The 144,179-nt window shown below is 40.3% G+C and overlaps 3 protein-coding genes across 6 annotated transcripts in view; 1 reads left to right on the top strand and 2 right to left on the bottom strand.

Annotated features, from left to right (window-relative positions):
- Window positions 1-2,193: 2,193 nt before the first annotated feature.
- Window positions 2,194-3,817, bottom strand: POU4F3 (POU class 4 homeobox 3). The gene is made up of 2 exons (XM_029942194.1): window positions 3,698-3,817; window positions 2,194-3,380 (listed from the first exon to the last, which is right to left on the bottom strand). The coding sequence occupies exons 1-2, from the start codon at window positions 3,815-3,817 to the stop codon at window positions 2,484-2,486; spliced, it is 1,017 nt and encodes a 338-aa protein (XP_029798054.1). The 3' UTR covers window positions 2,194-2,483.
- Window positions 3,818-54,478: 50,661 nt separating this feature from the next.
- On the bottom strand, window positions 54,479-129,945 carry RBM27 (RNA binding motif protein 27). Of its 4 annotated transcripts, none has more exons than XM_029942190.1 (21): window positions 129,716-129,945; window positions 113,994-114,112; window positions 109,066-109,190; window positions 101,915-102,006; window positions 101,045-101,238; window positions 100,038-100,301; window positions 97,873-98,148; window positions 95,466-95,600; window positions 86,138-86,302; window positions 84,141-84,290; window positions 80,364-80,508; window positions 79,581-79,734; window positions 75,768-76,064; window positions 74,295-74,435; window positions 69,054-69,173; window positions 68,085-68,159; window positions 67,780-67,944; window positions 66,965-67,069; window positions 66,652-66,843; window positions 56,667-56,777; window positions 54,479-55,464 (listed from the first exon to the last, which is right to left on the bottom strand). In XM_029942190.1, the coding sequence occupies exons 1-21, from the start codon at window positions 129,772-129,774 to the stop codon at window positions 55,381-55,383; spliced, it is 3,168 nt and encodes a 1,055-aa protein (XP_029798050.1). In that variant the 5' UTR covers window positions 129,775-129,945; the 3' UTR covers window positions 54,479-55,380. The 4 variants fall into 4 exon arrangements, with proteins under 4 accessions (XP_029798050.1, XP_029798051.1, XP_029798052.1 ...); XM_029942191.1 differs by having other exon boundaries at window positions 100,038-100,298; XM_029942192.1 differs by lacking the exon at window positions 86,138-86,302.
- A 12,796-nt stretch (window positions 129,946-142,741) lies between these two features.
- The window catches only part of LARS (leucyl-tRNA synthetase), a 67,977-nt gene continuing 66,539 nt past the window's right edge, over window positions 142,742-144,179 (top strand). Inside the window, exon 1 of the mRNA XM_029942188.1 lies at window positions 142,742-142,919. Coding sequence (XP_029798048.1) covers window positions 142,914-142,919 — 6 coding nt within the window. The 5' untranslated portion in view covers window positions 142,742-142,913. The remainder of the gene's footprint in view (window positions 142,920-144,179) is intronic.

Raw genomic sequence — 144,179 nt, 5'->3', positions numbered from 1 at the left:
CGGCTGGGCTCCGGCCTTGTGTTTTATACCACTATAGGCAATTAATATTGCATCAGCCGTATTTTAAATTTTCAAAACCCACAATATAATGTAATGGCATAAGGGCATTTATTATTAAAGGACACCCGATGGAGAAGGAGGTGGAGGCAACGCCGGGGCTGTTGCGCTCGGTGGGGGCAAGGGGCTGAGGCCCAGGGACTGGGGGGCATGCTAGGTTTGCTTTTGCCGCGAAGGGAGTGCACTGCGCCAAGGAGAGACCCACTCTGCTCTGAATTTTGGGCTGGAGGTGATGACCCAGAGCTCTCCGAAAACACAGAGGGGAAATGTGCGGACGACTCCCAGACATGGAACATTAATTTTTAAATCATGAAGGTGTTTCTGCGGCTCACAAATAAAAAGGTTTCTTCCCCCTTTTAGAGGGAGTGAAAGAGAAGGGAAGGGCCATCGGTTGAGCACCTACTATGTGCATGGCACTATGCTAGGATCTTGACGGCAGATATATCATTTAGCACCCCCTTCCTCATACAGAAGAGAGATAGACCATGAATTGAGTAAACTCTTGGGTGACAGTTTTAAGTGAATTTCTGAAGTGACCACACAGGAGCCACAACGTACTCTATCCCAGGGAAGGACACTTTCCTCCATCTTTGCATCTATCCACCTACTTCCTATCTGGCCATTTGAATCTTTTAAAATCATGTTTCATCTTAAGCACCAAGCACTACCAAATGCCTCAAATAAACAATCTTATTTAGTCACGACAATAACCTTGTGAGGTAAATATTAACATCTTCATCCCGAAGGTGAGCAAATTGCAATCCGAGGCTTAGAGAAGGTAAGAAACTGGCTTCAGGATCACTGAACCAATGAGTGAAAGTACTTGGGGCTCCTACTTTCATCAGTCAGGCTTCAAAGTTTGCATTGGGTCTGAGTCAAGTTGAGCGAACAGAGGCTGATAGATTCAAATCAGGAAAGTGTGGATGGAAGTGCCTTGTAACCCTGAGGTCCAGAGAAGAACGGCCACATCTCCCTACAGGAGATCTGAATGAGAAAGTGCAGCTGCGTGGAAGAGGGGAGAGATGGGCAGAGACTGGCCTGCCGGAAGTGAGAACCCAGACCTTATGGGTTCTCACTTTTAAATCCTTTCCAAGACTAGTACTCCTTAACCTCTGAGAAAGAAAAGCACTGTGATTCGGGTTGAAAAATAAAGCATTTATTTTAGAAGTTAATTCAAGGGGTAAAGAGAGAAGAAAACTTAGTATTTTATTTGTATCTATTTGGAAAACAAAACCAAGGTCACACAGCAACACGCAAATTACATGAAGCAACGAAAGTTAAAATGTGCTGGGGCAAGAGGGACGGTGGTAAGAAGGGTCCAGGCCAGTAGTCTGGCTCCTCTTTCCGCTCCAAATACAAGTGAACCTCCACCGGGAGACACCCATGGTAAGGGAGATGGAACGAAGCAGAGTTAAATAAATAATAGGCAATAACAATGCTAACAATAACAACAATAATAAAATCGCAATGAGGTTAGACGTGTCGAAAGGACTTGCATATGATTCAGAGAAGTTACAGTTACTTTCAAAAAGCCATCTCTACGCTGCACTGGAAATCGGGCTGCAGCAACGAGCTGGAGGCAGAGTCCTCAGTCCCACCGGAACACTACCAATCTCACCCCACCCCACCACCCCCAGCGGGCAATAATCACCCCCTCAAACACCATCAGATCTTGGAGGATGGGCGAAAGCAGTTGCCGGATGTTGCTTGCAACCAGCTTTGAGACCCCGGCATTTTCAGTCTACGAATTGAGCCCTCTTTTAGGGAGCCCGACCTCCCGCAAAGAACAGCTGGGATCTCGCAACTTCACGCACACTTTCCCTGAACCTAATCCAGGCTACCTTAGGGAACTGAGAGCAAACCAAAGGATGAGATGGATAAATTTTAAGAGAGGAAAGAAGTATAAGGCTATCCTTTGGAAACATACATCTATTTTATATACTCTAAATAAATCTCCAGTACATGTTTGTGCCCCAGTTAGACTTTGTATTAGTATTTATCACCGCCTTCCCATCCCTTCACCCTTTGTCTAATCACGCTTAGCAAAGTGGCGCCTTCGCCCCGGAGTAGTGCGGTCGGGTCAATTCACTATCTCCTGCATTTGGGCCCCTGCCCCGTGGTCTCGAAGTCCAGCACAAGAGGGAGATTTTCAGCACCACGGACAGCGGTTGCCCCTCCAGGACTGCCCTTCATGATTTTTTCTTAGCGCCGATAACTTTTCAGGTGGGAAGAGAAAGGAAAGAAGAGAAAGAGAAGGCTGGGAGGCAACCAGGTAGGATAAAGGGCAAAGTCTGTCGTTTCGGGGGAGAGAGCCTGACCTGCCAGGAAACCTCTTGGAGTTCCCCATAACCGTCCCCCCCACTCACACACTCTGGGGGTGGCCTACACTCAGCTCTCCCGGCCCTGGACGCTGTGCCCCGCCGCAGTCAGTGGACCGCCGAGTACTTCATTCGTTTCTGTTTCTGTCTCTGGTTGCAAAACCAGACCCTCACCACGTTCTTTTTAAGGTCCAGTTTCTCAGCAATGGCCGCGATCTTCTCGGATGAGGGCCTCGGCTGGATGGCGAAGTAGGCTTCGAGAGAGCGCTTCTCTGGCGCTGCGATGGACGTGCGTTTGCGCTTCCGCTCACTGCCGTTGAAGAGCTCTGGCTTGCTGTTTTTCTCTCGATAGGCGGCCTCGGCTTCCTCCAGCCAGGCCTGGAGCACCGGCTTGAGCGCGATCATGTTGTTGTGCGAGAGAGTGAGAGACTCGAACCTGCAGATGGTGCTCTGGCTGAGCGAGCCTACGCCGGGGATCTTGAGGTTGGCTAGAGCCGCACCCACGTCCGCCTGGGTCACTCCCAGCTTGATGCGCCGTTGCTTGAAGCGCTCGGCGAAGGCCTCGAGCTCTCGCGGGTCCGACTCCACGTCGCTGAGGCACGCGGGCATGGCGGTGTGAGGCGCCACGGCGTGTGGGTGGCTCATGCCCATGGCCTGGTGCAGGTGGCCCATGGCGCCCAAGTGGTGCGGGTGGATCTGCGCCGGCATTACCGAGTGCTCTGGGGCGCCCAAACCGCTCACGCTCAGCGTGGGAGAGATGTGCTCTAGCAGGTCGCCCTCGAGGCCCTGGTGCACGGCGTGGTGCGGGTGCGAGGTGAGCGCGGCCGGGTGGGATATGGGCACGGTGGACGAAGTGGACGTGCAGGGGACGCTGCTCATGGTATGATAGGTGGCGTCGGGCTTAAACGGATGGTTCTTGCCGTGGGAGACGATATCCACCGCCGCCAGAGCTTCAGCGCGTGCCAGCAGGCTCTCATCAAAGCTTCCAAATATATTACCCTGCAGCTGCAAGCGAGAAGGCGCGCAGCACGGTCAGTGGGGAATACTGTCAACTCAGGATTAAAACACATTTTCAAGCAACCGAGATGCCTCTCCTCAAAGCCCAGGTCATAAAAATTAATACGGAGACAGAGGCTCTGCTGGAACAGACGTGTGGATCAGAGAGACATGAATGAGAGAGAGAGCGCGCCGGGAGAGAGCGCGGGGGAGACAAGGAGAGGGGTTCAGACAGCGGCGATTGTTCTGGGCGACATGAAAAAAACATGAAGCTAGTGCCTGTCAAAAAATGTGCCTTAGAGCGGTAATTATGCTCCACTACGTACCTGCGGGGCTGGGAGACAGACTCGGCGCATGGCCTCGGAACCGGAGTGCAGGCTGGAGAATTTGGGTTCTTGAAGCACCGGATGCATGCCGAAAGGCTGCTTGGCGTTCATGGCCATCATCTTCGCGCGCCTGGCAGGGAGGCAGCGAGGGACATGGATCAGGCTCGTCTCGCTCGCTCGCCGCGCTCCAAGTGAGCGCCGCTCAGCGCCCGCGCTCCCCTCGCCCTCTCGCTCGCTGCCTCCCCTCTCCCCCACCTGCTTCCTCACTCATCTTACAAGCAGCCTGCCAGGAAGGGCCCGGGCGCGCGCAGGCGTGCTCACGAGCCCGGGACTCGCAGGGGCGGCCCGGGAGGCGAGGCCAGGCAGCAGCTCTAGGCGCGCGTCTGTGCGCCCGCCACGGCCGCCCCCGCCACAGCATTTATACCCCGGCCGGGCCGGGCCTCTCCCGGCCTGCCCCGCCCCGCCTGGCTCCAACCCCGCAGACCTTCCGGATTCTTTCTGCTTCTTCGTGGACTAGTTTCTCCCCCAAAGTCTCAGACCTCACCGTCCTGTCCCAACTCGCACTGCCCAGATCGAAGGGCAGCCCCGGGCTGAGTGGGTCCAGGAAGCTGACCCTACTAAACACACACACACATACACACACACTCCTGCCGGCCAGGCTGCCGCCAAACTGCCCATTTCCAGGGAGCTCCTGGCCCCACGCCCGAACCGTCCACCAGAGTCCGGCCCCGCGGCTCAGCGAAGAGGCGCCTCCGAGCGCCCAGACGGGCTCCAGGGAGGGCGAGGGGCTGCCAGAATGAGACCCCGGGGACCCTAATCGTCCGGCGGGGTGGAAATGGGGGAAATAAATGCCTGCCGGGTCCTGGAGACCAGGGGCTTCCTCCAAACGCTTGCAGTTCTGGCCTTCGCTAGAGAAAGATAACTTGGCCCCCTCTCCCTTTCCCCAACCTGTCAGTCTAAGGAAGTGTACTGAGTTCTGTTTAGAACAGCAACAGTTCAGAACTGCCACCTGCCTTGGGAGTCAGTCCTACACTTTCACTGGGCTGCCAAACCTTACAAGCCCCATTCCCTGGAACAATAGCTACCTTTTTTGAGCTCCTAATACGTGGTAGGCTATTTAGAGACTCGGCTCCTGGTATCCTCACACCCTACGGAGTATGTACTATTACTCTGCTTTCCAGGTGAGGAAAACGAGGGTCGGAGGGCTTGACTCGCCCAAGACATCAGAACTACTTGGAGGCAGAGCCATTCGCTCACTCGCTGCGTTATCCTTTCCACGAATATTTACTCGTGGCCTACTGTGTGCCGGGTGCCACATCTGACTTCCCAGGCTCTTCATCATTTCGTACTTTTCCTCCGAAGTTTTGGCACCCGAAGTGCCCCGGAGTCAGTTATTGCTCCGCCCCCGCCTCGCTCTGATCCCCTCTTCTTTCCCTGGTGTCCTCTCCTTTCCCCGCGCTAGTAAACATCGTGAATAATGGATGGGGAATCCTGGGACCGCGGCAGCGCCACTCTCCGGGGTTCACAGCCGAGCCCCGCACGCCCAGCTGAGCCCACCTCACCTCGGAAGCCGCCTCCGCCCGGGGAGAACTATTGGGTTTCAGAGCTCTCCGCAACGGGAGGGCTGGGCCTTGCGCGCCTGCGTGGGGGGGCCGGTTTTCCCAGATTGTGAGCCTAGCGGTTGGGTGTGGATGGGTCAGCCCTTGGCCTAAGAAGAAATCCTGCCTAGGTCTGGGCTCCCCACGCTCGGATCCTGCCAATCCCTCTTCGCATTGCAGCCAGCCCCCTTGCCTGGGTCCTGTCAGTCCCGTCCTGTAACGGGGAAGAGGACGGAGCCCAGGGTCCTGAGGCCAAGGGCTGCCCTCTCACTAAACCTCTCTTGAGCCTCGGTTTCCTCGTCTGTAAAATGGCAATTGCACTCCTCTTTGTCTTCTTGGGTTCTGGCGAAGGTGTTTCAAACTAGAATAGAATGGAAAGCATGGAGTCCTGTAGCTAGTGCTCAACAAACCTCACAACCTGATGCTTGGGCACAGCCTTGCCCTCAGATCCAACATGCATCTGTGTCTCTTGCTGACTTAGAGGCCATGAGCCATTTCAGACGTCGCTGAACTGTACTTTCATCATATGTTAAATGGAGAAGTAGTTTCTCCTCCACTAACTGTTGTGAGCACAGCACTGAGAAAAGCTTTCGGCACCCTGCCTGGCACACTGAGATCATGAAGTAGATGTTTGTTGCTCTCTTCTTCTTCCCTCAACTTAAAGATGAAGCACCGGGGAGCCAGGGTGGCTTGAGTGATCTCCCTGGAGAATGGTTGATCTAAAGGTGCAATCTGGTTCCCTGCTGTCCTTCCTTCCTTCAACACCGGTTATGGGCCAGACTCCACATGCAGGGCAGGGACACAGACGTGAATCAGACTCCATCCCTGCCCTAACGGAGTCACCAGTCTAAAATCCACTGCAGGAAACAGTAGACTTGCACTGCAGTGTGGAAGATGTAGATTCACGCACAAGTCACGGAGCAAGGCTCGTGGGATTCTTGAAATACGGAATACTCACCAGAACTGTGGGCCTTACGACGGCCGGATTTTAGACAGCAGTCTAATACTGGGTTTCATGTGACCCTGGCTGGGCCTCAGTTTACCCACAGGAAGAGGGCTCACTAGATGGTAAGAACTTCTAGCTCCAGCCAAATAGTACCATTCTGGTTAATTTAAATGAAACACATTTTAAATGAGTCAGGAGCCTCTTTCCTAGGACCCTTCACTTCCCCGAAGCTGAATGCAGCATTATTTTATCACATCACCAGCATTTCTGGACCACTCATTCTAGTTTTCTGCCCAAGGCGGGAAGGCAAACAGGAAGGGGGGAAGGAAAAGTAGGGATACCAGATCCTCCAAGGAGATTTTGTAACTTGCCTGATCCCACGGTGCCCTGAGACCCACAGTCACCCAACCATACCCTAATTGTCTAGGAAGCTGAACCCCTAGAAACAGAAAGGAAGGCCCATCCACATCCACCCTTCTCTGCTTTGTCCCTTCAGGGGCCGAGAGACACTTGCCACAGTCAGTTGAGGTCAGGCAAGGGTCAGAGCTGGAGCTAGAGTAACTGGCCCCGTTAGGCCTCTGTGCTGACCTTCAGCTCACCTGCCCCTGTCCTAGCATCCCCAGGCATTAGGACCAGAAATCAAAAACCCTCTTGCATCAGGCAACCTGTGTTTTCTGGATTTTTCTCATCCTTCCCTTCAGTGAAGGTCGACTGGCAGGTCTACACAGCCAGCAGTGAGGTGACAGCCCTCCTTAGGGGGCAGTCTTTCTGAGAAGGCCCTGGAGAGAGAAGAGACCACAGAAGGAAAGACCACAGAGAAAAGAAGGAGAAGGAGAACTCTGAACACTGTATACTTTATAGGATTTGCAAACTTGAGTTCTGTCAGGAGCAAGTCCAGTACAGTAGATCAGTTGGGTACATAAAAGGGAAGATTTAAACTCAGGTAAAGTGGAGAGCAAATGACCCATCCTCACGCCTGTGGCATTAAATTACAATTCAAATGCACATGCACATTCTTCTCCCCTGCACCCTCCACGGGCATACCCCACATAAAGGCCAAACAAAATCGGTCTCAGTAGGGACCACATGCCACATGGGCATTTATGTAAGTGACACTAATGGGCCACTTTCTTCATTCCACAATCATTTCAGGATACCTACTGATGGCTGGGTCTTGTGATCCATTCTACAAGCATAGAGCACACCGCTTCGAGGGCTCAGATTCTGGTGGGAACAGAAAATTGCCACATGTAACTCTAAATCAGAACACAAAGCACCGTGTCCCTCCGGAAGGACTAGCCCTGTAGGAAGGCTAGGGCAGAGGGGCAGAGGGGCGGGGGCAGAGGCATTTTCCTGTGGGCCAGTGGCTTTCAACTTTAGTATGAGAAGGAATCATCTGCAGCCTCTTAAAACACAGCATCCTAAGACCACATGCAGAGATGCTGCCCACAGGAGTGAAGTGCCTCTTTTTTTCTTAGAGAAAGAAAGAGTTGGGGGGAGAGGAAGAGGAAGAAAGAGAGATGGAGAATCCCAGGCAGGCTCTGTACTGTCCCAGGGGCAGGGGGTGGGCCCTGAACCCCTGAAACATGATATTATGACCTGAGTCAAATCAAGATACTTAACTGATGGAGCCACCCTGGGGCCTGAGGTGCTTCTTAATAGACATTTATGATTTGCGTGCTGATGACCTGGGACCCTCAACTTGAAAACCTTGAACCGAAAACTTGTTACTTGACATTATTTTTTTAGGCCCTGAAATAATTAAAGTTTTACTGAGACTCAAAGAGATACACTCCTCTTCTTTGAGTCTTTGGGTCCTTCTCTATTATCTCTTGGTATAAACATGATGTTTTATAGTCTCAGCTCCTTGAAGGACCCTGGGACTTTTTTGAGGATGGGTCTTATCAGTCCCTGTGTCTCCAATGCCTGTGTCTACAGGTCAAGTACTATACAGGAGCTTAATGTAATAATGTGCATCAAATGAATACATGCATGAATAATATCTTCTCGGTGATTCTGGCAGTGGGAAGGTGGTAACAACAAGAAAAACCAATTATGGACTGCCAGCTCTGGCTTATGTGCATTAGAAAAGAATTATAACTGAATCTCCACATCAAGACTTTGACATTGATGTTATTATTTCCATTTTCCAGATAAGAAAACTGAGGCACAGACAGACTGATTTTTTCCAAGGGCACACATTTAAGCATGGTAGGGTGGGCATTAGAACCCAGGTTTTTCTAACTTCTAAGCCCATGCTTTTAATTAAGGTCCTGGCAGGCACTGGATTCCCCACCCCACCCCACCCCCAGCCACAGACGCTGGGACTGGGAGGAAGAGCAGGGTTTCCTTCTCTCCCAGAAGGCGAGGTGGCCTCTATTGCAGAGGCGCAGAGGCTGGCCCTGCTCCAGGCTTGCTTCCGGCAGAGGTCCCTCGCAGAAGCCAGCAGCTACTCGGTCCCACCTCCCTTCCAGGCCTGGCTCCACATCGGAGAGAAGGGGAGGTGAGGAGGAGGGATGGAATGGGAGATGGTCTGATAGGATGCCCCGGACTCAAGATGCCATCGCAGGGAGGCAGCTGGTGGGGCTGCCGGGCCAGGTGTTCGCAGCCTCCCGCCTTCCTCTCCCTTTCTCTGTCTCCTGTCACAAACTTCTCACATGTACCTGCCGCCTGTGCAGCTGCTGCCTGACTCGCCTGTCGGCCGCTTGCCTCACATTGTCTGTGCAGGGTTCTGAAGATCAGAGATGCCCAGAGGGACTCAGGAGCCCCAGGCCGGGGTCGGCACGTGCCAGCCCTCCCCTTCCCTGGCGTCCCAGGCGTTCTAGCCGGCTGAGTTCTGGCACTCGGGCAGGCGGTAGGGTTGCCGGCAGGTCCCTGACTCCTGGTAGCCTCAGTTTCCTCATCTGAAAAATGAGGACACCAAACAAAGGGATGTCCCAGAGCCTTGGTCCATGACACAGTCTTTCAGCAAATGCATTTATCGATCACCTACTCTGTGGCCCTCAGGATGTTAGCAGATGGGAAATCAGCTACAAACAAGACAGCCCCCTCCAGCACCTCCCTCCCCAGTCTCCCTGCTATAGAGAAAATAAACCAGAGAAAATACAGGAATAGAGACTGCTGGGACAGAAAGCGAAGGAGTGACCTGTGAGTGAAGGCCTGAAGCATAAAATGGAAGGCAAGAGAAACAGCAAGTGTGAATGCCTGAGGTGGGAGCGAGAACTGAGTGTTCAGGGAAAAGCAGGAAACTGCGGGTAGTGGGAGTGTAGCAAGGAGACCACAAAGGTGGGAAAAGACAGAGTCAAAAGCAGACACCAGATGTTGCAGGAGAACTGGGTTTTGCTCCAAGGAGGGTTGTGGGAGGCGCTGAAGTTTTTAAGCAGGGCAATGATAGGATTCGTGGTCTACTTGTGGCAGCTGTGTGGGAATGGGGTTGCAGTCGTCCAAAATGGACGAGAGAGACCCCACGTTTTCTGGGTTTAGCCTGCTGCTTCAAGGAAAATGAGTCAGTAGTTTGGAGTTGACATGCCATTCCCCAGGAGACTCTTTCTAATAAGTTCCTATGTCAGTGTGTGATTTTTTCATACTCTACCCCCACCACTACCACCACCACCAAATAGGACCTGCCATATCATCATCTTTGAGCTCCAGACTTTAGAATATCTGTGCCATCAGCAGCATGGCCAGCTCTCTGCTTGTCCTTAAGAATCTGGACTCGATAATCACATGGTCTTATCCCTGGCCCACGAAGACTTTCCCTTCCCCAGTTCATAGGCATCCTAGAGTTCAAAGTCATAAAGTCAATCCCCATGTCACCCAGTTACCAGGGCATGGGTGGTTCAGTGGTAGAATTCTCGCCTGCGCATGTCACTCAGTTGGTTATTAGCTCTTCTATGGCCAAAGGATCAGGCCATTTCTCTTACCCGGTCAGCTTGGATATGAAGAGGCAGCAAGGGGAAAGGTCTGGGTTCAAACATAGATATAGAGCTAAACTTGACCTTGGGCAAGTCACTCATGGGCTCTGTGCCTCTGGTTACACAGGACTGGATCCACAGGCCCTTTCAATGTGGATACGTTCAGATCTGAAGTGGGAATCTTAGAAAGAAGGTAGAGCTCACATCCATTGGAAACCAAGTTCAAAGCAGATAGCTCTGTTGTTTCATGTAGTCATCGTATGCTTGCCCAGAGCTTCCTCTGAGCTGGGCACTCTTTAGGTCTGGGAATGCAATGATAAACAAGGTTTGCATGGTCCCTGGTTCAAGAAGCTTAGAATCTGGATGTTGTCTCATTCATTCCTCACAATAGCTCCCTACAAGTGAATTATCCTTCCACCTTTTCTATATAGACAAGGAAACTGAGGTTCAGAAAGGTGAAGTAAAGTGTCTGCCAATGCAGACATAACTCCATGTTTCCTGAGCTCTCATTCTGTCCACCTGGCTGTGTGCACTTTGTCAGTTAAACCTAATAGCCACTCTATTTATGATGTAGGTGCTATTGTTACCTCTGTTTCACCTAGAGGACTGTCGAGGCTCAGAGAAATTGTGTTCCTTGTAGCCCCACCGGAGTAAGTGGTAGCTCTAGGATTTGAACTCAGGTGGGCTGCCCTAAAGCACAAGCTTTCCCACATACACCAGGCAGCCTCAAGAAAGGGGAGGAAACTTCCTGCAACTTGTTCACTTCCCCCACCCCCACCCCATACAGCAAAGAGAAGCAGAGCCATTAACCAGCCTCTGTAAATTAAAAAGAAGAGGAAGGGAAAGGAGGAGAAGGAGAAGAAAAGTAGCAAAGAAAAAGAAAAAGGGAAAACAAGCAAAGGCTTTGCTCCCATCAGGGGGGAAGTCGGCGTCTTGTCGCCTAGCTCCATGCCCTGATTTATGATAAAAAATTTAGAGGAAATCATTTATATTTTAAAGCATCTAAATAGCTGCATGAAAGTTTTATCTAAAGTGCCACTGTATTTATAGGCCGTTCTTCCATGCTGGAGGTAATTAATAGATGTATAAATCGCAGGGCTCCGGGCTCCCTTACCCCCCCCACCCCAGGCTGGGTGGCGGTGGAGGCCTGGTTACTTGGGGCTGCAACGAGAAGAGGGGAGCATAGAGAGGACGCCAGACCCACCCCCACCCGCTCCGCACCCACCGTTTGTGAAGCATCGGCTGGGGCCCTGGAGCTCATTCATATTGGACTAGTGCGGCCTGAAGTCTGCAGACTACGGTTCCCTGCTGCCCACCGTCTAGTCCCCTTGAAGAGTTGTCAAAAGGGAGCTTCAAAAGGAGACCCTCCTTCCCTTTCCCCAGACCCTAGGCCAGTGTTCTGGTGGGTTTATAACTCCGAGTGGTCTTGGTATGTGAGATCCTGGGCTCCCTCTCTCCCTCACTTAGCTCTAGCCAAAGTCCCATTTCGGTATTTGTGCCCCCTGCTCAAGATGCCAGGCACTTGTTTTGTTTTGGAAAAGGAAGCCAGTTGCAAGAGGCTGACAGCTCTCAGCTTACTTTAATTAAGGCTGTGAAATATTGATGGTTTTGGCTCTCTCTGTGGCCACCACACCTTACAAGCTGGGAGAGAAGCCCAGGGATGAACAAGTTAAGGTAGGCCAGATGGTTTCCCTTTAGAAATGCCGTTCAGACCTACAGAGGTGTCCCTGCCTGAGATCATCACAGAGCCCTACATAATTGATGGGTCTCCTGAATTTTAAAAAGAAAAAATCCACCAAACTGGAAATAACAGTGATGACTCATTGGGAGTTGAGAAGAGGGTGTGCCTACCTCCTGGGCTGAGGGTGGACTGGCTGAGGGACAAAGGGCAACCACCTTGGCCCTTTTCTTCATTGGGTTCCTTCCTGCAGCGCCATATTTCTGCCGGGATGTGGGACAGAGAGAACCTTTTTCTTCCTTGGGGAACCAAGAACAAGGATTTTCCTTCTTAAAATCCTTTAATTTCCTATGCTGTCATAAAGTACCACCAAAAGTGGGTTTAAAAGAAAAGCACATGGGGCGCCTGGGTGGCTCAGTCGGTTAAGTGTTCGGCTTCGGCTCAGGTCAGATCTCACGTTCGTGGGTTCGAGCCCCGCGTCGGGCTCTGTGCTGACAGCTAGCTCAGAGCCTGGAGCCTGCTTCAGATTCTGTGTCTCCCTCTCTCTCTCTGACCCTCTCCTGTTCCCACTGTCTCTCTCTGTCTCTCAAAAATAAAAATAAAGAACATTAAAAAATATATAAATAAATAAATAAAAGAAAAGCACACAAGTCACCGATTTACTCTACCATTAAGTTTGAGCTGGATGTTAAATGTGTGTCTGTGGTTTTTTGCTGGTCCAGGGGTTCTAAATGCCTCTGTGAAAGAGCTGCCACCTTGAGGCATTAGAATATTCTGACCCAGCGGATTCGTTCATTTATGGGAGTTGGAAGAGGAGTGTATTGGTGTTGTTTGTGGTAGTGGTAGTGGGGGTGTCTTCCAACACCCGCATCTTCTGTCTGTGTGAACAGGGGTAAAACATTATTTTTGACATGAGATGACCTTGTCACTGGCATACTTCTTTTTAATGTTTATTTATTTTTGAGAGAAAGAGAATGGGAGAGGGAGAGAGAGGGAGAGAGAGAGAGAGAGATACAGGATCTGAAGCAGGCTGTGAAATGCCAGGACAGAGCCCGACACGGGGCTTGAACTCACCAACCACAAGATCATGACCTGAGCCAACGTTGGATGCTTAACCAACTGAGCCACCCAGGTGCCCCAGCCATTGACAAAATTTAATACAGCAGTCCAGAAAGGGTTCATAGACAGTTGCCTTCTCTTTACTGAAATTCATCACTTTATAAACAAAACACTATAAATATATGCTACCCCATTCCATTTCTTCCCATGTGTATTTATCTATAATTTATTATATTTCTCAAACATTTTTTTAGTATAACAAAAAAGACAATGAATGTCTGGCTCTATCACTAAGTTCAGCATCCAAGTTCTAGTGGATTAGAAATATAGAGACCCTGGGAGCTCATCTCTCTTGTATCCCCAGACATTTTTCTTTGTGTGAGAATGGCAGTTCATCCATTTCTTTTGCTCTTGCATCCTCCTTCCTGAACAGAGGGGTAGTCTTTACATGCATTTGCAAATGAGCCTTTTAAAATTTGAAGGAAATCAGGTCTGGCGCTAAATCGAAGGATGTAGATGTAAATGTCATATTCCCAAGGGCTGTAAGCATCACAATATGGTCACTAGTACTCTGTTACATTTCACTTAACATTTATAACCTCCTTTTTCTCCAAAGAGCATCTTACACACAAAGGCCAGTTTCAGGGCAGTAGGAAATGACCACATCCTTTGTGAATAAGTGGTAAGCCATTGATAAATTCTATCAGTGTGAGGAGTGGCTGGTCAGAGGGTTTGGACAGTCAGGGAGCTTTCTCTAAGATGCTAAGACCTGAACTAGGGGAAGGAACCAGTCAGAGGACAACCTCTGAGAAGAGGTTATAGACAAAGGACGAGGATGTCCTGCATCCCAAGCTGGGAATAGTTTGCATGTTTAGAAACCAAGAAGAAGGATACTCTGATGGGGCCAACGAACAAGGGAGAAGAAGGGGTGAAGGGATTAAAGAAGACCTTATAAGCCATGGTAAGAAACTCATGCTCCAAGGCAGTGGGAAGTTGGAAGCAGGAGAGTGATAAGTATTTTGATAGAAGTCTCTTGAAAGGGAACACAGCCCAGGCCAGAGGCAGGCACGTGGCAGGAAGGTTTTCTGGAAAAAAGTGGTACTCCTGCTGTTCCCTCTGTCTGGAAAGCCCTTCCTGCAGTCGCATGGTGCATTTTCACACCACCTTCAGGCATCAGCTCAAATGTCATCTTCTCAGTGAAGCCTGCCCAGATTACTCTGCTTACATTGTCAATGATCTCATCCCTCCAACTTTATGCCCGCTCTGCTTTGTTTCTCTCCATAGCACTCAGTATCTTATATACTTTATGGTTACATTTGCCTTTTTTTAATTAGTTTATTGCTTATTTTTCTAATACAATGTAAGTTTGACAAAGGCAGGGACTTGGCTTTAGTCACTTCTATATTCCTGGTATCACTAACATTGTCTAAAACTCAATAAATATGTGTGGAACCAATGAATTAACCTGGGCTGAATTTTGACAACGTCTGTTTTTTTATACAAAGAATTACACTACCTGTCTTCGGTGAGGCATATGTTTGGGCCCCTCATTCAGGCCCCCATAACTAAGGGGAGGCTGCACAGTTGTCATTGTTTTTCCATCTTGGATGGTATGCAAGGTGAGCAGCCAATGCGGGCATCAACCTCATAATGTGCTTCCAGTCGGTCCACTCATCATGCTAAGTCCACTCCCATCTCAGAACCTTTGTCATCATGTACTTCTCTCTGGAATCTCATCACCCATTTCTTCACCTGGGCAGCTCCTCCATGTCTATCATTCAGTTCACATGTCCCCTCATCAAAGAGAACTTCCCAGGCCTTCCCTGACCACCCAATTAAAATTATCTCCATATACCCCCTCCTGCCTTGGTCATTCTCTACCCCATTACTCTCTTTTTGTTTTTCCACCTAGCACTTAGCACAATCTGAAAATTACTTGTCTTCTTCCTTGTTTACGTGTTTATCACCTGTGTGTTTTTACTAGAACGTAAGCTCCATGAAAGCGGACAAGGCCAACCTTGTTTTTCATGGAATCTCCAGTGCCTGGCACACAGGAGGTGCTCCAAGCACGTATTCAAGGAATGCATAAATGAATAAATAAGTCAGACAAGCTAAGGTTGGCCTGGAGCTGCAGAGTGAGTGACTGGCATTGCCCAGGAAACCCAATTCTCAGTGCCCTCCTCCCCTTTAGACCACATTGCCTTCCCGATGTATGTGGGAAAAGATAGCTGAAAAGATAAACAAGAAGAGCTGAAAACTTTTCTAAACCCAGACGGAAGGGGAAATGCTGAGCTCTTGTGGAAGAAAGAGAAAGCATGTCCAGCTTTGGGTGGATCATTACTTCCATTGTTCATTTGAGCCTTTGGGTCAATAAAGCAGATTTCTGACATCATAAAACCAATTAAGACAAAAAAACCCACACACAAAATTCTACACTGGCTATGACATGACTGTTCCACTATACAATCTGATCGAGGAAATGTATCTAGGATTACCCAGACAGTCAATTATTCATGAGCTAAACGTCCAGGCATCAATTACCTGGCTTGATGCTCTTATTCATTAAGGAGATTGAACAGCCCAACTTAACAAAGCAGGGGAAAGTTGCTAAGTAACAGAAGTTACCTGACCAGCCCACAACATGGCAGCTTCCACAATATGAGTCTTTTCTTGAGAAGAGAAGGCCCAAGGATCACCAGCACCAGAAATCAAGTGGTAAACCCCAGTGGGGCTACTTTTAGCCTCGGCAAAGGAAAGGGGGCTAGGAGGAAAGGGGTTTGATTTAGACAGCTCTAGAAGGAATGTACAAGATATAAAACCAATTAAGACCAAAAAACCCACACACAAAACTCTACACTGGCTACGACATGACTGTTCCCTTTATTAACCAGGAGAACGAGAATGTTTGACAACACATATTACTTAACATTTTAGTGGAAAGTCAAAGATGCCTATCTAACATATAACTGAACAAAAGTAGACTACAACAGAAATTCCCTGGGTGCTACAAATTCTTGGACTATCTCTCCAGGTATCCATCTGAGAGTGAGTCTAAAAATCATCCTAAGGATTAAAAAAATGTATATATTGGATACAAAAGTTTATATAGAGGACACAAAGCTTTATATACTCAACAAAGTTCACTTTCTTCTTATAAAAACTTGTTTCCACTACAGATAAAACTGTAGTTCCCTTGACTACTCCTTCTAGTACTTGTCTGTATTACTTTTATAATGAGAAAGAAACACTCAAGTATCTTCAGATTTGGACATTCAGATCTTGAGGGAAAGAATCTTTTGGGGGCTTCGATGCATATAGTGGTTGACACAGAGGGTCCCAAAACTTGGGGTGCAGACCACAATCCAATGTATTGTTATGAGAGATAGTGTGGTGTCGACAAGACCAATTACAGAGTTTGCAGGGCCCAGTGCAAGATGGACATATGGATTCCCTTGTTCAAAAATTAGCCCTGGGCTGCAGAGTTAAGAGCACAGGCTTCTAAATAAGACAGACTCCAGTGTGACCTCTGACTTCACCTTTAGCAGCTGGAAGGTCTTTTTAAATTTTTTTAAGTTTATTTATTGAGAGAGAGGCTTCAAGTGGGGAAGGAGGAGGGAGGGAGAGAGAGAGAGAGAGAGAGAGAGAGAGAGAGAGAGAAAATCCTAAGCAGGCTCCACATAACCAGTGCAGAGCCTGAGGTGGGGCTCGAACTTACAAACCATGAGATCATGACCTGAGCTGAAGTTGGACACTTAACCAACTGAGCCACCCAGGCGCTGCTACCAGCTATGAGGTCTTGATGAGTCTCCATTTTCTGAGAAATAATAATAGGAACAAAATGAGGACTACATGACACCATGCCGGTGCATGCTGACCACCCCATAGGGGATAATTATCTTTAATGCTGTAGAAATATTAATGACAAGTTAATGACAGTGGAGCAAGACTCTCTTGGCCCTGGTGGAAGTGTCAGCATGTAATAACTTTACTAAACGTGCAAACTCCAAAATAGGGCAAACCTTGACTGAATAACGTCCTCTCTGCACTTGGGTATCACCAGGCCGGGTTCTGTGGAATCCCTTTTCTTCCCACAGCTATGAGCACCTGAGGAGGGCCCTTACCATTGGGTTGATGTGAATATTTCATGTGAGGTGAGGCTGTTGCAAGTTTGATAACTGAGGTTCATTCTGAGCCGACGTAATCTGGTTCATTCATTGATTCATGAAATACTTTGATGGTTATTTGCTGGCACTGGGGAATCAGTTCTTGTTCTGGAAAATACTGCCACAGCCTTTTGTGTGACTGACTTGCTTTCATCTTTTTAGGTCTTGGCCCAAACATCAGCTCCTCAAACAAGCCTTCCTCCCTACCCTCCGTAAGGAAGACTGCCATGACTTCTCATCACCCCATTTAGTGCCTTCATAGATCCTGTTGACTTATTTGTAAACAACAGAGACCATATCTTGTTCATGCTGCATCTCTAGAACACAGAGAAAGTAGTAGGAGCACAGTAAATATTTTTTTAAAGCTTTGTGTATTTATTCTGAGACGGAGAGAGACAGAGAAAGGAAGACAGAGAGGGATTCTAAGCAGGCTCTGCACTCCCAGTGCACTCCCAGTGCAGAGCCTGACATGGCTCTCGATCCCATGAACCGTGAGATCATGACCCAAGGGTCAGATGCCTAACCGACTGAGCCACCCAGGTGCCCCAGTATATATTTTTCAATAAATTAATGAATAGAGGAATAAAGACATTTGATGGTGCTGTGGGAATACAGAGGAGAAGCACGTCATTCTGACTGAAGTTGTTACAGGTAGCTTCCCAGAGGAGGTGCTGTTCCAGATGAGTCTTAAGGGATGAAAAGCAATGTTTCTGTCAAAGGTGGGTAGACGTTCTAGTCTGACAGGACAGCGTGCGCAAAAGCAAGCAGCCCAAGGGAGCTCAGGGACAGAAAATATTTTGGAGAAGCAAAAGTAGGTGCAGGTCGTACAAGGGCAGAAATGAGGCCCAGAAGTTGAAGTGGAAACCAGATCACTAAAAACATTGCACAGAGTTCTAAGGAAGCTGAGTTTTACACCAGAGGCAGTCAGGCAATCTCCATTTACCTGCCTGATTGGTGGCCGGTCTGCCGGCCCCGAAACAAGTGTAATGGGTACAGCAGTGAATAAGAGACACAAAGTCCTTGACCTCAGAGAGCTTACCTTCTAGCAGGGAAGACACACATGACATAAATACATAGTCATTTATCATTTCACCATTAAACAAAGCTACAGGAAGCACTGTGATTAAATATTACAGATAAGAGCAGGGTGTGATGAGAGCCCGTAACAAGGATATCTAACCTCAGGTAAGGATTGGAGAAGCCTCCCCTTTTCGATTTTCAAATTAGTCCTGGAAAAGTCCGTCACTTGATGTTAAGTGTTAACTTGACTATATGTACTAATAGAAAAAAAAATCTCCATATATACTAAGGCATTTAATAAGCCCATTCTCAGAAATACACATTTGGTTTGATGCCTTTTGCATAATATTTCTTAAAAGTTTATTTTTGTGAGGTGTCTGAGCGGCTCAGTCGTTTGGGTGTCCGATTTCACTCAGGTCATGATCTTGCTTGTGGGTTTGAGCCCCTCATCAGGTTCTGCGCTAACAGCTCAGAGCCTGGAGCCAGTTTCAGATTCCGTGTCTCCCTCTCTCTCTGCCCCTCCCCTGTTCACGCTCTGTCTGTCTCTCTCCTTCTCTCAAAATAAATGAACATTAAAAAAAATTTTTTTAAGTTTATTTTTGAGAGGGAAAGAGAGAGAAAGGGTGGGGGAGGGGAAGGGAAGGGACAGAGGATCCAAAGCAGGCTCTGCACTGATGTCAGCAACCCTGATGCTCGAATTCATGAACCACCAGATCATGACCTGAGCCAAAGTCAGACATTCAACCGACTGAACCACCGAAGTGCCCCTATATAATATTTTAAAGCATGCAAAATATTATTATCTATCACTACAAACATACAGCATAAAGATAGGCCTGGGAATGAGAGACACCAGAAGCAGTGGACTGGCTCTCTTGGGAGTAGGGGTAAAGGTTGGAGTAAAAAAAAAATATCACTGGAGAGACTGAAATGAATATTTAATGGCTTATTTCTCAGTGGGGGATAGATCTGTGGGTTCATTTTATTCTCTGTTTCTTTTCATATTTTTGAATTATGTCACTTAAAAACAATAAAGTCAAAGGTGTTTGGGTTGCTCAGTCACTTAAGAGTGTCTGACTCTTGATTTTAGCTTGGATCATGACCTCACAGTTTGGTTCATAGGTTCGAACCCCAAGTTGAGCTCTGTGCTGACAGTGCAGAAAATAAAATAAATAAATAAACTTAAAAAAATAAAGTTACCTGAAGTCTATGCTGTGTTTTTATTAATCATCCTTGCCAGACAAGAGATTGTAACATCTGTTCTCGACGATGGTACAGGAAATGGAAGTGCAGTGCCAATTCTATCCTATGTTGCAAAGCAAATAAACAAAGACCACAAAAGTTTGTACCAGGTCAAAAACCTTCCCCAGTCCTGTAATTTCTTCCCAGAGAGTCTGTATATAAAACAAGTAGTAAGGAAAGGAGACAACTGCTTTTTCCTTTTTACATCTGTCCTTGTAAAAGCAGCTCTTCCTATAAGCTAGGACTCTTCAGTGACTGGCTGTCTTCTTGCAGATTCGGTTTATCTTTATTTGAGAAAGAGGCAACTAACATGAAAAGCAATCCAGAAAAGGCACAAGGAGCTGGAACCTCAAATTCCCACCAACAGTGCCAAAGTCTAGGCGCCAGTGGAACAGCACTCTGATCAATGTCTAAGCACATGGGAATGGCTGGTCTCCTGCCCCATCAGAAATGGTTTTCAGTGATGCTCCTCTGAAAGGACTCCTGGACTTGCATGCATCTCTGGGCTCTGTGACCAAGGTCAAAGTTGGCGTAGGGAGGAGTGGGCTTCCTTGTTTCGGAATGTTTTTTCATGAGTCCAGGGTGGGTCTCTGGGACAGTTCTTAAAATAGCCAGTGAGGAGTAACGGGACTGGCAGCCAGTTATTGATCATTCAGCAGAGTGCTAGCAGCTGTCATCAGGCCAGAGTGATAAAGAGACCATGTACCTTCCCTCCCCTGGCAGAGCATATTTCCCCAAATCCTTATCACGGAGGCAGAACTAAAAGCTCTACCTAATTTGCTACCTCAGCAACACAGTGTCTGATAATATCCTCTGATAAATGGAGATAAATAGTGTTTGGAAGCTGAACAGTGCTTTCTAAATTGACAGCCCAATTCTAGGAGACACAAAGGCGTCAAGTCATCATCCGAAGTGAAAGTCTATAAAACCATCTGTAGTGGGGGCTCTTTTCCACCCTAGACATGTTTCTATGGGCCTATTCAATCGCTTAATCCATTCATCCATCCATCAAAACATAGTTCAATGTCTATCTGTGTCAGGCTCCATTTCAGGTTATGGGATATGAAAATGACCACGAATCTGGCCTGGAGGAGCACGCAATCAATGTTAACCACACACCTGCTGAAAATAGGACCTGGGAACAGATTTCTAAGGGAAAAATTCTCCATCCAGCTTTGATATGCCAAATGAATTAGATGATGAGATTGGTGGGGTCTAGGAATGGCCAATATGTGTGTTGTATTCTTGTGTCACTTATACTCAACTGGTGATGGCTATCTGGAACACCGTGGTAAGAATGGCTCTGAGCATAAGTTCAGGTGGTGGGAAAGAATACTGTGGTTGATTAGTGATGTCTGTTTTAAGTGAAGAATGGGGGAGTGGCTGCACATATTTGCTTTCTCCAGTGCAGTGGGATGACAACAGGCTAGAAGCCTATACAGAGAGACCCGGATTTTATTTCTGGCAATAATTGTGTAGCTTTAAGCAAGTGTGCTGCTTTCTCTCTGTTCTCTCATCTGTAGAACAAGGACAATAATGTATTCTTTGCTCTATTTTCCTCCCAAGCTCAAGAATAATTAGTGAATGAGATAAAATATGACAAAGTCTTCATCACCATGTAATTATATTGTAGGATAATAGTATATTAAAGGAATTAGGCTTTAATCTGGGTGGGGTGGGTGTAGGGTAGAATCAACCAGTTTGCTTCCCTGTTTACTGAATTTGATATTGTTTTTCTATGTGGTCCATACTATGGAGAGCACTTGAGTAAGGTAGGCCTTTTTGATGTTAAAAAACATTCACGATAGGAGAACAGTATCCTAAGAATTCCATTAAAATGAGGAAAAGAGTTTTCACAAGAACTCAGGGTAGTGGGGGCTCATGGAGACTGGTCCCTAGTTCAAGAGAAGGAGGATGGTTTATGATCAAAAGTAGCCCTAAGGACTTATCACTGTCTCAGCAGTTGCCGTCTGATGCCCCACATCATGCTTACTCTTCTACGTGATGTTGGTGATGATAATCATGATGAAAAAGAGAGTCATTACTGATGCTGTGTCAGGCACTTCACCCAAGACCTTGCTAAGATATCTTCATTCAATCCTTCCAACAATTCCATGAGGTATTCTTATTTTAGAGAGGAGTTGGTCGACCTCTTAAGAGGCTAAGCAACACCAAGGTCACAGAGCTAATGAAAACCATCTGAAAGCAGAATCTGGGAAGAGTTAAGTTGACAGAGTAGTACAGAACCCTAATCTGGCCTTGTCACCCAAACACGTTAGGTGAATATGAAAGCAAAAGCTATTGAGGTCTTACCCTTTGCACTCCACTACCACCCATACCACAAGTCTCTGCCTGAGATGATTTGACCAGCCAACAAAGAGTAATTCATGCCCCATGCTGGGAGTTGCATTAGAACCTTGAGTGCCTCAACAGCTTGGAGTTCTGGGATACTAGCCCCATGAACACTGGTGAAAGAACACTCTTTTAAGTACAAGCCTTATTTTTCAGTAACAGGCAGCCTGATAGAGTCAAAGTGAGCATAATTAGCCCAGGGATGTTGTAGTTCTACTATCCTTTTTTTTTTTTTTTTTTTAGTACTTTAGATTAAGTTCTAGCAAGGCAGCAAAAATTAGAATTTTCTCTCATTTCACTCACATTACTTGTTTCTGTTCCCAGAACTCGTAAAATTTCCATTTTCTAATATCACATTTTACAAAGCCCTTGTCCATAATGTAGACCACATCCTTTTAGCATTTACATCCTAGCAGGTAAATAACATTAATTTTAAGAAGTTCCCATCACACACTTCTTAAGAACTAACTAAAGTCTATATATAGTGCAAGTGCCTGGGCCTGTCTAGACCACCAAAAGGAACTATTCCACCATAGAACACAGGCTAAAGTTTCATCAGTCAACAGCCCCCTTATATTCACTGGTTTCACAATATCTTGTTGAAATTTCACATCTTACATTGGGTCCTTTTTGCCCACAGAATGATTCCATAAAACTTATGAATGGACAGCATAACCAGTTAGAAAGTCCCACCTGTAGGTAGAAAATTTACAGAAAGCTACTTATCTGCATTCAGAGTGTAAGATTGGTATCTAATCACAGGGTTGTTTTAAGAGGAAAAAATAAATTGGTGTGTCCATAGTGTTGAGTGCCTGAAACATTTATACCCTCGTTCATGAGAATGGCTATAGCCATTGTTGTAGTGGTAGCTGTGGTCACACTCACCTCACCACACCCAAACGTAAAGCTCTGCCTTAGCCTTTTCAGGACCGCATAGTATTCCATTATACAGACATTTCATTATTTACTAATTCATCTGTATTCTCTAAATTTCTTACAGTCATTTAAATGTCTCACATAAGTAATAAACATTTTTTTAATGTTTTATTTATTTTTGATACAGAGAGAGACAGAGCATAGACGGGGAGGGGCAGAAAGAGAAGGAGACACAGAACTGGAAGCAGGCTCCAGGCTCTGAGTTAGCTGTCGGCACAGAGCCTGACGCGGGGCTCGAACCCACGAACGTGAGATCTGATCTGAGCCGAAGTCGGAGGCTTAACCGACTGAGCCACCCAGGCGCCCCAGTAATAAACCTTTTTAAAGATTGGAACTTGCAGTCACTTGTTCCTGCTACTAAGTAGATAATCATCAGATATTGAAAGTGCTCATTAAGGACACACATTTGTGGGCCACCTGGGTGGCTTAGTCAGTTGAGTGTCTGACTCTTGATTTTGGGTCAGGTCATGATCCCAGGTTCATGGAATCAAGCCCCGTGTCAGGCTCTACAGTAAGTGTGGAGCCTGCTTAAGATTCTCTCTCTCTCACTCTCCCTCTGCCTCTCTCCGCGACTCATGCTCTCTCTCTCTCTCTCTCTCTCTCTCTAAAATAAAATTTAAAAATTTAAAGACACATTTGTAGGACTGTTAGAAAGTCTCTTCTGGCTGATCCTTAAATACCAGAAAGTTTCCCCATATTATTGTTAATGAAGCATCCCGGAGAGAGCTAGCACAGGTGACAACTCTCTAAACTGAGAAAATTAGGTCCCTTTGTTTACTTTTTGCAATGTTAACTCATATTCAGACTGCAGACTGTTATGTTTGACTATTAACTAATGTCATTCAGAGCTTGAGTGTCAATTTTAGTTCCAACCCTTGTATAAAAGCGATGTCCTCACCAGTCCTTTTACAGTTGAGTGTGTACGTGGGCTGTGTTAGAATCCACACATAGGAAGAATAACTGTGTGCCACCTTCATTTTGGGAGTTGGGGGAGCACTGAAGGGAAGTCCCTATCAAAATGCAAACTTTTTAAAAATTTTATTTACCTTTGAGAGACAGACAGAGTGCAGGCAGGGGAGGGGAAGAGAGAAAGGGAGACAGAATTTGAAGCAGGCTGAGTGCTTCTGAGCCATCAGCACAGAGCCTGACAAGGGCCTCGAACTTACGAATGGTGAGATCACGACCTGAGGGAGCCGAAGCCAGACACTTAACCGACTGAGCCATTCAGGCATCCTTGAAAATGCAAACATTTAAAATACGACACAAACTTTTTTAAGGTGTATAAGAATTTCAAACCTACTAAAAGAGGTCTCTTTTCTCTCCCTCAATTATGTATATATAATAGATAGAAGGTCTTGCATAGCTGGTTCTGAAATGAAGCGTAAACCTTTATTTTTCCCTGCAGTGTTTAAGGCTTTCTCCAAAATCCAAATCCTTGTAATTGGAGCAAGGATGTCTATGTTTGTCTTCCAATTGTGTGAACAAGTTACAGCTCTGCTCTACATTTTGTTGTGACTTCCTTTACTTACAGTGTGTTGTTTGTGTTGTTCTGACTATGTGGTTACCCCAAGGCTCCCGGAAGGCAGGAGTGTGGAAGAAAGAAGGCTTCTCAGGAAGCCTAAGCAACTCTGCCAAACACCGTTTCAGTCCGCTGAAGGGACCACAGGGCCTGGGGAAGCGCTTGTGCAGTCTGTTCCCCAGGGATCCCTTCCACTCTTGTGGATGAAAACCTAAGTGCCGTCCACTTCGCCTCTGGCGTTCTGACTTGTGTCTGAACAAGTGAGCGTGTCCCGAAGCAGCAGTTACAGGTGCTGGTGGTACAACTCGTGCCTCTGGTGTGTTCCTTGAAGCAGAATGAGAGAGAACTAATGTCTCCAATGCCTGAAAAGGAAATGTGGTATGATAACAACCAAAAATACTTTAAATTCCAGGTTTGGAAAACAGAATGTTTGTATGAGACAATCTCAGCAGTTGCAGGGCTGGTCCCCCAGGGACCCACCCCTGCTCAGTCCACAATAGTGGCTGGTGTTGAAAACTGGAGGCACACAGGAGATGGCGAGCTTTCTGTCCTGCGGCTGGATGTGTCTGCAACAATCAGAATGGCAGATGGGTAACAGGGGCCCCGTGGGCATACAGAACTGCGCAGGTCAAGAGGAGGCACTGCACCAGGTCTCTGGGAGAGTAGGGAGAGAATAACTGAAGAGTGTCAGTTCTAGCATTGGATGCATAGGAACTGGAATCCATGCTCTTCCCAGCTGTGTGACTTGGGGCAAATTAATTAACCACTCTGAGCTTCAGTTTCCACATTATAAAGTTCTATTCATACTTACCTCCTAGGGTTAGGTGTGGACATTCATTACAATTGGTGCAGACAAATAAGTGAGTCCTTATACGTGGAGCCTCTCCTATCACTAGTCGTGCTCCCCCAAATCACATATGATAAACTCAACAGTGGCATTGCTGGTAATGAGCATCTACCAAGCGTGCACTCTGGACAGGTGTTGTACTGAGTGTTTATGGGCACTGCTGATTTTGATCCTTAGGAGCTCGGGCACCGGGTATTACTTATCCCCATGTACCAGTGTGAAAACAGAGATGCAGATTGTCAAGTAACTACCATAATAGAGACCAGAAGGGTCACAATGTGGACTTCCACCCGCATCTGAGTGACTTCAGAGTCATCAAGTTGTTATAACAGGAAGACAAAATATATGCACAGCTGGTAGGCTCAAATATGGGCTATGCGTAAGCAATGTGTGCTTAAATCTCACTTTTACCCCCCCACCAAAAACTATTCCTGTACGTAACACTTCCTCCCTTCCATTTCTTCTTTCTTAAGCCATAGGGATCACTCCCTAGGTCTACCTCAGAGAGAGGGGGTGTGGTTTCAAAGGGTGCAGCACTGGTGAGCGCTCCTGGAGAACTTTGCTGGGCTCCCACAATCCCCAAGTTATAAATGGAAAAAACTTATCTCTGTAAAAAAATTGTTATTGTGTGCTTATTATTAAAACATTAGGGAATATAAAGAAGCACAACGAAGGCCATAAAATCTCTAACATTTTAGTGTATTATCCTCCTACTCTTTTTTTCCCCCAAAACACTCAGATGCATTCATACAAGTGTTGATTTCTCCCACATTCACCCCAGGTTTCAGTCATCTCAGATTACAGAGAATAGCTTCTCTTTCACAACACCTTCCATCTTACATCAGTGGGGATGGGAGGTGGTCCCTGCCCCAGTTGCTCTCACTCAGCAATGAAGGGTGACTGAATCTCTACCCCCCAGGAGTTGCAAGACCAATGCAGGGAGGAAAGATTAGAGCAAATTGAACATTCCATGCAGGCTTCCACAGGGAAACGATACATGTCATTTCTGTATCCTTTTCATGAACCAAAGCTAGTCTTATGGCCTCACTTAACTCCATGGAGATAAGGGAAGCATGACCAATCATGTGCCCAAACAAAGGGGAACCCAAAATACAAGGTGCCTACAAAGTCTGAAAACATAGGAAAATACATAGTGAATATTGTTGACATTATAATTCATGAAGGACTTAAGTTTTGTTTCGAGACTTTTGAATACCCTGCATTTTGTCAACAGCACTAATAACTCCTACGGTGTTATGCAGAAAACGTCTTTCTCATCTCTGGGGATCCTGGGAACTTATATTGGGGATCTGCCCCCTATTTGTGGGAAGTGATGTTTGCTGAAGGGTGAGTTGCTCCAGGGAGAAGGAAGCTGTTTCAGGGAGAGTGAACTTCTTGGGCGATGTGTGTGGTAGGCAGGAGTCATTGAAAGAGTCAAGGGGGAGAGTAGCCCATGGTGCACGAAGAGAGGTAGGCAGGACCAGGTCCCCATGTGCGTTTATGTGAGGGTAAGGGTATGTATGTAGAATTTTACAAAATGGGCATCAAACTCATTGTTTCATAGTCTGTTTTTTATAACTTAACATTATGTCATAAACAACTTCCCTTGTCATTATAAGCATTAATACAGCTTATTTTTAATGACAGCACAGAGCCATTATATAACCAAATCATCATTCATCTAACCAATCTCCCATTGTTCCGTTTTGAAATGGCTTCAATTTTTTCACCACTGTAAATGACACGACAGAGAGGACCCATGTAATTTAGGCTTTGTCTCTTCCACCATTACTCACTTTGGATGAATTCCTCAAAGCACAATTGCTGGGTAAATGAGTACACACATTTTTTAAAGCTTTTTAAGAATTTTAACGTTTTTATTTTATTTTTTGAGAGAGGCAGAGACAGAGGGTGAGCAGGGGAGGGGAAGAGAGAGGGAGATACAGAATCCAAGGCAGGCTCCAGGCTCTGAGCTGTCAGCACAGAGCCGGATGTGGGGCTGGAACCCACAGATTCAGATCAGACCTGTGCCCAACTCAAAAGCTCAACCAACTGAGCCATCCAGGCGCCCCAAGCTTTTCCTAATGACTTGAAAAATTCTTCCTCTGGACCCCTTCTGCCTCTCTCCACTCACACAACAAGTACTACTTTCCTTTAAATGTTAAGACATTTGTAACTTTTTATTTCCTTATTTCCTAGCCCCACATGTTATACCAGGGCCGAAGCAAGGAGTAGGGAGGAGAGAGATCTCCAAGTGCGCAGGGATACTTCATTGAGACAAAACAGCAGAAGTCATATATCAGGCAATGGTTTCCAGTAAGAACCATCATCTCATCCACTGTATAGATCTCGCCGGCAGCAAACATTAGGGGCCCCATTATTCAGGAGTCGTCGGTGAAACAGATCAATGGGGTCTGCGCACGATAACAAGCTTTCACCCGCAATTGAGAGCCGGGGAGTCAGCGCCTCTCCCGACCGAGCACCCTGGCCTGTGAATGGCGAATCACCATTCAGCCCTCCCGGGGAGGCAGCCCTTCCCTTTCCAAGCCCAGCCCCGAAGCAGCGGAAGGGGAAGCCGTGTGGCTTTGTGGTTTGCTTCAGGACTGCGCCATTAGAACTTCTCTTTTGGGCTCTGCCACTGACTTCTCTCAGGGCCTAAGAACTGTCTGTCTCCTTTTATCTAGTGGTAAAACAGAGAGCAGTGATCGCTAGTTTCTTCCACATGAAGAATACATCCAAGCGCTTAAAGACTTTTAACACCTCTGCACATCCATAGAGGAAACTTGACCAGGGCAACTAATTGTTGTTGTGGTTGTTGTTCTTAACCACCATGGTGTCATAGATTTTGTTGTAGAACTTCAGAAAAAATCTGGGTTTCGTGATTTCATAAAGAGGGCAAATCAAAATGAAGGCACCGGTGAGAAATAAGAATGTGGCAAATTGTCTTGCCTTTGTCTCTACAATGAACCACTAAGCTAACATGATACTGACAAACAAAGCTTGTTGGAAGCATGAAAACAATGTAGAGGAAATATTTTTATAATTATGAAAAGGTGGTAACTTATTATTGAATGAAAAAGATCATGAAAGCAATGTAATCAACATAATTCCATTTTTTGAAAGCTGTGAGCATATATATGTAAATACATCATCATAGATGAAAAAATCTGGGGTTATACACACCAAAAAGTATCATGAGTTGTCTGTGGGTTTTCATTTTTCTTCCTTTGGCCAATCTCAATTTTCTTACTTTTCTACAATGAACATAAATTACTTGAGTGCTAAAAATTACTTTAAACTAAGTGATGAATATTTCAGAGGACAATGATCGTTGTGAATCGAAGTAGAGAATAAACCAGGAAGCTTTCATATCACATATATAGACATGATCCCAATCTGAGTAATATGAAATATTTGTTTTCACTGGAAAGAAGTCATTAAATCCAGGGGAGAGAGCATCTTCTGGCTTGAAGTAAACATATCTGGGGACCTGGTTAGGAATAGTAATTGACTTCTGTGTCACCACTTAGAAAATTTTGTCTCTCAATGTTACAGATCAGATTCTCCATCTTCTCCGCAAATGATGTAGATTTTAGTGCCACAGAACCTATTATCTCTTCAAATTACACTAATAGTTGTAAGAGTCACCTTGGGAGTCACCTTGGCATGGTGACCGAGCGGCCATTTTGCTGTGGGTTGGAAAAAAACACCGAGCACCGACGACCCCCACCTCTCACCTGCAGACCTGGAATGTTCCGCACCAGTTTGAAAACAGCCAATCATGGAGCCCCAGCTTCCCACCACCCTGACAAAGGAGGCAACCTATCGCATCCCGCCAGGTCCCTGAAATGCCCTTATTTGGTAGTCTGCCCTCCCAGGACCAGACCGGAAGTCTTTCACCCATAAAATACCTCGCCCCTCCTGTACCAGGTGCGACTTCCCTGACTCCCCACTCCAGAGTCACGGAACCTTGCCTGGGAATCGCAGATCCCAATAAAGGCCTTCTTGGCTCCATAACTTGGTCTCTTTCTTTCCTCTCGTCTCTGCCTCCATCCATTAAATCTTACAATAGTCACCAGCCTAACACCTGGCACCATGCAGTCTGAGGTAAGTCTGGAGGGTTCTCACAGAACATCACACGTGTCCAGATGTACCAAGTACGTGTCTATTGTACCAAGTAGTGGAGAGCTAAGTGGGGTTCACTCATGACTATGATGATAACAAGAGACTCCTTGCTCATATCATCCCGGGGAGGGATCAGACCAAATGTTGAAAGAATATAATGTTAATCTGGCCATCATCCCTTCCCCCTTCTACTAATACACACTCCAACTTTGCCTTGGGGAATGAGCCCTTCTTGCATGGATCCAATCTTGCTGGGACTGGCAATCAGGAGTCCCACCCTCTGGTGGCTGATGGTTTGGTATATGACTCAGGGTTGGCCAAGCGTGTGTTCTCACCACAGATACTGCATCCTCAGTGGACTGACAAGGGCTGTGGGAGCCCATTCACGACACTTACAACACCTGAAAGTTGGGTCTTTTCAATCCTGCTGCCTCAGAACTGCCTGATTCCTGCCATTACCTGAGCTCTTCAGCCTTTTCTTCAGTTCTGTGTGTTACTCTATACTTTCAGTACATTTCTTTTTTAAATGAGCTAGATTTACTTTTTGTTGCTCACAACCAAGGAGCTCATGGACCAATCTTCTGGAGTCTGGAGACAAGAGGCCAGAAAATTTCTATTATTCCCTGGAAATGAAGTGAAATGAAATTAGACACATACGCATCACATATATAGATAGATATAGATATACACACACACACATACATATATACACACACATATGTGTATATATGACATAAATATATCATAATGTATAATATTCATTTATATAAAGATATGTATTTAGTAAAACAGTACTCTGAAAATAGCACTCTTTTGAGATTAAATGAGTCCCCACCACCACCACTATAAGAAAAAAACATTCCGGGGTGCCTGGGTGGCTCAGTCAGTTAAGTGTCTGGCTTCAGCTCAGGTCATGATCTCACCGTTTGTGGGTTCAAGCCCCATGTGGGGCTCTGTGCTGACAGCTCAGAACCTGGAGCCTGCTTCCGATTCTGTGTCTCCCTCTCTCTCTGACCCTCCCCTACTCGCGCTGTCTTTCTCTGTCTCTCAAAAATAAAAAAATATTTTTAATTAAAAAAAATTTAAAAAAAAAAGAAAACATTCTGAAGTATAACCAATGCAAAATAAACTAAGCTTCAGGAAAACATAACCCAAAGTAATGATGACGTAGCAACAGAAGTTTTAGCAGTCTCCACGTGGGTACAGAGTTCTGAGAAGGGAGAGCTGGGTAAAAGAAGCGAAGATGGGACAACGTAACACACAAACTGCTCTAGGCTGGGAATCAAAAGAGCTGGTCGTTAGGATGTAATTAGGCAGTTGATGACTCCAGGCCTTTCTTCCTTTCTTTTTTTAATGTTTATTCATCTTTGAGAGGGAGACTGACAGAGCTTGTGCGCAGGGGAGAGACAGAGAGACAGAGGAAGAGAAGGAGACACAGAATCTGAAGCAGGCTCCAGGCTCTGAGCTGTCAGCACAGAGCCCGATGTGGGGCTCGAACTCACAAACCAGGAGATCATGACCTGAGCAGAAGTCAGATGCTTAACCCATTGAGCCACCCAGGTGCTCCGATTCTAGCATTTCTAAATGACATCACTCCAATCTAGGAAGGAGACAGCATTAATTCCCAACCCTCTCTTTCTTTGTCCAAATTCCCAGGGGACAGCCTGGCTGATTCTGTCCACCAATGCGTGCTTTCCCCTAGGTCAGATGTCCATCTAGGGTTTAATCTCCTGAGGTCACAAAAGGCAAGGTAATGTCATATGAAAAAGAATGTGAAAGCCCAGCCCCTGGGGGAGTTTAGGACAGTTATAAAAGTCAGGGGCTAGAGCTGGGAAGGGTGTGTCTGTTACAGCAGCATAATTTTAGAACAAGATGGGGGGGCGGGGGGATTAGAAAACAGGTCTCCAGTGCCCAGACCAGCATTTCAGGTGCCAGACCACATTATCACCCCGAACGCAAGCTTTCTGAGAGAGAGGGTCCGTTAGATAGTTTCCAAAGCACTGCCAGCCAGAGAGCACTGAGGCAAAGTTTCACTACAGTTTGTGGATCACTCTGTGAGCACACAAAGAACATTTCTTCGCCGTATTTGTCAGTGGGGGGAGGTATATCGCATGGTGATTCAAGGAAAGTTTTGGAGTCGGCCTCCCTGGGTTCAATCCTGGCTCTCCGAGCCACCTCATATGTTTTTTTATGACAGACACAACAGCCGAGGCAGATGACTCATTGCGATTCCTGCCATTTTCCTTTTATGAGATATAAAAACACCACTGTTGTTATAGCAGGAAAGAATGGATGAAGAAAAGCTCTTCTCTCTCTAAGCCTGATGCCAGTTTTTCGTCTATAACACATTTATAATCTGGTACCAACCTTTTGTGATTGATATCCACCGATCTCAGCAATAAGTCTTTATCAGGGTGACCTCTTCGGATAAAGTCAGATGAATACAACACAAATCACTATTTCATCATATAAGCATTGATAATTGATTTTTTTAATGGCGAGGGAAAAGGCACTTACTTCTCAGTAAACCCCAGTTCACACAGTGGATATTAACATAACCTCCTCCTTCTCCCCTCCCTGCAGCCCTCCCCTCAACATTCTCCCCTCTGTCATCCTTCCTGTTAGCATTTCCCTCACATTGTCCTAGCTCCTGTGATGTTCCCTCCCAGGACTATCTTCAATAGAGGAAAAAAATACGCTTTTTATTGATTTCATTTCATATACATTTATGCTGTTGGTTGCCTGCTTTTATGTTACATCCAACCTTCAGAATTCAGGTTGAACATGTCAAGCCCCGATGTGCAGGAGACCTGCAGAGAGAGCGCCCCTGGACTTTAATGGGAGCCGAGTACATTCAAAGGAAGAATTTTGCTTTCAGTGTATTTAACACTGTTTGCCTAGAGATGTGTCTCCACAGGGGCTAACATCTGTGTAAAACAGCAGGGAGGGAGCTCCTGGCCCAGGCCCTGCTGAGAACAAAGCCAGGACACCTGAGAATTAAAAGACTCCTATCTTTCAAAGCTTTCCTGAGACTTCTCATCCCCCTGCATATCTTGGCACCTGCAACAATGCGTGGCTGGCATCGCGGTGCAAGTTGATAAACTTGGTGTAAATGGCATCTTATCGTACACATCCTCTGGCCACTCGTTCTTTCTGAGATTCAAACACCTCTCCCTAGTTCGTCCATTTTAATAGCTATATTGCATTTTACTGTTCATAATGTTTTATTTCTTGAGCTGAGCAGTGGGTACCCTTGTTGTTTGTTATGTCCTTTTCTAAACTTTGCAGGAAGGCTGACGTATTGCACGGTTTAAAAAAATCAAGCACGCACTGTCTTTCGGGTTTCCCTGGACATAGTGGCTGCCCTGCTAGGTTGCAGGGTGCGGCTCCCCACTCACCCGCGTGCACGGTTCTGTAGGCTTGAGCCCAGCATCTAATAGTCTCACGGTGATGCTACTTGTGTTTACTGAACGTTGATGTGGTGCCAGGCACAGTGCCAAGTGCTTTGAGAGGGTGATCCCTTTGAGTCCTCACAGCAATGCTACAGGGTGGAGGTGTCATTATTATCCTGCATTTACAGCTGAGAGAAATGAGGCTCAGAAGTTCTGTGTCCTGGCCAAGGCCTGATGGCTAGGAAGGTGGAGGGCCAGTGTCCGGACACTGTCAGTTTGCCTGTCCCCTCCTCAGAACATGCTCACCCAGACACCCAATATAGGATGGAAGGGACAAAAGCAGTATTGGGATTGTGACCGCCACCCAATCCCTTCTTCACACTTTGAGAAGTGCACGCTAAAATGGTTCAAAGGGGGCTCCTGGGTGGCTCAGCCGGTTAAGCGTCCAACTTCGGCTCAGGTCATGATCTCATGGTTCGTGGGTTCGAGCCCTGTGTCGGGCTCTGTGCTGACCGCTAGCTCAGACCCTGGAGCCTGTCTTCAGATCCTGTGACTCCTCTCTCTGACCCTCCCCTGCTCACGCTGTCTCTCTCTCTCTCTCTCTCTCTCTCTCTCTCAATAAATAAATAAATAAATAAATAAATAAAAACATTAAAAAAAAAACTTAAAATGGTTCAAAGGGCCAGACACCACCCCACACCTACGTCCACACTGCACGTGGGCGTTTGCCCAGGGGTTGTCTTCCCACACTAAGCAGGGACCTACCCCATGGGTTGGCCAAGAGGCTCTTTTGGGAAGGGCCTTCATACCTCTGAAATTCTTCTCCACATGAGGGTGTGCTTAAAGTCGACTGATTTTTCTTTTTTGTCTTCCTTTTCTTCCTTTCCTCCTTCTTCCTTGAATAGGAAAAGCATCTATATTATTTAATGTGAGGATGTTAAACCTGCCAATCTCATATTCTCATCTTTTTTAATACAACGGGAACCTTTAGAACATGGCAGTGGCTGGACTGCTGAGAAGGCTCTGTCTGGGGTGGGGGGGTGGAGGGAAGGGTCGGGGTCTTGCAGGTCACCCCCCTGTGTGCTGGGAATGCCTCCTGCTACCCTGGAGAGTTGTAAATGAAACCTCTGGTCTGCATTCACTCTCTGGAAAAGACCTACTATGAGATAATAGGAAAGATACCAGGAGTTGTTTTTTGCTTGTTTTTACCATATTTCCAATCCAAATTGGCCCTGGCTGTGGATGAATAACTTTTGAAGATTAGGGGAGGCAGGACCATGCTGATAGGTGGTGTCTCTTGGCCACAACCTTCCCCCCAAACCTTCTCCAACAGCCCCCCAGCAGCGGTGAATTCTATTCTGTGGCTGTGCTACCAAAATCCAAACCAATGGGTGAAAAAATCAGCACTTTACTCATCAATGCGAGCCAGGAAACTGCTCCCCTGTTTTAATAATTCCAACCATTTCCGAGGAGGACGGCCGCTTTCAGAAGAGACTGCCGTAACTTCAGGCCCTTGTGACAAAACCTAGGTGAATTACTAGACAACTTCACGCTGGTCTGTAGAGTGATGAAAACAAGTGGTCTTGAATGATGGCACATGTTATAAAGAGATGGAGCCTTTCGGTTATAAAAGATGTATCAATTGGAGGAAAGCAAATACAAATTAAAGTTTGATGAGCAATTGGATATTAATTGGTACTAACTCTGCTTTTTATGTCACTTTGATGTGGAGCGGATCATAAACATGGTAAGCGATACTAATAATGTACATTCACTTCAATACAACTTTATGGCGCCATTTATTAAAGAAACCAATATTGAGATTGAGTGGTTCGTCACCAGCATGCACTTTTCCTATTGTGTACCTTCACCTCACTCATCCCGCAGGCTCTCAGCCCCAGCCTGCAGGGGGACCTTGCAGTTGGTTAGACACAAAAGAAGAATTGCCTGGTTTTTCTTTATGCAGCAATTCTAAATTAAAGTGGAAACAGATTTAACAGCAACCTAGGGCCTTATCTTTTTTTCCAGAGTTTTTTGTTTTGTTTTGTTTTGATTTATAAGTTGCCTGCTCTTTTCTGAATGTAGACAGTAAGTTCAAGAAAGGGAATGTCATCTATGGTTATTAAGTAAACACCAAGGAGACATCATAGCGTACTTCTATAAATAGCCATCATGTTTTATGTCAAGTCTGATTCAACGTATTTTATTTCAAATATAAAAGAAATTTTTCCCAATCACAAAATGCAAAAGCGATGCCTGATCGCTAAGAAAAGAAGGAAATTAAAAATTGTCTTCTTCAAAATTAAAATGGGAGGATTTTGGATATTAAGTTTCATAATGACTTTTGTCCCTTTAATAATCAATTGGGACAATATTTCAATTTTATTTTACCATTTCCTTTAAAATATTATCTAGCACTTAGCATCGTGACTAACATGTTTCCAAAGTTAGCTATTTTGGGGTGCCTGGGTGGCTCAGTGGGTTAGGTGTCTAACTTCAGCTCAGGTTATGATCTCAAGATTTGTGAGTTTGAGCTTCACTTTGGGCTCTCTGCTCTCAGCATGGAGCCTGCTTCAAATCCTCTGTCCCCCACTCCCTCTGCCCCTCCCCTGCTCGAACTCTCCTTCTCAAAAATAAATAAAACGTTTTTTTTTAAGTTAGCTATTTTTATTATGGCAATATTGCTTACAATGGATGGGGCCTAATCAGTAGCATTGCTGAATGTAATCAACTAATAATGCTGGTCTTCAGGGTGACACCAATATTTCATTAATACCGGCATTATTACCTTGGAATAAATATCTAGGAGCCCACATGGCTAAGAAAACAGCTAAGGAATATGGCCTCCCTTTGCTACAGTGGTTGCCACTACTTAGAATTTTAGCTCAACATATATGCAGAACGTATTTTATTACTACCTTTGAGGTACTTCTGTATTACAAACTTACTCTAATAATTCTGGGGTTTTTTTTAAGTTTGTTTATTTATTTTGACAGGGGCAGAGAGGGAGAGAGAGAATTCCAAACAGAGCCTGATGCGGGGCTTGAACTCATGAACCCTCAGATCATGACCTGAGCTGAAATCAAGAGTCTGACACTTAACCAACTGAGCCACCCAGGAGCCCCTGTTGTTTTGTTTTTAAATCAACCACAATTTCCCTTTGGTTGAGTGAAGAGTGAGTCAGCTTAGAGCTAGGCTGAATAATTGCTTGAGATCCTTAGGAAGTCTAGGAAAGTATTTTGTTGATATTTGGGGGGATAAGCTTTGCCTACTCTGGGGGTCAGAAGCAGGCCAACACTGACACGCATTTGATTTTTTTCATAGGAGGAAATCTAACTTTTAATTAGGCTAACACTCTGAGAGAAGTGTTTCACTGCGCTATATTTTTATTTTCTGCCTATTAATGTAAACAGATAATTCAAAGGGGCTTTGTATTATTAGATAGCAAGGGAAGGAATTCAAGCTAATGTAGGACAAGGCTTCTACCCTATATCTGTGAACTTAGAGGAGCCCCCAGCAAGTAGTGAAATGGGCTGTTGTACAATGAAAAAGAGTAAAGGAGGCAAGTGTAGACATAGAAGGGATCCTTCTGTTTTGGATTTGTTCGATAAAAGGCAGGTTAAATGTCATATTTTGTAACTATTTCAGTACAATAATTACCGCTTGCACTAAATGGGGGAAAAGGCAGGTTTGTGTGAAAACTAGAGGAACGGATCACAGCACGGGTACCTTATAATAGAACACTCTTAGCAAACAAAAGACATGTGTTGCATCTCATTAAAAGTGGATTTCCTTTCATTGCCATTGAGGGACTCAGATGTCATATTTTCCCTCAAAAGTAAATGGTCTATTTCCAAAATAGGCAGAGAGTCCCTACTCCTTGTGTCTGCTCTTAATTCAAGAAATATATCTAACAGTCGTCTAACAAGAGTCAGTTTCAGAAGAAATTAATGAGGAACATCCATTAATTATTTATGCCCTGAAACAGTAGGTCTGCTAATGTTTCTGCTAATCACCAAAGCAAACAGATGTATCTTCATAAAGACAACCTTGAAGAATAGAATGAGTATAAAGAGGTGCAAATAGGAAAAATATGTCTATGTATAGCGATGACAGGAAACAATAATAGTGGATGCCTCAGTGCCCTGGAGACAATATTTGTTTAAACAGCAAGGCACAGTGAAATTGTCAGAGCATGTTCTGTTCACAGGTCCCAATGTGTAAGTATTATATTAAGCAGCAATAATAGAAGTTGAATGTAGGGGTAGAAGACAACAAGAATGAGACCACGACTCTTTGAAACAGCCTCCAAAGGTACCCCCTTTCTGTAATCATTCCAGAAGCATCTTCTTCTGCGGCTTTTAAAGGCGTGGGAAGGCTGTGAATTTTGAAATCATCGTATAAATCGCAATGATTCAAACCTTCATTTTTGCTTTCACATGGATTGAGAATAAACTCGATCAGTTCCTTTTCTGCATTGCAAAAGTTGTGTTAGAAGAACTCCGGGCGGAATGGAAGAGCAGCTTCAGGGAGGCGTGTCTGAGAGCTGGATGTAACCCTGGCTTTCCCACTTACTACCTTTGGAATTTGGGCAAATGAACCTCTCAGCACCTCACTGAGATTCCTCAGTTTCCTCACTGGCAACAGCCACTTCAAAAGGTTTTAAAACTATTTTTTAATGTTTTATTTATTTTTGATACAGAGAGAGAGCATGAGAGGGTGAGGGGCAGAGAGAAGGAGACACAAAACCGGAAGCAGGCTCCAGGCTCTGAGCTAGATGTCAGCACAGAGCCTGACGCGGGGCTCGAACCCACGAACGTGAAATCTGACCTGAGCCGAAGTCGGAGGCTTAACCGACTGAGACACCCAGGTGCCCCCAAAAGGTTTTAGAATGAGAGGCACCTGGGTGGTTCTGTTGGCTGAGGGTTTGACTCCTGGTTTAGACTCAGGTCATGATCTCACGTTTTGTGGGTTCGAACTCTGCCTCAGGCTCTGCACTGACAGGAAGGAGTCTGCTTGGGATTCTCTCTCTCCCTCTCTCCCTGCTCATGTGCTCTCTCTCTCTCAGGATAAATAAACATGTAAGGGGCGCCTGGGTGGCTCAGTCGGTTAAGCGTCCAGCTTCAGCTCAGGTCATGATCTCACATTCGTGGGTTCGAGCCCCGCATCGGGCTCTGTGCTGACAGCTAGCTCAGAGCCTGGAGCCTGCTTCAGATTCTGTGTCTCCCTCTCTCTCTGATCCTCTCCTGTTCCCACTGTCTCTCTCTGTCTCTCAAAAATAAATAAAGAACATAAAAAAATTAAAAAAAAATAAACATGTAAAACAGAAAGTGTTGTAAAATGAGTTTTGGCTCCACCAAAAAAAATGTACTCAGTTTTTGTGAGTTATCACATATTATTAGTATTAATATTATTTTAAGACAGCTTTCTTGGGGTCAATTTATGAGCATGACAATGGTGGGTATCTTACACAGGCCTGACGTTCAGCAGAGCCACAGCTTTCAAGACGGAGTTGATAATGACAGGTTCCACCCTGCCTTCTAAGTCACATTCTGGGGGCACCTGGGTGGCTCAGTCGGTTAAGCCTCCGACTTCGGCTCAGGTCAGATCTCACGTTCGTGGGTTCGAGCCCCGCGTCAGGCTCTGTGCTGACAGCTAGCTCGGAGCCTGGAGCCTGCTTCTGATTCTGCGTCTCCTTCTCTCTCTGCCCCTCCCCCTCTCATGCTCTGTCTCTCTGTATCAAAAATAAAAAATAAAAACATCTAAGTCACATTCTGTGTCATGACGATTTCTCAGGATCCTTTGAGGAGAACACAGTCCCCTCCATGTTCCAAGAAAGATGTGTCGGGGACAGTCGGAATCAACACAGGGACCAAAACGGGAGCCCCAGGGGACTGGCGAGCCAAGCCCGTGTTTCCCCAGCGCTCTTCTCGCCTCCGCTGAGACCGAGGAGGCGCTCCCTTCAAAGGCGCGGACAGCCCTCAGAACTTGTATCCAAAGGGTCATGGGGAAGGAGGCCTCTTTGGGAAGGTCAGCCCTGTCCTGCCTGTTCAATCACCCGTCATCAATGCATGGAGTGAGCCTAGCAAGCATTTCTCACACCACATCCAGAATCACTCGGGAAAGTTTAAAAATCATATATGTATATTTATGTATGTATGTATGTATATTGAGTGTGTGGTGTGTGAGCGTGTGTATGTTGTGTGCATGCACGTGTGTCTGTGTGTGTGTGTGTGTGTGTGGTGTATGTGTGGGGGTGTGTGTGTCTACTCAAGTCTCTCTCCAGGACTAGTGAATTAGAATCTTCGTGGCTGGGGCCTAATAACCTGTGCTGTCAAAACTATTTTTTAAATTTATTTCTTTTGAGAGTTTGGGAGGGGCAGAGAGAGAGAGGGAGAGGGAGAATCCCAAGCAGGCTCCAGGCCAAGAAGAGGCTCTATCTCATGAATCATGAGATCATGATCTGAGCTGAAATCAAGCATGGAGCCTAACCAACTGAGCCACCCACGCACCACAATAATCTGTACTTTCTGAAGTTCACTAGGAACTTCCTGGTGTGCCATTAGATTTGGAGCTACTATTCAAAGACAGAGATTCTCTACAGCGCATCTGTGTGTCTCATATCCTTTGCTATGATTTAAAGAGGATCAACATTGGGGCACCTGATTTGCTCAGTCAGTTAAGCATCTGACTTCAGCTCAGGTCATAATCTCCTGGTTTGTGAGTTCAAGCCCCACATAGTTGGGGTGACATAGTTGTGCTGACAACTTGAAGCCTGGCACCTACTTCAGATTCTATGTCTCCCTCTCTCTCTGCCCTTCCCCCACTCACACTCTGTGTCTGTCTCCCTCTCAACATTAAAAAAAATAGATAAAAATGAAGAGTATCAATACTTATGAAAGACCCACTATCATAAATCAGGGTGAATTTGAGTTTATCCCCTTATCTCAATCCCTCTTCCTCCCTCCTGTGCTTGAACACTTGCTGCACAGAGAAAAGAGGGAGTTAAGCTGTGCAGAAACCAGCCTCCTGTCTCCTCTTTGCAGGAGTCTGTAGTGGGCGAGGCCACGGATGGGGCCTTAGTACATGTGGTGGAAATGATGTGTTACGTACCAGGAGAACGGGGGGCAGGGGTGAGGGGAGAACTATCTCCAGCAGCTAGCACAACACAGTCCTGGGAGTGCATTCCTCAGGGGACCCTGCATCACCCATCAAACAGGTCTACACCAGACCTACAGCGTGTTCTCCCGGGGCAGGACTCTCGTCTCTCCAACAAGAACCTGTCCCTGGCATGGGTCCACCCTCCTTCCACAGGCAACCTCTTTTACTGCCTGTGAATATTTTGTGCTCTGTGCGTACTCAGCTGGGATGGCTTCAGCCAAGGACCCACAAGAGACTCTCTAGATGAGAGAGTCACGAAACAAGACGAAACCAATAGATCCTTTAATATCCATCTCCCCCTGCTTCCCACCATCCCCTCTGCATATTCCCTTAGCCTCGAGAATACCTGGACCAGTCATTAGGTTGTGAAATTAAAATAGAAAAGCCACAGAGTGGAGAGTCTGTTACCTAAAACCGAGCTCTCTGGAAGTGGCACATAAGCTCATTTGTCCGCATGTGGGGAAGATGTGCAGGGGCTGGGTGAAGTGTGGGTGCCATTAGCCGTTCTAACAAAATCAGACCCAATGTGCAGCTAAAGCTCTCTGCATCACTTCTATGTTTTATTAAACAACACGGCCTGTCAGGTCATGTAAATGGCACTGCATCCTATACACAGACCAAATGAATTAGAAGAGGCATTCGGGTGTATGGCAATATTATAGTTAGGTCTTTCTACTCACACTGGTCACATTTCTTCTTCTTTCTTTTAATGTTTATTTGCTTTTTTGATAGCACGAGTGAGGGAGGGGCAGAGAGAAAGTGAAAGACAGAGAATCCCAAGCAGGCTCCACACTGTCAGTGCAAAGTCCTACGTGGGGCTTGAACTCACAAACCCTTGAGATCTGAGACCTGAGGTGAAATCAGTGAGTCAGAGGTTTAACCGACTGAGCCAGCCAGGCATCCCCACTCGTCACATTTCTATTTCCTTCTTTACACATTTCTAACCTGAAGGACATGTTTATTTGCTACATGATCTGTAAAAACACATAAACTCTCACAGAGCAGACTGGAATTAATCTGAAGTAGAATCGCAAACACCTACCTTATAAGCCATAAAATGAAAAAAAGATGTGTTTGGTGTATGGGGGCAGTAGGAGCAAAGAGATGAATAGTTTGATGACCAGACTGACAATTCACATGTGTTTTGTGCCACATTTCAATAAAAAAAATTTAATTTCCCTGCAAAGGTATTGAAAATTACAATTTCCAGACCACTCTTTTATTTATCCCATCTGCACAGATATTTTTACTTTAGGATAGGTGCCACTACCTTTAAAAAGAAACACCTGGAATCATACCTGGTATTAAAATATCTGCAGAGTGTATTGGAAAAACAATTAAAGGAAAGGAAAAGAAGACAATAGTCATTCCAGAATTTCTCTTCTTCCCAGTATTGCCAGCCTCTTATTGCTCAGGAAGAAACAATCCTTTAAAAGAGCTGAGCTAATAAGGCTATACAAATTTCTTCCTCAACACATCTACAAAGGCAAGGGAACTAAAAGCAAAAATGAACTATTGGGGACCTCATCAAGATAAAAGGCTTCTGCACTGCAAAGGAAACAATCAACAAAACTAATAGGTAACCAACAGAATGGGAAAGATAGTTGTAAGACATATTGGATAAAGGGCTAGAATCCAAAATCTATAAGGAACTCACCAAACTCCACAAAAAACAAATGACCCAGTGAGGAAATGGGCAGAAGACTGAATAGACATTTTCCAAAGAAGACATCCAGATCACCAACAGAATATGAAACGATGCTCAACATCACTCATCATCAGGGAAATACAAATCAAAACCACACTGAGATACCACCTCACACTGGTCAGAGTGGCTAAAATGAACAACCCAGGAAATAACAAACAGATGATGGTGAGGATGTGGAGAAACGGCAACCCTCTTGCACTGTTGGTGAGAATACACACTGGTACAGTTGCTCTGGAAAACAGTGTGGAGGTTCCTCAAAAAATTAACAATTGGGACACCTGGGTGGCTCAGTTGGTTAAGTGTTCGACTTCAGCTCAGGTCATGATATCACGGTCTGTGGGTTCGAGCCCCACGTCGGGCTCTGGATTCTGTATCTTCCTCTCTCTTTTCTCTCCTGCTTGTGTTCTCTCTAACAAAAATAAATAAACATTAAAACATTTTTTAAAATTAACAATAGAGCTTCCCTATTATCCAGCAATAGCACTGCTAGGGATTTACCCAAGGGATACGGGAGTATTGACCCATAAGGGCACATGTACCCCGATGTTCACAGCACTTTCAACAATAGCCAAATATGGAAAGAGCCTAAATGTCCATCAACTGATGAATGAATAAAGAAGATGTGGTTTATACATACAATGGAATACTACTTGGCCATGAAAAAGAATGAAATCTGGCCATTTGCAGCAACATGGATGGAACTCGAGGGTGTCATGCTAAGTGAAATAAGTCAGGCAGAGAAGGACAGATACCATATGTTTCACTCATATGTGGATCTTGAGAAACTTAACAGAAGATCGTGGGGGTTGGGAAGCGGGGAAAAAGGGATAGAGAGGGAGGGAAGCAAACCATAAGAGACTCTTAAATACAGAGAACAAACGGAGGGTGGATAGGTGGTGACCAACAGGGGAAAATGGGTGACGGGCATTGAGGAGGGCACTTGTTGGGATGAGCACTGGGTGTTGCATGTAGGCCAACTTGACAATAAATTATATTAAAGTAATAATAAGGCTATACAAACCAACTTGTATGGAGGAAAAGGGCAAGGATGTTTCTTCTTATTTTTTTTCCTCCATAATATTTTATTGTCAAATTGTTTTCCATACAACACCCAGTGCTCTTCCCCTTAAGTACCCTCCACCATCACCACCACTTCTTTTACCCCCTCCCCCTTCCCCCTCAACCCTCAGTTCATTCTCAGCATTCAATAGTCTCTCAAGTTTTGCATCCCTCTCTCTCCCCAACTCTCTCTCCCTCCTCCGCTCCCCCTGGTTCTCCATTAGGTCTCTCCTGTTTTCCTGCTAGACCTATGAGTGCAAACATATCGTAACTGTCCTTCTCTGCCTGGCTTACTTCACTCAGCATGACACCCTCAAGGTCCAAAGGATGTTTCTTCTTAATATACTCCTGAAACAAATGGGGAGATGACACTCATTTGTTTTCAAGGCAATGCAGTAAATAACTTCTCCAAAAATCCCCCAAGTTGCTATTCCACATTACTACCAATGAAGAGAGTGACAATAGCAAATGATCTTTTCCTACAGGAAAGCTCAAAACTCTCCTGTAATCTGAGTCCCATGGTGTAACGTACAGAATGCTGTAAAGGTTTGAATGATTACAGAATCCTTAGGTCTGTGGCCTGAGAAAAGCGCCTTGTTAGTTATAAGACAGGCTCATTTATTTTCCCTGCAGGCACTTATTCTTTTGGATTACAGCACAGTGTTGGGACCAGAATCCACAGGTTCTATTCATGACCAGTGGAAAAGGCCTCTGCACCTATAATGTTCCAGATCTAGTCTACATAAAGCCATTATCAAAATTTTTACACCTGGCACCTATCACCTGTTTTGACTTTAAGTTTGAAGTGCAGCTTTGCCTCTGGCTTCTGGGCAGTCACATTAAGTTAATCATCCCAACCATAAGAAATAATATGCAGAAGAGGGAGGTGGAGGCTAGTGAATTAAGCATACTACCCCTGGCGATTCCTGAGAGAATTAGGTTGCCAAGACCTCCTTTTGTCCTAATGTGAAATCCTTTGCTACAGGAAATGGGTTTTAAAAAAAGAAAAACAGTTTTCCACTTTATGAATAAAGAGATGATGTCCTGAGGAAGTATAGAGATATAAAAGTCTCAAAGAAGAAAAAGTCTCCCGCCGGTTAATAGTGTGGTTGAGGTAGACGTGAGGAGGGGACGCCAGCAAGGGGAGGTTCCATCCTTTCCAGACTAAACGTGTCTGTGTGTTTTCAATTTGAGTGTTTAAAACATTTTTTATCTTCCAGAATGTTCAATAAATCAATACATTTGCTTAAATGGTTACAGAGAACCTACTAAAAACAGAAATGTTCAATAATTTTAATAACATGATTCCTTTCAGTGTGTACCATCTGAATGATCATTTTATGAAGAGATGAAGAAAATGACAGCTTGCTTTTATTTTTTTATTTAATATAATTGTCAAGTTGGCCTACATACAGCACCCAGTGCTCATGCCAACAAGTGCCCTCCTCAATGCCCACCACCCATTTACCTTCAATTTGTTCTCTGTATTTAAGAGTCTCTTATGGTTTGCCTCCCTCCCTCTCTGTACTTTTTCCCCTTCCCCTTCCTCATGGTCTTCTGTTAAGTTTCTCAAGATCCACATATGAGTGAAAATATATGATATCTGTCTTTCTCTGACTGACTTATTTCACTCAGCATAATACCCTCCGGTTCCACCCATGTTGCTGCAAATGGCATGAGTTCAATCTTTCTCTTGGCCAAGTAGTATTCTGTTGTATGTATAAACCACATCTTCTTTATCCATTCATCAGCTGATGGACATTTAGACTCTTTCCATGATTTAGCTATTGTTGAAAGCAGACAGCTTGCTTTTAAATATTTTTCTGCCTTTTTTCCAGAAACACAAAGTGAGCAATTGGGCAGTTATGATGTACCTATTCAAAGGCTGATTCTTGTGTCCCCAACGTATTCCATATGCAAAATAATTTAATCCATTTTCTATTTTAGTTGTTTTCCTTTGGTCACAGCTTAAAGCATAATTCACTGACCACCTTGTTACACAAGGTTATCTACACTGTACAGATTTGGGAAAGCAAAGCAAAGTCTCATTTTCCATAGTTAAGAAACTCACAGTAAAGGATTTACTGGGGATGGAGCAAAACCATGTGCCAAATACCACAACAGCCAGTGTGCATTCTCACTAACGTGTGTCTGTAAATCAATTCCCAGGTCAAAGAGCTTAAGACTTTGGGACAATACTTGTGCTTTTCTGTGATACATTCCATAAGCACACAAAAAATAGTTTCTTCAGGTGAGGATGCTGGGGGTCCTCATCAGAAAAGCGAGCCTCTTCAATCTTCTGAAGCAAGTGACTTGTACGAAGTAGAAACTTACTGTATGTACTTCACTCACCTCACGGCTACATGTAAAGTCCATTTACAAGTGCCCAAACACAAGGAAATGTGCTTATTGAGAGTCTAGTTGCCCCTATCTAGATGTAGCATGGCATATTAAAGCAATACACAGGGGCCGACTCAGGGTAGGAAGCATGTCCTTGTCTCCAGGGTGGCAGAACACATTTACTTAGGTAATGCCAGTAGATTTAAGACCCAAAGTCAGAGATTCCGTGGTAGTTGAAAATAGCTGTGCAGACAATATGATGAAGCTCAGAAGATGTGCTCATAGTGGCTTACCTCTCGTGAAGCACTTTCAGAGGTTTTATCCCATTTGATGCTTAATGTGATCATGTGGACACTAAATCGATACTGATAGTAAAATGCCCATTTTATAGGAGTGATTTGAGCATTTAAGGCTAATTAATCCTAGCATGCACAGGTAGCAGGCAGTGGGACATGAGGCATCAAGCAATGTTTGAAAGTCTTACTTTGAAGTCAGATATAACATGACTTTACATCTTGGCTTTGCTTTGAGACAGTGGGTGACACAGCCCATCTTTGGCTCACTTTTCCCTTGTACAGAAAGAGAAAAATCACAGTATACTTCACAGTGTTACTGAAAGGACTAAATGAGAATGTTTGAAAACATGCCATATAGTGAGTCACATAAGGACCCTTGAAATGAAAGTATTATTTTGACCTAAGCTGGGGCTCTCTTGCCCACCATATGGTGAGGAATGCTCTCATTGTGGGAAAGGACCTGTGCGTCCTCAGAGCTCTGCTTCCTCACACAGGGAAGACTGACATTAAAAGTACTATACAGGGTGCCTGGCTCGCTCAGTTTATGGAGCATAGGACTCCTGATCTTGGGGCTGGAAGTTTGAGCCCCATACTGGATGCAGAGATAACTTAAAAATAAAGTCTTAAAAAAAATTCTACACAAAAATATGGTACTATGCTTAAAGAAACCAAGATTCAAATTTAAAAAAAAAAATTCACAGGCAATATATTGGGAGGTAATAATAGTCTTCACAATTCCAAATTTATAATCAGTTCTTAACACCATTAAAATGGACTGTGGTGAAGCGAAATGAAAACTAGCCAAATACAGAGCAGAGATAGATTATTATCTCTTCTAGGTCTTCTAATCATTTACTCAACAGTTACTTGTGTGTGCAAAAGATCCCACCCTGTCTGTCAAACACGTTTTCTGAATTATTTCTTATTTATGGCGCGCACACACACAAATGCATCATGTTTCTGGGCCAGCATGGTCAAGGAGCCCTGATGACAATGTTTAAGAGAATCAGGGTGCCAGAATGGCTCAGTCTGTAAAGTGCCCGGCTGTTGATTTCAGCTCAGGTCACGATCTCACCATTCCTGAGCCCGAGCCCTGAGTTGGGCTTTGTGCTGACAACGTGGAGCCTGCTTGGAATTGTGCCTCTCCCTCTCTCTCTCTCTCAATAAATAAACAAACTTAAATGCTTATTTAAAAGAGAATCCAAACTTATACATTTCTCCTTTTATTTCATTTTAGAGAGTGTGAGCAGGGTAAGAGCAGAAAGAGAGAGAGAGAGAGAGAGAGAGAGTCAGTCTTCAGCAGGTTCCACACTCGGCAACAGCCCAACTTCAGGGCTCAATCCCATGACCCTGGAATCATGACCTGAACCAAAATCAAGTCGAACGCTCAATTGGCTGAGCCACCCACGTGCCCCACTTTTCTGCTACTTTAAGTGTTCAAATTGTCTTGGGAATCTGACTCATGAAAGCCAGAAAAACAAATGAAACCATCTACTGTAACCAGTTCTGCCACCCGAAGTCTGTGAAGCAGAAAAGCCCTGCCAGTGATGATCACTGAAACCGAAATGGAGGAAAACGCAGTCCTCCTGGGCTGCAAGACCAGAGACCAGAGATGCAAAATATGCTGTGTGCTGTCCTCTGAACGTGTCACGATGCACTTTTTAGGGCTTTTCCCCCCTAGATATGGCCGTTTCTGAGAGATTGATAGGTGCGTCTGACTCGCAAACAGCTTTCCAAAAGTATTAAGAGCTCAGCATAGAGAGTGGCCATAAAGAGAATCCGTACTTAAGTAAATCTTGCTTCTGGTAGATTTTAATCATTTACTTCAATCTTCAAAGTCTTCTCTTTAGCTTCAACTGATTTATCAATAAAAGTCACCAAATAAAACTAAGAGTGGATGAAACTTCTCTCGACATATTTGGGGCCTCAGAGGACCGCACCGCACCATTCTATTGAGAGAACTCCAAATAATTCTCACATGAGTGGCTAAAGTGCAGAAATGTATAATTTATTAGGATTTAAATAAATCACAGGGAGAGAAGTGCTTTAAAGTTATTGGTAGAAAATTTTCAAGCAGTAAAAAAATCGTAGTTCTAAGAAATTAAGTTCTGTGCATAAAGTTTTTGCCCATCTTTATAGATTTCAAAGCAAAACATGTTGATGATGCTTTAAAAACAGCACACAGGTTTTTGAAGCAGTGAATGACAATGGAATATGTTAATGACATAATCCAGTTTTAGAAGTAAACACCTAAAAACACGTAGTTACCAGCAGGATATTATAACCACGGTTTTTTGTCCCAGCAGTTTCTGTGACACGGTTGTTATACAGGAAATATTCCCAATGGCAACTAAATTTGTCAAGAATGAAACACTTTTCCTGTTGAATCTATGACAACATGCCTAGTTTTCTCAGGGGCTGCCAAAGGGGAAAAAATTTCCCCTTTCTCCCAACGACGCTTACATCTGTTGAGGGCTTTTTTGTTTTATTTTTTTTTTTCAAGTGACTACTACCACCACACCATTAGTAGTCAATAAACATTTCATAGTTGCCAAAATAGCTAAAATCAGAAATTCCCCAAGGATCTAGAAAGACATTACTAAAATAAGAAATCCAAACATGTAAAAAATCAAATAACTCTATAAACAATAGAACAATGACATGAACATCAGTTTTATTCACTGAGAATATATTTTTTTAAAAAAATCTATGGCATAAATGTAACTATAAACGAACATTGCTATTCTCAGCACTTTTTGCCTAGAAAATTCAGTATACTATATGAAAACATCATTAAATTAAAGCATGTAAACTTATTTATGTACAACATGATTTTTTTAATGCCAAGGTTAAAAGGAAGAAGGCACCAGAAATATTGAAAAACACAAAGAAGCAAGGTAGAAATACTGCAAGATTATCATAATTCAGTTTGCCATGGGGAAAATATTTAAGATAAAATTGAAAATAAAATAAACATAGGTTATGAAATAGCCAAATTAGTGTGAAATGTATCAAATTGGCTGCCTGTACATCATGGAGGTCACAGAAAATGACTTTAAAATGTTTCCCCACAAATTAACATATATAAACAGTGTTCTCCATGGTTTCCAATATGCTACCTAAAAACAGTGTTGCTCCCCAAGGGAGCTTGGTTCCAATCCAAGGCCGATGAGCTAGAAGGAGCCAGAATGGCAGTCTGACAGACACTGATACAAACGGCCAGTGACATTCTACAGACCTGCAATATTCCATTTTATTAGAAGGAGCAGAGCACAGAGGTTAAGAATAGAGCTCTGGAGGCCGACCCGTGTTCAAATCCTGATCCCACCACTAAAGGTTGTGGGACCTCCAGGAAGCCACTTGACCTCTCAAAACCCAGTTCTCAAAGCCGAACAAAGGAGGTTAGAGCACTCTCTTCTCAGGGCAGCTGCAAGCACAGAATGCAGGCAAACTTCTGAACTGGTACCTGGTACCCCGTCTGCCTTCAATACTTGCTCGTTACGGTTTTTAAAAAGTGAATAGTTTCAAATGATCAACCAGTTTAATTGAAAATATTTCCTTGGTACTACTGGTATTACAGGAAGTCACGCTTTATTGCTTAAGGAATGCCACAAGGGAAGGACGGAGAGACGAGAGAATAGGCCCAATAGTTTATACTTGCATGATTCGTACGCCTTTACTGTGCAGACTTAATGGGTCTTCTTCTGTGGCTTTCTGAAAATATGGCCACAGTCTCATCCACATGCTCCCAATCTTTCTCTTTACATTTTAGAAAACGAGGAAGCTCAGGCACGTCAAGATACAAACAACACACTTGCCCAGAAGGAAGAAGAGTGGAAAGGATTAGGTAATCATTATTATTTTTTTACAGGGGTTTATCAACATCTATTATAAACCTACAGAGCAATGTGTTTGAAAGGGTAGTGTCAGGATTTGTAGAGTTCTCAGAGATACCATACTTGTTTTGAGCGGTTAATAGCTAAGGTAAACTCTAAATGCAAAATAAAATTCAAAGTCAAGTAATCTTTATTGATTCACAGACACTAGGTAGCTGCAACTGTATGGATTTCAGAGGCAGGTACCCCCCTGCTTTTTAAAAAGTGAATGTCTGAAAAGTGACTTGAATTTTGTAAAAAGTAGCACCAGTGTAACAGTATTCTGCTCCCTTCCGAGGACAAGTAAGGACAAAGGTACACAATACGGCAGTATGTTTAAAGTCTCTCACAGTTGTTGATTTAAAAAAATTGAAAACCACAACACACCTTCACGTTCAAGAGCATTCACTCATCAATAAAGACGTTGATGCATACATTACTTCCACCTATAATTTTAAGCAAATGGTCAACGTCGCACTCCAGACTTACTTTTCCAAGTAAAACACAGAAGATAAAATTATCATTTTATACTCAAAATAGTAGCGATGATGTGACAGCAAGGGAGAGAGTGGTTTAAAATGCAATTCCCCCTGCAATTCAAAAGGCTGTTTTCCAAACTGCAGTTTTGAAAGCCAAATAGTGGGTCCTGACAAGGATTTTTAATAAAAAATACCAGGTGCATACTGGGTAGGTAGAGTACATTTTGTTGGTAACTTTTTCTCATGTGGTGTGTATTGTGTGTGTGTGTGTGTGTGTACCGGGTCACAATACAAAACGTGTTTTCCACTGTGACTTGCTATGAAAGATTCAGTCACTGCTCTAAGGCCAACTAAGTTTTGCCTTCTGGAGCCCCCTACAGGCTTTACATGTTTAAAACTTCAACCCTGTAGTAAATAAATAACCTATGTATTACAGGGTGGTTCAGAAACTACAACTCAATAGTTTTTATACAGGAACAGGCAAATAGGCAGCATCTGCCCCCAAAACGTAAAGTAAACATGTGCGCAGCCTCATTCTTGAAGCCATTATCATCCTCAAGAAACTAAATGAATTTAGCAAGGTGTGTATTAGCCCTTAGCATCTAACTTAAAAACAGGAGAAGGGCAACCGGGAGGCTCAGTCAGCCAAGCATCCAGCTTTTGGTTTTAGCTCAGGTCATGATCTCAGTTTGTGAGACTGAGCCCAGCACTGGGTGACACGCTCCTGAGAGCGCAGAGCCTGCTTGGGATTCGCTTGCTCTCTGCTCCTCCCCCATCACACTCTCTTGAAATACATTTTTTAAAAAACTAACTCTAAAAAAATATTTAAAATTGAGAGAGATATATCCATATTTCACAACTTTTCATATTTCCTGACAGCTGTCTGAGGGCAAACAGAGGATCACAAGGATTTAGACAGCCATTGACCATTCACTTCTATGAAGTTTTTACAAAGCGCGATAAGAAAATCAACAGGAACATGGCTAGGGTCACTGAAAGGCTTTTCACAACTCCATCCCCCAACAAAGGATTGAGTAAAGAACAATTCTGAAATGCCAAGTCCTAGTAACTTTTTAAAGAAATAATAGATATTTATACCAAAGTAGGAGAACTCTAATGAAAGGGTTAGAAAACTGAGGTGATGTAGAAAACCCAGGCTGATTTTCACTGGAAATAAGCTAATAGGCTATTAGATTAGGGCCCTCTTCCCCTGTTCCTCTTTCATAAAAGGAAAGATAATAATAAAAAAAAAAGTAACAGCAATGTTTCCTCATGCTTAATCACCACCACCACCACTACCACCAAAAAAACCAAAAAAACCCAAAAACCCAAAACAAAACAAAAAGGTCTGCACGAGCCCAAGGAAAGAGTAGACTCAAACTACAAATACCTTGGCAAACAATCATCCAACACTATTCTGACCTTAATTTCAACTGTATCAAGTCACCTGTATCAGAACACTGGGGATGGTTTAGTTAACCTGAGGTTGAATGCAGAACCAAGAGAGGCCAAATGGTAGATGATACGGTAGAAAGGAGATCACTTGGCAGTAAGATCAATTTATAAAGCATAAATGGTGATTTGAAATACAACCAATAGCAGCCTTTTTTTAACCCACCGTTAGCCCCTCAAGTAGATCTTTCAGACCACAAGAAAGAAAGTGCCCTGCCAAACAATGCTGGCTCCCGTGTCTAAAGCAATCCTGACTCTCATCTAAAGTGATCCAACACGGGGACATGCACACTCACAATTTGTGTTTACAGTAACATAATTAGATCCAGACTAGATAGTACCCTAGGGCTCATGATTCAAAAATTTATCCTTGGCTTTCGAAAATTTACATCAAAATCAGTAAAAACATCACATGAAACCAGTAATTTCTGTTGAGAGCTCCAATTGAACGAAATACTTGATTTGCTACCATTAAACAGAATTATGTTTAGAAGTACGCTATTCTAAACGTCCCAGAACAAATGTTTAATATAAACATAACGTAGGTTAAATTAAACAAATGGTCACAGAGACCTCACTTGCCATTTACCTAATTCATAAAATACAGATAAAAACGTATTTGAAGAGAATAAAGATGAAATGTTCCCATTCTTTAGTATTTTCCTGTAGAAGTTGAGATCTAAAAAATGACTCTTCTTAGACAACGCCTAATCATTTGGAGGGGAATTTATAAGAAAAACGATTTTTAAAATGAGAAAATAAGCCCGAGCGCTAGGCCCCCCTTTCTCCTCGCCATCCAGGACATGGTGTATCATGTCACCTCCTTCTCCTGTTCTTCTTTACAAGCCTTCATCCCAGTTAGAGCTGACCAATCTTTAGGTCATCTCTCCAAGGGGTTCTTTCCCTTCTCTCAAGGAAAATGTCCTTCCCAATCACTGGCAGGCATACGGACTCATCTCAGGCTAATGTTAAAATAACTGTTCTCATAAAATTGTTTGTGCTTTGTATTTGGGATACCAAAACCCGTCCGTGAACAAGGAAACAGGACTCTCCAAGGTTATTTACAACTAACACTTCACTACCCTTCTCATTCATTTTTAAGACCACCCTGTTCATTAAATATTCTACTGAATATTTAATACCCAGTGGCTTCCGTACCCAAATTCGTATTGAGTGCGTTCTCTCATGTACATGAACCAGCATGAAACACACGCGTATCCACTGCCCACTCACTCTCACATACAAGCAGGCGCACACACACATTTTCTTTCTTTCCAGAACAAGCCAGAATTACAGCTCTTTTGGTGATTGTTAGAATTTTTGGAATGGTTCATAAATTTTCCAAATTATTTTAAATTCGTAATACTTTTATCTTTTTTCTTTTCTTTTTTTTTTCCAATTCTGAACCATTCCATATTGCATCTTTATTGCAAAAGTCAACATGCTTCTTAGAAATTCAGATTGTAATCGATAAAACAAACATTACATATATGAATTTAAATGTATAAACAGTTAGAAATTCAACAATATCTCCTATTATACTATTACACAAGTTCACAATTTTGTAAAAACTATAATACAGGCATACTATACATCAAGAGGAACCACTATTCCTTTTCACATGATTTTTCTTTTTGAAATAATGATCCATCACCAAGGACCTACCTATAACAAGAGTGTTTCCCAATTTATCATCTTAGCTGGTGACTGTGTTTTCCCAATGTTACGACATGAAGAAATTGAGGGAAATCCCGTCTTCCCTAGGGTTACCTTTTTAAGCCAGGGCAGCAATTCACTAGCGAACAGGCTGGCCCCGCCAGGCTGGTGGCTGTGCCTGCTGCGCGTCGGCCACTTAGATGGCACGCACACTGAACAGAACAAAACTGGCCTCAGATGCTGTATGTGGTTTCTGTAAGTGAAGATGCCAAGAAAACAAGTCATGGTAGTTACTTACTTTTCAGAGAAATCCTAACGCTTGGGGATTTGAGTGTGGAGGTAAAAAAAAAAAAAAAAAAAATCCTAAAGGAAAAAAGTACACTCAACTATTTTATGCTGACCTTAACTAAATTTCCCAGTATTATATTTAACCGGTATTTTGAGTTCATTTTGGAGAGCCAAACATGTTTTAGAATTCTTAGGACATTTAAAAAGTATTTCAGTCCTATTGTAAGTAAGGTAAATCTGAAAACTACCTTTTATACATGGGCCATCATCATCCCTGGAACAAGGGTGTGCCTACTCTTGACTTGAATGCCCTTCTCTTTCATCCCTCTCCCCTAGTAACTAAAAAAAGTCAAATCAATCTTCAACTCTCTCTATACTGAGAGTATTATAATACGATGTCAATTCTGAAGTTAAAAAATCATATGAAAAGGAATTTCATTCTGCTGACCTGTCAGTCTACTGAAAATTTTCTTACAGCTCCATTAATTTACTGTAATTTTCAGTTTCCAAATACAAAAATACAACAATTCTTATTGAAATCTATACGCTGGTAGTTTTAGTACACAAAAAAACCAAACAAATTATTTACAAAATTATACAGTTTAAGAAAAAACTTTGTACAAAAAATATATAAATCCTTTGTTCCCTCTATCACGTTTAAACTGTCAGGACTCAAAATATTCACCACAATGAATCTTTCAAAATATATACCGACTGAGCCACAGACATCAAAATTTCATTAGAGATGATGGAGGAGGAAGGAGCAAGATTGCTTATTCTAGGTACCCCATTGTGTTTTCCTTCTTTTATAAGCCTATTTTAGCTTCAGTGTTATCAGAAAATATAGTAACCTAGAAAAATGAAGTCCTTATTATTGTGAAGGGAAAATTACATGAACTTAAAAATGATCCTGGTTTGATACATCATTCCAGGAAAAGAGAAAAGATAATCAAAACTTGGGATTTAACTTCTCAGGGCTAAGTAAATCTAGAATCCTGATGGTTTTAGGTTTCTTAGTGAATAGTTTCTATTTTGAGAAATAGCCTTTACCTCAGGATACAAAATCCTTGATCTAGTGATCACCAAGAACCTTCTGAAGCCAACAGGAAGTTTCAAATTTTCACACCACACATATATAAAAACATAGATGTGTATATCCTTGAAAAAGTGACATCCTATGTACATTAATCACTTTATTTTCCCAGGGGTCAATACAGTGTAGTGTTGCTCCTCTGCTTTTCCATCTAACATTCAGAACACAAGGACATAAATTTACATATATATTTTACTTAACAGATACTCTATTCTATACAGTGTACAGTAAAAATGCACACAGTGAAGGAAACTGTCTATTGAAGGATGCATATGTTCATGGATAGCAACAAGCTACAAAATTATGAAAATATAAAGTCATCTGATCAAAGTCAAGTTATGACTCCCATTTATTACTAGCATACCCAGCCCCCGACCCCACCCCACCCCCACCCTATCCCCAGTCACCTCACCATCATAGTTTAAATTTAGGAAAAGAATTTCAGACACTTTTTAACCCTTTTATGTGACTACTAACTAAACTGAAGCTTCAAAAAAGAAAAATGAAAAACGAAAAGCTGGTGACTCTCTCCCCCCGCAAATCCTTCCATCATTCTCATCAAAACATCACTTATTTATCAAGGTGCTGGTTTAAACTTTTTATTGGGGACTGACTTTTGGTGGTCCAAAAGAATCACTTATCTCAATAGTGGGTAAGTCAGGCCTATTAATAAAAAGGCAAGAGAAATAAAATGGGAACAAGAAAGGGGCAATAGGCAAAAGCCTTTTACACTCTGGGATTATTTTTAAAAAGGACCAACTGAACCCATCCTCACGAATTTCAAAGCAGGCTAAGGATCAGGAGCACGAGTCCAGGAGAATTAATATGATGAAAGAATGAAAATACCACGGAGCTAGCTACCGTTGCCTTATGGCATTTAAGAATACAGAGTTTGTTATGATTTACACTAAAATAGTACTTGTACTGCACATAAACACCCCCCCTCAAAAATTTAGACTGAATACAAACTGGGCTCCTCCACAGTAAAAAAAAAAATTAAAATAAATTTACTTTTCTTCCAAGACAACTCTTGAAAGCAAAAGGGTATTTTAATTACAAACATCTCCTTCTATCTGATGTCCCACCCATAATAGCTGAGAGTTAAGAGATTCCAGGCAATTTTGACATTTAATGAACTTTTATCAGCAGATTATAATCCAAAATAAAATTTCTGAACACCCTGTCATTTACATCATAATCCAACACCAATAGCAACAAAACAGGTGGTGTGGAAAATAAGGCTCTAGAGATTATCTGTATCATCCCTGTGGATCTTCACAACTGTGTAAAAGTCACTAGGCCTTTGGTGCTTTAATATCATGAACAGTTATGAGATGTGTTTAAATAGCAAACTTGCTGTCCTTAAACCTACTGTGTGGAAAAGAAAAATAAAAAAAATTTTTGGCTCATTGACTTCTTTAAATAATTTTAAAAAGTTGTTCTTCTAAACAATATTCCTAAAAATTATACAGCTCAAATCAGATTTCATCTTCGCCATGAACGAGACTCATATTCATCTTCATCTTCATCATCATCATCATGCAAAAACAAATCTGAGGTTTCTGTTTCCTGAAGAACGAAAAGGTAAAATCTGCTTAATGGTACACGAAAGTTAAGTAAAATACTTCTTAGGCCAAAGGACAAACAGACTAGTATATGAAACTTAGGAGGGATTTACAAGCAACACACTCAAAGATTACCCAGCGGGGAAAAACACACACAACAGTTTTTAAATGCATGCATATTCTCCTCCCCTGCTAAGCGTGCTAGTTTTAACATATTTCCATTCTAACATCATCAGTAAAATAAAATAATATACGAATGTTAAGTAGAAGTAAAAGAAAAAATATCTACAAAATGTTTCTGATAAAATTAATAAAAATAATTAAATAAACTTTATTTTATTCCATTAACTTAAAATATATGACCAAACTCCTAAACCTTTCTTCTAATATCCAATTATCTGTGATGGAGAAGATACGAACTTCCCCTTGACACCAACATTCCCAATCTTGTATAAAAACCTACAATCTTTCACAAAGTAGAGATATCTATAAACGTTCCCAAAATATCAATTCTTCTTTTCTTTTTCTTTTTTTAACATAGGAAATGTTCCTGCTTTTGTTTTATAAAATTGCCCACATGGTCAGGAGACTCTTGATCAATCATAAATGCTAACATCTTTTAAAACCAAAATTATGACGCATCAGGAATAACATGCAATGTTGGCTAAGTGCCTCTTTCAATCAAAAAATTAGAAGTGGGAGTAAAAAGTGAAATTATTTTTCGTATATTTTAAGAGTTTCCTTGATTTAAGTCCTTGGTCTTCCTATTTCTTCCCTTTTTCGTCCCACTTCCTTAACTCTCGTTTTAGCTAACTGTACACAGAAGGAAAACAAGAAACTCAAATCTATTACTTATGGAACATGAATACACAAAAAGCTAAAACAACCAGTTAAAATGTATTTTGTCCATATTCTCATTTACCAGAATAAAAATTTCTAGGGCCCAAATAAAGCCAAAATAAATGCAAAGAAAAAAAAAAAAAAGTCTCTCCTCTACGAGAAAATATCACCCCAAAGAGCTTTTTTTTTTTTTTAATGTCTGTACCTGTTCTGATTCTTTAATAAACTTCTAGACTAGTCTTTGGTTACTGTGTGCATGAAAGAACCATATTTATTTTAAAATTTATTTTATTTACTTCAATGTCCACAAAATTACTAATTGAGAAACAATCTAATTCAGCACTTATTTTCAATCATTAAATTTACCTCTTCTTTGACATCCTCCTCCTCAGTCTCAGTGGATACAGAAGGCACCTTGGCCTTGTGCCATGATATTTGTAGCCGACGGTCTTTGAATTTTGACCCTTGGTTTGTAGTCTAAAATAGATTTCAGAAAAACAGAAAAGTTGATATTCAAATTGTAGGCTATTTGAAGATATAATGACTTGGGGAGAAAAATGTTAAAATGGATCTAAACACAACCTCCAGTAAGAGCTAGAAAAAGTGAAGTCCCTTATAATTAAAGAACCATATGTAATATGTACTGCTTTGCCCAGATAGTCCAGGACTTGGATCTGTGTCATGTTAACTTTAGGATCTGTCTTGGTTTAGATGATTCGTTATATAGTCACTCTACTTACAAAAGTCATGATGAGAACAACAAATACTACCTTAATACAATTACTGGGCTTCAGGGGCACCTGCGATGGCTCAGCCAGTTAAGTGTCTGACTCTTGATTTTGGCTCCAGTCATGATCTCACAGTTCGTGAGAACGAGCCCCATTGTGGGGCTCTGTGCTGACTCTGCAGAGTCTGCTTGGGATTCTTTCTCCCCTTCTCTCTGCTCCCCCACCCCCAAAAATAAATAAATATATATTAAGGAAAAAAACAATGATTGACCATTAGCTTTGATAATCTCCATAGACTGAAAACTTAAAAGTAGAAGTGATTTTTTTTAACACCTGTTGATCTCACAGCACCTCTTATAGCCCCAGAGAGGGAAAGCTATTCCCACTTCCTCTTCTGAGATGCCAAACTACAATGACAAGTACCCACCCATTCTATACACTCAACAAGTGTTAATCAAACACCTACTATCCTAACTCAAGGTAAAACTTCTCAATTTCAAATGTATTTCTTGGGAATACCATCAATTTCTTTCTTCACAACAAATTTCATTAAGAGAAAGCAAAAATTTTAAAGACAAAGCAACAGAGACAAAAGAATAGAGACCCAAAGTTTCAATAACCGAAAGTTCAGGCATTCCTATCAATGGTGCCAGATTGTAGAATATTCCCAACTCTGGGTTCAATTCTGAAAAACTGAAGAGAAGGGTTCTTTTAAATTTGGGGTTTCACTCTAGTTTTTCTAAGAAAAATGCTGATGTCAGTAAGCATTTGCCAAATGTTTCCATAGAACACTCAGATCACTGCTTATTAAAAGGATACATTAGGCCAGAGACAGAACAAGTATGACCAGAAATAGGCCTGTGATCTAAGGAAAAATTCTTATTACCTCCATGGAGGTAATGTTGATAACCTGACACCAAACATTTTAACTCAAAGGACATACTAAACTATGTAGCAAAATCGCCCCATCCAAATATACATTTACCATCTTTTAAAAATCAGGAGCTGCTAAGAGTAGATCTCATCACAAGGAAAATGAGAATTCTAACTATGTAGTAAGGTGATGGATGTTGACCGAATTTATTTTAGTATTCATTTCACTCTATGTATATATGTTAAATTATTATGTGTATATTGTCAACTAATATGATGTTGTAGGTCAGTTAGATCTCAATATACCTGGGGGGGAAATCTGGTAATGTGTGTAGGCCACCTCCTTTGCCCTTACTCTTTTAATATACACAGCCCAATTAAAAGAGCCCCTTTCACTATTTTCTTCACCTCTGTATTACGTGAATTCCTCTCTCCAGCATTACTGATACGTAACTGACAAACTGTTAAGATATTTATAAGTGTAAAGCACGATGATCTGATATACATATGCACTGTGGAAAGATTCTCCCTGTTCAGTTCATTCATTGCCTCATGTATTTTCCCTTTTGGGGGGGGGGGGAAGAATATTTAAGTTCTACTCCCTTGGCAAATTTCAATTATACAATATAATGCTATCAACTATAGTCACCATGTAACACATCAGATCCTTAAACTTAATTATTTGAATTTTTAAAAAAGATTTATTACTTTTATAATCACAGAAAGCAATATAGATTTTTTTTTAGCCTATATTTACTGGGTTGCCTTCCAAAGAGGGTAGCAGTTCTGTCCTCCAAAGGGAATTTTAGGGCATTAAATGTACTGTATAAAAAATATTCAAAGAAAATGAGAAATTTAATTTGTATGTAGTCAGGAATTAAGAATAACTCTCACAGTCTAACCTACAACAATAAATAAGATTAATGATTAGAATAAAGATGTATTTTAGTAATACCATGTCAAGAATTCCCACATACCCTGGTGGGTATCTAAACTAATGACACTGATGTAGTTCACGTGACAACTCCATGTGTATCCAACATAAATGTGTATACATATATGCTGAAAGATCAGTAAAAATGCTCCTATCAAAGGTAGTCATAAAAATCATGTGAAAATAGCCCAAATACCTATCAACAAGAAAACAGAAAAATAAAAAGTGATGTATTTATACAATTGAAAATTATATAGCAATAAAAATGGCAACCTGTTGTTATATCTATCAACATGTATGAATCTTACAAATGTAATAATGTTAAGAAAAAAGACAGATAAGAATATAGAGCATGTGGTTCCATTCATGCAAATTTTTAAATAGAGTACTACCGTACTATTAAGGAACGCGCATTTAGGTGACACAACACAGATGACTCTCATGATCTGCACTGGTTGTATTAAGCTCGCTGCAAGCACTGAATTACAAACACCCAGTCACTGCTGCTCAGGCAAACAGAGGAGGGCTAGGTTCCTATGAGCCTCTGGTCAAAACATTTTCTTCAACCACCAATACGTAAACCTTGTTTTATGTTTTAAGGACTCCTTATTTAAAATACACTGTTGATTCATGGACACTGAACTCATGGCCAAAAGCACCCACACCCGAACGAAGCTTACCTAACACGTGTGTATTCACCCTAAGGCACACCACAGCCTTCTTGAACTTTACACATAGCACTTGAGAACTATACTTGGGAGGGAGGCGGGGGGGCGGGGCATCTCAAATACGGAAACCAACTATGAAAACCACAAAAATGAGAAAAACGTGGTACTCAATACACTGCAAAAAGGACACTTGTTTACAGTATGAGAGCTAAAACAGTAAGGCAGCACGGCACCTTATTTGAACTTCACTGGGAATGTGTGCATCAGGTAACTCATTTTTCACAGCTCTGCCAATATCTGCAAATAACCACAAGAGCACCTCGGGCACTGATGTTTGATCTTACAAAAAATTTTACTAGGCAGGGTAATGTGCAAATCCAAAATCCATGAATAATGAGGATCAACTGTAGAAGAAAACCAAGAACATGATTATCAGAAAGTGAGGGTATGGGTCACTTTTCTGAGGAGAGAAAAAGGTGACTAGAAGGGGGCAAGGAGGATGCTGTGAGTTTACTTTTTCTTAACCTGAGGGGTAGGTATATGGAAGTTTACTTTCTAATAAATCACTGAACTATATACGTTTCTACAGTTTGTTTCAGTAAGTATTTTAAATTATTATCCTTATAATTTAAAAAATATATCAAACAGCTAAGATATTTATGTTTAAAAAGGTATGCAACGCAGCTCTGTATTTATCCTCACTTTGGTATATTTTTTCAAGTGAGATTTTGTGTATGTATTCATATATTCCTAACTTTTTTCTATAAAGATATCTAAGAACAGTGACTATCTTTTAAGAGTAGGCAGAGATGAATAAAAAGTGAAGATTTTTACTTTTTATTAGCCATATTTTTAACCACTTAGGTGTATTTTTTTATTAAAAAATACTTTAACAACTTTAAGATTGGCCTCTAAAATGTGACCTATCTAGTAAAATACATAATTTTTCTATATGCACATATATATTATCTAACATACATATCTGTAAATATGGCTTGAAATAATGAAATATGAGAAATGTTAGATGTCCATCACTATGAGATTAAAGTTTATTTTGACACACAGAGAGAGAGAGAGAGAGAGAGAGAGAGAATGAATCCCAAACAGGTTCCACACCCAGCATGGAGCCCAACTCATGGCTTGATTTCATGACAGTGAGATATCCAGAACGGATATCCAGAGTCAGATGCTTAACCAACTGAACCGCCCAGGAAGCCCACCATGAGATTGTTTAAATCCAGTGTGGCACATCTATGCAATGAAATACCACGTAGCCATTAAGAAGAGAGCAACACGACATGCACTAGGATAGAATAATCGCTAATAACAATCTAACACAGATGCAAAGTGCATATGCAAAAGTATTGTATAGCACACCACCATTTGGGTTAGAGATAAAATTATATATATATACATATATATACATATATATATATGTATATATATATATATATACAGAAAAAATTATCTTCAAGAAGATATGTGAGAAACAGATAACAGTAATTGCCTACAGGCAGTGAAACAATGCCTGGATATAGAAGGAAACCTGTATACTGCATATACTTTCATTTCTTTTTTTGTTTTAAGTTTATTTATTGAGAGAGAAAGAGAGGGACGGAGGGAGAGCGAGAGAGAGGGAGAGAGAAACACAGGGGAGGGGCAGAGAGAGAGAAAGACAGAGAGACAGAGAATCTCAAGCAGGCTCCATACTGTAAGCACAGAGCTCAATGTAGGTCTTGAACTGTGAGATCATCACCCGAGCCGAAATCAAGAGTTGGATACTCAATGGATTGAGCCATTCAAACACCCCTACATTTTTAAATTTCTTTTATACTTTGTAAATGTGTGCTGCTCCTTAAAATATAAGGTAATTCAAATAAAATAATACATACAAATATACATATGAATATGAGAAAATCAAATATATACCATCAATGAAACTTAGTTATATGCAGTAACTTAGAGGTACTTGGAACTGAGAGGCACAAGTTACTAGAAATTCATCTAACCCAACCATTTCCCCACATCATAAAACTGATGCCAATTCTGTCACTCATCATTTATCAATTATGTGACCAGCAAATAAGATAAAATGAAACTCAAAGTGCTACCAAGGACACAGGGAAATAGGCACTCTTTTCCAATGTCACTATAAGTAAAACTTAGTACAACATTCCTAGAGAGTTATTTGGCAAGCTGTCCTAAAATTTTAAATATGCACACCTTTGATATAACCGTCTCCCTCCTACAAACTAATGTAAAATAGGGTTTTCAACTGAGAGATTACTCTGGGGGCATTCTGGGTGTCACAATGACTGAAGAGCATTTACTGGCATTTAGTAGGTGGGAGCCAGGAGTGCTGAAGGTCTTAACATGTACAGGACTATCCTATATAACAAATTATTTCACTCACAAACGCCAAATCCAGTAAGATGTCTGTAACACTGTTACAAAATGGGAAATACTCAAACCATCAAAAAGCAGTACGAATCAGTAGTTCATGAAGATCCACCATTACTAAAGGTCTGAAGAAGGGCAATATTGAAGTGCCTTTCAGAAAAGTTTCCCTGAATATTAAGTCCAGAGAAAGGGGAACTTTTGTTCTGATAAACACAAAGGAAAATTATCTTTCAAATGATAAGGTATCACTTCCATATACAGTAGAACTCTCAAATATATTTCCACACACTTGGAAGATAGGAAAGGGTAAAATCCCTACCTAGAGAGGATACAGGGAAAGTTAACCACATGTGGTAAGTCTTTAGTAATTACAGCAGAAGTATTCCAGTGTCTTACTTGAAGGTCCAGGAATGAAGAAGGAGAGAGCAATTAGAGGCTCTTGCCAATAAGAACATAAAAATTTGAATGAATTACATAAATATTTCGGGAGGTACAGAAACTCTGACTTCTAAACCTATTACTTTCTTAAGATTTATAATGCTCTCTGGCTATAGACAGAAGGTGAATATGATAGTATGCAATGATACTAAACTGATTTATTTTTAGAGGCATAAATCCAAAAGAAAAAAAAGAGAAAACACAATAAAGCTAAAAAAAATTGGGAGCTCAGAAGCAGAAGGATTAAATATATAATGCTTATAATTTTAAAATCAAGAAATGGCAGCAAAAATATTTTAGAAATGAAAAAAATACCCCCAGAAATCAGCTAAAAGATTTAGAAGTAGACATTCTTAAAGAATAGAAACTGGGGAGAAATAGAGTAAGAAAATGATTAACCACCTGGTGGATGTTAAGTTCATCTGACTCTTCAAATGATACACATATACAACTTCTAAGAAAATAAAAACTAAAAAATTAAAAAAAAAATCAAAAGAATCTAAGGTTTATGAGGTTGTTTTCCTTCTTCTCCCTCCCTCCCTTAATGTTTATTTTGTTTTTGAAAGAAAGATACACAGAATCCTAAGCAGGCTCCAGGCTCTGAGCTGTCAGCACAGAGCCTGATGCAGGACTCGAACCCATGAACCATGAGATCATGACCCGAAGTTGGACACTTCACCGACTAAGCCACCCAGGCGCCCCTGTTTTCTTCTTTCTGTAACTGAATGCTTTCCAAGTTTTCTTCAATGAACATCATGGAAGACACTATCTTTCAAAAGAGTGAAACTAGACCATTCTCTTTCACCATACCACAAAAACCTAAAATATTTGCTAACTGGTCTGTTACAGAAAAACTCTGCTGACCACCGATAATGTGCTATTACCTTCTTTATATATTACATGTTTTATGCTACATATAGCTTTCATTGTATGTAAAACACACCACAAATTTTAAATATGTATATTCTTTAATTTACCCTAGTTTTTACAGAAGTATCTGCAATCTACATGCCAAATATAAACACATATCTTCAAATTTGGCTTTAAAATAAATAGTACAGGGGCACCTGGGTGGCTCAGTTGGTTAAGCATCCAACTTTGGCTCAGGTCATGATCCCACAGTTCGTGAGTTCAAGCTCCGCATTGGGCTCTGTGCTGACAGCTTGGAGCCTAGAGTCTGCTTCAGATTCTGTGTCTTCCTCTCTCTCTACCCCTCCCCTGTTCATGCTCTTTCTCTCTCTCAAAAACAAGTAATATTTAAAAAAATTTTTAAATAAAATAAACAGTATAGGGGCCCCTGGATGGCTCAATCAAGTAAGCATCTGACTCTTGAGACGAGCTCAGGTCACGATCCTGCCTGTGACTCTCTCTGCGCTCCTCCCCTCAGGCTCTCCTTCTCTCAAAACAAACATGAAAAAATAACTTTTGAATAAAATAATAGTATAAAAACACTAATATTTCATCCTAAAAGTGAATATGATGTTAAAAACTCTGATTAAAAACGTAGTCACTGTTCATTTTGAAAGCACAGAAGACAGGTCCTTAAAAGGAAAAAATGAAAACTTAACTTGAATTCTGCCAACTCAGAACTAAAAATTTAATAGACTTTAATTTTGTGTATAATTTTGTATGCCACTATTTTTTAACCTAAAAGTCAATTCTGAGAATTGTCTCATGTCATTTGTCTTTAAAAACATGTTTTCAGCAGTAACACAAGGCCACTAAGCATTTAGATTGTCCCTTTTTACCATAACAAGGAGTGCTACACTGAACATCCTTACAAGCCCTTGTTTGCATACAACCATAATAACTCCCTTATGATAAATGTGTAAAAGCAGATTACTTGATACAAGAATAAACGAGAAGACTCCAGAATTAGCGCCTCCCACACTCCAGAAGAGCTTCACTAAAACAAAACATTCTATCATCCTTTCATACATATACGGCCCACCCATGATCATTAAGGACAATGAAAGAATGCTGAAAATATCCTTTGTACTTTGTCTTTGAGGGAGACAGAAGACCTCAAAGAAGACGTTTAAGCTTGCTACATCTATTTACAATAGTCTAGGCATATGTATTTCTGTAGTTCTTTCAAAGAAAACATACTACACTGCCCAAGTATGGATTACCAGGGTAAATATCTAGTATTCAAGACTGTCCGATAGCATCCTATCAACACAACAAAATACCATCAAAACTGATGGCGATGTCTCCTTCTTGAAGTTACCCCATCTGCCTCACCTCCTTCATTTGCTCCTTCCCCAAGTGCTTAGACATACCCCTTTCCACAAACCAAAGGCCATATTTCAGCTTTATCAAATGTGTTTCCATCAAAATTGGTTACTATCAGATGCTCTAAAATGATTCTACTTCTAAGAAGAAAAGAGATCTACGTGAGCATGACCTGTGGGTTCAAACTTAAACATCTACATACCTCTCATTTTTGTAACTAGCACTTTCTGGAAAGTCAAATTTACAACAATTCTGCTTACTTAGTTCACTACTGCCTCACAGAGCTGGCACTTGGTCTAAATGTCCAAAATATTTGGCAAGGAGATTCTAATTTTATACACCTAATTTTAAAAGACAAAAATCAACATTCACCCACCCTCCACAACAACAGCCTACACATGTGTAGTGCCCCTCTCCATATATTCTCTTCTTTACTTATCAAGGAGTCACTTTAAAGATAGTCTCCTGGGATGTGTGGGTGGCCCAGTCGGTTAAGCATCCAACTTCAGCTCAAGTCAAGATCTCACGGTTTCTGAGTTCTGTGCTGTTAGCAAAGAGACTGTTTTGGATCTTCTGTCTTCCTCTCTCTCCCTCTCCCCCACTCATGTGGACGTGCACACGCACACTCACTCTCTCAAAAATAAACATTTAAAATAAATAAATACAGGGGCACCTGGGTGGTACAGTGGGTTGAGCATCTGACTTCTGCTCAGGCCATAGCTTCCTGTTCCTGGGTTCAAGCCCCGCGTCAGGCTCTGTACTAACAGCTCAGAGCCTAGAGCCTGGAGCCTGCTTCAGATTCTGTCTCTGCTCTCTCCCTCCACTCCCCTGCTTGGGCTCTCTCTCTCAAAAAAAAATAAATAAAATAAAACTTAAAAAATAAATTTAAAAAATTAAATAAATACATAAAGCTGGTTTCCCACTTGACAAACCAGTGAATGAAACTGCATCAACAGTAACCAGAATGCTGCTAGCACAGTTCTCAAATCTGGACACTCGAACAACCCACCATTCTCTAAAAGTCAGGGAGAAATAGGATTAAGGGGCATCAAACTCAATCAGAGTGAAGTCTTGCTCTTTCAGATTTCCTTCACCATCGGGGCACCTGAGTGGCACAGCTGGTTAAGTATCTGACTTTAGCTCAGGTCATGATCTTGCAGCTCACAAGTACAAGCTCGGCTTCAGGCTGTGTGCTGACAGCTCAGAGTCTAGAGCCTGCTTCAGATTCTGTTTCCCTCTCTCTGTCCCTCCCCTGCTGACACACAGCCTCTGTCTCTCAAATATAAACAAACATTAAGGAAAAAAAAAAAAAAGATTTCCTTCACCATCTTTAACACTTAATAGGGTCGAAAACGTTCTCTCTCAAAAAAAAAGGTGCTTGATGAATAGGGATCCCAGATGTTAATACTGAACTGTATTTTTAACTTGGTTCAGACACTTACTAACTTATGACCTTTCTATATGTCTGACTCACTTTTAAGTTTTAAACTTGAGTTTTTCTACCTGTACACATGGGCTTTCACATGCCCTTTATACAGTTATTTAAGATGAAATGAGATCATGGATGAAAACACTTTAGCACAAATAACACTCAGTATTTAACTGGATGAATGAGTGATTGAGAAGCAAATATATTCTGTTTATGAAGCAAATTAAAGACAGTTACCTGCAGCAAATCTCTATTTGCAGTATCTAAAAGTGGCTGCCACCATATACAGAGTGTAACTGTATGTGTCTCTTATCCTAATAAATTCTTCTCTGAATTCTGCCTTCGTCCCAGATTATACTCATGTATTGACTATGAACACCTGGTAAGCCATGTAATAACCCTAAAGCAAAAATCAAATATTTTCTTTGGAAAACTTGTCACTACAAACGCATTTATGTGGAGTATTATGGAATTACAAAGCTTGGGCTGCCTCTTGACCTTCAAATATATTAATAAGAATGTGCTAATACCCATTTTTTACAACTTGATTTTCTAATCTATAAAACACTTGACACTTATACAGAACGCAAGAAAATGCTGAATACAGCGCTTTTAGAGTTGATATCTGCCAAATCCGAAAACTTACTGAGAAATGTTGAAGCAATTCATCCTTCTCCTCCTCAATGAATCCCCCTACTGTTAGTGCCTTGGGGCGGTGGTCCACCACCATGTGGTTCAAGGAGCCCCTTCCTCTTCCTCCACGGCCTCTGCCTCTTCCTCGGCCTTGAGAGGACATGGTCTTTCCTCGACCCACAGGTAAAATGCCTAACCGTGCGGCCTGAAGAACAAGAGGGAAGAAGTAGTACACACGGCTGGAGTGAACCTTGGAAAAGAGAGGAGGGGGAAGTATGTTTTGAGGTGTTAAATGTGGTGGGTCAGTAACTCCTCTTTAATCTCACCTCAACCTGTAACTGACTGAGTTTTTTCCGTAACTCTGTCGTGTCTTCTCCTGAGGATAGCCTCTTGTGAAGGTCCAGTTCAGTATCTAATAGTTCTTTCTGCGCCTTTGGAAAAATTAAGAGTAAAAATGTATTGGTTAGATAACTTCCAAGATCTTACTCAGAATATCATACTTCAAGAATGACAGCCATCTCTTTTGGCAAAAGGAGAATGAGAGGATGCAATAAACTGGAGTGTTTTAAGAACGGTTAACTATGAAAACATACAGAGAATATAGTGAAATCAGTAAAAATAAGAGGCAGTATTATTGCTTAAGATGGCCTAAAAATTAGACTCTAGAAACAGTCAAATGAGAAGAGGGAGCTGAGAGTGATTTTCTAATAATAAGGAGCCATAAGTCAAACTTGATGGGGCAAAATAAGTACATAGGAAAAAGTCAATAATAATAAAAACATAAATAAAACCTACATAACTGGTATTAAGCCCAATGACACCTTCTGAATATTTGAAGGGATGGTTCCACTATATTACAAATTAGAGAAACAATTGCTGAAATAGGAAACATTGCCTTTTTTTTTTTACCATCACTCTAGCAATTTCATCCTCAGAAAAGGAAACCATAAATTCAGTTCAAACAAGGTATTAGCACCTCTTTCAAAGACAGTACACAGCATCTGCAGGAACATTTAAATAAACTGTTACTGTGTCTCCCTGTTAAGACTACCGGTTATCTAAGAGCTCCAGCTGTGCTCTCAGAGCACCAAGCGTATGCCAGAAGTTCAACAATCTTACGGGGAATGGAAAACGGATATACCTCTGTTTTTGTCTTAACTTTAGACGGTGTGGTAACTGTAGAAGATGTTTTTAGCTCATCTTTCAGTTGTGAGATCTTTTCTCCAAGCTCTTTCAAAGTCTTCATTATATTTGCTCTTTCTTCTGGTTTCATGTTTTTGTTCTTTTCCAGCTTAGATATTAGCATCTATAAAATAAACATAAAAAAGTAAAAAACTATGCTTAGTAATTTTTAATATAACTAACCCTTATCAACTTTACTGTGAAGGATATCTATAAAATCTCTTGTAGAAATCAATTCCAGCAAATAATGAGCTCTTGTCTTACCTTCTGGCATTCTATTTGTTTTTCTAGCATTTCTTGCCTCTTTTTCCTCATATCTTGCTGTAGCTTCATTGCTTCCTGTATAAGTAGATTTTAAAAATTAGTGACAAATAACAAAATTTGCCAATGATACACCAGCATACATTTGATAAATGAAGAAATCATTTCTTCTGGGTCATTCGTATGCTATACAAGACAAATATCACTCCTAATCAATGAAACCAGAGATGAAACCATTAAATACATTTTCTATGGAAGACTTTATAAGTGTTTTTTTAAAAATATTTAAAATGCTAAGTGCTAATTAGCTGTACCTATGACAATTATTCTTGGATGACTTGAATGTATGTATGAGGAAAAACAAGAGCTGTTTCCACTTGCCAATGTAATAAGACATCCTTTATTTTTCAAGTTTCAAGATTAAAAAATGTGAGATGCAGGCTAGGGAACAAAAATGACACCAAATTCTACAGATTTCTGCCAGGAAAATATTACCCACCACCCCTCCGTTAATCAAATCTCCAATTATATGGAAATAATACATATAAATATCTATTTGATTTAAAATATCCTATATGAGTTTATATCTAAGATGACAAACTCAGAAGTCATATGAACTACACAAAAACTATACTTTGTGTAAAACACTGTCTAACTTACAAAGCAAGAGAGGAATTAAAAGAGGAAATAATGAAATAAAACTGCTTCTTAACCTTGGAGAAAAATAACAAAACAGGACAACTCAGTGTTTATTTTTACACAGAAAACAATTCTTCCCTGTGCTTGATGCAGCCTCTGCAAAATACCTTTTTGTCTGTTCACCTTTTTTTCAAATGTATTCTGCATCAAGCAGCAGCTAGATAAATATTATAATGTAGTTCCATAACATGAACTACTCAAATGTGTTAATAAAATTGCTGAAGAATTCAATGGTCCTTCCCTCTTTAAGGAAATTAGAAGCAAAGCTGTTACCTGTTTCTTTTTAAGAACTTCTTGAACATCATGCGCTTTAGACCCTGAACAAAGTTTTGAAGGCGTCTTTAAGTTTGAGGAGCTGTAAATCATTTTTGGATGGCCTGGAGCTGAAAAGATCTACGAAACACAAGTATAATTAAATCTTAGAAATGCTTTAAAGTAATTTTTTAGAAAGACTGCACGCACTTTTTTTTCCCCCAGGAGTTAAACTTTACTTTAAAAACCTCATTTATAAAATTAGTTTTTATGTATACATAAATTCAACTGTAATTCAAATACAAAAACAAAAATTTTAGCAATAATGTTGGTTCTGAATGCAATCACATCCTTCTTTGAATATTTTTAATTGAGAGAAAAAAGAACCGCAGCCATTTATATCTAGAATCTTATATCTAGGAGTAGGCCTGTACTCATAGTGAGGCCTTACTGTCTTGTTAAACAATTTCACAGATTATGAACCTACAACAAACCCCACTCTTGTGACCAAGATGGATCAAGACAAAACCAAAATCAAATCCACAACCCACAATCATGACTGAACAGAGAAAAACAAAACAAAACAAAACAGGAATACTATCCAAATGGTAAAAATGACTGAGTCTCTCTCTAACCTGGCTAACAGCAATGGCTGCAGCCTCTTTACCAATTATAGCCTTTGCCTCATTCTAGTTTTCCTTCCTTCTTGGTTAAGACTAATAAGATATCTGATTCTTTAAGATTCTTTAAACCCTCCTCCAAATCACCTAACACAGCATTAAAGCACTTTGTAATCATAATCTATTTAAATCAAATGCTGTATGAGTTTATAATCAAACATAAAACAAGTGGTTAGCTCACAGGTTTGACTTTACAAAGCAGAGTGGTGGCCGTTCTTACTGTGCTGGTTTTGGTATTTAGATTCCTTTCCCTTTCTGAACAGACCACTCTCCAGTTAATCTTCCCTTCTTTAAGGCACAGCAGAGCTACCTGGCACAGTACAATCTCTCTGGTTCAAGTCTTTCCCAACACAAACAGCAACACCTACAATTTACTGAGCACTTAGTATGTATTTAACACTCCCCTTCCATGCTTTAATAACATGAAATTTTTTAATCCCTATAGCAATTCAATTTATTGACAAAGAAACCAATGCTCTCAAGTTATCTAACACAGTTACTAAGAGGCAGCTCAAGTCAATCAGGGCTGTCTGACTTCCAAATCTTTAATTATCTTTGTTTTGCTATCTTTTTAAAATATAATTTTTGAAACAAAAGAGTTATATTACAAAGATGATGTATATCCATCACTAAACACAACAATTATCAGGACTTTAAGTAGAGTAGATCCCCCTTATCCAGTTTGGCTTTCCATGGTTTGTTAACCAAGGTCAAGAGCGGTCTGGAAACAGATGACCTTCTGACTTGTCAGAAGGTCATTAGAAGCCTAACACTACATCACAATGCCTATACTATTCACCTCACTTCACCTTATGTATAAGCATTTATTATATCATCTCACATCATCACAATAAAAATGAATATAGTACAGTATTTTGACTGACTTCCCCTTTATTAAAGTATATTATTAAAGTATATTATTAAAGTATATTATTATTCCATTTTAATATTATCATTGTTCATCTCTTATTGTGTCTAAGTTATAATTAAACTTTATTATAGATATGTATGTATGTATAGGATAAAACATAGTACATATAAGATTTGGTACTATCTATGCTGTCAAGCCTCCACTGGGGGTCTTAGAAAATATCCCCACTGATAAGCGAAGACTACTATAATTTTGTTTTACGTAAATCCCAACATTCATACCAAACACTATGTTTCTATGTTTGTTTACATGTAAATATTCAGCTGCATCTTTAAAACTAAGGGCTCCTTTCTTTTTAAAACATAACAACAATACCATCATCATCATAGTTATCATAACTCCTTACTATCATTAGATAGTCACATATCAAGATTGTATAATTTTCTAAACACTTTTTCCCATTTGAATTGGGATCTATTAAGGTCCACCTACAGTGACTGGTTAGATCTCTGTAAAGTCTCTTTTGATACCATTTCCTTTCCCATCTCTCTTTTCCTTGCAAACTGTTTGTTGAAGAAACTAGGTCATTCATTCTGCAGCATTCACCACAGAATTCTATGAGACTCTGTAACATGTTCCCCTGTCCTCTGAATTTCCTTCAAATCAATAGATCTAGAGCCCTTATGACATTTTCTCAGTCTTTGACAGGATTCCAGAGATCGCTGACAACTTCGCTGAACAAAATATTCTACGGTCATCTGGAACACTGCCAGCCCCAGATCTGGGGACAGCCATTTCTTTAAAAACCCTTGGTTCCTCTGAGTGCCTGGGAGGGGACAGGGGGTAATTACCCCCTTGATTATTATTTCTACACCTTTTCAGTGAATAGAATTAAGAAATGTTTTGGAGCTTTCTATTGGTTACTGTTTTTTTAAGATAAAACTATGTGAATGTGTAACAACATAGCTGATCCTTGAATAACTCAGGGGTTAAGGGGCATGCACACCCCCCACAAAGAATAAAATATCTACATATTTAACTTTTGATTTCCCCAAAACTTAATAGCCTAGTGCTGACCAGAAGCCTTACCAATAACATAAAACAGTCAATTAACACATAGTTTTATGTTATATTTTTCATATACTGTATTCTTATAAGAAGCTATAGAAAAAAAATGTTAAGCAAATCATAAGAGAAAATACATTTACAGTCCTGTATTTATTTTAAAAATCCATGTTTAGGTGGATCTGTACAATTCAGACCCATGTTGTTCAACCATACTCAATTCAAACAAAAGACAACAGTGTTTTTACTTAATCTACCATATATGTGTTCTGAACCGCACTGAAAACCTCAGTTGTCAGTGACACCAATATAATTCTTCATTTGATTTTCCTACAATGCTCACAAACTGTTCAGAATAACATGACTGCTGAAAAATAATTTTTAAAATTGCTTTTTGCCATGAGGGTTCATCTCATTATTAACATAAAGTCAAGTAGCTGTGTTTTAAAATACTCTCTATGGGCATGTGGATGGGGCTCAGTCAGTCAGTTAAGTATCTGACTCTTCATTTTGGCTCAGGTCATGATCTTGTGGTTTGTGAGATCAAGCCCTGCGTCGGGCTCTGCGTAATCGTGTGGGATTCATTCTCTTCCTCTCCGCCTCTCCCCTGCTCACACTCTCTCTCAAATAAATAAACGTTAAAAAATATTCTCTATGCAAACATACTAGTTCATTTGTTTCATTTTTTAATTCTTAGAGATTATTTTCATTTTATATTATGACTAAATGCAGCATTTATATGGTTCCAAGACAAATCTACAAGACAAAGTTATCCTGTTTCTCCCATTTTTGCCATAACCACCAAGATTTAAATTTTAGAAACTAAAAAAATTAATTATTTATTTATTTATTTCAAATTAAGGTATGTATTTTTTTTGTTTTAATGTTTTTGTTTTTGTTTTTGAGAGACAGAGACAGCGCGAGCAGGGGAGGGTCAGAGAGAGGGGGAGGTACAGAGTCTGAAACTGGCTCCAGGCTCTGAGCTAGCTGTCAGCACAGAGCCCAATGCAGGGCCAGAATCCACGAACTATGAGATCATGACTTGAGCCAAAGCTGGCCACCCAACTGACTGAGCCACCCAGGAGCCCCTAAAAATTTTTTAATTAATTTTAGGAATTTTATTTCTCCTATTAATCAAATACTTAGGTGTTCAATGGTCCTACTTGCTTATACTTATAGGTTTTGTACCATCTTCTTTTTTGTACCTAATATATCCCCATGATCACCTCATGGTACAAAGGAAGATATTTCTCATCCTGTTGTAAGGTTGCACTTATGCTACTGTACTACATTTTAAGTAACTAGTCCCCTACTGATGGACATCTGGATTGTTTCCAGTCTTTCGCTTCATAGTCTACAAATACTAGCCTGGTACATATACTTTTTCATAGTTTGACAAATGTACTTTTGGCACACATTCTGAGAAGGAGGATTATTGATTTAGAATAAATGCATACATAATTTTGTCATACAATGCCAAATTTACTTTCATGGAGGTTGTTAACATTTAGCATTTCCATCAGCATCTAAATTCTCAGATCTTTTTGGAAATTATCCTAGTTTATTATGTAATTTTAAAAATGGATCTAATTTTATCTCTTCTATATGACTATTCACTTATCCAAATACCATTTATCAAACAAAAAGTCCGTATTTTCCCCACTGACCTAAGATACTGTGATGATATCTAATAAATTCCTATTTGCAAGTCTATTTCTCGTCTTTTATTCTATTCCACTGGTCTATCTCTTCATGTGCCCGTATTAATTGACTTAGTAACACAGACTTCACATTTTTTAATGTCTAGTAGGGTTAAGCCTCCCACCCCCTTGTTCTTTTTCAGAATTTTCCAAGGCCTCTTTGAAATAATCACCATGTGGAGAGTTACTGTTATACAGATATATTCCTAAAAGCAAAAGAAACTACTTAAAATACATTTCAAAGTGTGACTTTTGATTATGACAGAGTCTTTTTCACTATATTCTCCTCAAATTCTCAAATTCCTACTTAGCTTTGAATAGAAAAAAAATTAGCCTATTTCTGGCCATATCATGGAAATTAGGCTAGTATACCCTCCACACTTCGGTTAGCTGTCACATTTACCTCAACTGAAGAAACAACGGAATCTGTTAATTTCTCTGAGTCACTAAACAATTTTAAATACATTTGAGGATCAAGGTACGTGGATGGCTCAGTCGGTCAGGCATCTGGCTTCGGCACAGGTCATGATCTCACTGTTCATGAGTTCAAGCCCTGTGATGGGCTCTGTGCTAATAGCTCAGAGCCTGGAGCCTGCTTCAGATTCTGTGCCTCCCTCTCACTCTCCCCCACCTAAGCACTTTCTCTCTCTCAAAAATAAACATTAAAAATTATAAATAGATAGGGGCGCCTGGGCAGCTCAGTGGGTTACGCCTCCGACTTCAGCTCAGGTCAGATCTCACATTCGTGGGTTCGAGCCCCGCATCAGGCTCTGTGCCGACAGCTAGCTCAGAGCCTGGAGCCTGCTTCCAGTTCTGTGTCTCCTTCTCTCTCTGCCCCTCCCCTTCTCATACTCTGTCTCTCTCTGTATCAAAAATAAACAAAACATTTAAAAAATTATAAATAAAGTAATTAATTCATTAATCAGAGAGTCACAGAAATACATACCTGGCAATCCTCTCCAGCACCACCTGACTGATTCAGCAGGTGTGATGCATCACTCTGGTTACCACTTGTGTGTCCAAGGCGGTGTTTGACAGGAACTTTGTTAAGAACATATGCGCCCGATGTCTGTGGTTTACTCATCATCTGCACACACAAAATAAACACATAGGGGATAGAAATTTTTTAAATGCCCAGGAATAATACAATTTCAGGCTAGTGATTACCCTAGGGAAGAAAATAAAGAAATGAGAAGGGAGGGTGATCCTATTATCTCTAAGTTTTTATTTTTTAGTGGCAGATATACAAATGAGTGATTTATCTATTTTATAGATGTTTGAAATATATCATATCAAAAAGCATGCATATGTATATAAACTCATACAGATAAAAATGTCCAATAATTTTTTAAATGTTCCCTTTAATATGTAATGCTCTGAAGGATCTGGAGGTTCTGAACGAGAGAAGCTTCATACCAGTAACAGTGTGATATGGACACCCCAAAAACATAATGCAATGTTGGGCTACATTAACAGAATACAGTCTAATGGATCACTTTTATATGCTATTCAGCCTACATCTAGGGAGAGAACTTGCCTCTGGACTCTACCATGAAGTGGGAAATAGACACAAGAAATGCAGGCTTAGGTGCAGATAAAAAGGATGATGGCTGGAGTTAAGATTACGTATGGTAAGGAATACTTTAAAAAAATTTGAATGCATTTAATTCAAACAAGAGAACTAGGAAAAAATTATCATTATCATCAACATGGGAATGCCTCTAATGCATAGTGGTTTGCTCTCTACTTCCTCCATCTGTTCATTCAAGTATCCTTTGAGCAAAATGTACCAGGCCTCGTTTTAGGCACAAGAGATAGAAGGAACAAAACAGGCAAAATCCCATTTTCTCAGAGCTTACATTTCAGTTTTAAAGTTTTAAAAGTTTAAAGAGAGTTTTCTACATGGAAAAAAGTCAGAAAAACAAGAAGGTACAAGGATGACTGAGTCTAACACAAAACAAAGAAAAAGTCCTAGATTCAGAGTTGTTTGGTGGTAGTTATTACAATATTTTAGTGTTGAGAAGATTCACTAAGAGCATTTCTTTAAACATGTAGACTTATGGGCCCCCTATGTAGAGACTGACTCTGTATGTTTCCGGAGATAAGGCCCAAGAATCTGTACCCAGGTAAGTAATTCTGGTAGAAGTCTACTTGTCAAAATTTAGGGTTCATTAAGAATCAAGTGGAGAGCTTGTTAAAACACAGATGCTTAAGTCCCAACCACAGCGATTCTGACAGTAAGTTGGGCTGAGGTCCAGAAAACTGCGTGTGTAGTAAGTTCTCAGGAGATGAGATGCTCCTGGTCTGCAGATCAAACTGAGCAGCTTTACCGCAGAAGACCTACGGACCACACACTGACGAACAATGACCTAGAGAGTGGGACCAGGGGAGTCTCCTTGTCTGCGAACCAGAGGATTACCTTCTGGATGCCGCCGTGGACCGTGGAGGGAGGGGACTGGGCCACCAGCGCCTGCTGCTGATGCAGGTGCTGCGGCAGGTGATGGTGCTGCTGCGCCAGGTGGCTGAGCGTCTGCTGCTGCTGCAGGAGCAGCTGTGCCGGGGACTGCAGCGCTGGCTGCTCACTGTTCTCCCTGTGCCACAGAACCCGGATGAAGCGGTTGTTCAGGACTGCTTCAGTACTTGAAATGGCTTTCCTGGCCTCCTCATTGGTAAGATACTGGATGAGGGCTGCTTCTGGATCGCCCTTAAAAGCGACCTGTAAGAAAAAACAAAAGCAACAACAAAAAAGCATAGAAATTAGTAAACAGTTAAATGCAAACTCTGATAAAGAATTCAGAAGCAGAAAAGAGCCTGCTGAAATCCATTCTCAAAGCTTTGTTAGTTCTCCAGCACCCTAAAAGATAATATGCATATTTTAAAAAACTAAATACAAAAAAAGATTATTCAATAAAGAATCCAGGTAATGTTACCTAACCACTTGGGGAAAAGTTGTTAGACCCCTCCCTGATACCCTACTCCAAATAAACTCCAGAGAAAGAAATATTTTACCATAACAAAACAACCACTAAAAACACACAAGAAAAAAAGGTGAGTAGCTGTATAATCTGAGTGTTTGGAAAACCTTTTTATGCATACCTATAAAAACAGGATCATAAAGATAAAGAGCAGTAGATTTTATCACATAAAAATTTCAAATCTGTCAGTCCAAATATACCCTAAACTAAATAATGAAGAGAAGAAGTGTTTTTGATATACATGACAAGCAGTGGCTTGGAAGAGCACTATTATAAATGCCTTCATTAAAAATGGGCAAAGACAATCAATAGGCATATCCAAAAACCCTGCAAATGATCTATATAAATCAGAATCTACCTAGTAATTTTAAAAAGCCAGTAGGGGCGCTTGAGTGGCTCAGTGGGTTAAGCGTCTGACTTTTGATTTTGACTCAAATCTTGATCTCACAGGTTTTTGAGTATGAGCCCCTCATCAGGCTTTGCGCTGACTCTGCAGAGCCTGCTTGAGATTCCCTCCCTCCCTCCCCAGCTCATGCTCTACCTCTCTCAAAATAAATAAACTTTTAAAAATTATTTTTAAAAAAGAAAAGCAAAATAAAACAAGTATAATCTTTCACTTATAAAACTGGCTAAAAACATTTTGATAGATCCACATTACAGTGTTGATGGGCTTTAACCCAGTGGGAGGATCAACTAGCACAACCCTTTTTGCAAACAATGTGGCGGCTCAAATAATTCAGCAATGCATCAGGTTTAGCAACAAGGAGGCTCACCACAGCACTGTTCTTATATAAAATAAGAGGAACAACAGAAATCCTCAACCACAAAGAACAGTAAATAAATCAGGCCTGTTGCTATGGACTGATTTAGGCCCCTACTCCCAAATTCTTATGCTGAAACTCTAACTCACTGTGTGACTACAGTTGGAGACAGGGCTTTTAGGAGGTAATTAAAGTTAAATGAGGTTATCAGGGTGGGTACTGGAGGCCTTACAGGAAGAGGAAGAGATCTTTCTCCCCTTCCACAATTGAGGACACAGTAACAAAGTGGCCAACTACAAAGCAGAAAGAGTCCTCACCAGGAACCAAAGGGGTCATCACCGTGATTTCTGACTTCCCCCAAAATAAACATCTGCTGTTTAAGCCACTTACTCTCTGCTACTTCTGATGGCAATCTGACAAGACTAATATACCAAACTACATTAAGCCACCTAATTTTTCTAAATCCCATCAACAATAATGACCTAGGAAACATGTAGGAGAACAAGGCAGAGACATCTGATATGATTTCGTATTCTTGAAGGGTGTAAAGTATTTTTAAAAAAACAGGTCTGTGTGTGTATGTGTGTTCTTCCATATAAATACAGTATGTCTTTTCATCAAAAGATTAATAATTATTATTGTAATGCAGTGAGATTCTGGTGATTTGTTTTTTCACTTTTGTTTAATGGATTTCCAATTATCTATAAAATTAAACATGTACTATACTCAGGGAAAAACACTGCTCAAAAATCTCTCAAAAAGAGAATTTTGGTTCAATTCTTTGAAATATCAAATTTCCTCATACTACTTTTTTTTGTTATTTATGTTTTTTGAGGGGGAGTGCATACACAAGTAGGGGAAGGGTGGAGAGGGGGAGAGGGGGAGAGGGAGAGAGAGAGAGAGAGAGAGAGAGAGAGAGAGAGAGAGAGAGAGAGAGGGAGGGAGGGAGGGAGAGAGAGGGAGGGAAAGAGAATCCCAAGCAGACTCTGCAAAGCCAGTATGGAGCCTCATGCGGGGCTCAAACTCAGCAACCATGAGATCATGACCTGAGCCTAAGTCAGATGCTTAACCGAATGAGCCACCCAAGCAGCCCTTCATGCTACTTTCTTCAGGTCTCAACTTAAATGTCACCTCTCAAAGCAGTTTTTCCTGAGTTCCCCTCCTCCATTACTTAATTACCGTACTGTATTTACAACCTGTTTTACTTGTTTGTTCTCTGTCTGCTCTCGGAAGTCAGCTGCATGAAGGTCAGGACCCTGATTATCATGTTCATATTTAGCCAGTGTGTTCAACAGTGCTGGTCCAGTACGGCACACCTCTACACACTGGACGAGTACATAGACTGGAGGGGGAAGGGCACAGGGATTAATTGCAGTGACCTAAGGGTGATGCCTTTTTTTAAAATAAAACTTTGATTTTTAATATTATATTTATTTTTTAGAGAAAGAGACAGAGTGCAAGTGGGGGAGGGGCAGAAAGAGGGAGACAAAGAATCCAGAGCAGGCTTCAGGCTCTGAGCTGTCAGCACAAAGCCCAACATGGAGCTGGAACACAGGAACCATGAGATCATGACCTGAGGCAAAGTTGGATGCTCAACCTATTGAGCATCCAGATGCGCCCCCCCATACTACTTTCTTAAACTCAGTTACAGAAATCATACTTTGGTTTGATGACCAACACTAACCATCAGGGGTTACTCAAAGTGCAAATTAATGAGGACTTTTAAGTATTCTCGGTTACAACATAACACCCAAACACAAATACATAAATTGGAATATGTGGCAAGTAGACAGCAAAATACAAGTTACAATTTACATGATGTTAGATGACATGTTACACTGCCTAAATTTTCAAGATTACAACCATCCTTAACCAATTACTTTTTCACTATAATATAAAAGTCACGGGGCGCTTGGGTGGCTCAATCGGTTGAAGTCTCCAACTTTGGCTCAGGTCATGATCTCACATTCATGGGTTTGAGCTCTGAGTTGGGCTCTGTGCTGATAGCTCAGAGCCTGGAGTCTGCTTCAGATTCTGTGTCTCTCTCTCTCTGTGACCCTCCCCCTCTCATGCTCTGTCTCTCTCTGTATCAAAAATAAATAAAACATTAAAAAAGTTAAAAAAAAAAACAAAAGTCACTCAATAGACAAAATTACCTTAATAATTACCAAAAATCTTACCTACCTAGTTAGAATACTAAAGCAGATTAAAAAGTCATTTGTCCAGAGATAGCACTATGCACAAAAATATACTAACCATCCTCAGTGTCTTTCAGGAAGAGGTTGCAGATAAACAAATGAATTTAAAAAATAAAAACAAAAACAAATTGAGCTTAATTTCATCATACAGTTGGGTACAGAGCTATATAGTGGAGCTTAGAACACTTAGGAGAGATTACGAGATTAATTACCGGTTTGTCTAAGCAAAGTGAACTGTTAAAAGAGTATTTTCAAAGATAATACCCTCCTAATCTGTCAGCAACCTAGTCACATTTACCTGGATGTTCACAATAGTTCCAAACTTGCTGAAGTGTTCATTGAGCTTGGTAATGTTGTTCAGTTCCTGAGGGATCTTCTTGACTTCTAATTTGGTGTTTGTATACTGATTCTTTCTCAAGAATCCTGGTTTACTCTGACTGTTATTCCCTTGCCTGAAAGGAATATTAATAGAGCTTGATTAATTCCCTCACCTTATGCCTAGCCATGAGACAGATCCACAAAAAACTTAAAATTTCTATGTATTAAAGTGTCATTTGTAAGACATTCTTACATTCCTCAGAAATTACTAAATAATTTTCATTGACCTTGTTACATTGGAAGAGAACAGGTTGAGAGAAAGAAGACTGAATAGCCAAAGATCACAAAAAGAAAGAGGCCCAAATGAGATTAAAATTAATATGCTAAAAAGATCCCCTAGCATTACCAAGGAATCTAACTTTAAAGCAAAGAAAGAACATTAATTTATTTTTTCCCCAAAGGTGTGTTTTTCAACTTCTGTAATAGTACAGAAGTTTCTTCTTCTCTGTTCTTTCCAGTGTCTCAATAATTCTCAATATTGGGTTGAGCCTATAGTAAATACAAGTTACTAATACCTATTATTAATATTCTGCTAGCTCTTCCATTTTTAAGATGTTCTAATGATGCCTCTGGGAACCCTAATTTTGAGAAACATAGTTTTAAAATCACTGGTTAATGACAACTGTGAATTTGACAAATTTACTAATGCACACAAATATAACAAAAACACCAATTAGAACTACTAAGTAGCAAATTATCTTACTTTCCCAGCCAAGGTTTCTTTGTGAGTGGCCCTTCCAAACCACTTATAGCTCTTTTTCGGCTATCTGGTTCAAGAACTACTCTGGTTATGTTGCTATTAATTGAAACAGGAACTGGTGGTTCAGTCTGGATGACAATGTTAGCAGCTGTTGGAAACAAAAATTAACATTATTAACAATGCATGGTATTTGAGGAATTTCAAATGATTAAAACATTTAGCTTAAGAGCTAAAATCACAGTGAATAGCACCCAACTTACCATTTCCTTTTCACAAAGGCTTAAGAGCAAGAAAAAATTACTGCCTCCTTTTTCTCCTTTGTTAAAAACACAATACTGTAGTTTAAAAAGTCATAGGCCGCTCCATTGTAGTAACTGATTCAGGCAAGGATCGTCAATGGTGGCAGAAAAAATTTTTATCGGTGAAACGTTGTTAGAGAACAAGATATTTATCCGGTGCCAAAGCACACCCCACAAATGATTCCTTTCCACTGGGGAGGTCTAACAATTATTATTTCAGAGAAGCAACCAAACTCGGCACCATAAACAGAGTGAAATTATTTGTGTTCTGATGTGATTGAACAGAAAGTTCACCTCGACAGGATATTATTACGGAAGTATGATTTTCTTATGTGTAGCAATGGTACTGTGCTTATAAAGGATGTCTTATTTTGGGTGTAAAATAAAGTGTCTACAGGGCACAATCTCTGCAGTATACTTTCAAGTAATTCAAGAAAAAAACATGAAGGGAGAAGAAGGGATAAAGAGAAGAACATGTGTTAGGTGTACATAAGCAAGCACTCACGCCCCAAAGTGACAAAACTTTAATAGATGGTGAAACTAAGCAAAGGTATTTACAAGTTTATTGTATCTTTTTGATTTTCTGTACGTTTAAAATTATGCAAACTCAAAAGTTGGGAGGAAACCCCAAAGCCCATATTATAAATTGGTATATTTCATTCACAACAGCTAAAATAAAATAAAGAAACTGACATTACAGTGGCTTATCTGTGAATGGGAAAAAGTGTGAATAAGTAAGTAACAACACAAAACTATGACAGATACACTGTGAATATTCTCCTTAACTCTGGTGATGCTACCAAACGTAAAATTAGCAGCCAAGAATAACATACAGGGCTAGATGCTGGGTAGGAATGGTGGTGGGGAGGTAATATGTGTGACAATCAGGGAAACAATGATGCAGATTCACTCATTTAACATATGTTTCTTTAGCAGCTGCTATAGCTCAACAATTATATTAGACATACATGTAAATTAGTGAATAAAATAACTATGATCTCTGATTTATGAGGGCCTGTTTTCAGAACGCAAAGGGAGAACATAGCAATTGTGATGGTATAACACATTCCAGAAGTTGAGACGCCATTGTATCTTCCTAAAATAGTTACGATTACCTTCTAACATTGCCTACTGCTTTTCTTCACTGAAATGCTTTATAGAAAAACAAAGAGATATATAGCTAGAGGCTGAATAACTTGCCAAGGCAACAAACCAAGTCTGCTGTACAAAAATCACCTATTTTTAATTAAAAAAAATTTTTTTTTTAAATATTTGAGACGGAGAGCGAGCGAGCAAGTGAGCATGTGAGTGGGGAAGGGACAGAGAGAGAGAGGGACAGAGAATCATAGCAGGCTCAAGGCTCTGAGCTATCAGCACAGAGCACGACATGGGGCTTTAACCTATAAACTATGAGATCATGACCTGAACTGAAGTCAGACACTTAACTGACTGCGCCACACACGGCCCCCAAAAGACCACATTTCTATCTGAGTGAGATTATCCACAAATTACTGTATATGAATGGAAAGACCAGACTAGTGGCAAAGGCAAAACTTGAATTTCTAAGATGATCTTCCCACTAATTTCAAGTAATCTAGTAATAATATATGCATTATAGCATAGAGGCTAATAGTATATTCTTCAGAATTCGAATGAGCTGCGTTCAAATTCCAATTTGGCCATTAAAGCTGTGTGACCTTGGGCAAGTTTCTTTATCCTCTCTAATCCTCGGTGTCTCTATCGGTAAAAAGAGAATTAAAATAGTACCTCTTTAAAGGAATTGTAGGAAAGGAATATGAGATAATACATATACAAAAACATTTGGCTTCATCTTGACACAAAACTGTTAGCCTGCAGTGGTAACACTGATATTAATGGCAGTAAATAAAAATTAAGAAAATCGAGATAAGAAAGAAGGTAAGACCAGGAAAATGTTCACCATATAACGAAATCAGAAAAACACTGTCGGGGGTGCCTGGGGGGCTCAGTCAGTTAAGCATCTGACCTTGACCAGCTCAGGATCCTGCTGTTTGGGGGATTGAGCGCCGAACCCAGCTCCATGCAGAGCCTGCTTGGGATTCTCTTGCTCTGCCCCTCCCCGACTTGTGCACAAGCACACACTCTCTATCAAAATAAATAAATAAAACTTCAAAAAAATGTTTTTTAAAAATAAAATATTGTCAGGATGTCCCATGGCCAGTCATTCCAATTAAAATTAAATATGAGAAAACTAACTATAGTAAGAAAAACTGGAACCTCATCAAACTTTTTTTCTAATTTTTCTTTAACATTTTTTCATTTTTGGGAGAGAGAGTGCAAGTGGAAGAGGGGCAGAGAGGAGACACAGCATCTGAAGCAGGCTTGAGGCTCTGAGCTGTCAGCACAGCCACAACGTGGGGCTTCCCCACCCATGAGTGGTGAGATCATGACCTGAGCTGAAGTTGGACACTTAACCAACTGAGCCACCCAGGCACCCCTCAAACTTTTTAACCCAAGTTCTTTTTTAAATGTTTGTTTATTTTTTAGAGTGAGAAAGAAAGACAGAGAGAGAGTGGGCACAAGAGTGCACGGGGGAGGGGCAGGGAAAGAGTGAGACAGCATCCAAAGCAGGCTGTGAGCACAAAGCCCAATGTGGGCTCAAACCCGTGAGATTACAACCTGGGCCAAAGTCAGACATTCAACCGACTGAGCCACCAGGTGCCCCTAAACTAACTTTTTTAAGGGAAGAGAAAGGAGGACATTAACCCAGGTTAAAGGTGAATGCCTGCATTTAATCTTTAAAGGTTTCTGACTATGCTCTGTAAAGGTCCTAACATATGGTTGTAATCATAGATATTAAAAAAGATCACATAATAATCTTATTGCAATAGTTTAGGTTCTCAGTTATCAGTGTGAAACATAACTCTCATAATACAAAGTAGGCCGTTAAGTGATCAATTTGATGGCAAGGGACCATGACATTTCATCTTTCATTACCTAATATCTAGTGCAGTGCCCAGTAAAGAGCTAAAACACCCTAAAGGCATGCAAAAATAGCAATTAAAAAATAGAAGTTATTATTTTTATTTTAAAATATATTACAATTATAGCTTTTTTTTTTTTTTTTTGAGAGAGAGAGAGAGAGAGAGAGAGAGAGAGAGAGAGACAAGAGACTGCCCAAGTTGGGGAGTGGCAGACAGAGGAGGAGAGAGGGAGTCCTAAGCAGGCTCCACACTGCCAGTGCAGAGCCTGATGCAAGGCTCAAATTCATAAAACTGATCAAGAGATGGACGCTTAACTGAACGAGCCACCCAGGTGCCCCTCTAATTACACCTTTAAAATAAAATTTGGAGACAAAGTTATTAAAATACATTTATTTGAGATGATTATGTAGCACTCTTCAAAACGACAGTGTGTAAGTAATTTTGGACCTCAGTGAGGTCTGCAATGCTATACTGAACTCCTATATAACAGCGACAAAGAAGATCTAAGGCATTCTCACCTCTTGGATTTGCATCCATATCTCCAGATGTTAGGCCAATCAGGTTTGGGCGCTGTGTCTGTGTTCTGGAAAAGAACTGTCTGTACTGAGATCTACCAGAACTGGTAATACTAGGAGCTTCAGGGTTATATCCATCTGGTTCATACGTATCTGGGGGAAAACAAAACAACAAAACGCATATGAAATAAGAGAGTGGCTAAGAAATTTTTCATTACTATGAACAACTGCAAAAAGTGAAATTTGCTTTGACAAATTTATCAACCTATACATACATACAAATACATATATTGACATATATACTTTTATTTACAATATATATTAATATACCTCTTAGAAGTGAAAGAAATAAAAATGTTCTTGTCTCAAAACACAGATACACATATCCATTCTTGATTACGGAAATATTTCCAGATTCATCTACCCAGTTAACCATTTTTATCCTATATATTAATCACTTAATCCAAACATCAGTAAATATTTTTAAGACAAATATACACATACATGAATACCATAAATAAAGGACTGGTTGAGTTTCCTCTGTAATCATGTTTCCCCAATTTCTATGTACTGTTTTATTTTTAATTTATAGCCAAGTTAGTTAGCATATACTGCAGTAACGATTTCAAGAGAAGATTCCAGCAATTCATCCCCTACACAAAACACCCAGCGCTCACCCCAGCAAGTGTCTTCCTTAATGCCCCTCACCCATTTAGCCTTCTTCCCTGACCCAAGGTACTCTTTTAGGTAGGGGTAATCAATATACTAATCTGGTTACCTAAACCTTAAAATGGAGATATAATAGCTAGTTTCAAACAAAAAAACATTTCAAATGTTTTATTTCAAATATCAAAAAAATTTTATATTTACAAATGTAATCATGATCTTACTACCACCCTATCAATGCCACTTTTATCACATTCCCTTTGTTTTCTCTACAGCTAAAGATTTTAATTTTTAACCTTCTAATGCTAGCTATTAGTGTGAAAAAAAACTGAATACATTCATCTCTACATGGTACATGTCCTCTCCATCCCACATAAAATGACACAAGGGTTGAGATTAAGTGAAGGCACTGGTTTTCAAAACTGATTTAGAAGTCCTTGGGTCTCTTTTCTTTTTCTTGGTGGAAAAATGCTCTATGGCGTTCATGTTAAGTTTCAGCTACAAGGTAAGAGGCATTCAGATCCTTATTAATGGCCAATCAATAATATAATTCAAAATATAAGATAAAAAAAAAATTTTTAAAAAAATATATAAGATCAGCAAATTATGATAGAAAAAGGTTTCAGTTACCACTTGGTAGTCTTGAAAGAAAATCTCCTATAGCTTCAGGTTTTAAATAAGTTACATAATCAAATGACCTTGTGTTCTATAACTCCTGAGAATACACAGAACCCCTAGCAACTTAAAAGTCCTCTAGTCAATTATGATGAACTGAGATCTAAAGGGCAAGCAAGAAACGTTAAAAACCTCATGAAACACCCACAAAGCACTCCACAGGTCTTTCAAATGTACATGTAGGTAGGAGGGAAGAGTTCTCAAGAAACCCCTACATTATACATAGCCAGTCCGTACATGGGGCAGAGGGGGGGAAAAGACATGATTGTCCACGATCAGCAAGAAAACAGATGTTTTTGGTTTGTTTTTCAAAAACTAATCTGGCTTCTCTTATAATGTATAACTGATTAGAAAACATTCAAGTAGATATTCTCTTCTATTTACTGTATTAGAAATTAGTTCAAGGAACTACCATGACTTTTGTTACTGAGGCACTAAAAGTCAACACAGAGGACACCAGAGATGACAGACACACAGGAGGCCTAATCATCAAGCAACCACTAGGGACAAAGCAAAGAGACAGAGGAACAGAAAAGAAAACTACCTAAGACGTTTAGTTGGGAATTTGTGACGGCAGCTCAGGGTGCAGTCACCACGCAGGCTGGCAAGCTATGGTACAAAAGATCAGAGAGGCGGATGGCCATCTGTAGTAAGCTTACCTGGGACCAGAGGGGTGGGGCTGGAGACTGAGGTATGGTACCCAATGGAGGATCCCATGAGGTTTCGAGGTGGCACCAAACGAGCTGCCAACAGAGGAGGCGGTGTCCCCAACTGAAGTCGCTCAGATGCAGCAGCACCATGTTCACGAGAGTACATGGGCTGTCCTACAGAGGAAAGAACAGGAGGGCAGCTGGGAACGAGAGTCACAAGCTCAGGCAAAGATGTACTTCCCGAGACTTCAGCCAGGAACAGAAAAAGTACCAAAATGCCAGTCCAGAAAGGTATTACCAAGATTCTTCCTGACTCAAGAAACAGGCATATAACTGGTTAGGATGCAATGAGGTATAAAGAAAGAATAAGAATTACGGACTATGATTGCATAATCTCCATTTTTCATAATCTTAAGTGGAATAACTATGTACTAATTGTACCCAAAACTGAACAACCATATCACGCTATCATCAGATAAAGGTGCCCTGAGCACCCTATGTAGAGTTTTGTAACCACGAAGTTCTTTGAGGATTGTTGTGACATCCATTAAAAACAAAAACTCCTCTCCTCGAATCACATAATTTAAGGTTGACACAAAACATACTCCCATATCTGGGAGCAGAAAAAAGAACAATAAAGAAATTAAAAAAACAAAACAAAACAACACCACAAGCATATCTTCACAGAAAATGAGACATGTTCAAAAGAAAAACACTAAACAAGATAGTGAAAACTTGTTATCCCATGGGCAAGTAGATAAGAAGTACAGACCAAAAAAAAAGGACAAAACCCAAGATAAAGAGACCAACTACTCTACATATGAAATTACCTCAGATAGAACCACTTTTGGCGGGGGGGGGGGGGGAGGCACATTTAGAGCTTATATATATTAACACAGGAATGTCTGACACAATGAAGTCAAATTTGGTAAAACAAGATTTAAAAAGAATTATCAAGGAGGTTTTTTCTTTCATTGGTCACATAATAGTATCTGCTTTACTAACACCCAAGACCTATTTATAATGTTCACTTAATATTTTATATTTAAAGTCATATGTTCATTATGTGGCACAAGACAAAATGAATTTAGAATTTTTTATACCTAATAAATGTCCTTAAAAGGTATAAAACTCCAAAAGATTTTTTTTTTATTATTTCAATATTTATTTAAGAGAGAAAGAAAGAGAGAGAGAGCAAGCAGGGGAGGGGGAGAGAGAGAGGGAGTCACAGAATCCAAAGCAGGCTCCAGCCTCTTGGCTATCAGCACAGAGCCTAATAAGGGGCTGCAACTCAAAAACTGTAAGATCATGACATGAGCCCAAGTCAGACACTTAACTGACTGAGCCACCCAGGCACCCCTCCAAAAGGTTTTTAATACACTTTAACAGAACAAGCCACAAAACAACCACTTGATTTCACAGTAAAGTGAAAGTATATGTTTCTCATGTACTACCCTTCTTTTCCTACGTAGGAAGCGACAGCAGGTGACAAATCATACTGTACAGGAGACAAGAGAACTGTGTGCTTAGCACCGATTCTTTCAAACTTTGGATTACAAAAGGATCTTTCGATCATTACATTGCAAAAACAATCCAACGTATCGCCAATGATCTGAAAATAGTTGGTAATAACGACCTACTGGGCAGAATATCCTGCAGAATGGAGTATGCCAAAGAGAAAAATGGAGACTACATTTTACCTTTTGACACAGCACTCAATGTACTAAGTATACTTACCAGTCACTGTCTTAAAGTAAAATGAAAAGTTAAAGGCCTAATCTGCACAGTATCTTGTCAACATGAATGTCAAAGAACATGTGTAATTTCAGAAAGATGGCTGTTTTCTCAAATGCAGTCTGATGTTCTTCAACAACACTTACTGAGATCTCTGAATACTATTTCAAAATGAGAAAGGTCCTTAGATAAAAGGCTGATTGTAAGTCTGAGCAGAAGATTAAGAGGAACCTGGCATACCTTCCTATACACACCTGGTGCTTTAGAAGCATGACAACTATCAAACACTAGGTGGATCAAAAACAAAGCAATCTGCAGGAGCCACATGAAGAGGATCCCACTGGTCAAAGATGAAACCAACACCAAAAAGGATGTCATGAGGTGAAATATATCAAGACTGTTAAAACTCCATGAGTTCATAATGATCCCCTATGGAAGATCCTAGGAAAGCAGGTCATTTCTTTCTTGATAAATGACAGAAAACAAGCATTTATCCTGTCTTTCCTAAACAGACTGCATCTCAAGTCAACCAAATGGTTAACACTACAGAGTTCCACTTTGTAGAGTGCCAGTGAATGTAGAAGAAATTACAGAATTAGACTATCACACTTTTATAACCCTTAATGAAACAACCAATCTAAGCAATGACAACAAATGGCTGCTGAAACCATGAGCAACTTTCAAAATGGATGAATCAGGATGAAAACACCTGTACACATTGCCTAGGATTTACAACACACATAGAAGAAACCCCAGCATTATGTACACCATGAAATACTGCAGCAGGAAGTACATCAATAAAATACTCATGACAAAAAACAAACAAACAAATGTGAATCCAAAGTCTCCAAATTTGGAAATACAGAGGAAGAATTTGTTAAAGGACACAGGGGGATGTAATGTGCCAAGTCAAGAATGCGAAAAAATTCTTCAGGACAAATGATCAGTTTCTTCAACAAATAAATGTCAGGGAAAAACATAAGAAAAGGTACAAGAACCTGTTACAGATGTAAAGACCTAAGAAATATATCTTCTGGAGCGCCTGGGTGGCTCAATTATTTAAGCGTCCAACTTTGGCACAGGTCATGATCTCATAGTTGGTGAGTTTGAGCCCCGCGTCAGGCTCTGTGCTAAGAGCTAGCTCAGAGCCTGGAGCCTGCTTCAGATTCTGTTTCTCTCCTGCTCTCTGCCCCTCCCCTGCTCATGCTCTGTCTCTATTATTATAAATAAAAATGTTAAAAAATTTAACAGAAATATAGCTTCTAAATGTAATATGTTACCTTGTTTGGATCCAGCTTCAAATGAACTAGCTGTAAAAGGACATCTATGATACAATTTAGAAATATGAACACTGATTGGATATTTGACAAGAGTAAACTTATAAGTTATTTTGGGAGTGTAATAAAATATTGTGATTGTGTGTTCAATCCTTATCTTTTAGAGATATATAATGCAGTTTTTACAGATGAAATGTTATGTTTGGGCCTTGTTCTAAAATAACCAAGTCAGGCATGAGTAATAGATGAAGCAAGATAAACTCTGTATTTTCAGAAGCGTGGAAGCCCATGAGCACCTGAAGATTCCTACTGTATTTGCTTTCCTTTTTGTGTATATGTGAGATTTTCCATAGTAAGGTTTCTTCAACAAAATACGTTACAATAATGGTGAAGGTGAACTGATCACAATTTATATTCATTAATTTCAATTCTAATCAGCACAGAGAATGGAGAATTTCAAAGTGCAAACACCCCAAGTTGACAGATATTCCTAATTTTTTCATGTATCTTATATGCCTGATAGCAAAATTCTCACATTTTTAAAAAATAAAGTTTAGTTATTTATTTAGAGAGAGAAAGAGAGAGTGAACACGGGAGGATCAGAGAGACAGGAAGAAAGAGAATCCCAAGAAGGCTCCACACTGTCAGGGCAGTGCCCAACGCAGGGCTTGAACTCACAAACCATGAGATTGTGACCTGAGCCAAAATCAAGAATCAGACATTTAACCAACTGAGCCACCCAGAGGCCCCTGAAATTTTCACAATCTTAATGTTAACTCTAGTCAGGTGAAGACAGTCTTTATTGAAAGTGAATTTTTGGCTACTCATTGTAATTTCCTGATTCTGACTTTAACAGTATTCCGGGGGGGGGGGGGGGATCTTAAGTTTTAAACTAAAAGTTCAATTAAAAAACAAAAGAGCTATATCTTATAATTATTGGCCATAATGATCATGTCTCTTCAGTATTAGAATCCAAGGTCCCTGGCACACCATCTAAAGTTGCAGGGCCTAAATGGTGCCTGGTACACAGTAGGAATTCAATAAAGATTCACTTAAAGAAGCGATGAAGGCTTATTTATTAAAAGTATCCCAGTGAAAAGCATTTTGGAAGAAAATCTGTATGTTGAAATGGACAATAAAATAATGAATGCAAGACAAAACAAAGTAAAACACAAGGGAAGAGAAACCCCAGACAACATTCGACGATTCTATCGAATATGAATAAATTTTCTAGATCTCAAAATCCCAGATTCTGCACAAAGAAATGTTACGCATTCCACAGAATTAAATGCAGAATCTCAAGTTTAGGAGGTGTATAGGGCTTTTAGTAATTTTACATAGTTGATAACAAGAAATGCATGTTCAGAAAGATAATTTACATAAGAGAGAGTTTGAGCAGGGGAGGGGCAAAGAGAGAGTGGGAGACACAGAATCTGAAGCAGGCTCCAGGCTCTGAGCTGTCAGCACAGAGTCCGATGTGGGCCTTGAACCCACGAACTGTGAGATCGTGACCTGAGCCGAAGTTGGCACTTAACCAACTGAGCCACTCACGTGCCCCAAGACCAAATATAAAGGAGAAAAGGGAATATACTTAAAACTGGTCCTGAAAACTAAAACATTATACACTGAATTGGTTATTTCAAATCTGGGTAATATGTTTTAAGTACCTCAAAGGACAGAAGTGATTTTAATAGGTGTTATGATATTGCTCTCTCTCCATACACTCCATCCGTTGCTTACATCATTTTCAGAGTTATCTGTGACATTTTTAATGCAACAAAACAACAAAATCTCAGAGTTTCTTCTAAACTATATCTATTCAACAAACACCTTTTAAAGAGCATTAGTTATACAGTGAAGATAATTCCTTTTAATATCCAATTGTCCTACTTCAAAACAAGTAATAACCACAGGCTAGATGAAGGTTTTATTTTTGACAGAAATAGTTCCTCTGTCACCTGTATTTCTGAGCTGCTCTGTTCATCTAGTTACAATGGCAAAATATACTGTACTTGTTTTTTGTATTTTTTTACAACACATTTCTTTTCCACGATTAGATTTTTAGCTTCTTAGAAGAATCATTTCTTACTCATCTGTATATTCCTGGTACCTAACATTGAGGAGACTCCTATTTTTACCTTCAAAACCCCAGATTTCATTTTTCTCTATATATCCTGGGTTTCTATAGACGTAATTTTCACAACTAAACACCATCTAATACGCTGTATTCCACTTATAAACAATTTCTGTGTTGTAAATTTTAATGATAATTTTAACTACAATAAAATATCCATAATTTATACTTTCCCAACTTGTTAAACTTTGAGAGCTCAAGTTCCCTAATATATTGTAAACACAGTTTTTTACTTTGTTTAAAATGAAGTTCTAATTCTTTTGGAAATTACTCAATATGCTATTAAGAAAAAATATACCTAAACAATTTCAAGGACTCAACTGCTATCTCAAAGGAAATTAAAAAAAAAAACACCTACCTTTAAACTACTATATACAAAGATACAATAAATTTAAGTCTAACAAACTACATCAAAAAACTGTTTACCTGTTTACATTGTAATCGAATACTATCTCCTATGTTTTCAAATTTCTCTATGAATTTTAGAATCAAATTTTAACTTTTAAAAAAGGAAAAGAGTAATTTTCATTGCACAAAGAGTATTAAATTGTCTGATATGAATAATTCGCTAACTTTCAAAACCTGTAGCTGCCAACCAACTAAATCTCTTTAAGACACTGGTGCAGTATATGGCAGTAATTCACAGATGCCAAAAGGAAGCTATCACCTTTTTATTGGTCTGAGACAAAATGAGGGGGAAAATGTAATTAGTATTTCATAAAACCAAATATAAAAAGATTGTCCTTTTTTTCTGGTACTTTTTTTTTTACATAAAAAAATGTTTTAAATAGAAATATTTTTAAATAGAAATATTAAATATTTTCACATAGAGTTTTTAAATGGGGGCAAACAACTGCTCACCCCAATTTTCCTAAAAATGTTACTGGCCTCTGAAAAGCAGTTTAGAACTGGTGTTTTAAAAGGCCTTTGCTAATATATTAACAAAATATTCTTGCTTTTAAAAACAGAAAACTGGGGGTGCCTGGGTGGCTCATTTGGTTAAATTCAACTTTGGCTCAGGTCATGATCTCACGGTTTGTGGGTTCAAGCCCTTCATCAAGCTCTGAGCTGACAGCTCAGAGCCTGGAGCTTGCTTTGAAATTTGTCTATCTCTCAAAAATACATATTAAAAAAATTTTTTTAACAGAAAAATGGGAGTGCCTGGATGGGTCAGTCCGTTAAGTATCCGACTCTTGATTTTGGCTCAGGTCATGATCTCATGGTTATGATATCAAGTCCTATGTCAGGCTCTGTGGTGAGTGTGGAGCCTGCTTAAGTTTATCTCCCTGTCTCTGCCCTTCTCTCCCCCTCACACTCCATCTCTTTCTCTCCAGAAAAAAACAAAAAAACAAAAAAACAAAAAACAAAAGACTTAAAAATAGAAGAATGGTATTCAAGTAAAGTGAGGTTAGATACCTTGTTCAACTTGGTTCTCAAGCATGTAGCACAATACCTGGCACATAGCAGGCATTCAATAAATATCTGCTCAATTAATGAACTGAAGCCAAGTCACTAAAATAAATGGTAACAGATTTTTATAAATTTATAAAAATTTATAATTTTTATTCCAAAATGGAATTTTTACAGAATGAGTCATGATGTTAAATTTAACAATACTAAAATAAATGGTAATTGCTAGACTTAAAAAAAAAAGAATCAAAAACAAAACAGAATTTTTATTGTGTGTCACAACACTAAATTTACCACTAAGAAATATGCCATCTGCAATAGACTCTCAGATAATCTATTTTTTGTACTTTCAAGTTCCAAATCATTAACAAATAATGTTAAGAGCTCAACTGGGGAAAATAAATGATATAGGACTGATAAGTGTGGAATCCAGGTAAGAGATATATATGGGAGTGCATTATACTATCTTCACTTCTATATTTAAAATTTGTCTAATTATAAAATAAGAGAAGCAGTAAAACAAATATGCACTGTAAAAAGACACTAATGAGAAGACTATAAGAGGCTAAGGTGGGGTTTCTGTTCTGAAGAACAGAAACATAAACTTAATATACGTGAACATAAACTTAATATGCATGAAAAGAAATCGAACAGTAGGCTTTACACATCACTATGTAAGAAATGCTTTATGGTCCTGTCGGAGTTTACAACAGGCCAGCAATGCTCCCCACGGACTTAGAAGATTTGGGGTTTGAAAGAAGAGAAGAGAGAGAGCAGATCACTAGGAATGAATTCAGGAAAAGAAAATTAAGTCAAGACAGGGGCACAGACAAGATGTTAATGGCCTAATGAGAGAAGACGTATGTGAGAGCGCAGTGAAGAGATTACCTATGATAGAAAGAGAAGCTACAGGGAAGGGTTCATCTATAGTTTAGGAGGAAATGGTGGCCACTACAGAGTTCTCATGAGGTACTGTCATGAATGGTTTTCCTAGGAAAACTAGCTTAGCAGCATTATGTGGTATGACGTAGGCAAAGTGAAACATACTGGGAGTCAAGATGAATACAGCAATAATCCAACTGTGGGTGAGGGCAGGTTCACAGAAGGAAAAGAGAGAAAGAGATATTTCAAAGAGAAAGAGATACTGCAAAGGAAAAGAAAAAGGTTTTTTTTTTTTAATTAACTAGATATAAAAAAACAAAGCAATGGTCAATCACGTCAAGGTTTCAGTTCTAGGTGATTAGATGGTTTTTATTTCAATTGATAAAGACAAAGCTAGTGGAGACAGACTTAAAGAGAAGGTAGTAAGTTTGATTTCAGAAAAGTTAAAATTTAAGAAGACAATTGTTATATTATAAAAATAACCACTATATCTAGCTTATTAGATGCCAGGTACTATTTTAGATGTTTTAGATAGCTGTATTCATTTATTTCTCAAACAGTCTTAATGAGGTAATATTATTATTCCCATTTTATAGAAGAGAAGACTAAGCTACAAAGAAGTTAAGTAACTTGTCCAAGGTCACAATGACAGAAAGTAATGGAACCAGGATTTAAAACTGGGTTATTAATTGCTTTGAATTGCCTCACCATGGCATGATAAAGATGAAAAAAATGTTTATGATAAACTCAACAGGATAAAAGATAAATTTATCCATAAAGTGACACTGCTCTGCAAAAAAAAAAAAAAATCTCACAATCTGACATTTTTACCAACTAATTACCTCACTTTTATGTTTTTAGAGAAGTATTTTTAAAAGTTTAATTTTTTTTTTTTTTTTGAGAGAGAGAGAGACAGCGTGAGCAGGGCAGGGTCAGAGAAAGAAGGAGTCACAGGATTTGAAGACAGGCTCCAAGCTCCGAGCTAGCTGTCAGCACAGAGCCCAACGCGGGGCTCGAAACCACAAACCGTGAGATCATGACCTTGAGCCGAAGTCAGACGCTTAACCAACTGAGCCACCAAGGCGTCCCTAAAAGTTTAATTTAAATAAACTAAAAACTAGTTTATTTTAAATAAACTAAAAACAACAAAGTCACCTAAGAAAAAAGAGAGAATTAAGACTCAAGAACAACATATTATTATAGTTAAACATAAATGTTATAGGGACGCCTGGGTCAGTTAAGCAGCCGACTTCAGCTCAGGTCATGATCTCACAGTTCGAGCCCCGTGTTGGGCTCTGTGCTGACAGCTAGCTCAGAGCCTGGAGCCTGCTTCAGATTCTGTGTCTCCCTCTCTCTCTGCCCGTCCCCTGCTCACACTCTGTCTCTCTGTTTCTCAAAAATAAATAAATGTTAAAAAAAATTTTTTTAAACATAAGTATTATAAATATCCTAGCCACTAAATATTACAGTTTAAATAATTTTTGCTATCTTCACTCCAGCATACAAGTTAAATAATTATTAGGCATAGTTTATCTGACCTTTTGTATAATCTTAGAAGATAAGCCTTGTGTTTTGAAAATTCAACCTGAGGAACAATTTTTGAACAGAAGCTTGAAAATAATTTCCTTTAGAAGAGAACCAAGCTTCAAGAGCTTTAGGAGATACAAATGTTGCTACCTCCTCTACAGGAGAGGAGGCCTTGCCCTTCTCCTCCATGAACCCGAGAGTCAATACATGCCTAAATAAAGAACATAACCACATAGTAACCTGCCTTCTGAATACAAATATAATTTCTATATGGCTGTAAGAAGGGAAATAAATTATATGTTTTTAAAGGATAACACTGAAACCGAAGCTTTTCTATACCCTAGCAACTCTAAGTTACGCAGCATTTACTTACGTTCCGATACTGTATAAAGGAGGTTCTGGGGTAAAGGAGGAGGTAGCCTTGCTCCCACTGGGGCAAGACTGGGCACCGCACTTGTCCCGGGCTGCTCACGGTTGCTTATCAAGCTTGACTGTGTTATGGGTGGTCCTAAAAATTAAAAAAAGAAAAAGAAAAAAGGAAGAACATTAATGTTTCCTATCTAACAGAAATACTATACTGGTACTAATTTGGAGAGTCATCATTAAACCACCTACTTTACCTCAGCACAGAATTAAGGAATTCAATATACAAAGAGGCCTTACCAATGTGAGTTGCGAATTTAATTAAGATGACACTTTAGGTCTAGAAAGACAAAACAACTCTAGGGTACAAAAATCCAGGGTGGTTACCTCTAGAGAAAGGGAATGAAAAATGGCTGACAAAGAACTTGCACACACTTTCTGGGATGATGGTAAGTTCTACAGAACTCAAGTTCTACCACATTATGGACATGTTTAAATGTACTGATGGTCTGTAACGTAACAGGACAGGCATCAAAAATAATGGGATAGGGCGCGTGGGTGGCTCAGACAGTTAGGCGTTCCGACTCTTGATTTCCGTTCAGGTCATGATCTCATGGTTTGTGAGATCAAGCCATGCTTGGAATTCCCTCTTCCCCTCTGTCTGCCCCTCCCCCAAGTGCACACACACATGCTCTAATAAATGTATAAAAATAATAATAATGGAAAATATATAAAGATATGTGATAATAGAAATATGGTAAAACATTCATCAGAGAATCTAGATGGTGAGAATATGGGTGTTCAATGTGTAATTCTTTCGACTTTTCAGTTTGCTTAAAATTTTTCATAGCTACATGGAGAAAATGACATTATTGGATTTCACTATTAAACAGAAATGTTCCCACATATCACATCTTTTATTGTGAGAATTTCTATATATGAACATGTTTTTATATCTGGGGAATAAAATCTCAACTTGAGCTTCACAATTACACTACATACTTGACAGTATTAAATCGATGTATTAAATGTCTCCAAATCTTTATCAACTTTAATGAAGTGTCTTTTTTGTAATTCCTCTTTTATTTTTTTTTTTAGTTTTTATTTATTTTTGAGATAGAGAGAGACAGAGCATGAGTGGGAGAGGGGCAGAGAGAGGGGGAGACAGAGGATTCAAAGAGGGCTCTGTGTCTCACAAACCGTGAGATCAGGACCTGACCTGAACTTGGATATCAAGTGACTGAGCCACCCAGATGCCCCATGAAATGTGTTAAAGAATGTTACTGCAGGAAAGTTAGGTGATCGGTACATGGGTTCATGCTAAACTATTTGTTACCTTCTTCTGAGTCTACAATAATTTCAAAACTAAAAGCTTAAAAAAAGAAAACTGAAAAAGTACTGCTTAATAAACTGAACGGCAATCATTTTTTAAAATAACAATCTGCTATCTCTTAACAATTTTTAATGACACCACATAAATATTTTCTTCTATCTTTGCACACATATGAACATTCACCACACAGGTTTTTTTAGTTACACAAAAAAATTTAGTATTGCTTCTGTTCTTGCTAAACTAGCAACTGTTAAGGATTTTTAAATGATCATTTAAAAAAATGTGGTACTTAGGGTACTCAGTGGCTCAGTTGGTTAAGCATCCCACTTCAGCTCAGTCATGACCTCACAGTTCTCGAGTTCAAGACCCACATCAGGATCTGTGCTGACAGCTCAGAGCCTGAAGCCTGCTTCGGATTCTGTGTCCCCTCTCTCTCTCTGCCCCTCCCCGGCTTGTGCTTGCTTTCTCTCTCTTTCTCAAAATAAATAAATAAAAACATTTCATACTCAATTTTGGTGAATGTGATAAAAGCATACTGTTCACTAAAGAATAAAGCAAAAAAACAATAAATAGTCCTCATCAGTAAAGAGAATCATACTAAAGTACACACTAGTGAAATGATAAGACTTTTGGAATTTACTCCAGCAATAACGAGCCAAAAAGTGCACACACGCTGGAGTGGGGGGCCGAGGGAGGGATTGAAGGAAAAAAATAAGACATAAACAGCTGAATGCTGATAATCATGGAGTTGGAGATTGTACATGTACACCATATTATTCTACCTCTGTGATTATTTGAAAATGCCCATAAAAGACTTTAAAAATTATTTTAATATTCTAGAAGAGATTTTAAGACTAGGAAATTTCATTAACCAAGTGGCATATTCTTTCTTCTGACATCTTCAAATCAATAGATTTCTTGAGATGTTGTCAATTCACAAGATTTTGACTCCCAAGATTTTTTGAAGGTACCTATTATTAATCTTTCAAAATCTTTAAATCTAGTGTCAAGTTAGCTAAGAGAGGGATCCTTCTAAATACAGTTCTTTGCTCAAGAAAGAAATATCCACCAAACATATACTTACTTGGTATGGGAAGCACAACAGAAGGTGGAGGCTGGCCATGTCCCTGGGGAACAGGAAGTCTCATACTATGGCCAGGGCCTGGACCTGGGCCGGGGCCGGGGCCGGGGCCTGGGCCTGGCATCGGAGGCATTAACATTCCAGGAGGCGGTGGGGGAGGAAGCCCGGGAGGAGGAGGAGGGAAAGGAATCATGCTTGGCAGAGCAACTTCATCAACAACCAGGGGATCATTTCCATGATCAAACTGACAAAGGTCACCAAGTACACAAAATCCTCTTTCTGTAAGAACAGAAGAACAATCTTATTATGATCTATTTAGAGTTCAGAAAACACATAAAACAAGACTCTGAAAAGCCTACCAATCTGATTTACAAAGTGCATTTTCTCCAAGGAATTTAAAGCCTTCTTAGTGTTACTCTGTTAATCACATATCCCTGAGGTAGGGCCAGATGTGCCCTCTACCTTCTGAGGCTATGCTTTGTGGAGGTAGCAAGTAACAGGGCCCCAAACAGGCCAGCAGCCACTATCAGATTAACCCATTTGCCATTAAGTTTCCATAATAAAAATTCAGACTCAGGGTGCCTGGCTGTCTCAGTCCACAGAGCATGCTACTCTTGATCTTGCAGTCATGAGTTCGAGTCCCACACTGATCTTAGAGATTACTTGAAGGAAAATAAAAAAATTCAGATTCAATACAGCAGGTAAAGGCACTTAACTAGACGATGTAATTTCAACTATCTATATTCATGGTATTATTCTAAATTCTACATTCTTTCTATACGTACAGTTTGAAACTTTAAAATATTAGAGTGGGAAGGGGTGCCTGGCTGACTCAGTTGGTGGAGCATGTGATCTTGATCTCAGGGTTTTAAGTTCAAACCCCACGTTGGATATACAAATTACTTAAAAATAAAATAAAAGAAAAAAGAAGAAAACCTCAATTTACTAGGTTATTCACTGCAGCATTGTTTATAACAACAAAATGTTAGAAACACTGCAAAACCCCATCAATAACAAAGTTAAACATGTTTTTCTACATATAGAATATTAGGAAACCTAAAAAAAACATTAAGGAAGCTCTAATGTATTAACATAGAATAACTGAGAGAAAATACTACTCTATGAGAAAAAAAACATGTAAAAGAATCTGAATAGTACACGAACATTTATGTAAAACAGAAAACAGAGGAGAATGTACATATTTGTTTATGTACACATATTCAGACTATGTCTGAAAAGATACACAAGAAATTAATAGCATAGTTCTGTCAGTTAAGCGCCTGACTCTTAATTTCAGCTCAGGTCACGATCTCACAGTTCGTGAATTCAAGCCCCTTGTCAGGCTCTGCACTCACTGCATTAAAGCCTCCTCGGGATTCTCTCTCTTCCTTACTCTCTGTCCCTCTTCTGCCTATACTCTTTCTAAAAATAAATAAAGTTAAAAATAAATAAATAAACCAACAAATAACATTAAATTGGCCATGGGAATGAGAACTCTGTGGCTGGAAGACCAGGGTGAGAATGAGATTAATGCTTGAATTATTATTTGATTCTATACCCTACTTAAAAATAAAATGCAAAAATATACATTCTATATTTTCAGAAAACATTTTACAACGTGTGCAATTTGCTTCAAATAATACAGGCCCAGAAGAAGGAGGAGACACGCAAAGATGAAAACAAAATTGCCCTGGAGCCCCTAACTGCTGATGGGAGATCATGGATATACTAGGGTTAATTACATTGTTTTGTCAACATTTATTAATTTTTAAATATTTCCATAATAAAAAATTAAAATACATATACACCTAGATTCATTCAAATGGAAAGTCAGCAAATTAAAATTTTAACTGGGTTATAATGCTTAACAAATTCCCAGCACCCAACACTACACAAAACATTACGATTCCTAGTGCCTACCAAATGCTGTGGTATTTACCCTTCCTGCCTGAAGTAACAAGAACCACAGAAAACAAATGGATGAAATCCGAACACTCTCTTAACCAGATCCCAACTATTAAATCAAAAAAGCAAGTCAGTATGTGCCAAAGGAGATTTTCCTCCTCATTCAGCTCTTTTAACAAAATCTAGACTAAAATGTAAAGGTCTACAATATTCACATTTGCTTTACTAATACTTTCGGGTACAATATAAAGGAGAAGTTTTACCATCATAATCTCTGCATCGCCTCTTTGGTGGTGGGTTTCGACCAAAAGAATTGGAAGAGCTATGATTGTTGTAGTAATTAGACCAACTCTCCGTTGTGTTTTCAGAGTGGTGCGCAGGTGCGATCACAGTAACAGTGCTGGGAATCGACTGTGCCCCAGAGGAGTACTGCTCAGAAGAGCTCGGAGGCGGTGCAGACACAGGCACATAGGAGCTCTCCAAGTCGTTCCTTTCACTCTTGAACTTTGATCTTTCCCTGTGCTCTGCTTTAGAGACAAAATAAAAACAAGAAACAACTAAGATGAGACATTTATGTTCTTAACCTATGTTCTTTCCTCACACAACAGGGAAGAAGAGAAGGCTGCAGCAGACTTACTGAGCTTTCCATATTTCAAAGTGCTCTCATTCTTAATACATCCTAAAAGCAGGAACATCAACAACATGATGTACCTTGACCAAGAGCTTGTATAAAATCATCTTTCACAACATCAACATTAGCGCATATGAAGACAGACCAGCTTCTCCACTGCTAGTTAACAAGGAGGCTATCTACGAACTGACTTCCAAATTGACATCCCCGTTATCAGTGGTCGGGATCCCAGCTATCTACCTTCATTTTATTTTTAATTTTATAAACTCGAGGCAATCTTAACGCAAATCAATTCCTTTTAGTAAGAGAGGGCGTTGGAAAGAGCAGGTAATCCTCTTCCCCCAAAGATGGCTTTGTTGACTAAATGACATTAGTTTCAATTATACAAAATGACTTTAAGCCTAGACATGTACCATGAGACTCATGAACAGCTTCTTTTTAGTCAAACTCCTTTGATTCCTTTGAGAACAGAACCCTATCTTTGTAACAAAATCAGTATTCGGTTTTTTGAGACAATTCTAGATTTTACATTGCTCAGACGTGTTAAAGGTACATGTGCCTTTGGAGAAGTTCTGGTACTACTATGATACAGGAAGGTAAGCGATACAGAGTTTTTGGGGGGAAGCCTCATCTACTCACCAACATTTCTATTTGGATCCCGGTCTTTGCTGCGCCCTCGACTTCGGCTTCGACTCCGACTAAGGCCTCGGCTCTTACTCCGGCTCTTACTCCTGCCTCTTCTCCAGTCGTATTTCTCACGGTACAATTCATTCCGCTCATAGTACCGGTCATAGTCTCTCCACTTTCCATCTTCCCTTTTTTTCTCACGTGTTCTATAATACACAGATATAAAAGCCATATGTACACTATAGAAACCAAGTATGCAAACAAATCAGGAGTATGAAATACCCTCCTTGATTCATCAAAACTCATAATGTCTACGCTTTTTTAGAAAGCCATAAAACCACAGCATAACTCCTCTGATCCACTATATAAAAAGAAAAAACATTCCCTCAAGTACACTGGGTGGGGAGAAATAAAAAAAAAAAAAAAGAGGTGAATCCAAAGTATGGGGAGGGGTAGGGGAAAAAAAGAAATTTAAAAGCAGGAAAGAAAAAAGGCTGAAACAAAGTTTTCCTAAACAAAAGACTAATTTCTGGATGGCAGGCTGATGATTCAACATATAAATTGAACTCTTTGTAATATAAAATACTATGAATGATTTTAATAGTGAGCACCCCTAACCAAATGGAACATTTCACTAATATCCTCTAAGGAGACTACTCCCACCCCTGTGCTCCTGGGGAAAGCACATAATGATGACTGTTTATAAAATGAAGAGAAAGTATGACAAAGACAAAAAACAGAATGGAAGAAAGGTAACATTCTCTTTCTCTAATCAGTTTGGGGGAGGGGGGCAGTACTTATGTTAGAAATCCCATTAATGCCCTTACAAGAAAAATAAAAAGTGAATTAGGAGTGTCTTCCTAATTAAATATAAACACAAACCTTCGTTCACTAGATTCTGAACGAGTCTTCTGGGGACTAGGATACTTCTTTTTTCTGCCATCTCGTTCTTCCTCTGCTGGCTCCTGAAATATCTACATGAAAGCATTCATTAGAAAGAAGATCAGTCCTTCTACCAATTACGAAACACATCCACCAGATAATCTTTCTAGTGCAAGAGGAGCACAAATACACTGAAACAGTGAAGTCAAGAGGCGCCTCGGCAGCTGAGTGTCCAACTCTTGGTTTCAGCTGAGGCCATGAACTCATGGTTTATGGGTTCAAGCCCTCCATCAGCATAGAGATTTCTTAGGATTCTCTCCCTTTCTCTCTCTTCCCCTTTCCTGTGTACTCTCTCCTGTTCTCTCTCAAAATAAATAAACTTAAAGAAAGAAAAATTGTAGTCAAATCACATCCAAAAAAGTTAGTCAACGGGGGGCAGTAAAAAAGATGATGAAATTACTCTAACAGTAATACATAAATTTTTAAATGTTAATTTAAGGTAGACAATAGAATTGCAGGAAGAAAACAGCAATTAGTCCCTCACAATAAAACAGTAAGTCTGTATTTATAAGTATCATAGGTAAAATGGTTTGTCTTCCTAATTATAAAATATACTCATAATTTGAGGCTGTGGATTTATTTCATAGAAAAGGTTTCAAGAAAAAAAGGTAAATAAGTGCCATAAAACTACACATTTCATGAGATTTACAGGAAAATGGTATTGGAATCAATGGAAATATTATCTTCTTTTCTTTTTATTTTTTAATGTTTATTTTTGAGCGGGAGAGAGACAGCACAAGCAGGGGAGGGACAGAGAGAGAGAGACACAGAATCTGAGGCAGGCTCCAGGCTCTGAGCTGTCGGCACAGAGCCCAGTGTGGAGCTCGAACCCACATGACCTGAGCCAATGTCAGGCAGTTAAATGACTGGGCCACCCAAGAGTCCCAAGAAATACTGTCTTCTTTTTAAAGCCTAACAGTAAAGAGTGACCAGAAGTAACTTGTGATTTTATTTTTTATAATGTTAATCTCAAAACAAATATATAACCTTTACTAGAGAAAAGTGAAATAAAGTCATTTGCAAGAGCTAAACAAATACATCTAATGGAGAAACTCAACAAACAGGAGGTCAGTGAATGGAACAGATGATAACAAGTTAGTAAAACTCAGGCAACATAAAATGGGAGCCACAATATGGCAACCATACGGTGCTGGCTAAAGTATTATACATTTGTTAAGACTATATTTAAAAATCATTTTCTTTACCTATTTACAGGAAATTCAGAGTATATATTAATCCCTTGGGATACAATCAACAAATCCATACAGCAAAAACTCTACAGAGCAAAAGACTGAGTGCTTTCAAAAAATAAAATTTATGGAGAAAAAAGGAGGGAGGAAAAGAAGAATGAGAGAGACATACAGGTAGATGTAAAGGGCAGATTTAAAAATTAAAAGAAACTTAAAAGACATCAACTTGGGAGATCTTTTTTCTTTCTGTATTTTGCAACAATTTTCTTGATGGATATGCATTAATTCCTAAGGAAAAAGACTATTATTAAAGAGTTAAAAGATCCAAGAGAAATAAAAACATAAGGCCACCCAAAATCTTGGACATGAATGTTCAGAGCAACATTATTCATAACAATAAAAAAGCATTAACCACTTGTCTATCAACTCAAATTCCATCAGCTGATAAGTGGATAAAGAAAATGTGATATATCCATAAAATGGAATATTATTCAGCCATTAACAATAAATACATGATATAACCTAGATGAACCTTGAAAGCATCATGCTAAAGACTACCAATTATACAATTCTATTTATATGAAATATTCAGAATAGGCAAATCCATGGAGAAATAAAGTAGATTAGTGGCTGCCTTAGAGAGGGATGGGGGTTGGGAAAGAATAGTTGGAGGGTGACAGATTAATGAGTACAGGGTTTCTTTTTTGGATAATTAAAAAGATTTAAAATGGAACATAGTCATGGCTGCACAATTCTGAATACAATAAAACCATCACATTCGTGCACCGTGAATAGGGAAATTGTATGGTAGGGAAGTTGTATTTCAATAAAGCTATTTTTAAAAAGCCAGAGAGCCTGTACAATATAGATGAATCTCACATAACAAACTAATGGAGTGTGTCTGGTGGCTCGACTGGATGGGCAGCCGACATCGACTTCGGCTCAGGTCATATCTTCCTAAGTTCGAGTCCCGCATTGGGCTCTGTGCTGATACTGGATTCTATACCTCCCTCTCACTCTGCCCCTCCCCAACTTGTGCTCACTCTTAAAAATAAAAGAACATTTAAAAAAATAATAATGAACCAATAGGGTATGTGGCTAGCTCAGTTGGTGGAATATCCAACTCTTGATCTTGGGGTTGTAAATTCAAGCCCCACATTGGGCATAGAGATTACTTAAAAATAAAATCTTAAAAAGAAAAAAAGGAAGGCAAAAAACTATGATTCCTTTTACAAAAAATGGAAAAAAAAAAGAGGAATTAGTACATGGTGTTGAAACAAAGAGTACTAGTTACCCTGGAGAGAGGGAGAGAGGGAAGTGAGAAGGAATAAAGAAGAGGGAATTGTTTTTAAAAAAAGAAAGTTCAACCAATCTGATTATTTAGATCTCAATTCAAACAAATAGGGGAAAATGGGCATTTATGAACAATTAGAAATTTAAATAATGCCTAGGCATCTGTTAATATTAAGGAGTTACTGATATTTTATAAGATAAAATATGTGTAAATATTACTTTCAAAATAATACCTTTTCAAGATGCAATGAATAATAAGAGATAAAATGACATATCTGGGATTTGTTTAAAAATAATTTAAGAGGATGAAAAGTGGCTGAAGAACAGTAAAAGACATCTGCTCATGGATCTATAATCACTGAAGGGGAATGATGGGTACATGGAGGCTCATTTTATTCTGGCTTCTTTAAAACACTTCCATAATAAAAACTTGTTAGAAGTTAAAAAAAAAAAAAACTTCATTCTATTATAAGTACATTTTCTAGAACTTCCTGGTGGTAAGGATAGGTTTTTCCACAATTAGTTCTAACTTAATCTAAAATTATTAGGCATTATATTGCCTTATATATTCTTGAATTCAGACTATATACGAAGACTTCAGGACACCTGGGTGGCTTAGATGGAAGAGCATGCAACTCTTGATCTCAGGTTGTGAGTTTGAGCCCATGATAGGTGTAGAGATTAATAAAAAATAAAAAATAAAGCTTCATAAACCAACACCTCTTAGCTACTTCAATCTTACTATTCTTTTCTTTTTTTTAATGTTTATTTATTTGCTTTGAAGTTTTTTTTTATGTTTTTCATTGAGAGACAGAAAGAGACAGTGCAAGCAGGGGAGGGTCAGAGAGAGAGGGAGACACAGAATCTGAAGCAGGCTCCAGGCTCTGAGCTAGCTGTCAGCACAGAACCTGATGCGGGGCTCGAACCCACAAACCGTGAGATCATGACCTGAGCAGAAGCCGGACACTTAACTGACTGAGCCACGCAGGCATCCCCTGCTTTAAAAGAGAGAAATGAGCCAGCTGGGGAGGTGCAGAGAGGAGAAAAAGAGAATCCCAAGCACTGACAGCACAGAGCCAGATATAGGGCTCAAACCCATAAACTGTGAGATCATGACCAGAGCTGAAACCAAGAGTTTCAGCTGACTAAGCCAGCCACTGAGGTGCCCCCATCTTACTATGCTAAGAATATGAAAGGTAGATTTCTTTATAGAATCATATTATGACCAGGCCTGGTAATTTTTTTAAGTTTCTCTTCTATGATGTCCAGCTGACTTAAATGTTTCTACTTTATATCCTTGATTAGAAGTCTGATCATTACACATTTAAGAAGTTTTAATGATTATCTTGTTCTATCGTGACTACACCAGTCCGAGAGCCTCCATTCCATTGGGCTATTTCTGATATAAAAGCATACTAAACAGGTATTTGGATGAGGCAGGATTGGCTGTGGGCTGATGGGTTGTCGGGGCTGAGTGACAAATACATAAGAATTCATTATAACTACTGTCTCCTTTTGATGTATGTTGAAAAATCTCTACACTATTTTTAAAAATTAAAATGAAATAAGAATGTTTTCAGACAAACCAAAAGAGGGAAAAACTCTGCCATAGTTTCTCATATTTCTAGGCATAAATCGAAAGCTAAGAAAAACTGCCTTCTAATAGTTCAGATAAATCATGGTAGAGTGCAAATAAGGAATTATAATACCAAAGATGGATGACTTCTGCTCATTCAAGAACTCAGACAGGGTAAAAGGGTTTAATTAACAGCCAGTTATAACTAGAGCGAATTTACAAATAATTGTCCAACTACAGATAAAATACACTGTGCTTTATAAATCATGGCACATATATGCCACGGGTTTTTCCGGCACCAGAATGAGTTGTGTCAATGATCCAAATTCTCACCTGGTTCCCCATGGGAACAATAATCTAACTGTGAAACAAATGATGGCACAACATAGCTAATGTTCAAGGAAAAAAGTTAAAATGGCTAGTCCTTAGATGGATTGCAACTCTCTACACCGCTGAGAGCCACTGCATCAACCTAGCACAGCACAGAAGAATAACCAACTAGACAAAGGTATGTGCTCCCTCAAACCCCTTTCTTCCCACATTATGTAGCAGAATTACTATAAGCTACTTTACTTATATGCTATCACATAAGTGTTATTTATGTCGGTGATGACAATTAAGTTGTATATAAAATCTTAGAATGCAAGAAAAATACCACACGGTGTTATCTGAAGTATTTATACGAAGAAGCTGATATCCATTTTTCACAATTTTCAAAATCAGAATTTACTACGATACAAAATGAAACAGTGCAACAATTTGGGTCTTTTTAACTGTCCTTTAAAAACTTAAAACAATGCTATCTTTCAAAGAGATACTTCTAGTCCACTGAACTTCAAAAACTGTAGAAAAGGACACATAGTGCAAAAATTTTAGCTTATGTTAAAAGATTTAATCTGTAAACACTGACCAAAAATTATACACTAACAAGTACAGTAGAAAAGTTTCTTTCTATTTCCATTACTTGAAGTAACACACTCAAAGAGTCTCTCCTGTTTTAAAAAGATTTTATGAAACAATTATAGAGCATGAGCCAAAAACAATAATGCAACAGTGGTTTCCAATGATCTTAACTATAGTCACATTTTGTTTTTGTTTTAAGTTTATTTATTTATTGAGAGAGAGAGAGAGAGAGAGAGAGAGAGAGAGCGTGCATGTGCACACACACACAGGAGCAGGGGACGGGTAGTAAAAAGGGGAGAGAATCCAAGCAGGCTCTGCACTGTCAGCACAAAGCCTGATGCGGGGCTCGAACCCACAAATGTGAGATCATGAGCTGAGCTGAAGTCAAGAGCTGGATGGACGTTCCCCCAACTGAGCCACCCAGAGGCCCCTTGTTTTCTTCTAATGATGGATCAACTCGATCAGTCTAACATTTAAAACTGGAGCAGAAATGACAACTAAATGTAATACATGATTCCTAGGATTAGTGTATTGAAAGAGGAAAAAAAAACCTGTAAAAAAAGGGACATTGAAAAAAAGGGGGTGGGGGTACATTGTTGGGACAACTGATAAAACTGAAATACAAACACATGAAAGTATTTGACAAAATTAAATTTAGTGAAACTAATAATGATGAACATCCTTTTTTTAAAAAATTTTTTAACGTTTATTCTTTTTTGAGTGAGAGAGACAGAGGGTGAGTGGGGGAGGGACAGAGAGAGTGGGAGAGACAGAATCAGAAGTAGGCTCCAGGCTCTGAGTGGGGCTCGAACTCATGGACCATGAGACCATGACCTGAGCTGAAATCGGACACTTAACCAACTGAGCCACCCAGGCACCCATGAACATCCTTATCTTAAGAAGTGCACAGACTACCATGAGATCATAATGTGTCTAGCTTACTCCTAGAGTCTGAGCATGAACGTTCTGGGTGTGGATATATAAAGAGAGCAAATGGGGTGGTAGATCTTCCCCGGATGTTATATGGATGTTTTAGGTACTATTCTTATATTTTTATGCATGTAAACAATGATCATTTCCCTGATGTAAAAATGAAGTCATTTACTTAAGAGCCATAATTGTAACTCATGCAGCCTGATTTTAGAATGCATATTCTTATAATTCTGTGTGGTCTATACATAAAAAGAATCACAAATGGGGGTGCCTGGCTGGCTCACTCAGTAGAACATGTGACTCTTAATCTCGGGGTTGTGAGTTCAAGACACACACTGGGGAAGGAGGGAAGGAAGGGATGGAAGGAAGAAAAAAAAGGAAGAAAGGAAGGGAAGGAAGGAAGGAAGGAAGGAAGGAAGGATTACAAATGAACTCTGTAAAAAGTTTCCCCGTAGTTCAAACAATTAGATTACCTTATAAGGCACCTTATAAGGTAATCATTCTTTTTAAACTCAAATGTTGTAAAAATGTTTTTTTCTTTCATAAGTTAACAATGATATTTATAACTATATTAACTATAAAAATATTCTATGGTTAAAAAAGAGAAAATGGTTGGTCTATAATATGACAATGTGTCATTTAATGATTTCTCTTGAGCTTTCATCAATATTTTACTTTTGGTCAAACCTCTATATGTAATCAAGTTTTCTCTTTCTAAAGTCACATTCGAATAAGATTTCTCTGAATTTCTCAATATTACTAAAATATATCTTGGAACACTAAATAACATTTCCAGTCCAAAACTAAGAAGCCCTGATAAAGAATCTGTAATGTGCCAAACAAAGAAACTTCAATCAGGAGATAATTATTTTTAAAGAGGTCAACTTCCAACTAAAAATGACAGCAGTAATAGGATCTCCTAAGAAGCCCCCGAGGGGCACCTGGGTGGCTCCGTTGGCTGGACGCCTGACTTTGGCTCAGGTCATGATCTCACAGTCATGGGTTCAAGCCCCACATCGCGCTCGGTGCTGACAGCTCGGAGCCTGAAGCCTGGTTCGGATTTTGTGTCTCCCTCTCTCTCTGCTCCTCCCCTGCTCGCTCTCTGTCTCCGTCTCTCAAAATAAAATAATACAGACATAAAAAAAATTTTTTTTAATGTAAGAAGCCCCCAAAAGGAAAAGAAAACTTTGCATTACCTCTTCTTTAATTTCTTCTTTTTCTTGGACTGGTGGTTTTGGCTCAGGCTTAACTGGTTCCAACGGTGGAAGGTAGTTCTTAGTATAGAGGCTTTCAAACAGTTTATCCACAAAACCTGAAGTTTCTAAGGAGAAGAAACAGTATTTAAATATTGCACAAACAATAACCAAGACTGACAACACCCCCCTCAGCAAAGCTGAGGAAAACAGAACACCTTCCACACTGACAGAGGAACCAAACTGAGTCTACCCTTTACGAGGGAGAATCCCATGTCTGGGTTTTTAAATCCTTTGTACATTCTTGCTCGTGTACAAGTGATGTATATACAAGACTGAACACGAAACAGTAAAATACTGGAAAAAGGGTAACTTTCCACGAATAAGAAACCAGTTAAATAAAGTATGCCACAACCATACAAGAGAATACACAGAACTCTAAAGAGAATGAATATGGATAACATCACACCTCAAAGACACAGACTAAATATTTGTATCTGTTTATATTTGCATAAAAACAAGTCTGAAAGGACACAAAAAAATGACAAAGTTGTGTACTGGAGGTGGGAAGGGAGCAGATGAAAAACAAGTGAGACAGACTTTTCATCATATTTTTCACAATACATACCTTCATACTGTTGGATTAAATGTACTACCTATTCAAAAATTTGATTGTAAACATTTTAAAAATCACTCGAAAAAATAAAGTTTGGTATGAGAATGATATGAAAATTTCTTTTTGTGTTTTACTTATAAGCTACTGTATTTTGTAACTTTTTCAAATTAATTGGAAGAAAACATGAATTTATTAGTAACAACTAAAAGGTATATTAACATATAGCACACTCTGCTTACACTGCAATTACTATACATTTTATGTAAATAGTTATTTCTAAAATGTAAAATTAATTTTTCTTCAAAAAACTAAGTTTTCAAAAACTTTATGGTATTAATTTATATAGTAAGCATTTTCTGTGATTATAACACTGTTAGGCATTGTTAACTGTTACACATAACTTTAAAACAATAAATTGCTCAGACTCTTCAAAAACCTTAACGATCAAAAAGACTTCCTTCATGTTTCTGTATTTCTAAAACATTTTTTAAAACATGTATTACTTTTGTAATTTAAAAGACCTATAATCCAGGGAGCCTGGGTGTCTCAGTCAGTGAGTGCCCAACTCTGATTCTGGTCCAGGTCATGATCCCAGGGACCTGGGATCCAGCCCTGTGTCAAGCTCTGCCATAAGCGTGGAGCCCGCTTGAGAGTCTGTCTCTCCCGCCTCTGCCCCTCCTCCATTGTATCTTCTCTCTCTCTTTCTCTCTCTCTCTCAAAAAATTAAAAAAGTAAAAGACCTAGGGGCACCTGGGTGGCTCAGTCGGTTAAGCATCCGACTTCGGCTCAGGTCACGATCTCACGGTTTGTGGGTTCGAGTGTCGCATCGAGCTCTGTGCTGACAGCTCAGAGCCTGGAGCCTGTCTTTGGATTCTGCGTCTCCCTCTCTCTCTGCCCCTCCCCTGCTCATGCTGTCTCTCTTTCTCTCTCTCAAAAATAAAAAAAAGTAAAAAAATTTTTTTAATTTAATAAAAAAAAAATAAAAATAAAAAATAAAAGACCTATAACCCAAAGAAGAACCATGGGGTGCCTGACTGGCTCTGGCAGAACACGCAGCTCTTGATCTCAAGATTGTGAGCTCCAGCCCCACTGTGGGGATAGAGATTTCTTAAATAAGTAAATAAACTTATGAAGAAAAACAGGGGCACTTGGGTGGCTCAGTCAGTTTAAGTGTCCAGCTCTCGATTTTGGCTCAGGCCATGATCTCACAGTTTGCCAGACAGACAGAACCCTGCATCAGCCTCTGTGCTGAGGGCATGGGGCCTGCTTGGGATCCTCTCACTATCGCGCTCTCTGCCCTACCCTGTTGGTACACACACACATGCATGAGCTCTCTGTCTCAAAATAAACATTTAAAAAATAATTATAGGGGCGCCTGGGTGGCTCAGTCGGTTGGGTGTCCAACTTCAGTTCATATCATGATCTTGGAATGGGTTCCAGCCCCATGTCAGGCTCTGTGCTGACAGCTCAGAGCCTAAAGCCTTCTTTGGATTCTGTGTCTCATTCTCTCTGCTCCTCCCCCACTTGCACTCTGTTTCTCATTCTCAAAAATACACTTAAAAATTTTTTTAAATAATTATAAAAAAGAAAAACAAAAGCATAAACACCTAACATTACTATTAAGGTTTTTTAAATCATATTACAAGCATACATTATCATTTAAAACTTCTTTGACATGTAATGCAAATATATACATATATGTTTAGAGCTGTACAGTCCCTACAGAGAAGCCACTAGCCACGTGTAGGCGTTTAAATTAATTTAAATCTAAAAATCAGTTCCTGGGGCACCTAGGTGGCCAAGTGGGTTAAGTGCCTGACTTTGGTCATGATCTCACAGTTTATGAGTTCAAGCCCTGCATCAAGCTCTGTGCTAATAACTCAAGAGCCTGGAGCCTGCTTCAGATTCTGTCTCCCTATCTCTCTGCACCTTCCCCACTTGCACTCTGTCTTCGTCTCTCAAAAATAAAAACATTAAAAAAATTTTTTTAAATAATAAATAAATAAAAATCAGTTCCTGGAGCACCAGGGTGGTTCAGTGAGTTAAGCATCAGACTTGGGCTCAGGTTACAACCTAGTGGTTTGTGAGTTCGAGTCCCTTCTGGTTCTCCCTCCCTCTGCCCCTTGCCCGCTCACACTCTGTCTCTCTCTCTCTGTCTCTCTCTCTCTCTCAAAAGTAAGTAAACATTAATAAATAAATAAATATAAATAAATAAAAATAAAACTCAGTTCCTAAGTCACATTAGCTATACCACATGCTCAAAAGCAGCTAGTAGCTACTGAATTGGAAAGGGAAGATACAGACCATATTCATCAGTGTACAAAGTTCTACTAGACAGTACTAGTCTACAAAGACATATAGGAAGGTAACAGATTTTATCTCTGTTGGCAAATATATGGCTGTTTATCTTCTTCTCTTTTTAAAAATGTTTTATAGGCGCGCCTGGGTGGCTCAGTTGGTTGGACGACCAACTCTTGATTTCAGGTCAGGTCAAGATCTAACAGTTTGTGGTGTCAAGTCTTGCCTCAGCTCTGCACTGCTTGGGATTCACCCGCTTCTCTTCCCCTCCTCAGCTCACATGCACGCGCGTGCTCTCTCTCTCTTTCGAGATAAACTTTAAGAGGCATCTAGTGGCTCAGTTGGTTAAGGGTCCTGCCTGGGATTCACCCGCTTCTCTCCCCCTCCTCAGCTCACATGCATGTGCGCACGCACTCTCTCTCTCTCTCTCTCTCTCTCTCTCTTTCGAGATAAATAAACTTTAAGAGGCACCTAGTGGTTCAACTGGTTAAGGGTCCGACTTCAGCTGAGGTCATGATCTCCCAGTTCATGGGTTCGAGCCCCACACTGGGCTCTTTCAGATTCTGTCCCCTCTCTCTGCTCCTTCCCCATTTGTGCACATGGGCTTGCTCTCTCTCTTTCTCAAGAATAAATATTTTAATAAAATGTTTTTATAGTTCTTCCTCATGTGCATTGTCTTTTTTAAAAAAAAGTTACTAAAAACTTTAAAGCTTTAACAACAAATTTTTAAATGTATAAACATACATTTGCCTCTCACCGCAATGTCTTCACTACATTTTATTTATTCACTATTCTCATGGTTCTTCTGTTTCTCATGACTCATCTGGTCTCATCACATGCAAACCAGGTAATAAAAATTAGTATGTTTAGAAAACATTCCCTTTAAAAAAAATGCTCACCTGGACTGGGGAGGAATTCTAGAAGTATTGTTTTTTTGTGTAAAAAAAAAAAAAAAGCCTTAAAATCCACCAAAAATTTGTAATCCTGTCTTTTCAAGTGAGAAGCCATATTTACGATCTTTTCCTTCTCAACAGATATTTCAGTTAAAGAATATCTTCTCACAGCAATAGCTAGATCAACCAATAAGAGTGCATTGTCCATATTCCTTTCATCCATCCAACAATATTTACTGCATACCTATTATGTGCACAACATTATAGGTTCCAAGTCACCACTCTCAACAAAGGGAAAGACAAAAAGTAGGGGGAGGGAAAGAGACAAACACATGTAAGCATGCAAATAAAACATATAACACAACAAAAAGTGACAAGTACCATGAGAAACAAAATGAAGCAAGGTTGGGAAAAAGAGAGGACGATTAGGGGCATGAGGTATAATATACTACACACAGAACACTCAGGGGAAACTACTTGGAGAAGATAACATTTGAGAAGAGGCCAGAAACCATAGAGAAGAAACCATTCCAAGCAAGAGTAACACAAGTTCAAAAGCCCTAACTCGGGACCATGTTTGGCATGCTGAAAAATAGGCAAGGGGGCGAGCGTGGCTGGAATGGACTGAGTGAGAGGGAGTGGTAGGCGAGGTCAGTGAATCAGCAGGGGAGCCTCCAGGAAGCTCTGTGGGCCATGGAGAGGACTGTGGGAAGAAGATGGGAAGTTGGAGGGACTAAGTGAAGAGGATCATGCCCATCTCTTCCTGGACAGCAAAAAACTCCAGTCAAGAGGGAAAAAAATATAGCTTCATTGTCCTAATAAATAGCAAAAACAGCTTCATTATCCTTAAACTGTTATCCCCAACTACCAACTAGATTCTGCCACAAGCCAAAGAGGACCCATTCACCTAAAAAGCAACTGCTTCAATATAGGAAAAAAGCAGAGAAGGAGGTAAAAACAGTTCTTCCAAAATATATGATAAATAATTAGTAGGAATTAGCATATTTAAATGTTTAAAGGGCACTGACTGATAGCTTTCCTTCCAAGCTTTTATCTCCAAGATTTTATCAGAAAGTTTTAAATTTAAATTCTTAAATACGTGGCTGAAAGGCCATAATAATTACCTTTTTGTAAAAACACGTCAAGTTGATCAGCACAAAAGGCTTTCAATTCTTTCTCAGGTTTGTCCTTCTTGACCAGTGCTACAACATAGTTGGCTAAAGCTGAAGGGTCAGCATCACATCTAGTTAGACAAAGAGAAAACACAAATTTTTTAACTTTTTTTTTTAAACAGCAATGTCATTAATGAAGTCACCCATATTTTGGAAAGCTAAAGGTCAATAATTTTATTTGAAATAAAGTGACGGCAAATAAATAAATAAATATATAAACAAATAAAGTGACTGCGAACAAAGACGATTTTTACAACATACACACAGTGCAACCAAGATTTTCCTTTCCTGCCTATTTTTATAAAAGGGCTTGTCTATTTTCAATATTCTAAACATACCCAGAAATGTGGATCAATCTACACTGATTAGCATTTCTCAATGGTAAGAGGAGAGGGTGGCAATCAACCCTTGAGCTGCAGTGCTGTAGAAGCACTGTTCACGTCTTCAGGAACTATCCGTTCCGTGTGACCATGAGGAAGAACCAGGGGAGGCGATGGGACATCTTTCCCTGTTCCCTGTAACCCCAGGCACCGGCATCCAAAAACAACAACCAACTCCACTGATAGTCCTCTCAGTTTCTCAAAGCTCTCTTTAAAAAACGAAAACACAAGAAGGTTGACATAGTAAATACTACCGGCAAATACTCTAGCAGCTATAAGCAAGAGAAGATCTGGGAGCTAGAACAGAACGGATAAGAGAAGTGGTAGAAGGGCAGCAGAGACAACCTTTAGCAAATTTTTTTTTGTTTTGCCCCCATTCAGTAGTAACCTGTTTTCAGACATTCAAAAATCATCTCCTGGGGTGCCTGGGTGGCTCAGTCGGTTAAGTGTCTGACTTTGGCTCGGGTCACGATCTCATGGTTTGAGTTCGAGCCCTGCCTCTGGCTCTGTGCTGACACCTCAGAGCCTGGAGCCTGCTTTGGATTCTGTGTCTCCTTCTCTCTCAGCCCCTCCCCCACTTGTGCTCTGTCTCTGTCTCTCAAAAATAAATAAATGTAAAAAAAAATTTTTTTTTAAATATCGTCTCCTCTGCCAGGGCGGCATGTGTTCCCTGATTTGCCAGCATGTAGTACTTGCCAGACCTAACATTTTATCTACACTCTAGGAAACAAAGTTTTTGTGTTGTAAATATATACATACATGGGAAAAATATTTTTTTAAGTAAATAAAACAAATTTTACAAAAAGAAAAGACGGGCACCTGAGTGGCTCAGTCAGTTTAGCGTCTGACTTTGGCTCAGGTCATGATCTCATGGTTCGTGGGTTGGAGCCCCACGTCTGGAACCTGCTTCAGGGTCTGTGTTTCCTTCTCTCTCTGACCTTCCCCCATTCATACTCTGTCTCTGTCTCTCTCTTAAAAATAAACATTAAAAAAAAAAGAAAAAAAAGACAAGTACTTCCTTCTATTCTGTATTTTTAAAGTTCATAATTCAATAGATTTTTTTTCACTGACAAATTTGCCATGGGAAAGGCTAATTCTTTAAACATTCATGCACATTTATGCACCAAATATAAAAGCAAATTTCAATGACTGTCAATTTTACAAAACTCAGAGACAATAAAAAAAATTATGGGTAAGGGTCAAAGTGTACTGGGAAAGAATTTAAGTATCCATAATGATAAGCTATATATTAATAAAAATATGCAATTTAAAAGAAAGCTAGAGGGCGCCTGGGTGGCTCAATCGGTTAAGCCTCCGACTTCAGCTCAGGTCAGATCTCACATTCGTAGGTTCGAGCCTCGCATCAGGCTCTTTGCTGACAGCTAGCTCAGAGCCTGGAGCCTGATTCCGGTTGTGTGTCTCCTTTTCTCTCTGCCCCTCTCCCTCTCATGCTCTGTCTCTCTCTGTATCAAAAATAAAACATTAAAAAAATTTTTAAAAAAAGGATTGGTGTTCAAGGACCACTGTTTAAAAAAAAAGAAGAAAGCTAGGATTTTTCTTAAGTAAAAACTGCAAATTACATTTTAGAGGATTATTAATAGACTACCTGGATAAATTCAATTGCTAAATTTTAAAATGGATACACAGATCAATATCAGGAAAAAAAAAAAGTCTGGGAGCACCTGGGTGGCTCAGTTGGTTAAACGTCCAACTTTGGCTCAGGTCATGATCTCATAGTTTTGTGGGTTCCAGCCCTGCAGTGGGCTCTGTGCACTGACTTTGCAGAGTCTACTAAGGATTCCACCCCGCTCTGTCTGGCCCTCCCCCACTAACTAACTAACTCTCTCTCTCAAAATAAATAAGTAAAAAATTTTTAGTTAAAAATGGAATTACTGCATGATGTAGTAATTCTACTTTTGGTTTTTTACTTGAAGAAAATAAAAACACTAATTCAGAAAGTCATATGCCAACCCTATGTTTATCACAGCATAATTTACAATAGCCAAGATATGGAAACAATCTAAATGTTCACTGTCAGATGAATGGATAAAAAGGATAAAGATGACCTGATATATATCCATAAAATATATTATTACCCAACCATAAGAAGAAATGAAATCTTGCCATTTGCCAGCAACATGGATGGGCCTATAAAAGTATATGCTGAGAGCAGTAAGTCAAAGAAAGACCAATACAGTAAGATTTACTTACATTGTGGAATCTAAAAAACAAAAACAAAAACAAACAAACAAAAAAAACCAGAAACAGACCTACAGATACTGAAAACAAATTGATGGCTGCCAGAGAGAAGGGCAATTGGGGAGATGGATGAAATAGGTGAAGGGAATTACAAGGTACAATCTTTCAGTTTTAAATAAATAAGACATGGGAATATAATGTATAGCATAGGGAATATACTCAGTAATATTTTAATAACTTGTATGGTGACAGATTGTAACTCAACTGATTGTGGTGACTACTCCATAATGTATAAACCAAATTACTATGTTGTATACCTGCAAGTCATATAACATTGTATGTCAGCTACTCAATCTAAAAAAACAGCAATAATAAATAATAAAATATACAGCATTTGCACCTTCAAAAATGTTAGAGACCATGCTCACCTTGGCTAATCCATAAACACCTCACTCCTGAGAATACTAAAGTATTTGATCAATACAGTTCTAATCAATATTCAAATGGAGGGGAGAGACAAAAAAACATATCACATTTCTACCTTTACTTAGAAAGTTCAGATCCTAGATAAGGAAGATATTCTAAATGTAGAAAAGAAAAGGATTTTTTAAAGTACGTAAGAATGGTAGAAAGGGGCAATGTTGTTTTTTCTACTATAAGAAGAAGCATTAAGGAGTCTCATGACCTAACAGGTAGAAAGCTGGATAAGGACACGACATTTCTAGTGAGAAGCAGCCAAAACATTCAGATTACTGAATAGGAGTTAAACAAATGCATATTTCTTATTTTTTTTAATGTTTATTTTTTTGAGAGAGAGAGAGAGCATGAGCAGGGAAGGGGCATAGAGAAAGAGAGAGACACAGAATCAGAAGCAGCTCCAGGCTCTGAGCTGTCAGCACAGAGCCAAATGCAGGGCTCGAACTCATGAACCGTGAGATCATGACCTGAGCTAAAGTCAGACACCTAAACGACAGAGTCACCCAGTTGTCCCAAACACGTATTTCTTTTTAAGTTTACTTATTTGAGAGACAGCGTGATGAGGGGAAGGGGCAGAAAGAGAGAGAGAGAGAATCAATCCCAAGCAGGCTCTGCACTGTCAGCGCCAAGGCCAATTCGGGGCTCCAACTCACAAAGTGAGATCATGACCTGAGCCAAAATCAAGAGTTGGACGCTTAACTGACTGAGCCACCCATGTTCCCCAATCCCAGATATCTTATACACATATGTGGTATTCAGACTCTGAAAAAAACAAATGCAGAGTTAGGTTGCTTCCGATGAAACACATTTTGATAGGACGATGTTAAAACTCAAGATGAATAATTACAAGAAGGCAAAAGAGCAAGAAAAAAACTAGATACCAAGAGAGTAATCACAGATTTTAAATATTTGTGCAATATGAGTAAACAACTGATTGTTAATAACTGATAGAATTCTGTACCCAATTCAAAGTATGTTTATAGCCAAAGGAATGGGACCATCTAAATTGAGCAGCTTCTAATATGTATCCATCAAGTACAATGAAGGAAATTACCAGTCAGAAATAATAAAGTCACACCAAGTGAATGGTGAAACTTAAATACACAGGAGAGTTTTATGCTGTAATTTTCTCTACCTTTATGACTGTTCTTATATATTCTTTCATCACCCCTTACTATATAATCTCTAAAAGCTGACAATTACAATACTGTAGCCGCTATGGCAGCAACAAGACTTCTAAAAGTGTGTCACAAAAAACAGGGCACGACTAAGATTCTTGGTAATTTATGAGACAAATGCAGGAGCACTTCTCTTACCCCAGAGTATTTTAAGTATTTTAGCTATTTATTTATAACCAAATCTTATGGAAACAGATTTCTGCTTACCTATACGGATTAGCATGTTTGAAAATAAAAGATTTTAAAATTTTGGTTCCATAGCTGTGTTAAGTACATACATTGCTAGACAGAAAGGAGCTTTTATTATAAGAAAGATTAGAAAACATGATAACCATCTGAATTACTATTCTACTATAGTCTTTAAAAGGCTTTAACAGCACAATTGACGAATTATTCATTTTATGGATACCTCAATTTGTAAATACGTAAAGACAAACTGGGTGATCTACTCAGGATCAGGCAGAAAGCACACCTGTGGAACTAAAACTAAGCTACAATTCTACAGAGTAAAATCTATTTTACAGCATATACACTTGCCCACTGTAAATCTGCATGACAAATTAATGTATCTGAAATCTCAACCAATAGTTACCTTTCAGTTACAACAAAGAACAAAAGAAATTTCCTTAAGTTTAATGGAAAATAGAAATAGGAGGGCTCCTTAAAACTTACATATTGCATAATAATGTACTAAGAGCGTGTTTCAATTATCTTATTTTATTTTAAAAAATCGGGGCGCCTGGATGGCTCAGTCGGTTGAGCAGCCGACTTCGGCTCAGGTCACAATCTCACGGTTCGTGGGTTCGAGCCCCACGTCGGGCTCTGTGCTGACAGCTAGCGCAGAGCCTGGAGCCTGCTTCAGATTCTGTGTCTCCCTCTCTCTCTGACCCTCCCTTGCTCATGCTATCTGTATCAAAAACAAAAAAGCATTAAAAAAAAATCAACCATAATGAATTTTCATCAAGGGAAGTTAACAGAAATACTGCCCTAAAAATATCTGTAAAATCCTCAAAGTTATCCTTTCCTCCATAATGAAATCTCCAATACAGGTTTATGACATTATCTACTCTGGTGGCACATCAGCTTTACAGATTTCAGACCTATACCCAATCCCAAGACCAAAGAGAATGGTCCTGCCTTATCTCAGGCCCTAGATGAGAAACACTACTTAAAAGTTATAGAAGTCTTTTCTTTTTTCCTTCTTTTATTTATTTTTTTTTAGAAAAAGCCAATACTACTTAAACCTCTTCCACTTCCAGAAAAATCTACATGTTTCTAAATAAGCGCCCAATTTTAAGTTCTAACTTAGTGTGATATTTGTTTCAGAATTGAGACAATGAGTATGTTACTGAGCCATACAGGAAAAAAACCACCTGATCTTAACGTGTCTCAACAGCCATTAAAAATGTTCATAGTCCCTGAATATGTTGTAGTTGTAATTACGGGAAATCAGCCTCAGGAAATAAAGCCAAACATAGAGAACACTGTACCTAATTAGTGCTAAATATATATACAATTGAATAAATGCATGATATAAAAACAGATTTTTTTTTAAACGGAGAAAGTAAGTCAAGACACCCATTCTTATTGGGTTTTTTTTAATGTCTATTTTTGAGAGCCAAAGAGCACTTGCAAGAGCAAGGAAGGGACAGAAAGAGGGGTACAGCAGATCCGAAATGGCCTCTTTGCTGACAGCAGAAAGCTGGATGAGGGGCTCAAAATCAAGAATCATGAGATCATGCCTGGAACCAGAGTCGGACTTTCAACAAACCGAGCTACCCAGATGCCCACCCAATTCTTATTGTTAAATGTTTATGAAACATAAGGCAACCAAAATTGATGATTATGAAAACACACAAATATGAAAAACATTTCTGATGTAAGGTCAAATGCAGATATAAAGATAAGAAATTTTATATTTGGGGGCTGGGTGGCTCAGTTAGTTAAGCATCCAACTCCTGGTTTTGGCTCAGGTCACAGGGCCTTCTTGAGATTCTATCTTGTTCTCTCTGCCCTTCCCCTGCTCTCTCTCTCTCAAAAATAAGTAATGTTTATTTTTATTTTTGACACACTGAGCACAAGTGAGGGAGGGCAGAGAGTGAAGGAGACAGAAGCAGGCTCCAGGCTCTGAGCTGTCAGCACAGAGCCCGAGACAGGGCTCAAACCCACGAACTGTAAGATCATGACCTGAGCTGAAGTGGGAAGCTTAATCAAAGCTTAACCAGGTGCCCCAATAAGTAAACATTATAAAAAGTATACTTTTTATTATGATTATAGCTACATGAAGTTCAAACACACAAGAGAAGCTAGAAATTAATATACACAAGTAATTTTTTTTTCTGTATTTTCTGCAATGTAATAATGCTTCTACTTTTACTTTATAAAAAAAAAACTAAACAAAACACCAAAATGTGTGATTCTGAGATCTGTGTTCGGATTATTCCTTTGATAAAACAACACTGGAAAAACAAGTAAAGGGAGTACCTGGCTGGCTCAGTTGGTGAAGCATCCGACTCTCGATCTCGGGGTTTTAAGTTCAAGCCCCATGTTGGGTGTAGAAGTTACTTTTTATCTTAGGGGCACCTGGGTGGCTCCATCACTTGAGCTGTCCCAACTCTTGATTCCAGGCCAGGTCATAATCTCAAGGTGCAGTCCTGAGATCAAACCCAGGTGGGCCTCTGCCCTGGTCATGGGGCCTGCTTGGGATTCCCTATCCCTGCCCCCTGCTCCTCCTCAGCTTGTGCACATGCTCTTCTCTCTCAAAATAAATACATATTTAAAAATAAAATAAATTCTTAAAAAAAACGGGGACGGCACCTGGGTGGCTCAGTTGGTTAAGCATCCAACTCCTGATTTCAGCTCAGGTCATGATTTCTTAGTCATGAGATCATGTCCGCCTTGGGCTCTTGGCTGGGCAAGGAGCCTGCTTAGGATTCTCTCTACCCCTCCCCCTCTCCCTACCCCTACCCCTCTTTTAAAAAAAGAGAAGAGAAGAGAAGAGAAGAGAAGAGAAGAGAAGAGAGAAAAGAAAAAAGAAAGGGAGAAAAGAAAAAAGAAAACAGAAGAGAAAAAGAAGAGAGAAACGAGTAAAATCTGATTTGACTTTAATAAAAGAGTTAACGTGAATAACATTAAGTTCTAAGAACCTGTTAACACATATCAAAGAGACAGAAATAATGTCACTTCTACTTCTTTTCAAATGAAAGCTTTCACCTTCCTCTTAATTGATTAGAGGCTTTCATGAATGAAAGAAAATACCCCTAGATTTATTTTGGAGGAAAAAAATATATATGTCAGTGGCAAACCCGATTTTGATATTTGGACTACATCTTACAGAGCAATAGTCACCACCTAAGTAAACCTGAAAAATTATGACTATTAAAAAATATGGGGCACCTGGATGGTGGCTCAGTCAGTTAGGCACTGGACTTCAATGGCTTCTGAGTTCAAGACCCGCCTTAGGCTCTGTGCTGACAGCACAGAGCCTGGAGCCTTCAGGTTCTGTGTCTCCCTCTCTCTCTGCCCTACCCCAGTTCACACTCTTTCTCTCAAAAAAAAATATACATTAAAAAATATATATATGTCAACCAATGTGTGTGTATATGTATATATATATGTGTATATATATATGTGTGTATATATATATATGTGTGTATATATATATATATATATATATATATACAAGCACCGATTCATTTAAACATTTACTGAATGTTTACTAAGTACCAAGCATCTTGCGTGGTAATGGAATTACTCTGAGCAAGACAGACCTTGCCCTGCAGTCTGGTGGCCAAGCGATGAAAATGAAGACAAATAATTACAGTACAAAATAACACATGTTAAAAAAAAAAATTCACAACAAAGTAGGTAATAACACTAGCAGAGGATGAGACAAGACAGTGATAGGAAACACAGGACTATAAAAGTGACTTCTGGCTTCTAGCCTATAGCAATTGGGCCAAGAAGAATGCAGTCAGACATATTTAGGAGGCAGACCAAAAGACCTAAGAACAAGAATGTCCTTAAACTTAGTGTACTAAAACTTGTCAAAGGGTGCCTGTGTGGCTCAGTTGGTTAGGATCCAGCTTTCACTCAAGTCATGATCTTGTCGTTTGTAGGTTCAAGCCCTTCATCGGGCTCTGTGCTGACATCTTGGAGCCTAGAGCCTGATTTGGATTGTGTCTCTCCCTGTACCTCCCCCACTGAAGCTCTGTTTCTCTCTTTCTCTCTCTCTCTCTCTCCCTCTCTCCCTCTCTCCCCCAAATAAATAAACATTCAAAAAACTTTCTGAGGGACACCTGAGTGGCTCAGTCAGGTCATGATCTCACGATCCATGAGTTCAAGCCCCGCATCAGGTTCTATGCTAACAGCTTGGAGCCTGGAGACTGCTTCAGATTCTGTGTCACCCTCCCTCCCTCCCTCTCTCTGCCCCTCCCCTGCTCATGCTCTGTCTCTCACTCTCTCAAAAATAAATAAAAACACATAAAAATTAAAAAAAAAAAACTTGCCAAGGAGTCCTCTGGTCAAAATATGTCCTTTTCTGTGAAATAAAGTCCGACAGCACTTTAGAGGCACAATAATTCTTTGAAGCCACTAAGCACACTATCAGAACTTCTCAATCTTTGGGGCGCCTGGGTGGCTCAGTCGGTTAAGCAACCAGCTTCAGCTCAGGTCATGATCTCATGGTTCGTGGGTTTGAGCCCCACGTCAGGCTCTGTGCTGACAGCTAGCTCAGAGCCTGGAGTCTGCTTCAGATTTTGCATCTCCTTCTCTCTCTGACCCTCCCCTGCTTGCCCTATCTCTGTCTCTCAAAAATAAATAAAAGACATTAAAAAAAAACAGAACTTCTTAATCTTTAAAGAACATACCTCCAAAATACTCATTTCACCCTCGTAGTTTATTTATGTCAGAGGTCAGGTCTCATAGCTGCTAGGTGATGATTTTTCCTATTTGGGTAGCCACAGACATTACTAATCAGAACTTAATGTGATAAAGATTACAGATCTATGGCAGCATGTAAAACTCTATAGAGTTCAGGGGCGCCTGGGTGGCTCAGTTGGTTAAGCATCCGACTGCAGCTCAGGTCATGAGCTCAGGTCATGATCTCACGGTCTCTGGGTTCGAGCCCCACACAGGGCTCTGTGCTGACAGCTCAGAGCCTGGAGCCTGCTTCGGATTCTGTGTCTCCCTCTCTCTCTGCCCCTCCCACACTTGTACTCTGTCTCAGTTTCAAAAAAAAAAAGCTCTGTAGAGTTCAAAGTATACACTCCCTCCATGACCACTGAACCAATACAGTGATCTGTCTGTGAAGCTTACTGCTGCCTTTTCCATCATACTCAGAGACGACAACATACTCAATCTCCTAGTGCAATAAATAAGATGTTGCTATGGACTGAGGTCACAGAAACTACAGGTCAAAGCCGTGGCTTTCACTAGCAATTACCGGTCCTACCTACAGGGCCTGCAGTGATACTCTAGCTCTGCCATGCACTAGAATACTATGTTTTAAGTGGCATTACTGCTTAACATTATTAAGTAAAATATTTTTGCAAAAAGAGTTTACCATGTTTTCACATTTCAAAAACCACAAAATTTCATTTCTATTAAATGCTTCTAAGGTAAACAGGCACTTTTTATAGTCTACACATTAATATTCACACCATATTTGAAAGATAGATAGATGGATAATATAATTAACTGTTTATAGAAAATTTAAAGAATTTCTCCGAGGTCACACAGTAAATCAGGGATACAGTACTAGAAACTAAATGCCCTGATCATGTTTTACCATAATAGACGTATGCAACTATACAAAAAAGTATTACAAAGCCCATCACTTGTTTTAAAATCTATACCAAGGAGGGGCGCCTAAGTGGCTCAGTTAGTTAAGCATCCAACTTCAGCTCAGCTCATGATCTCAAAGTTCATGAGTTCAAGCCCCATTGTCTGGCTCCATGCTGACAGCTCAAAGTCTGGAGTCTGCTTCAGATTCTCTCTCTCTCTCTCTCTCTCTCTCTCTCTCTCTCTCTCTCTCTCTGGAGTCTGCTTCAGATTCTGTCTCTCTCTCTCTCTCTCTCTCTCTCTCTCTCTCTGCACCTCCCCTGTTCATACTATCTCTTTTTCAAAATAGACATTGGAAAAACAATTTTTTTAATGGTTTTTTTTTTTTTTTTTTGAGAGAGACAGAGACAGTGCGAGCAGGGGAGGGTCAGAGAGAAAGGGAGACACAGAATCCGAAGACAGGCTCAAGGCTCTGAACCGTGAGATCATGACCTGAGCCGAAGTCAGACGCTTAACCGACTGAGCCACCTAGGCGCCCCGGAAAAACAATTTTTAACATATACCAGGGGGATGCCTGAGTGGCTCAGTTACTTAAGCATCTGGTAATGATCTCACAGGTTCGTGAGTTCGAGCCCCATGTCAGTCTCCACACTTAGCCTGCGTGGGATAGTCTCTCTCACAATAAATAAATAAACTTTAAAAACTAAAAACAGGGGTGCCTGGATGGCTCAGTCGGTTGAGCGCTGGGCTTCGGCTTAGACCATGATCTCGAGGTTCGTAGGTTTGAGCCCTGCGTCAGGCTCTGTTCTGACAGCTAGCTCAGAGCCTGGAACCTGTCTTCAGATTCTGTGTCTCCCTCTCTCTCTGACCCTCCCCTGCTCACGCTATCTCTTTCTCTCTCAAAAATAAATAAAACATTTTTTAAAAATTTGGGGGGGGGCACCTGGTGGCTCAATCAGTTAATCGTCCGATTTCAGTTCAGGTCATGATCTCACGGTCTGTGGGTTCAAGCCTCACGTCAGGCTCTGCGCTGACAGCTCAGAGCCTGGGGCCTGCTTCAGATTCTGTGTTTCCCTTTCTCTCTGACCCTCCCCCTCTCATGCTCTGTGTCTCTCTCTCTCAAAAATAAATTAAAAAAAAACTTTTTTAAGTAAAATAAAAATAAAAACTAAAAGAAAAAAATGAAACACATAACAAGACAAATTTTTATAATAAGCTAAAGAGCTTCAAATTGTGTGTGTATATACATATATATACACACACACATGATATATATTATAAAAAACTTAAAACACTTGAAGACATTGGGGGGGTTCCTGGGGGGGCTCAGTCAGTTGAGTGTCCAACTCTTGATTTCGGCTCAGGTCTTGATCCCTGGGTTGTGGGATGGAGCCCTCCCTCTGGCTCCCTACTGAGCATGGAACCTGCTGAAGGTTCTCTCTCCCTGGCTTGTACTCTTTCTCTCAAAAATAAATAAATAAAGACAACATTTTTCAGGTAGAAATTCATGTTTGGTATTAACAAATGCTTGCCTGAGGGTGCCCAGATGGTTCAGTCAATTAAGCTTCCAACTCCTGATGGGAGTTCATGAGTTCAAGCTCCAGGTTGGACTCTGTGCTGGCAGTGTGGGGACTGCTTACGATTTTCTCTTTCCCTCTCTCTCTGTCCCTCCCCTGCTCACTCTCTACCTCTCTCTCAAAATAAATAAATATATTTTTTTATTTTTTTATGTTTATTTATTTTTGAGACAGAGACAGAGTGGAAGCAGGGGAGGGACAGAGAGAAAGGGAGACATACTCTGAAGCAGGTTCCAGGCTCTGAGCACAGGACTCCAACACACAAATCGCGAGATCATGACCTGAGCCAAAGTCAGACGCTTAACTGACTGAGACACCCAGGCACCCCCAATAAACAAGTTTTTTTTAATTAAAAAGAAAAATGCTTGCCTGAATTTTTTTAACGTTTATTTATTTTTGAGAGACAGAGTACTAATACAAGCAGAAGGGCAGAGAAAGAGAGAGAGAGAGAGACAGGGAGAGAGAATCCCAAGCAAAGTTCTATTGGCTAAACTTTTATTAAACTCGTAGTTTCTAACTTATCCCTTGGATTTACTTAGACTTTACTCTTAAGGTGCTCACCTACTGAAAATGAGAAGCTATTTCTAACAGAAAGAAACCATGACATCTCCCAATGGTACATAATCCCTACATAGTCTCTATAACTGACATTTCAAAGTGAAGAAAGATAAAGACCTTAGACAAGGGGCGCCTGGGTGGTTCAATCAGTTGAATGTTCAACTGGATTTCAGCTCAGGTCATGATTTCAGTTTCTGATACTGAGCCCCGCATCTAGCTCTGTGGTGACAGTGAGGGACCTGCTTGAGATTCTCTTTCTCCCCCATCCCCACCTTCGAATCATGCTCTCTCAAAATAAATAAAACAAACTTAGGGGGGGAAAAACCCAACACCTCAAACAAGACTTGTGAATTCAGTCTGTTCATGTAGCAGTAGGAATAGAGATATAAATTTCTTGACTGAGATGGTTTCTCTCCCTTGACTGCAATGCCAATAAAAATGGTACTAGGTTTTCCCAGCAAGTTAAGGAGTTATTTCTTCCAGGTACTGTCCTTTTGTCTTTCCTCTAGGAAAAGTAATAGACAGGTCCCCCATCTACAAAAGGAGTGGAAGGTAACGGATATGTTCTAATATATGATATTTCTAATTCGTCTACAGGGAATAATCACATGTAAAATGGCTTGGTTTAGAAATACTCCATTGCATGCGACACAACATGCTTAAAAACCTATAAAAATTAAAATCTTTTATAAATTTAGTTAACTGTTATAAGCTATAATTAAATAAAATAAATAAACTATAATAAAATTTAGTTAAGTGTAAATTAAGCTAAATAAGAAAACACAATAGAAGATCATGGGCATGGATATAGTATGATTCCAACATATCCACTTCAACTCCATTATCTGAAACTGCTCTGAAACACTATGTCGTAAAAACACGCCACTCTGCCATGACAACTTTCCTCAATCTGTAATATGCAAAAAGTAAATTTACAAATACAACCCATTTTAGCATATCATTTGTTACATTTTAGGGTGTCTTAAAAAGCAAAAAATAATATCCCATGACAACCAACGAAAATACATATATCGGCACTTGTTATTTCTTTCCTTTTTGCATTTGCTATTTCTTATTAACGCTTCCATCTAAAGCCATACTTCTAGGAGTTAAAAATTAGTATTTTTTAATTTATACTTCTAGGAGAGCCTGAGTAGTGATTTTGGCTCTTTTTAGCCCCCCCAAATTAACAATTTTATGATTAAAAAAGCATTTTGTATGTTTCCAGTTGAATCTGTAACTCAAAACAAATGGGGAAATTAAAGCCAAATAATCAGTTTAAAAGGTAACTTTTATCCATAAAAATTATAGAATACCTATAGACTTATTAGGATAAAGAACAAAAATAGGCTAAGAGAAAAAAACACTAGTAAGGTTTGTACCCAAACTAAATTTTCACATTAAGAAAAAAAAAAAAACCCACTACTGAGAATTGTAGGGAGGATTAAACGGGAAAAAAAAGGCAATTAACTGTAACATTAAAACTAGTCACCTTCTACCAAAGACATATACATATAACTCTTTGCAGAATCTCTACCTAAAAACAGAATCAGAGCCCATATGCAAAATTGTCACACACGCACACAGGTTTTTTTCCTTATGTTATATACATGAAGGTAAACAATTTTTTAAACACGACCTTTTTGCCGCCTTTTCCATATATGGTCAATTTCACTAACTCTATTTCATTTCTTTTCTACCTCCATCACAATCCATCTCCATTCTTTGTGCTCCCAAACTTCACTGTAGAAAAAGATATCAGACTCAAGACACCCAGACTCTTCTACAAAACTTTCAAACAGACCATCACTAATATAAAACCTACAAGTCCTGAGTGTACTTTCATTCATACCTGCACTCTCACATACTCCTAGTCCTCAGATGTAAACAGTACTTTGGACACCAACATTCCCCTAATGCTGCCTTCTTTAACCATCCTACCTTCACAAGGCTGACACAGGGGATTAAAGATGACTCTCTTCTTAGGAGTTCACATCCAAGAAATCAAAGCAGCAAAACAACAACAAAGTTAGTTGACAAGATTTCTCAGGAGGACCAGGAAATAAACTGGTAAGCAGCTGTCTCCCAACACCTCCAACTTTACCACACGCACCTCCAGGCCTCCCCAACTATCCCTCATTTACACCTCTGAAAAACTCAGTGTTTCCACTAAAATGGTCTAATCTAATGAATCACATAGCCTGCCTGACTCTCCCTCTACCCCTTTCCTTTCACCCAGCAAGTCCTCACCTCTAAAAGGAGAATAAGCTAAGCAGGAGAAATGAGGAGGGGGCAGGAAACGACTCCCCCCTTTCTCTTTCCATGCTTTCTTTCCCAAGAGAGTTAGAGATCATCTCTCTCCACCCCTCCCTTCAGCACTCCCTCTCTTCCCTCTATGGGATGTTTCAGGAACTAGCTATCCCCCAATATTCCAAATAAACTCGCCACAATCCAACCTCTTAAAATGGCTACAAAACAAAACAAAACAAAACAGAAAGCTGGTACCTTCTGCTATCTTTCAAGGGTCCCACAATTTCCATAACTAATTACCTACCTAAAATATTTTTTAAAAACAAGCCCTTCTGATTCTTCAGCCTCTCAACAATAATCCTACACCTCAATATCTTCAGGTGCTCTCACAATCCTCCAGCACTACCAAACTCTTAGTCTTTCTAGTACCCCTTTTACTGCTCCAATGACTGTACCTAAAAGTCCCTACATGCTGCAGGTATATCCCCTTTCGACTACTCCTCCAACAATATTAAATACCTTTCAACCCTCAAACTTTAAAATCTCAGTATTTTCCAACCCTTAATGGTATTTAAAAGTTATCAGTTTTCCTAGCACTAACAACTTCCGGATAATATTTTAAAATCCCTTCATATCCTTGTTATCCTATTTAAAGCTTTCCAGTAAGTCCCAAAAGCACTTGAATGCTCACATACCTCTTTCAAATACCTCATGTTTCTCAAATCCTTCAAATTTCTTGAACCCTCAGAGCTCATCAATAATTGCTATAGAGCCCTCAATGTCCCTACTATTCCTTTCCATCTTCATGTTTTTAAAAGGCCCTCGGTACTCTGCTTCTGGATCTTTTCAGGCTCGTACTGATGTTAATAAAGCCCTCGACATCCTGCTACACCCTTAATATTCACATTCAAAAATCCCTCGATAGCCTTGCGATCTACCGCTCTTTGCTCAAAGAGTAAAATTTTAAATTCCCTCACTATTCCGGCTACCCCTTCCAGCACCTCAATATTTATATTTAAAAAGCCCTCGCTGTCCTTGCCGCCCCCCCCCCTCCGGTCTCACAGCCACACCGCCTCTATGCCCCTGGCTCTCGCTCCCCCCGCCACCGCCCCCCCCCCCACAATGGTGATAGTACTACACAGAAGACGTAGCTGGGACCTCCCGGCCGCGGCCCCTCCGCTCCGCCCTCCCCCACGCCGCCTCCCCTCCCCCCACGCCCCCGCGGGCCCCCAACGCCCACGTTCGCCGGCCCTGGCCCAGCCTGGCTCACTCACATCGGCTCCAGTAACTTGGCCAGCCAGGACTTGAGGGCATCCACATCCTCTATGAGCATGGTGCAGGGAAGGCGGGCTCGGCCGCCGCTCTTGTTCAGGCCTGCTGCGGGTCTCCCCTCGCCGCCTCCTCACGCTCTCTTCACAGCTCCCGGTGCCCCAGCCCACCGGGCATCTTAGAAGACTTCAACCTACTCCCCCGGCCGGGGCCTAACAGGAACTAACCCAAGAGCCCTCACTCAACCTAGCTTGACGGCTCAGGGGGGCGGGAGATAGCGCCAAGTGGAGGGCGCAATAACCAATAGAAATAAGAGGGCCGTACGCGCAGAGCCAATGACAAAGCTCGCTCGCCCCGCCGGATGGCCGTACCCAGTTAAGGTGGAGGGATATAGCAAGGTAGATAGAGAGCTTACGTGAACTCCTGGTGCAAGATGGTATCTTGGAGAAGGTGCTGTGCCTCTTAAAGGGGCCGCGGCGCCTTTTTTGACCACGCCGTCGCCCGCCGCGCAGTACCGGTGTCTGCTACTGGGAGTGCCTGGGGGAACACGGCAAGCCCCTCAGCCTGGTTCCTTCCTCTCATTTTTTCCTGGAAACACACTTGTGTCCCGAAATGACTCAGCTGTAGTAAATCTGCAACACAACGTGCAATAGGTTCACATTCGACACATTGCACTGAATGCAAAATCTTACTTTTTCTTCCTTACACAATCATTTTGCTCAGCACACATGCTTGTATTTTTCGCCGCTGTGCTTAAGTTACGCAGAATGTTTCTGACAACCATTCCTTGGACTCCAATAATCGTCATTTTTAAAACGTGGCGCACAGCTGTAAAAGGCTGAGGCCATTTCAATTTTACCATTATTCTTAACACATGCTTTTTTTAGGAAAAAAAATTCTAATACATATGTTTGAGGTTTTTTTTTTAAATTCTCTGTTCCCTGGATATCTAATATTCAGTAAGGATTTTTTTGCAGGAAGAATTTTGATCAGCAAAAAAGTTTTTAAAAATATTTTTTTCAAATCGAAATTACAAAAATAGGCAACTTAGCTTGTACTGGATCAAAAAATTCCTTTTGACGTTCTGAAATTACTCACTTGGCATGGTCTTAGAATGCTTTTTCAACAACAAATACTGAGCACCTGCTCTGTGCTAGGACTGTGTAAGGCACTAGGATTCCAATGGTGAGCAAATGGTCTTTCCCCTTAGAAAGCTGAACAGTTTGTGGGATTATGCAACATAATAATATTTTGAAAAATACCTGATGAGCTCATATAAAAGAGATGAGTCAGCTCAAAATCAGCAGGTATATTTACACACATAGAACAAGAAAAAGCAAATTTTTTCTCAAAAGGGCTAGGTACTAAATATCTCTTATTTTGTGGGCCATATGGTCTCTGGCAACGACTCAACTCCGCCCTCTTGGCATGAAACTGGCCAAGGTAAAATGTAAACAAATGATTATGACCTGTCCAAATTGTCCTTATTCAATTTTAGATAATTTTCAAATGTCACAACATATTTTCTTGATTTTTTTTCAAAAACCATTTAAAAGTGTAAAAGCCATTGTTACCTTACAGATAGAAAGAAACAAGAGCCAACAGGGTTTGGCTTGCTGGCTGCAGTTTGTGGGCCCCTTACACAGAGTAATAAAAGTGAAATGCCCTTAGAAATCATCTAATGAACCCCTTTTACTGATACCTTCTTAACTTTGCAAATAAGGAAAATAGGCCAGAGACTGAATGGTTCACCCAGAATCACACATATCTGTGGATGGAGCAGAATTTGCATCTAGGTCTTCTTACAGCAAGTCCAGAACTTTCTCAGATCCAACTGCCTCTTCTTTCCTCTCTCCTCCTCCCCTTCTTTATGCTTATCCACGTTTCCTTCACTTCTTCTTACTGCATGGGTGAAGTGTTATCCAAAAATGAAGAAATAAAGTGTAAAAGTGATATGTTTAGGCCTAAGGCTAGGAAAGAACTTGATAGTATGATAGAAATGGAACAGGAATTGCTTTTATGAAAAAGTTTGAAAAGTGATATCCATTTATATTGATGCAGCCTTTTGGGAGCTCAGATTCTAGTAGTCACACAGTCAGGTATTGTAAATAACAATCAGAGCCACAGTTGTTGAATACATACTCTGTGCTGGCTCTGTGCTAAATATTTGAATATTTGTCTTCACAGTACCTCTGTATAGTAAACAGTACTCACAGATGAGAAAATTGTGTCCCAGAAAGATCATTAAACTAATGAGTGCAAAGACCCAACCTTGACGATGTGTATTTGACCATAAAGCCCACACCTATAGCCTTCACTTAAATATCCCACTAGCAAACACTGAAGTATTAACCATGTGGTTCATTCGAAATTCATTCGACAAATATGTATTGAGCCCATTACCGTCTATTAGGCACTGTTTGGGGGATAATGGAGAGTAGAACTAATGTTAAATAAATGTTCTTTCCTTAATTAAGGTGTATGTTAAAATGGATACTTGACAAAGATTGACTTTTCTCTCAGTTTTATCTTCACAGGAGGAGAAAGAGATGCCAATTTATCTAAGAGAGATTATTGATATAAGGCATTGAAAAGAAAGATTGAGTGCAAGAAGAATACACATCTAAACCATCTTGATTCAAATCAAGTTTGCTTTCTTGGCTTGATGGTAACTGGGCCTCAACCAGGAAGAACTGTTAACTATGCGATTTCACACAAGTGTTGACAGAGGGCGATGGGCCTTCCATAATCAGAGTGGATTTGTCCACGTTTACTTTTTTTTTGTCCTATTCCTTACCCTGTGGGTAAGAGCTGTCCCAGATGTATGATAACAGAGGTTGAAAGTAATTTTTCAGATTTAAATTTCTGTGCAATGTACACTCACAATGTCATCAGACAATGCTTCAGTAGGATTTCTAACAAGGAAGTTCACAGTTAGAAACAGACTCTCTCATTTCTGTACATTTATGATAGTTACCTGATTAAACAACACACCCATCAAAATATCAGTGCCTCCTGAATCTGGATGACCAGTTGCAGCCCAACTGGCTCAGAAAAAAGTCACTTAGAGGCATCTGGCTGGCTTAGTAGGTGGAGCATGCAACTCTTGATGTTGGGGTGGTGAGTTTGAGCCCCACATTGGTCTGGTTGTAGAACCTACCTAAAAGCAAGTCAGTAAATAAATAAACAAATAAAGAAATAAATAAATGTCACTTGAATTCTAGTTATGCAAAGGCAAAGTGAGTTAGCCAAAAAACAGAAAGTCAATTGGAATTGTCTGTCTTCATTATGGAAATGTAGGTTTGTTTTCTTAGGAAAGCTATGTTATAAGGGTTTGTTTGTTTTTTTAAAAGTTCTGTCACACTGCATAACTATAAGAATGGCTCATATAAAAGGCAAAATGGTACAGCCACTCTGAAAAACAGTTTGGTATTTTCTCTAAACATGAATGCAACTACTGTCTGACCCCACAATTACACTGCTGAGAATTTATCCCAGAGAAATCACAGCATGCTCATGGACGAAAGCCTGCATACAAGTGCTCATAGCAGTTTTGTTTACAATAGCCCAAGACTGGACTCAGCATCAGACGACCTTAAACACGTGAATGGTTAAACACACTGTAATACATACATATTCATCATACCATGGAATGCTACTCAGCAACACAAAGGAAGGAATTACTGATACATGCAACAATTTGGATGAATTAGGCTGAGTGAGGAAAAAGAGCCAATCCTCAGATTATATACTGTATGAATCCATGTACATAACATTTTGAAAATGACATAATTTAGGAGTGGAGGAGAGAGACGAGGGTATGGAGGGAAAGTTGGTGTGGTTCTTAAAGGGCAACGTGAAGGATCCCTGTGGTGTTGGAAGTGTTCTGTATCTTGACTATGGGGGTAGGGGCAGAGGTGATAACATTGTATAGAATCAAATTTATATGCGGGGCACCTGGGTAGCTCAGTTGGTTGAGTGTCTGCCTCTTGATTTTGACTCGAGTCATGGTCTCATGGTTCATGAGTTCAAGCCCTGCATCAGTTTCTGCACCGTCAGGGCTTCCCTATCTATTCTTTTTTCTCTCTCCCTCAAAAATAAATGAATATACATTTAAAAAAAGAAGAATCAAATTTGTATGTATATACCCATGCAAACATGTATAATGAATAAGCATAAAACTTGAATTGATGTCAATATTCTGATTGTGATATTATACTATGGTTTTGCAAATATTACCATTGGGCAAAATTGGGAAGCATGCAAAGTTCTCTCCATTGTTTCTTACAGCTGCATATGACTCTATAAGTATTTCAACTTTAAAAAACAGTTGCTTCTAAGGGTGCCTGGGTAGCTCAGTCAGTTAAGTGACCAACTCTTGACTTTGGTTCAGGTCAGGATCTCACTGTTCCTGGGTTCGAGCCCCATGTCAGGCTCTGGGCTGAGCCTGTTTGGGATTCTCTCTCTCTCCCTCTCTCTCTCTCTCTCTCTGCCTCTCCTCGGCTTGTGCTCGCTCGCGCTCTCTCTCTCTCTCTCTCTCTCTCTCTCTCTCTCTGTCTCTCTCAGAATAAATAAACTTTAAAAAAAAAGATTCTCTCTCTTTTGGCCTTTCTCCCCAGCTCATGGGCATGCTCTCACTCTCTCTCTCGCTCTCTAAAATAATTGAAAAAGTTTAAAATAGCTTTGTTAGAAAAAATAAAATAAAAATAAAACCATGGGCCTGGATAATATCTCAGAAGTAACTGTGTCTAGAAAGGCCATTGGGGCATTCCCCTATTTAGAAGGAAAGTGAGTTAGTTAGCAAAATAAATGGAAAAAGCCATGGCTGTCAGGCAGCAACACAGAGAAGAAATTTGTCTTAGAAAAGATGGAGTTTTCAACTGTATCATATGTATAGTTCTTGGGTCAAGTAAGAGGAGGATACAGAATTGACCACTGAATTTGGCAGCGTGGAAATCACTGATGACCTGGACTGTTCCACAAAGTGGAGAGAATAAACACCTGATTGTAACAGGTTCAGGAGAGGAATCAGAGACAGTAAGACAGTTCTCTTGAGAGTTTTACTCTAAAGAGAAGTAGAGCAATGAAGGGCATGGAATGCATCATGGGATAGAGAAGATAGAGTCAGCTTGCATTTTGTTGTGTTTTTTTCTCTTGTTTGTCTGCTTGTATTAGGTGAGATGATATGTATGAATTCAGAGGAGCATGACGTAATGGAGAAAGAAAATCTCATTATGTGAGAACTGAGGTGAGCAACTGCAACAATAAAATCTCTTACTAGGAAAAAAAGAATGGTATTTCATGTACAAATACCATGTAGATCTTTTTTAAAAATTAAGCTTATTTATTTATTTTGAGAGAGAGAGAGAGAGAGAGAGAGAGAGAGAGAGAGAGAGAGAACAAGCAAAAGAGGAACAGAGAGAGGGAGAGAGAATCCAAAGTAGGCTCCGCACTGTCAGCACAGAGCTGGGTTAGAATTCATGAAACTGTGAGGTCATGACCTAAGCCAAAACCAAGTGTTGGACACTTACCCTGACTGAGCCACCCAGGCACCCCCAATCTGTGGGTCTTTTTTTTTTTTAATATTTATTTATTTTTGAGAGAGAGAGGCAGAGAGACAGAGAGACAGAGAACGTGAGCAGGGGAGGGGCAGAGGAGAGGGAGTCACAGAATCTGGAGCAGGCTCCAGGCTCCGAGCTATCAGCACAGAGCCCGATGCAGGGATCAAACCCATGAACCGTGAGATAATAACCTGAGCCCAAGTCAGATACTTAACTGACTGATCAACCCAGGTGCCTTGTGTAAGTCTTAGTAGGAGCTCTGGTTCTGGTAAGTGGAGAAAAGAGCACATGTTGATGGAGGTATGGTGGTAGATGTAGTAAATGTAACTCACGGATGTTCTTTATTGATTGCTTTTGTTTTTAGTGAATTAAGAAGAATTCAGAATTCAAATCAGAAGACAATGAGGGGCAGGTGCTGGATGTTTGAGAAGAGAGGAGTGAACACAAAGCATCTTTGGCTTCTCAAGCATTTTTTTCTTCTTCTCTTAATGTTTATTTATTTTTGAAAGACAGAGAGAGAGAGACAGTAAGCAGGGGCAAGCAGAGAGAGAGGGAGACACAGAATCTGAAGCAGGCTCCAGGCTCCAAGCTGTCAGCACAAAGCCTAATGGGGGGCTCAAACCTAGGAACTGTGAGATCATGACCTGAGCAGAAGTTGGATGCCTAATCAACCAAGTCACCCAGACACCCCAGGTTTCCCAACCATTTCAAACTCTTCTCACTTCAGGGCTTTTCGGGTCCTTTTGCCTGGAAATCTTTTTGATACATATGTGTATCGTTAACATTTTTTTGTCAGCTCAAATAGCCCCTCCTTAGGAAGGCCTCCCCTGATCTTCCCATCTAAATTAACACCTTACTTTCCTCCTCTAGTTATTTTCTGGCATGTAATTCTGTTTTATCTGTTTCATAGCATTTTTCCTGGTCTGACATATTTTATTTATTCATTTTCTCCACCTTGTCCTAACTAGGATATAAATTTCCATGAAGTCAAAGATTTTATCCTCTTTGTTCCTTGGCACTGAAAACAAAACCTGGTAGGTAATAGAGGCTCAGTGAATACTAATAAGGGACTACTACAACATCACAACACTGTTACTACATGAGTACTATTAGCACCAAGTTACTGGCCCAGATAGGCCAAGTGATTTGCCCGAGGTCACACAACATATCTGGAATAGAGGAAGGGGGTGTGTCCATGATTCAAAGCTGGGCTAACACTAGAGCCCACATTCTCAGACGCTACATGGAAGAGCATCTAGAGAAAGATACTGACTTCTGGCTACCAAATGTTGAGAGCTTAACCAATTCATCAGGAAAAAAAAAGAAAATTAAAAAAATTTTTAAACAGTGGGGGGTGGCACCTAGGTGGCTTAGTCGGTTGGGCATCCAACTTTGGCAAAGGTCATGATCTTGCAGTTTGTGAGTTCAAGCCCTGTGTCAGGCTCTGTGATGACAAATGAGAGCTTGGAGCCTGCTTCGGATTCTGTGTCTTCTCTCTGCCCCTCCCACACTCATGCTCTGTCTCTCTCTCAAAAATAAACATTAAGAAAATCAAAAAGAAAAAAAAGAGTAGGACTATGGTTGTGTTGCAAATTTATATGGTTTAGAGCAGTCTCATTTCATTGATAGTGTAAAAATAGTTTTCTTTAAATTTTTTAAGGTTTATTCATTTATTTTTGAGAGAGAGACAGAGTGTGAGCAGGGGACAGACAGACAGACAGAGAGAGAGAAACAGAATTTGAAACAGACTCTGGCTTGATGTGAGTCTCAAACCCACAGAAAGATCATGAGATCATGACCTGAGCCGAAGTTGGCCCCTTAACCAACTAAGCCACCCAGGTGCCCCCAAAACAGGAATCTTAAGCATTGTAAGTAAATAATTTAAAATTTGTAAAATAAATATGTGATATGTAATTAGTTGTCTTTAGCTCTTTCTTTGCTTTTTTTCCTCCCTTTCTTTCTTCTTTTCCTCCTCCCTCCCTCCCTTCCTTCTGTCCTTCCTTCAGTTCCTTAAGGAACCCTAGGACTGCTCCGTGATGACGATGGTAATGGTGGTGACAATAGGGATAAGTAGGCAATTTAGGAACTACAAGCAGTGTTTTGATGACTCAGGTGTCACGTTTCCCATATGAGCCCATGGCATAGCTGGTGATGCTCTGGGGAATGTTGACAAGATAGCAGGCTGAAGCTTGTGGGTCCTGAGTCTGGAGTGGTATAGCATGAGTGAGCGATTGCTAAGTCCTGAAAATCACAAGTATCACTGCTTTAAGAGAAATCTAGGTAAACAGAAATTTTAACAGAAAGTTTCTCAAAATTTTAGTATCTGAGAAGTGCAACTTCTTGGATTTGGTTGCATTTGTCTAAACATGAAAGTCTCCCTAAGATTTGGTTACATTTGTCTAAACATCAAAGTCTCCCTAATTAACATGGCTACTTGTTCCTAGCTCATGTCAGTCCAATTTAGAATTTCCATTTATTAAATGACTGTTTTAGTCCATTTGAGCTGCTCTAACAAAATACCACAGGCTGGGTAGCTTATAAACAACAAAAGTTTATTTCTCATAGTTTTGGGGACTAGAAGTAGGAGATCAAGGTGCTAGCATGGCTGAGCCCCACATTTCTCTTTGTTTGCTTACAAGGGGGAAGGGTTCTCTTTTCTGTTTGTTTTGTTTCATTTGTGTTCTCTTTTATAAAAACACTAATCTCATTCATAAGGGCTCAATCGTGCTGACCTAAGCACTCCTCAAAGTCCCCACCGTTTAATACCATCAGATTGGGCATTGGGATTTCAACATACGAATTTTAGGAGGGAAGTAAACATTCAGACCATGACATTGATCAAACTGGCTTCTAGTATTCCCTTCCTTCCTTCCTTTCATCCTTCCTTCCTTCCTTCTCTTTAGCTTAATATTTCTTGAGCCTCACTTACTATGAACCATGGATTGGACTAATTACCTTGCTTAGTGTAGCTCATTTTATTCTCACAGCAAGCTCAAGAGGTAGGTTATCATAATCCACCTTTTACATACAAGTATCCAGAGTCCCAAGGTTGAAGGAACAGAGCTAGCATGGGACAGAGTCTCAATTTAGACCCAGACACCGTACTTCAAAGCCTGTGAGCACAGCCACCACACACACTCTTCCTTTGATGTCCATTCACTGTCAAAGACTGCGCAGAGCAATCCCAGGGTCAACTAAGCACATAAGTCCTAGAAGGAGTCTTCCTTTCTTTATTCTCATTGCTTGTATCATTACAAACAAACAAACAAACTGTTCACCACTCAGAAAGCATAAAAGTAAAGATACAACATTGATGTAGGAGGGGCGCCTGGGTGGCTCAGTTGGTTAAGCACCTGAGTTCAGCTCAGGTTCTGATCTCATGGTTTGTGGCTTCAAGCCCCACATCAGGCTCTGTGCTGACAGCTCAGAGCCTAGAACGTGCTTCAGATTCTATGTCTCCCTCTCTCTCTGTCCCTCCCCCACTCACGATCTGTCTCTTTGTCTCTCAAAAATAAATAAACATAAAAAAGAACATTAATGTAGGAAAAAATCAATTTAAGTAAAAAAGATGTCTAATAGGGTAGGGAACTGATAACCATATTCTTTGAGTGCTGCATGCCAGTGGAACAGATGTATCAAAAGAAGTGCCCCCCGGTGCATTGGGTGGCTCTATCGGTTGAGTGTATGGCTCTTGATTTTGGCTTAGGGTATGGTTCATGGGTTCTAGCCCAACACCGGGCTTTGCACTGGCCTGGCAGCTTGGAGCCTGATTGGGATTCTCTGTCTCCCTCTCTTCTGCCCATTCCCTGTTCATGCTCTCTCTTTCCATCTCAAAAATAAACTTCAAAAAAAAAAGTGCCCATAATTCCTTCCTCTGACTCTGTCATCTCAAGATTGGGAAGTGAGGTGAATATGCATGAAAAATAAACACAAAGGGACTCAGAGACAAGCCAAAGCTAATCATAGCTTTATGGATCTAAATTGAGAAGTGGTGATTCAGTTAATTTTAGTAGAGTGACTAATGGCTTGAGTTTGGAAAAAAAACAACAACAACATAGGAAATGAGTTCTGCTATGAAGTTTTGAGGAATGACCAATATGCTCTGACAGTCGGGGAAGGTATATGACACAATGATATGGTAATAACTAGCTCAGTGATGTTAGGGAAGACATTAAAACGGGGCACAGTAAGTTTTTCTATTTTAATCAGACTTTTGTTTATAGACCAATTTTTCTAAGTTAATAAAAATAGCTGACATCTTAAAGTTCTTACTATATTCCAGGCATATACATATATATGTACATGTGGTTTATATGTGTATTATTATATGAATACATATTATATACATATTATTTCTTTAATCCTCATAGCAATCCTATGAGGTACTTACTTTTATGACCCTTATTTTAAAAAGTAGTTAATTGAATTGCCTGAGGTCACCCAGCTAGTAAATGATGAACTCAGTCAGTCTGATTCAGAGGCTGAACTCTTATCCACTATGCTACCTTGCCAATTTCATCCATCTAGAAAGGATATGCCACATGGCATAGCAAAAAATCGACAATTCTCAATTAAAAAGTTCTATGACTATGGTGTAACAAATTGCATTCTCCTAATACATCTTGAATGTGTTTCTCATTCTCCACCTTGACTGCCACTACCACAGTCCAAACCCTCCTCACCTCTTACCTGGACACTCGCCAATAGCCTACTGCTTCTACATTTGCCTTCTTTCAATTCTTCTTCAGGATGATCTTCTAATACATAAAGAGGACTATGTTCCATGTCCTCACTTAAAACACTTCCATGGGCTCCCATCTCTCCACTTGTTTCAATGTTTTCCTCTTCCACTAGACTGCAAGCTCTGCGGAGAGGTGACTGCTCATGTCTTGTGCAAATGCTATTATATCCAGCATCTAGCATAGTGCCTTATACATAGTAGAAGCTAAGTAAATTTTTGTTAAATGAATGAAGTCTAAATGATCTTTCAAAAAAAAAGAACATTACCCCCTCAAATACGAAATAGGGTAATAGGGAATAAGGGATGGGGGCATTTAATTAAGGGATAGGCTTTCCATACTTTTCATAATTTGTAATCACATAATAACTTGTTTATTCTTTTCTTCTCTGTCTTGTTCCCTGCTATATCCTAGCTCAATGTCAGGTTCACAGGAGGTAACCAGTAAATATGTATTGTATGAATAATTTCAATTACCAACATGAATTGGAAGCTGAAGAATCAAAGATGAGAAATAGTACTGAAAAGGGCAGAATTGGAATTGGGACAGGAGACTGTAACCATAGTTATGGGAGCTATTGAGGATGAGGATTTTTTTTAATTAAAAAAATTTTTAACGTTTATTTATTTTTGAGACAGAGAGAGAGGGGAGCATGAGTGGGGGATGGGCAGAGAGAGAGGGAGACACAGAATCTGAAGCAGGTTCCAGGCTCTGAGCTGTCAGCACAGAGCCCAATGCAGGGCTGGAATCCACGAACCACGAAATCATGATCTGACCCAAAGCTGGATGCTTAACAGACTGAGCCACCCAGGCGCCCCAGGATGAGGATTCTTTTATTCATTTAATAAATATTTATAAGTTACTTTCTATGTGCCAGAATCTGCTAGGCAGCCTCTGCTGTAAGGAGCTTACAGTCTAGTTATAAATAAGTAGGCAATTAAATTCAATGAGAGAAATTTCCTAAGGGAAGACAGGAATAGTGTGCTTCAGGGAACATTTAGGAGGGGACTTTTAATCCAGATTTGGGTTGTCAGAAAGTGTATGTCTAAATTGTTAGTAGCTCAAGTAAGAAGAGATGAAAAGTGATGAAGAGTATTTGAATGGGTAAGCCAAGAGGCAGGAGAGCCACTGGTAGGTTTTCTGTAACCTAAAATTTCTCATTAACTTCCTTTCATCTCACACATTTTATTGAGCTCATACCATGTGCCAGACATTGTTAGGCCATCATTAAATTTTTATTTCAAAAGGTGTTGTTGAAAAACATAAATACATACACATGTAATTTTAAATTTATTAATTTATGAAACTTTTTATTTAGAGATTTTTTTTCTCTTAGTCCTTTTCAGAAGACACAATTCTCAGCTGGGCACCCATCCCCCCATCCCCAAAGTGCTTTGCAGATGCTTTATAAATATTTACTGAATTAATAAAGAAATGCATGCTAGAGTACCTAATCTGACCCCCAAAAGTAAAAGTTTGCATCGTTGCTTGTCAATACATCTTTCTTCCTCTGATGGAAATGTTCCAAATTTGCACTCTAGATGATACGGTAACCACTAGCCACATGGGCTACCAAGCACTCAAAAAGTGGCTAGTGCGACTGAAGAACTAAATTTAAAACTTAAAAAAAAAGTTTATTGATCTTTTTTCTTAATGTTTTTTATTTATTTTTGATACAGAGACAGAGCATGAGAGGGGGAGGGGCAGAGAGAGAAGGAGACACAGAACCGGAAGCAGGCTCCAGGGTCTGAGCAGCTGTCAGCACAGAGCCTGACGCGGGGCTCGAACCCACAAACGTGAGATCTGACCTGAGCCGAAGTCGGAGGCTTAACCGACTGAGCCACCCAGGCGCCCCTGTTTATTGATCTTTGAGAGACAGACACACACACACACACACACACACACACACACACCCACACCCACACCCACACCCACACCCACACCCACACCCACACACACACACACACACACACACACACCCCCCGCACACCCACCCACCCACCCCTTGAGCGGGGGAGGGGCAGAGAGTCCAGGCTCTGAGCAGTCAGCCCAAATACATTTTCAGGGTGGGGGCTCCAACCCTGCTCCAATCCACAAACGGCCAGATCTTAACCTGGGCCAAAGTGGGAACCTTAACCCTGAGTCACCCAGGTGCCCCTGAAGAACTTAATTTTAAATTTTGCTGCATTTTATTTTAAACGTCAATAGCCACACGTGACTACCGTATGGGACAACTCAGTCTTGGATTGCAGAGCACTTGAAATAATGAGTTTGGCACAGGAACCTGATAGTTTACCAGCCTCACGCTTAAAAATAGAGATTGTTAATACATGGTTATAAAATGTCTGAACTCTGGGCTGTTGGATGCCACAGACAGCACTAAATATCTGTGCACAATGGCAAGTCATAATCAGCACTTCGGTCACTTAAGACTAATAAACCTTGCATCCTGGCATCCTGACAGACACCTAACCCAGCGCCACCAGGTGAAAAGGTTGAAGGCCAGGGAACTGGACCGGAGGCGCGCTCGCGGCAGTCTGCGACCTCGAACGGCCTCATGGACTTTGTAGTTCAACCTGTCCCTGACATCACTACCGGTGTCAAAACCGCGTGACCCAGTGGGTCAATTTCCGTTGGCCTGTTGCTCTATGGGAATTGTAGTCAGTAGGTGACTGCTAAACTTGGGTTCTGGTGGTCTGGAAACTACAATTCCCGGCGGGCTGGGAGATGCACCAGGCGGCAGTTAGCTGTGAGCGGACGATTGCCTCATCGGGTGTAAAGTGTGTGCTTTAGTGTATTGGGAGGCCTGGCTGCCCCCAGACGGAAGGGAAAGGTTGGGATCACTGCTTTGAGAGGATCGTCGAGGTCACTGTCGTGGGTTGCAGAGTTGGCTGGGCGGTGCCATGGCGGTGAGTGCTGGCGGGAACAGAGGCCGCTCAGCCCGGCCTATAACCCGGCTGGTCTGTCTGCTTTTGCCAGAAGCTAGGGGCTCCGTGTGGTTGCCGTTGTCCAGAAGGGGAAAATCCTTTCCTAAAGAAAGGGAATGCCTTGACCCCCACGCTCAAGGAGTGGATGTTGTGAGGATGTGCCTTTTCTTGCTAGCTGTTGAGCCCGGAACTGATATCTTTAACTTTACACACTACTTAATGCCATGTGTTTTAATTTCACCAGTGTCTAAACCCATTTGGAGAGAGAGAAGTAGGTAACTTTGTTCCTCCTTTTAACACAAAAATTATTGAGTGCTTCCTTTTAAAACAGACAAAAATCTCTACATCCATGGTGTTTACGTGTGAGACAGAGAGAGTTACATACTAAAATATTTGATAAAATATATCAGGTGCCAATTAGTGTTGTAGATAAAAATAGAGCAGGAAGGGGAGACTCTTAGGTGTGAGGTGGGGTAGGGTTGGGGTTTTAAAACAGTGATTAAGAAAGGCTTGGCTAAGAAGGTGGCATTGTGGCAAACAGGAGGTAAGGGAGCAAGCCAGGCAGCTCTGTGGAGGAAAAGATTTCTAAGCAGAAGCCACACTAAGTGAAAAGCAGGGAGTGTTGTGTATCCAGTGATACTGGAGTTAATGATAGTGTATGTGATGTACATTGATGGGTGGATGGATGTAAGTCATGGAAGCTGCTGGGTTCAAGAAGGCATGAGAAGAGAGTGACTGGAGATAATGGATAATGAGTGCGGATAACTCTTGAGGTATTTTATAAAGGAGAGCGGAGGATTGGGGTACTAGATGAAGGTCAAAAGAGGATTTTCTTTTCTTATTTTAAAGGTAGAAGAAATCACCAATACTTGTGTGCTCATGGGAATTAGCCCATAGAAAGGAAACATTGATGTGGAAAAGGGATGATTGTTGGGGTGCTGTTCCTGAATAGAACAGAGGGGAAGAAATCAAGTGCATCAGTGGAGGGGTCAAACTGGACCACACACATCTATAGTAACAGGAAAGAAGACAGACTACGTAGATACACAGGCCTGTGGGTAGGTAGATATGATGAAGGAGGCTATGAAAATGTTCTGTTCACTTCTGCGTTCTCATTGAATTAAGAACCAAAACTATGAGCTAGGAATGAGGATGGAAGAGGAAATGTTGGAGGCTTAAGGAGAGAGGAGAAAGTATGAAACAATTGTCTAGGACATTGCTGTCAGTAGAACTTTCTGTATT

This window comes from Suricata suricatta, chromosome 6, assembly GCF_006229205.1.
Source record: "Suricata suricatta isolate VVHF042 chromosome 6, meerkat_22Aug2017_6uvM2_HiC, whole genome shotgun sequence".
NCBI lineage: Eukaryota > Metazoa > Chordata > Mammalia > Carnivora > Herpestidae > Suricata > Suricata suricatta.
Note: the sequence above shows the minus strand (reverse complement) of the source record. Positions and strands in the feature narration are given on the sequence as shown.

Bases quoted from the DNA above. Each gene is read 5' to 3' on its own strand.
- POU4F3 (XM_029942194.1), bottom strand. From the start codon at position 3,817: ATGATGGCCATGAACGCCAAGCAGCCTTTCGGCATGCATCCGGTGCTT. The intron at 3,381-3,697 runs GTACGTAGTGGA...TCTCGCTTGCAG, and splicing joins TCTGTCTCCCAGCCCCGCAG to CTGCAGGGTAATATATTTGG.
- RBM27 (XM_029942190.1), bottom strand. From the start codon at position 129,774: ATGCTCATAGAGGATGTGGATGCCCTCAAGTCCTGGCTGGCCAAGTTA. The intron at 95,601-97,872 runs GTAAGTATATGT...TTTAATTTTTAG, and splicing joins TGTTGTGCTTCCCATACCAA to GACCACCCATAACACAGTCA. The intron at 84,291-86,137 runs GTAAGCTTACTA...GTTTTCCCCCAG, and splicing joins CCCCACCCCTCTGGTCCCAG to ATACGTATGAACCAGATGGA.